At 49.5% G+C, this 137,655-nt stretch overlaps 2 protein-coding genes across 2 annotated transcripts; both read right to left on the bottom strand.

The window, feature by feature from the left end:
- Positions 1 to 76,304: 76,304 nt before the first annotated feature.
- SLC27A5 (solute carrier family 27 member 5) lies at positions 76,305 to 113,583 on the bottom strand. The gene is made up of 10 exons (XM_077840432.1): positions 113,039 to 113,583; positions 103,576 to 103,785; positions 100,904 to 101,062; positions 97,712 to 97,836; positions 94,905 to 95,099; positions 94,201 to 94,291; positions 82,012 to 82,210; positions 79,933 to 80,030; positions 78,390 to 78,520; positions 76,305 to 77,586 (listed from the first exon to the last, which is right to left on the bottom strand). Exons 1-10 carry the CDS (start codon positions 113,514 to 113,516, stop codon positions 77,410 to 77,412), a joined length of 1,863 nt encoding a protein of 620 aa, XP_077696558.1. The 5' UTR covers positions 113,517 to 113,583; the 3' UTR covers positions 76,305 to 77,409.
- An 18,192-nt stretch (positions 113,584 to 131,775) lies between these two features.
- LOC144279044 (uncharacterized) lies at positions 131,776 to 137,384 on the bottom strand. The gene is made up of 3 exons (XM_077840480.1): positions 137,302 to 137,384; positions 134,012 to 134,133; positions 131,776 to 133,054 (listed from the first exon to the last, which is right to left on the bottom strand). Exons 1-3 carry the CDS (start codon positions 137,311 to 137,313, stop codon positions 132,466 to 132,468), a joined length of 723 nt encoding a protein of 240 aa, XP_077696606.1. The 5' UTR covers positions 137,314 to 137,384; the 3' UTR covers positions 131,776 to 132,465.
- Between the last annotated feature and the right edge of the window lie 271 nt (positions 137,385 to 137,655).

The raw sequence follows: 137,655 nt of genomic DNA, 5'->3' as shown, positions 1-137,655 counted from the left end.
CCAGCTCTGACACCACAGAGCCTTACCTGTGTCCCTGTTCCCATTCCCCCCCTTAGCAAAACATTATTCCAATTCCCCCACCCCCATTCCCTCTTCCCATTCCCCCCCTTACTTCCTGATTGACTGCAGACTATATAGTAAAACTTGAGTTCTGCTTAGCTATACCTTAACCAATCATTTTCCTGAAATTTAACTAACCAATCCTAACATATTGTAACATGATTATTTAACCAATTATATCCCACCACCTTAATCAGTTTACACCCAGCAAAATTAATTATACAGCAGACAGAAACAATCACAGAACCAGACAGAGATTATACAGACAAACAATAGGGAAGTGGAGACTACAGTGATAGAACAAACTCAGAAATGAGGATTTCACATCCCAGCTATGGATAAGTGAGTTCTTGCCAGACAGGATGCTATCAAACTAAGTTTCCTTTTACATCTTCTAGGCACTTCCCTTTCTCTGGAGGCGATGGACATTATCAGGACAGGATTGTATTCCTAACAGCCCAATAGCACCTTCTTTCGATGAGACTAGTTTGGAATGTGAGGATGTGAACGGTCGCTTCCCAGTTTATGGCTGCCTCTGCTGCTTAGCCAGAGGCCTTAGCCTGAGAACAGGGCCTCAGACTGTCACAGTAAGAGAAGGCCCTTACACCGGCAGACAGTGATTTTGATTCTCTCTTTTATACCTCTATAACTAGCCAGGTGATAAGAATACACCTAAATTCTTAAAGTATAGGCCTTTACAGACAGGCCTGAATATCTATATCCTAACACGGTGCCCACCGTGGGATTGGAGCATCCTCATGGGGGGCTGGCTGTGCCAATTACCCCCATGCCTCCCACGCGTGTCCCTTCCATGACAGTGGCTGCATCTCACCTGATCCTAGACCTGGCAGGATCTGAGAACAGCCCATCACCCGGAGATCCTGGGGCTCTGGGGACGCTCACTGAGGTCTTTGCTGAGATTCCTAAGCAACATCCCCTCTACTGCCCCCCTGCCCAGCCAACCTCTGGGCATCACAGGCTGAGGCTGGGCAGGGCTGTGCCCGTTCCATTACCGCAGCCCGTTCCCACCTCGCGAGAGCTGCTGCCCTCAGCTGCGTGGCACAGGCAGGACACACGGCGCCGGGGACCGATGCACACGGTTCTTACAGACGAGCTTTGCTGCAGTGTCCAGAGACCCAGCCGAGATCAGGCCCCATGCTGCTGGTTGCAGCATAGACATCGTGGAAATGGATCTGGGTAAAATATCTTTGAGCAAATCTTTTTTTCAGTGAAAAATGCTAATTCGGGTCGACCAAAATGTTTTACAACTTTGTGTCCACCTCAGCAAGTTGTTTCTGTTGGGCAAAAAAACCTACAAAATTTCCCTTTAGAACATAAGCACGACCAGACTGGGTCAGACCAAAGGTCCATCTAGCCAAGTGTCCTGTCTTCCGACAGTGGCCAATGCCAGGTGCCCCAGAGGGAATGAACAGAACAGGGAACCATCAAGTGATCCATCCCCTGTCACCCATTCCCAGCTTCTGGCAAACAGAGACTAGGGACACCATCCCTGCCCATCCTGGCTAATAGCCACTGATGGACCTACCCTCCATGAATTTATCTAGTTCTTTTTTGAACCCTGTTATAGTCTTGGCCTTCACAACATCCTCTGACAAGTAGTTCCCCAGGTTGACTGTCCATTGTATGAAGAAATACTTCCTTTTATTTGTTTTAAACCTGCTGAATACTAATTTCATTGGGTGACCCCTAGTTCTTGTGTTATGAGAAGGAGTAAACAACACTTCCTTATTCACTTTATCTACAACAGCCATGATTTTATAGACCTCATTCATATCCCCCGCAATCATCTCTTTTCCAAGCTGAAATTTCCTTTTATTTTATTTTTTAAAGTAAAAAGTTTTAAAAATGCTTGAAATTAAACAATTTTTTCAACCTGAAAGGACTTTTTTTTTACTTTTTGATTCACCAGAAATGTCAAACTTTTTGTTTGTTTGCATGGACAGAAAGGAATTGTTTGTTGAGTTTGAGATGAGGAAGGAACGATAGATGCTCCTGTGCATGGAAAGACAGACAGCAACTGAGTGATCATTAAGTCCAGCACATAGTGAACTATTGTCTGTGAAAAATTTGGGAAGTTCTTTGGAGCGGGGACAATTTCCTTGTAGGAAATAGGTTTCTGTTGCCTAGAGTCTGAGCAAACGTGGCAGGGGAGCGGGAGAGGACAAGGTGGGTCATACCCAGGGACATCTCCACTGGCTCTGTTTCTCTCTGCTTCTCACCTTTTCATTTCAACAAAAAAATCCCGCCTTCCACTCTTATGGGTGTGGAGAAAACCTCAAAATAGTGAACTGAGTGTGACCAACACAGCGACTCTGCCTGAGTCTGCAGAGAGCCTGAGCCTGTAGCTGTGAGAGGAGAGCTGCTCCAAGTGTGACCAACACAGCAAGGCTGCCTGGATCTGCTGAGAGCCTGAGCCCATCGCTCCCAGAGGGGGGAGCTACCTCCAGTGTAACCAACCCTGCCTGAATCTGCAAGGAGCCTGAAACCACAGCGGGGAAGGGCCCTGTTCCCCTCAGTCCAGCCCCCTGGGATCTGCGATTCTGCAGTCACAAGATGTGGCATTTCCCCAGGGCGCCAAAGGGGCTGAAGGGTTTTGCCACAGGATTTGGTGTCTGGCTGGAGCTGGCACCTGCTATGGCACTTCCCGGGGGGGGAGACTTTGGGCACCCCCTGATTTCAGCCCTGAACATTCAGATCCAGAGGAGCTGATTCCTGGCTCAAAGCGCCTGCCTATGGCCTCCCCGTGGGGAGACTGTCAGGGGCCGCGAAGCGCTATTGGCTGCCCGATGCGCCCCCCACCATGCCAGCAAAAGAGTGTGGGACACGCCTGGTGGGTTCATGGCTGTTCTGTGGCCAGATGCCCGGGGGTTCTGGTGTTGCAGAGGGAGCCGGGGAGCCAGAGGGTGCCCCCCACCTCAGGACGAAGGGAGAAAGCCCCAGCCCTCACCCGTCCCATAGCAACGCTTCCAGCGGCAGTCCTGGTCGTAGCGGCCGGTGGTGGCGCACCACAGTGTCCTCCTGGTCCAGCTGCCGTCCCGGGTGCACGTGGGGTACGATCGCCCCCAGTAGATGAAGGGGAAGACGCAGGCGGTGCAGTCTGAAACGGGGAGAGAGAGTGAGCCTGTCATAAATATAAAGGGAAGAGTAACCACCTTTCTGTGTACAGTGCTATAAAATCCCTCCTGGCCAGAGGCAACATCCTGTTACCTGTAAAGGGTTAAGAAGCTCAGCTAACCTGGCTGGCACCTGACCCAAAGGACCAATAAGGGACGTGGGGTGTGGGGGAAGGCTTTTGTTTGTGCTCTTTGTTTCTGTGGTTGATCTCTCTTGGGACTGAGAGGGGCCAGACAGAAATCCACCTTCTCCAACCCATCCTAATCCAAGTCTCCAATATTGTAACCAGTAGAGGTAAGCCAGGCAAGGTGGATTAGTTTATATTTTGTTTTATGTGAATTTTCCCTGTGATAAGAGGGAGGTTTATTCCTGTTTTCTTGTGCTTAACTCTAGCTATACCCAAGAGTTATGGGTGTGGGGGGGAAACACTTGTGAATTTCCCTGCAGGAGGTTAACTACCCTGCCTTTAGGTAGAGAAAACTCCAGCTCAAAAAAGAAAAATCCCTTTGTAAAAAAACTAACACCTCTGTCTCCAGGCAAATAGACAGAAAACCCTCTAGCTGCTCTCAGCTTTAAAAAAAACCCTCTTCAGGTCTGTGCTTTTGGTTCAAAATGATCCCACCGCTCTGCCACCATGTCAGGGTTCCTTCCCCACTCTGAACTCTGGGGTACAGATGTGGGGACCTGCATGAAAGACTTATTCTTACCAGCTTAGGTTAAAAACTTCCCAAAGTACAAACTTTGCCTTGTCATAGAATCATAGAATCTCAGGGTTGGAAGGGACCTCAGGAGGTCATCTAGTCCAACCCCCTGCTCAAAGCAGGACCAATCCCCAATTTTTGCCCCAGATCCCTAAATGGCCCCCTCAAGGATTGAACTCACAACCCTGGGTTTAGCAGGCCAACGCTCAAACCACTGAGCTATCCCTCCCCTTGAACAGTATGCTGCCACTACCAAGCGTTTTAAACAAAGAACAGGGAAAGAGCCCACTTGGAGATGTCTTCCCCCAAACCCTACACCCCCTTTCCTAGGGAAGGCTTGATAATAATCCTCACCAATTTGTACAGGTGAACACAGACCCAAACCCTGGATCTTAAGAACAATGAAAAAATCAATCAAGTTCTTAAAAGAAGAATTTTAATTAAAGAAAAGGTAAAAGAATCACCTCTGTAAAATCAGGATGGAAAATACTTTACAGGGTATTCAGATTCAAAACACAGAGGATTTCCCTCTGGACAAAACCTTAAAGTTACAGAAAACAGGAATAAACTTCCCTCTTAACACAGGGAAAATTCACATAAAACAAAAGATAAACGAATCCGCCTTGCCTGGCTTACCTCTACTGGTTGCAATATTGGAGACTTGGATTAGGATGGGTTGGAGAAGGTGGATTTCTGTCTGGCCCCTCTCAGTCCCAAGAGAGAACCACGACGTAAACAAAGAGCACAAACAAAAGCCTCCCCCGCAAGATTTGAAAATATCTTGTCTCTTTATTGGTCCTTTGGGTCAGGTGCCAGCCAGGTTAGCTAAGCTTCTTAACCCTTTACAGGATTCAGAGTAACAGCCGTGTTAGTCTGTATTCGCAAAAAGAAAAGGAGTACTTGTGGCACCTTAGAGACTAACCAATTTATTTGAGCATGAGCTCACGAAAGCTCATGCTCAAATAAATTGGTTAGTCTCTAAGGTGCCACAAGTACTCCTTTCCCTTTACAGGATGTTACCTCTGGCCAGGAGGGATTTCATAACACTGTACACAGAAAGGTGGCTACCCTTCCCTTTATATTTATGAGAGGGCCAGAGTGACAGGAAGCACTGAGCGCTGGGAGTGCGGGGCTGGTTTCTGCCAGGGACAACACGGGCTGGGAGCTGGGGCCGTGCCAGGAAAAGCACAAGGTGGGGTCTGGGCTGTGCCCAGGGCATCTCGGAGGACAGGGCGGGAGGCTCCGTCCGCCCCTGGCAGAAGATGCAGCTAGCAGCTGTTCTCAGTGTTTCAGCATCACCCATGTGCTGTGTCCAGCCCCAGCGTCTCCAGCCCTGCTCCAGGATCCCATCTGCCCGTGAAACGTGCTTGCTCCCAGCCCTGCCATGGCACCCGACACCAGCACCCCACCCCCATGATGGGCAATGCAGGGCCGGACCCCCCAGTACTGGCCTCCCCGCCGCCCCAACCGTGCCCCAGGGGCTCCACGCAGGCACCGCATCACTCAGCTCCCCGGAGCTGGGTCTCTCCTTCCAGCGCCCTGCAGACGGGCAGGAGCAGCCCGCCCCAGGCCAGGAGCCTAACACCAGACGGCATCATCCCAGCCTTCATGGAGCCCTGCGTGCCGAGCTCCCTTGGGCAGCCGAGCGATGGACAGAAGCAGCTCGGTCATAGCGCAGGCCGTCCCGTCACACCCCCTTAAGGCCAGATGTGGCACTGTGGGTGAGGCCTGCCTCAGTTTCCCCTCACCTGGAAAGCAGACTTTTGGGTCCCAAACAGCGAGTCCTTTGGAGGGGACTAACACAAACCAGATCTTCATCCCAATGTCCACAAGAGGCTGGGAGGGAGGGGGTGACACACTGCCGGCCTGCGGCTCTCAGTTATGTGTCCCTGTCCCAGACCCACCCCAAGCCCTCTTCAGTCCTGCATCACACAGCTCAATGGAGCCGGGTCTCCCCTTCCAGCGCCCTGCAGACGGGCAGGAGCAGCCAGCCCCAGGCCAGGAGCCTGACACCAAACGGCATCGTCCCAGACTGCATGGAGCCTGCTAGAGCCGGAGACGCTGCCCCCTGCAGCCTGCTAGAGTCTCCCCAGTGCCACCGTCTCTATCGCTCCCAGCCACGTGGCGCGCAGGGCGGCAGCTCTGGAACCCGCTGAGCAGGATCCGCCAGGAGGGCGGCTCCTTCTCCCTGCCCGAGTCCCACGCTCACTGCAGCAGCAGCTGGAGACGGAGCTGGGGAGCCAGCCAGGGGCAGGAGGGATGCAGGGAGTCCAGCCACTGCTCTGGAGACCAGAAGGGTCCATTCACCCCTACTGAGTCAACCCCACAATTCACTCCCACCGACTTCCCTGGGGTCAGGGCCAGAGCCTGATATCTGCGCCTCCGGAGTTAATCCAGAGCAGACTGCAGGGATGTGGGGCAGCCTGGGGATGAGGGAGGGCACAAGACCTGGGGTCTGCTGCAGGACCCTGCCTCAGTTTCCCCATCTGTACAGTGGGGATAGTGACCCTGACCTCCTTTGCACCTGGAAATCTACTGCATAAGAATGAGGGATTATTGTTGTTTTGCCAGAGGATCAAAGGGGGAAAGAAGCCCTACGGAAAGCTAAAGGCCCATGAATCTAGGGGGAGGGATAGCTCAGTGGTTTGAGCATTGGCCTGCTAAACCCAGGGTTGTGAGTTCAATCTCTGAGGGGGCCATTTAGGGATCCAGGGCAAAAGTTGTGGATTGGCCCTGCTTTGAGCAGGGGGTTGGACTAGACACCTCCTGAGGTCCCTTCCAACCATGATATGATTCTATGATTCCCACTCCGGTGCTGCCTGAGGCCGTGTCTGGCTGTAATGAGATGGATCACGCCATTAGCAGTGCCTCCAGCACAGGCCCCGGTTTCACACTGGACAGTTTGAGGGCTGTGGGTAAGGCAACCAGTGAGGAGCAGGCGAAGTCAGGGAGGGTGAGTTGGAGCGAGTGGGAAACATCAGTGCCCAGAGCTGCACGGCTTTGGCTACAGGGCCTGGAAAGCAGCACGTCTGCTGTGCCCCATCCGATAGCGTGTGTTGTGTGGTACACACTGCTGTGCACACCGTTGGGTGTCCCTACGTTCCCGTCACATGAATATCAGAAACCGCCACGAAAAGGAGCAATCTCGGGGTCATGTTCCAGCACTGGGTGACGAAGTTAATGCACGTCGGTAGAGCTGGTCGGTAAAATTTCCGACCGAATGAGTTTTCCATCGGAAAATGCAGGTTCGGCAAACTGTGTTGATTTTGATGAGATTTTTCCTTCCAATGAGGGGGAAAGTTTCAGTTTGAATTTATCATTTCAGTTCTTTTCATTTTGACTTCTATATTATATTAAAGTGTGAATTTTAATATGGTGTGTGCGTGTGTTTGTATGTATATATATATATAATGTTTTATACAGTTTATTTTATCTTATAGCTAAAGGTTTCACCATTGGAAGCCACAGGCAGGATTGAACCTGGGGCTTTTGGAGCTAACTGCATGAGCTAAAAGCCAAGTGCTGGTCAGCTTAGGCTGTAGAGCAGACTCACTAATCCCTTGGTTCCCAAACTGGGGGGCATGAAGAAATTCCAAGGGGGGCACGAGGCTGCCTGGCCCTTGAGCTCCTGGCCAGGGAGGCTCGCCCCTGGCCCCTCCCCTCCTGTCCACCCTCTCCTGCAGCTACGCCACCGCGTGGGCACGGCTTGCGCCCACCCACCTCCCAGGCTTCCCGATAAACCAGTCCTGCCACTCTGAGTGGCCTGGTAAGTGGGCGGGGAGCGAGGGGCGGGGGGGGGCGGTTGGATAAGGGGCAGGAGGTCCCGGGAGAGGGCAGTCAGAGGACAGGGAGCGGTTGGATGGGGCGGAGGGTCTGTGTGGGAGGTCAGGAGACAGAGAGCGGGAGGGTTGGATTAGGGTAACCAGATAGCAAGTGTGAAAAATCAGGACAGGGGTGGGGGGTAAATGGCACCTATAGAAGAAAAAGGCCCAAATATCGGGACTGTCCCTATAAAATCGGGATATCTGGTCACCCTAGGTTGGATAGGTGTGGGAATCCCGGGGGGCCTGTCGGGGTGTGGGCGTGTGGATAGGGGTCAGGGCTGTCAGGAGACAGGGAGCAGGGGGTTTGGATAGGGGGTGGGGTCCCGGAGGGGGGGTTAGGGGCGGGGGATCCGAGGAGGGGGTAGTCAGGGGACAAGGATCGGGGGGGGGGCGCATTGGATGATGGTAAAGGAGAGGTGGGGGGCATGAGGGTTTCTTGAAAATTAAAAAGCGGGCATGATGCTGAAAAGTATTGGAACCACTGCTCTAATCTGTCTCTCTGGTCTCAGTACCTCTAGGTTACATCATGGTCAGAGTGAAGCCTTTTACTGTACTGAAACAAAATATTAATGTGAATATTATGGTGTATATTATCCAAATGAAACATGTAACTTTATTTCAAAATATTAACTGAAACATGTCCTTCTGATGAAGGGAGAATGTTATAGTTTGAATTTATTGTTTTAATTCTTTTCAACTTCTATATTAAAATCTAGATTTTCATATTATAGTATATATTATATTTTCTATATTTTATTTTATGTTGTAGTTTAATGTTTCAAAATTATCAGAGTGAAGCATTTTACGGTACTGAAATAAAATATTAATGTTAATATTATAATGTATATTTTATTTTTTATTAAAATATAATGTTTTCTAAATATTGGACTGAAACATTTTACTTTATTGCAAAATATTATTTGAAGCATTTTCTTCTAAGGAGGGGAAAACATTTCATTTTGAATTTATCATTTCAATTCTTGTCATCTCAACTTTTAATATTATATTGAAATCTGAATCTTAATATTATGGTATCTATCATATTTTATATGTGTTAATGTATATTACAGTTTAATGTTTCAAAACATTAATGCAACATTTTGTTAATTTTAATTCTAACTATATTTTAAATTACAATATTGAATATTGAAATTACGAGAAGGACCCATTTTCATCATGTAGAAACAAATTTCTGTGCCGTTCTGGAGACAATCCAACATTATCCAAATGTTTCGCTGTTCCTGCTTTGACATTTTTCAGCATTTCCATTCTCCAAGACAGTTTTGGGCAGGGGATGCTTTTCGCTGGCATTCGGACTGACAACAGATTTCAGAAATGTCAGCATTTCCCACTGAGCGGCCATTCCGCTTTCCGTCTATCTCTGCACATAGATTAATAGATTCCGAGGCCAGAAAGAACCGGGGTGATCTAGGCTGAATCCTGTACAGCACAGGCCAGGGAACAGCCGCGAAATAATTCCCAGAGCAGATCTTTTAGAAAAACATGCAAACTTGGTTTTAAAATTGCCAGTGATGGACAATCCATGACTGGAGCTGGGTGCACTCTTGCTGTCCTGGAGCCAGCCCCAGACTTGCCTGTACCCTGGCCAGTGCGTCGCTCCCAGCACAGCACAGGGAGCCCGATGGCTCACAGACAACTCTTATTTCCGGGGTGTTTGCAATGTCCAGCCCCCACAGGACCCACAGAGAGGCCCTGCCAATGCCAGATGGGCCAGTCACGGACCTGTGGGGCTGAGGAGGCCTCAGACTGACCCTGAGCCCTTTGTGGGTGACTGGCCCAGTGCCTCTCACCCTGCCGCGCTGACATCCAGGGTCTAGCCAGTGTGGGGATGCAGCCGTCCTGGCTGGGGGCCCAAAGGGGTCCGGGACGGGGGTTCGGGCTGTGGCCAAGCCAGGGGCTCCCTGGGCTTCCCACTGTGATTCTAGAACAGCCCCCATGTGTCCTCCCTCCACACTGTGAGGCTGATCCTGTAGCCTCTGGGGGGTGACAGAGCCCCATGGGTGGGCCCCGAACAGTCTGTCTCCCACAGGGGAAGGGGGCAGCCATCTTTGCTGCCCTTGTTCACAAGACCCAGTGCCACCTTTGTAGAACTGATCACTGAAATTGTTTTTAACTGTTCACTTTATTAATATAACTTCATAAGCAAAGTTTTAAGAATGAAACAACATTCATTCATAAAACCGGTTACCCCAATAACTGGCTAATTGAGTTTCACTTTCAATCCAATTGCTGCTTAAATTGCTGAAACTTGCACTGCTTCAACATTGTAACTTCTGCTCACTGTTTGTCATTTATTATACTTGTCTACATTGGAATTTCTGTTCCCTGTTTGCCATTCCTTACACTTGTCCATATTGTAACTCAAACTCCATTTTAAAATGCTCACTCCGTTTTGCAAAAGCTTGCTGCAACCTTCATTTTTGCAAAACCCTGCTGTAATCTTACTAGTGTAGTTTAGCTGTGTGAATGAGGTATGTATGGATGATGGAATCAACCTCCAGCCCCAGCGGGTCCTGATGAAATAAAGTGTAAACACCAACGGCTGAAGATGCAGACAACAGCCCTGACAAAGCAAGAAGAGTCCACCCTCAAAAGAAAAGAACAAAAGTACAATTGTAGAAACATCAAAGCCAGGTCCTAGGCTGAAAGTCACGTCTGCAATTGACGGGTGATCAATCACCCCGAACCCAGAGGCAGCATGACACAGCAAGACCTATAGACTCTGGATTCAAACTAAAGCGTACAAAAAGGATGGATGAGATGGAAGATTTTGAAGGGGAACATTCTGCTGCCAACATGGAAGGGCATCGGTGCATGCCCGACAGAGACCCAGCTCTTCCTTGTGCCCGGCTTTCCTGGCCAGTTAGCCGCCACAAGCTAGGAACCCAGGCCATGAACTCAAGCTACATTCAGCACTGGTAACTGTCTAGCAGCTGCAGAACATTTGATATGTGTGTGTGTGTGTGTGTGTGTGTATACATAGGTATTAGATATTAGTTATTGGTCTTAAATCAAATTGTGTTATAATAAACGTGACATCTTGTCTTGTCCCCTGAAACGATCCTGTGTAGTTTTATCTGTGTAACACCCTCACTGTGCAAAGGGAGGCAAGCAAATCCTGCAGCGCTAGGGCAGGGGAGAGGGTTATGGGGCTATGGGGGGTGGCCGCTCCCTGAGCCTGGTGGATGCCTCCTGAGGGTGTGGCCTGATTGGGGATGAGGGTCCTGGGGCAGGCGGCACAATCGGGGAGGGGAGGTCTCCAGGTGGGGGGGTGAAATTGGGGTGGGGGTCCTGGGGAAATAGGTGCACCTGCGGCAGAAGTCCAAGGGCAGAGGGTGCAGTCAGGGTTGGGGGGGTCCCAGGGCAGGGGGTGCAGTCAGGGTTGTGGGTCCCCATGGCAGGGGGTGCCATCAGGGTGGTGTCAGGAGGAATTTCCTGCTCACTCTGTTCATGACACGTGTGATGAAGTTGCTGATTCTCTGCCAGGCGACCGAGGCCAATAAAGCCCCTGGGGCCTGGCACCTCTGCCTGGATGTCAGGCGCTCACGTCTGCATCCAGCTCTGCCCAGAAAACCCCTTCCCGGGGCTGGTTCCCAAACGGCAGCAGCTCGTGCCTGCAGCACAGGAGGCCCCGGCTCCGGCCCTGGCAGCTGGCCCACCAGCACCTGGCCCTACAGCTCCTGCTCACGTTCCTGGGGTTAGCGCAGCCCCCGGCGCTACGCCGGGTACATGCCCTGAGACATGCGCTTTGCTTGCTCCCCAGTTCTGACCCAGGCCAAGGCCCGTTCCAGCTGGATTCCCCTGGCGGGGCTGGGAGCAGGGAGGTCCCTTCACCCCGTAGAAAGGATGAGGGGCTAGGAAGGGAGGCCCTCACCCGCTCCCTGCAGGAGATGAGGCTGCCAGCGGCTGCTCTCTCGGGGCTGAGGCCGGCGGCCCTGCAGCCCTTGTGACGCCATCAAGGCCACAAGGGCCGTTTATTTCTCAAGCCGCAGTTGTGCCCACGGGGGAAGCCCAGCCAGGTTGGCGTAAGGCTCAGGAGCGAGGCCTCCCGGCCGCACAGTTCTTGCACCACCATCACCGCCACGAGGGCCGTTTGTTTCCCAAGTCACGTTTGCGACAGTGTGGGGAACTCAGCCAGTGGGGATGCCCTGTGCTTGGCCTGGTGCAGGGAGTTGAGATGGGGTGTCGCCCAGCCAGGCTGGGCCATGAACCCCTTTTTCAGGGCAACCGCCCCACAGGGACAGGCCCCAGCCCAGCCAACAAGTGACATGAGCAGCCCTGCCCCATTGTTCCCTGCAGGGGCACCGCTCCCACATGCATCCTCCCTGGGGCGGGGGCACTGGTTGGGCACAGATGGGACACGCAGCCCAATGGCTCCCCCTATTGTTAGGGACTCAGTGTTTCCCTCCCAAGTCCTGACCCCCAATGGCCTCCCCTCGGTCACACGTCCAGCCCATCCCCATGAAGCCATCACTGGCAGGGACAGCACCGGGAGCTCCTGAAGAGCAGAGGGCTGGCGGGGAGCCCAGCCAATGTCCTTCCCTCAGCGCAGGGTCCGCGGCCAGGACAGGGCTGGGACCATCCAGCGGGACTCGTGTGTCCTAGGTCTGCACCCCCTGTATCTAGCCCAGGCCTTGGACGCAGCCAGAGAGAGAGCAACATGGAACCTCAGTGATGGGAAATCGCTCCATCCCTCCAGGAAGCCGCCCCAGCCCCAATTCCCCGCACTGGCTCCCCAAGGACTCGAGCGCCCTGTAGCCCTGGCCAGCAGCTGTGGCCCTGCTCCAGCCAGCCAGGGGACGGGGTTTAGGGGGGTCACAGCTCCTCCGAGGGGAGGGGTGTCCAGGCTGGACGCGTGGCACCTCCTGAGCTTCCCTGGGCTGGGTCGGGGGGGACTGCAGGGCAGACTGAGCAACACCTACTGCCAACTCTACTGCCAACTCTCCCCCATGTCCCCTGTTCTGCCCCATGCTCTCCCTTGCACCCCCTGTTCTGCCCCAGCCTGCCAGAAATACCTTCTCCGCATCCCCCCCAGAGACACCCTCACTGTGTCGCTCTACCCCCATCCTGCACGCTGGGTACCCCCGCTCCGCCCTGCTCCCCCCTTCTAATCTGGATCCCAGCCGCATTCTCCTTGGAATCACAGGGCCGGGACCCAAGGAAGGATGAGGGGCTAGGGAGGGAGGCCCACGCCCGCTCCCCACTCCCTGCCACAGACCAGGCCGCCAGAGGCTGGTCCCTCAGGGGCTGGAGGCTGCTGGCCCCGCAGCTCTTGCACCACCATCACAGCCACACAGACCGTTTATTTCTCAAGCCACGGTTGTTCCAGGAAGGGGAGCTCGGCTGGGGCCGTTAGTAGATTGGGGCGGGGCAGGAGCGTCCCACTCAGCCAGGCTGGGCTATGACCCCACAAGCGCCCACAGGGCCCAGGACCTGCACAGCCACTAAAGGGCACGACCTGCCCAGCCCCTGCCCCATGATCCCCAGGGGCACCACCTGGGCACAGAAGGGGCGCACTGCCCAGTGGTCTCCCCAGTTGTATTCGATACTCAGTGGATCCCTCCCAAGCCCTGATGACTGCATGAACCCCAAAAGCCGCCCCGCCCCGGCGGTGCCTTGCTATGGGGCCCCAGGCCAGCTCTTCCGATGCTCTCACCCCTCCTGACACCTACAGCCCACCCCTGTTAAATCTGCATTAGAACAATAATGCGCCCATTTGGGGCCTGATCCCTGCGTGCTGAGCCCCCTTGGGCAGCCAAGCGATGGACAGAAGCAGCTCGGTCATAGCACAGGCCGTCCTGTCACACCCCCTTAAGGCCAGATGTGGCACCGTGGGCGAGGCCTGCCTCAGTTTCCCCTCACCTGGAAAGCAGACTTTCGGGTCCCAAACAGCGAGTCCTTTGGAGGGGACTAACACAAACCAGATCTTCATCCCAATGTCCACAAGAGGCTGGGAGGGAGGGGGTGACACGCTGCCAGCCTGGGGCTCTCAGTTACCTGTCCCTGTCCCAGACCCACCCCAAGCCCTCTTCAATCCTGGATCCTGGTGACTGACAAACACCAGCTGGTTTGGCAAAGGCAGTGCTGCGACTCTGCCCAGTCCCTGCGGGGTGCGGGGTGCTTTCCAGGGGGAAAATCTGCCCCTGCTGAGCACCAGTATGGAACCCACAGGTATGTGCCAGGCTCCAATCTAGAGCCCCACCCCTGCCCGAGTGTGTAATGGCTGCTAGTCCAGAATCTTGTCATCCTGAGTGTGCACCTGGTTCCCATCTGGAACCCCAGCCTCCATGTGCACGTGGCTGCTACCTAGAATCTCTGCCCCATCTGGAGTGCACGCCTGGCTCAAATCTAGAACCCGCACTCCATCCTGACTCTGCTCCAGATTCCAATCTAGAACCCTCCCCTCACGTCTTAGCGACCTCTGTGCTTCAGTCTAGAACCTCTGTCTCTTCCCTGGAAAGTGTTGAACTCCAGTCTAAAACCCCCACCCCACCCCACCCCGAGCATGCTTTAAGCTCCCCACTAGAACCTCTCCCCAGCCCAGGGTGAGCTTGGAGCGAGGATTCCCAGCTGGAGCAGCTCCATTGACATCAGGGCCAATTGGCACCCGCTGGGACCTGCCCCATTGACTTCAGCGGCTCGGGGCTGATTGTCACCCTCTGGGACCTGCCTGATGTCCCATTTTGTTGCTTGGTGCTGCTGGCGCAGACAGTGGCAACCCAATCTTGCTGAGAGACAGATGGGCGCATTCGGCCTCCTGCCCTGTCCCCAGCTGGCTGTGGCCAGCCTGACAGGGTGAGAGAGAGCCGGACAGACGGACAGAGATGTGAGGCCCCAGGAATGGTCTGAAGCTTGATGGCCCTTGCTCATGAGGCAGGGAATTGGCAACTTCACCCCATCACCCCCAGAGTGAGACAAACCAACCCCACCCGGACCGGACCAATGCTCCAGCTTGGAGTCTGCCCAGCCCTTGCCACCTCCCATCCCCCAGCCTTGTCTGCCCCACCCATCACCACTTCCCATCCCCCACCCCTGTCTGCCCTCCCCTCTCCACCTCCCATCCCATCTCCTGTCTGCCCCAGCCCTCCTAGCTCAGCCCCATGGAGTTTCCTTTAAAGGCAATTTTGAATGAAGCAGCTGAGTCCCAGCTGATGCCACCTCCCCTGGGCTGGGCACGGGGACAGCAAGAGTGTGCACCACCCCTCTGCAGTGTGGGGGGGTGCGGGGTGGAGAATGGGGCTACAAGAAGAGGAGCTGGGAGCTGAGCCCATCACTAGGGGTCCAGTGTGAGCATTTGTCAGTGAGTGACGGCACCCTCTGCTCCTGCCCCATGGAAACAATGGTGAGTCCCTCCTGCCCCTGCTTCCTGCCCCTCTTCCCCGACCCCCACCTTCACCATGCCCCATGGAGCTCCAGGGCAGCTCCCTCTGCCCCCCACTTCCTTCCTGCCCCATGGAGCTCAGGGAGGTGCTCTCTGCCCCCATCTCACATACACACTGAGCAGGGCTCAGCCCCTCCAGCTGGGGTCAGTCGTGTCTCATACACTCCCCTGCCCTGGGCACATCACATGGATGACTGACCGTTCCCATCCGGCCAGGTGCATGGATCCAGTTCCAAGGCCTAGAGCCGCCTCCCCTGCCTCTGCCCCCGCTCCCTTGGCCAGAGGGGCCCACGCCCCAGCAGTAGCCAAGCTCTAGGGTGTGGAGGAGCATTGCCGGCACTCCTGATGCCCCCGTCTCTCCCCAGCTGCCTGGCCGGCTGCCCCATAGCACTCTCTGGACAGCTGCCCTCCTGCTATGGCTGGGGATGGGGACACTCGGGCACATCAGACGAAAAAACCTCCACACCATCATCAACTACATCACGAGGTGAGTGACTCCCTCCCAGGGCAGCTTCAGCACAGGGGCAAGGGGCCCCAGCTTCATTCCTACCCCCTGCTCCAAAGGCTGGGGGGCTCAGCTTAGAGGATAAAGGGTCTGCAGGACTAACTCTGCCCCCAGAGGTGACCCCAGTAATCCCACAAGCACATGTTATGTCCATCTAGAGGAAGATTCCCTCCCAGTAGATCATAGCTAAGGCAAAGGTGCACTGGGCTGGGAGCCAGAAGATCTGCTCCCATGTCTGCTGTATAGTGCACATCACAGCCCTTGTTTCTAAGCAGGACCCTGAACCCCAGGCTGGTGGCCAGCTATGAGCCCCCAACCCTCTCCAAATCAGCTGCACAAGGCCACTTCAGGCAGAGGTGGGACTAGAACCCAGCTCTCTAATGTGGCAGACACAGAGCCTTTCCCAGGTAATGAGAATAGGTGCCATTGTTAGCCTCCCTTTAACCACAGTCACAGTCCCCTCCCAGAGCTGGGGGGAGAAATGGGGGGCCCCGATTTCCAGTATTCTTTAACTCTCCAGCAAATCGCTCTGTGTCCCGGGGCCAACTGTGTGTCACGTCACTCTCTTGGGGTGGCTCCGCATAAAAGCTCCTTCTTGTTCCTGGAGCTCAAGTGGTAACACTCAGCCTGGTGGAGCTGATGGACCAAAGCTCACACCGGGCTGATGATTCCAGGGGGTACCTGTGGCAGTTTCTGATCTTCTTAAAACTGCCCTCCATGTGTATTTCAAACATCCCCTGACCCAGGCTGGAGCCCTGAGAGCCTGGAACCGGCCAGTGACGGCGCCACGTGTGACCCAGCCCAAGTGTCCTGCGCTGCAGACGTTTGCCACTCAGGGCTCGGGATAGGATGGTCTGGAGCCCCGTAGGCCCTCACTGCCCTTTGCTTTGCCTTCCCTTAGGTTTGGGGTGGATGAGCAATACTCCTTCGCCGTCAGCCTGAGCAGAACCTATTGTGACAACCCGTCTGGTCTGGAACAGGAGCTGCGTGAGGATGAGCTGACGAGCATGCAGGCGGCCATTAACCAAAAGGGTGGCCTGTATGACCCAAAGGAAGGGCACATTGTGGCTGCCCGGGTGAACCGTCTGGGCAGGGCGGGGCAACACACTGAGTGGCGCCTGCTTCGGGGTCACCGGCAGAGCCCCGTGGGGAAGCTCCTGGCCCGGACCTACAGAAGCAGCAGCTGCCTGATCTTCTTCACCCTCAACTCGCCCTGCGTGGGGACGTGCCTGCAGAAGAAGGGGCCCTTCAATATCCTAAAGATGGTGAGCGACACCTTCCGCCACATCAGCAAGAACTACAAGGCCTTCGTCTTCCAACAGATCTACAAGAGGGACTGGGAGTCTGAGAAGCGCCGGAGCCTGCTGCGGGCCTGGCACCGGCTGGACAACGTGCCTCTGCTGCTCTGCAACAACAATGGCTGCAGGGACTGCAGAGGGAACAACCCCAACACCAATCGCTGCCTGCCGAGGATGTGAGCGGTGGGGCAGGAGGGAAATCAGGGGACACAGGGGAGAGCAGAGGATGCGGGGGAGAGCAGGGGGCACCGTTGGGAGGGGTTAGCGGGGCAGGAGGCGCTGTCAGAGGGATGGGGAGGTGGCAGGGCAGGAGATGCCATCGGAGGGTTGCGGGGGATGACGGGGCTGGGGCACCGTCGGTGGGCTGGGGAGATGATGGGGTGGGGGCACCATTGGAGGGGTGGGGGGATTATGGGGCGGGAGGCACTGATGGGGGGATGCAGGGTTGGAGGTGGTGGGATATTTCTTCTTGCAGTCCCCCCCAACTATATGATTAACACCAGTAAAGTGTCAGAGCATCCTGGGGCCTCATGTCTGTCCGTGCGTCTGGCGCCCTCGTCTCTGTCCGTGCGTCTCGGCTTTCCAGGTAGGGTTGCCAACTTTCTACGCACACGAAACCGAACACCTCTGACCCTCCCCCTGCCCCGCCCACCCCTCCTACATAGCTATGTCCCGCCCCTTCTCCGAGGCCCCGCCCCCACTCACTCCATCCCCGCCTCCCTCTGTCACTCACTCTCCCCACCCTCATTCACTCATTTTCACCAGGGTGGCTCAGGGGGCTGGGGTGCAGGGGAGGGGGGTGAGAGCTCCAGCTCAGGATGCGGGCTCTGGGGAGGGGCTGGGGACGAGGGGTTTGTGGGGCAGTATGGGATTCCTGCACCTGGAGCTGCAGCTAGCGAGAGATGTTAAGAGTAACAAGAAGGGTTTCTTCAGGTATGTTGGCAACAAGAAGAAAGCCAAGGAAAGTGTGGGTCCCTTAATGAATGAGGGCGGCAACCTAGAGATGGAGGATGTGGAAAAAGCTAATGTACTCAATGCTTTTTTTGCCTCTGTCTTCACGAACAAGGTCAGCTCCCAGACTGCTGTGCTGGGCATCACAACATGGGGAGTAGATGGCCAGCCCTCTGTGGAGAAAGAGGTGGTTAGGGACTATTTAGAAAAACTGGACGTGCACAAGTCCATGGGGCTGGACGAGTTGCATCCGAGAGTGCTGAAGGAATTGGCGGATGTGATTGCAGAGCCATTGGCCATTATCTTTGAAAACTCGTGGCGAACGGGGAAGTCCCGGATGACTGGAAAAAGGCTAACGTAGTGCCAATCTTTAAAAAAGGGAAGAAGGAGGATCCTGGGAACTATAGGCCAGTAAGCCTCACCTCAGTCCCCGGAAAAATCATGGAGCAGGTCCTCAAAGAATCAATCCTGAAGCACTTGCATGAGAGGAAAGTGATCAGGAACAGTCAGCATGGATTCACCAAGGGAAGGTCACGCCTGACTAATCTAAACGCCTTCTATGATGAGATTACTGGTTCTGTGGATGAAGGGAAAGCAGTGGATGTATTGTTTCTTGACTTTACCAAAGCTTTTGACATGGTCTCCCACAGTATTCTTGTCAGCAAGTTAAAGAAGTATGGGCTGGATGAATGCACTATAAGGTGGGTAGAAAGTTGGCTAGATTGTCAGGCTCAACAGGTAGTGATCAATGGCTCCATGTCTAGTTGGCAGCCGGTGTCAAGTGGAGTGCCCCAGGGGTCGGTCCTGGGGCCGGTTTTGTTCAATATCTTCATAAATGATCTGGAGGATGGTGTGGATTGCACTCTCAGCAAATTTGCGGATGATACTAAACTGGGAGGAGTGGTAGATACGCTGGAGGGCAGGGATAGGATACAGAGGGACCTAGACAAATTGGAGGATTGGGCCAAAAGAAATCTGATGAGGTTCAATAAGGATAAGTGCAGGGTCCTGCACTTAGGACAGAAGAACCCAATGCACAGCTACAGACTAGGGACCGAATGGCTAGGCAGCAGTTCTGCGGAAAAGGACCTAGGGGTGACAGTGGACGAGAAGCTGGATATGAGCCAGCAGTGTGCCCTTGTTGCCAAGAAGGCCAATGGCATTTTGGGATGTATAAGTAGGGGCATAGCGAGCAGATCGAGGGACGTGATCATCCCCCTCTATTCGACATTGGTGAGGCCTCATCTGGAATACTGTGTCCAGTTTTGGGCCCCACACTACAAGAAGGATGTGGAGAAATTGGAGAGAGTCCAGTGAAGGGCAACAAAAATGATTAGGGGTCTGGAACACATGACTTATGAGGAGAGGCTGAGGGAACTGGGATTGTTTAGTCTGCAGAAGAGAAGAATGAGGGGGGATTTGATAGCTGCTTTCAACTACCTGAGAGGTGGTTCCAGAGAGGATGGTTCTAGACTATTCTCAGTGGTGGAAGAGGACAGGACAAGGAGTAATGGTCTCAAGTTGCAGTGGGGGAGGTTTAGGTTGGATATTAGGAAAAACTTTTTCACTAGGAGGGTGGTGAAACACTGGAATGCGTTGCCTAGGGAGGTGGTGGAATCTCCTTCCTTAGAAGTTTTTAAGGTCAGGCTTGACAAAGCCCTGGCTGGGATGATTTAATTGGGTATGGGTCCTGCTTTTGAGCAGGGGGTTGGACTAGATGACCTCCTGAGGTCCCTTCCAACCCTGATATTCTATGATTCTATGATTCCAGGCTGAGGCAGTAAGTTGGGATGCGAGAGGGGGTGAGGGCTCCATCTGGGGGTTCAGGCTCTGGGGTGGGGGTAGGGATGAGGGGTTTGGAGGGCGGGAGGGGGCTCTGGGCTGGGGCAGGAAGTTGGGGCGCTGGGGGATGTGAAGGCTCTGGCTGGGGGTGCAGGCTCTGGGGTGGGGCCAGGGACAAGAGGTTTGGGGTGCAGGAGGGGGCTCTGGGCTGCACTGAGGGGTTCGGAGAGTGGGGGGCCCCAACCCGCCGGGAGGGGAATCAGGGCTGGAGCAGGGGGTTGGGGCCTGGGAGGGGCTCCGGGGTGCAGGCTCCAGCTGGCGCTTACTTCAAGCAGCTCCTGGAAACAGCGGCATGTCCCCCACTCTGCGCGCTGCCCCATCCTCAAGCGCCGCCCCTGCTGCTCCCATTGGCCAAGGTTCCTGGCCAATGGGGGCAGTGGGGGCAGTGCTTGGGGTGGGGGCAGTGTGTAGAGCCCTCGGGCTGCCCCTATGCGTAGAAGGAAGAGGGCAGACATGGCAGCTGCTTCTGGGAGCCGCACGGTGCAGAGGCGAGCAGGGAGCCTGTCAGCCCCTCTGCACTGCACCACCAACTGGACAGTCAACGGCCAGGTCAGCAGCGCTGACCGGAACTGCCAGGACCCCCGGTGTTCTGGTCAAAAAAAACAGACACCTGGTCACCCTATTTCCAGGGCACGTGAGGCCTCCCAGTCTCCCCGGCAGTGCCCCCTTCATCAGGCCAGGCCTGGGCCACCACTTTTTGCCTGGGGCTCCCCCTGAGCCCAGACCTCTGGCAGAGTCACCCCCTGGGAGCGACACAGGCCGGCCTTTGCCAAACACCGAGCTCGGTGTGGATTAACCTGACCATCTGCTGCCATCTGCTGGTGAACTGGAGGAAGACACGTGACGAGAACAAGGAACAGACCCTGGTTTGCATATTTCCTCCCAGCCCGCCACTGGCAGCAGGGAGACCCAACCCTGTGTGGGAAGGGGCTGAGAGGGGATCGGGGCAGACCTGCCCTTACGCCCTTGGCTGGGAGCATGATGACATGGAGGCCACACGCGCTGCCCCATGAGAATTGCTGGGCAAAGCGCTCTGGCTCCAGCGCTGGGCGCACGTCCACCTGCAGTGGGACTTGTAGGTGCCCCATCGCCCCACAGGGACCTGTAGCTCCCGGGCTGATGGGACGAGGCTCCAGTCAGTGGCTGGAGACTCTGAGGCGCTGCGCTGGGGGTGGGGAACAGGGGGCAGGAGAGCCAGTTAGACAGAAACATGGGCCTGCCCTGGCTTGGTGAGTCGTACAGGCCTGTTTCATTTCATGAGCTTCTCTCCTTGAGCCAGATTCACCTGCTCGTTAACCAGGCAGGGATCCTCTGGTGTGGACAGGTGGGTGGTAAAGGCCTCGGCTAGGGTCAGGTGCCTGTTGCTAAATCCCGAGCTTCATAAGACAATTCAGAGGAGAAGAAACAGGTTTCCGTTCCGGGAAGACGGCTCCAATCAAACACAAGAGAAACCCAGTAAAGCTTTAAAATCTGGACAGTGCGCAGGGATGGGATTGTAGCAATCAGAAAGAATTCTATTTAATGGGAAATTACAAGGATCGTTCAATTGCACAATTAGGAAGTGACAGGGAAAGACTTGTGCACCCCACCTTCTCATTGCCCACAAGGCTGCCCATAACTCACTTTTCACGGCCTTCGCAAACGGACACCCAAGAACAATCTGTCCTCAGCTCCACCAAAACTGCAGGGAAGGCAGCACCAGCACAGTGACCTCTGGTGGGTCCAAGGCACAAGGACGTCACCAGTGCAGGGAGCGTGGGTCAAGGGATGGGCTGCTGTAACACAGATATAAGCAGAGGGGTCACTGCTGAGGGGCTGCATTAGCGGGGCAGTTCAGGGGATGTAGTGCACCGTCACTCACCTGCCAAAGCGCTCAGGGAAATTGGCTGTGGCCAGGAGCAGCCAGGCCTCTGCGGCACCAGCTGATCTGCCTGGACTCTCCCCTGCCCTCCCGTGTGAACCAAACTTCACCCCCTTGGAGCAGGCTAATGAGAGACACCTGCCAGTGGGCTGGCTGCCATCTTGGTCAACGCTGGGGACGAGACCAATGAATCCAGAGCTAAACACACGAGTCTTTACAGCTCATGCCAAAGTGCCAGACTCCCAGGCTGAGTGTCTGCATGTGGGGCAGGACGTGGGAGACCGACCACACACCTGCACTGGAGGAGAAGAGTTCCACAGGCAAAATGTGCGACAAACACCTGACATGCGTGTGTCAGGGATTCACACCATAACTGACCCAGCGAGCAACAGAGTTGTGAAGCACAAACCTGTTTTCAAGGGGGCTTTTCACTGTATGAATTGCATGAAAGCAGAGCATGGTAGCGCCTAGGACCCCAGCCCTGGAACAGGCCCCGTTGTGCTAGGCGCTGTACAAGCCCAGAATGAAAAGACACTCAGCCCCCACATAGGTCAGCAGCAGAGTTTCAATTGCTCAGAACCCCAGCTTGTTCTCTGAACTCCAGGAGCAATTACTGGCCCTTTCCTCAACCAGCCACCAGAGAAGGACGTGAGCAATGTTTTCTCAGTGGGTTACCATAGCATTCACTTGTCAGCAGCGTATTGGTGCCCAGGAATCCTGGATTTTCCGCGCAGCTCTGGGAGGGGAGTGTGGCTTAGTGGTTAGAAATCTGAACCCCTAACCTGGGTTAGTTACTCTGAAAACAGCGTGGGGCTGTAGCAGTGGCTTTTGTCATCTTAGAGACCTGGGTCCTGGACATTTTTTCCCACACCACATTTTTGTCATCAAATTCAAATTTGGCAGCTTCAAAAACCTGAGGCACAAAATTGACCACGATCACTTTAAAGTATTTTTAAAAAATACGGATGTTCCTAAATATGGCATTCTTGGAATATCTGGTCTGTGAACGATGCTATTATACACACACACACACACACACCCCCCTCTATTTTTCAACAATTTATCAGAAGCTTGTTCAGGGCACTGACCAGACACCGGCCCTTCTGTTGCAGGGGGTGGGAAGAATGATTCTGGGGGTGATGCCTGGTCCGGGTACTAGGGCATTGGGGTTCCAGCCTTAGCTCTACCACTGTCCTTGGCGGGTCCCCTTCTGTCTGGGTGCCTCAGTTTGCCCCTCTCTAAGCTGGATCTATAACATTTGTGTGCTTCATAAGGGTGTTAAGAGCCAGCCCAAATCTGAAGGCAGCCACAGAAATGACACCCCACCAGTGTGTGCACAGAGCCAGGGCCCACAGGTGACTGACACAACGGGGAAGTTTGTCTGCACAGAAACTGGGAGGGGTCACTCTCAGCTCATGTAGACGGACCCATGCTAGTGCCTGTAAACAGCAGGGCGGGTGCAGTTGTGCAGTGAGTGCTCGGCCTAGCTGCCCAAGTAGCCGATCACCATGGTCAGACCTCCCCTGTCAACTGCCTCAGCCCCACTTCCTCATCGTAAAGCCTCTGACTGGTCTTACCAGGGGATACCCATCCAGCAAGAACAAATGTAAGACCAAGAGTAAGGGGAAGTCCCCAAGGCCTCCTGAACAGAGACACAGTGGGTCCCTAGAGCGCTTTGGACCATGATGGGACAAGAGATGTGAAAGGGCTTTTTGAGAAAGCATTAACTGCTTAACTTATGCTCCTGTCCTAGTCTTTGCTGACCTGAGCAAGCCATTTATCCTACATACAGATGCCAGTTTGGAGGGTTTAGGAGTGGTCCAATACCAGGAAGTTGAAGGCAAATATAAACCTGTGGCCTTTGCCAGCCAAGGGCTGTGTGACAGTGAAACTCGCTACCCCATCCACAAGCTGGAGTTCTTGGCCTTGAATTGGCCCATCAATGAGAAGTTTTGTGGCTGCTTGTATTGTGCTAGGTTTCAAGTGTGGACAGGCAACAATCCGCTGACTTACATGTTGACAAGTGCTAAACTGGAAGCTACAGGGCAGAGATGGGTGGCCGCCTTGACTAGCTACGAGTTCAGCATTCAGTACCAATCAGGGAGAAGCAATGTAGATGCAGATGCGTTGTCCTGGCATCCGTGGCCATCGGAAGTTGCTGTGATTCCTATGGATGGAGTGAGAGCAATTTGCAGTGTGAGTCATCGAGAGCCAGAGGTTCATGAGAGCCTTCATGGTTGTGTTGCAGAAACTCTGGGCCTGCCCCCTTAGAGTGTGCCTTTTGCTTCAGTGAACTATACGGTGTTGGACCAATCTCTGTTGCCCATGCTCAATGCCGCTGACTGGCAAAAGTCCAAGGGCAAGATATTGACATTCTTGACACACGACTTGCAAAAAGAGAGGGGCGAAACCCTGTTGCAATTATTCCATCTTCCCCCGAGGGTAGACTGCGATTGAGGGAATGGAGCAAACTAAGACTGATACAGGGAGTGCTGCACCGGATCACAGTAGACTCTTTACAGAATCAACTAACACAATCAGTGCTACCAAAAGGATACAGAGCCCTGGCCATGGGCCCTGCATGATGACTTTGGACATTTGGGAATGGAGAGAACCCTGGAACTTATCCATAGTAGGTTCTACTGAGGCTGAGGATGTACGCAAGAAATGCAAGACATGCGCCCGGTGTGTTCAAAGGAAAACTCTGCCCACTAGAGCAGCATGTCTGAAGAATATCACCAGCAGCAAACCTTTGGAGCTGGTATGCATTGATTTCTTGTCTTTAGAAGTGGACAGGAGGAATGTTGGGAACATTTTAGTAGTGATTGACCATTTTACCCACTATCCCCAGGCATATCCTACACGTGACCAGAGGGCCACCACCATTGCTTGAGTGTTATGGGAGAAATATTTTTCAGTGTATGGATTCCTGGCTCGGATACACTCTGACCAGGGATGGGACTTTGAGAGTCACCTCCTGCAGGAAGTGCTAAGGATGGCAGGAATTAAGAAGTCCAGAACAACACCTTACCACCCAGGGCCAGCCTTAGGGAAAATGGCACCCTGGGCAAATTTGTATTTTGGTGGCTCGGCCCCCATGGGCCTGGCACCACCCCCCCATTTTCCCTGGCACCCATGGACACCCTAACCCCTGCACCCCCATCCTGTGCCCCCTTTGCCACTAACAAAAAAGAAATAGCTGATACCAGTGGCTAAGGAACCAAAGGCATGGGGCTAAGGAAGCTGGGGGCATGGGGCAAGGCTAGAGATCCAAATCTGGGGTCATTTGAGCACGAAGTTCCTGAGATAATGCCCCAAAAAAATAGCTTGGCTTAAACTTCACAGATTCATACAGCATTTTGGAGGGCACACCTGGCTTCCCAAATGCAAATGGTTAATGGGACGGGGGAGGCAGAGGCTGAACTGGAAGTGATGGTGGGGGTAAGTGACTGTAACCACTATGTAATACAAATGATGAGTTCTTGGGACACAGACAACGTTGGAGGTTTCTCTCACTGGCTCTGTTAGCAGCTACACACTCCAAACATTTAAAAGCATGACCATTCTCCTCAGTCCACTACCACAACTTGTACAGAGGGTGGAGAGTATTTAGAAATCACTCAGCAGCAGTGTGGTCTAGTGGGGAGAACAGTGCACTGGGACTCAGAAAGCCTGGGACTCTGCCACTGGCCTGCAGAGTGACATTGTGCCTCAGTTTCCAAATGTAAACTAGGTGCATAGGCATGAACTACTTGGAAAAATTAGTGTGTGCTCTGCACCCATCGGCAGCCAAGCTCCCCTCGCTCCCTGCCCCACCTCCTCCTCCCACCCTGAGCATGCCGCATCCCCACTTCTCTGCCTACCTCCCAGCACTTCCCTCCCAGCTGCCGCCATACAGCTGTTTGGCTGTGTTAGCACACTCCGGGGGGGTTGGGGGGGGAGGAGTGGGAACGTGGTGCGCTCAGGGGAGGAGGCGGGGAAGAGGTGGGGCCAGGGCAGGGATTTGGAGAAGGAGTTGGAATGGGGGCAGAGCAGGGGTGGGGCCTCATGGAAGGGGTGGAGTGGGGGCAGGGCCAGGCGCAGAAGGGGGTCGAGCACCCACGGGAAAGAGGGAAAGTCAGCGCCTATGACTAGGTGAATAATTATGTTTCCCCTGCTTAAGCGCTACAGAGGGAAAGCGCTCTGTAAGATCTAGGTGTTGTCATTATCTGTCTGCAGGGGCATCTGAACTGCACACCTAGGTGATAATTACAACAACCCACGGGACCACTAACTCCACCAACAGCTATCTCTTTCTGTTCCAAAAGCTGGGAAATTAAATAGCGAAAAGCTTTGTTAACACACAGTTAATGTTGCCCAGCAATGGTTCGTGTCCTTCTAGGATGTCAAATTCAGCAAAACTCAAACTCGTGAGCACCGGGCAGCATGGAGTGAAGGTAAGAGCCCACGCCACGGAAACTATGCCCTCTTGGAGCGGTGCCCCAATGAGCCCACACCCCGTCCTTGTCTGGCACTGACCAGGAGTTCCCTGTACGCAAACCTTCATCTGTGCCACAGAAAGAGAACCACAGCTATTGAACGTGACAGCTCCTTCCGCCCTTTGCAGCCCCTTCACCCTTGGGCACACGAGACCATCACGCTCTGTTCACTTACCTGCTGCCCTCCTCTCCCACCTCACTGCTGACAGTCCCCATGGCAAGGAGCCCCTGCATCTGGCTAGTGGCAGAACTGACCCCACTGGGTCCCCAACTTCTTTGCCATGTAATTATTATGCATCGGGGTGGGGGGATTTGCTGAACTGGGCGAGAGGGAAGCCATGACCCCTTGAGTAGGTTAGTGGAGATGGTGCTAGAGTAGGAGACTAGCAACCTGTGTTCTAATCTCTTCACCGAACTTTGGCATGGCTGTGCCTCAGTTACCCCATATGAAAAATCTGTTGTTTACCCTCCCTATGTAAAGGGCTTAAAGCTGTGGAGGAGAGGTCTATGTACATTCAGAGAGGCAAGCTGTGTGAGGTAACCTCTTCAATTGACCCAGCTTCTGTTGGTGAGAGACACAAGCTATCAAGTTGCACAGGTCGGACCTGAAAATGAGCACCGTGTAAACGCCAAAGCATGTCTCTCTCACCAGCAGAGGCTGGTCCAATAAAATACATTACCTCCCCCAAATCAATTCTTCAGTACCCCAGAACTGACATGGCTACGACATCGCTGTATAGTACAGTGAGAAGTTTTTACTCTCCGCTTCCCCTGTTCTCTGTTTTGGGGGTGGTGCAGAGGCAGCTGCCTGACCCACTGAGCTGCTCTCGGGTGCCTGAGCCCCACACCCATTAGCTATTGCCTGTGCTCTGTGCTTCACTCCCCCTGCCCTGCGCAGGGACCCTGTATCTGCTCCCTGGACGCTCTCCAGCTGCGTTTGGGACAGGCTAAGCCACTTGCAGCAGATCAATAAATCAGAGCAGAAGTTAGTGCACAAGAAGGAAAAGCTTCTGAGCGATTCCTCTGTGCGTTCAGTTCTCCCCCAGTCCCCACCCAGGGGAGCAGTGAGATGGGGTCCCAAAGCGCACAGCCTGGGGCTACCCGGGGGGAAGGTGTTACCTGGGGCTGCCACACAAAGGGCCAGGGCGACCGAGCCCCAAGCCAGGAGCTTCCTGCTGGATTGCATCTCCCTGGCTTGCGCTGGGCATCCCTCGGAGCTGCTCTCCCCTTATGGAGTTGCCAGGTGGGCCGGCCCCCAGAGCCACCTGCTAACAAAAAGATTTCACAGCTGCCCAGCTGCACATTGTTTCTGTTCCACCCACCCGGATGTGCGGGGAGAGGCAAATCCTCCTCACCCGGCCCTAAGGCTGGTGCCTCTGCCTTTGGTAAACTGCCCCACTCCAGATGTGCCCCACTGACCCACTCAATCATAGCTGCTGACTCAATTATTTCTTCAACTTGCTTTTACAAAGCTTATCTCTTGCCTTGTCCTTTATGGCTGTGCCCACTCAGACCAAATGAGGCCTACATGGGCCAGGTCTAAAAGACACATAGCCCTGGTCTACACTAGGACTTTAGGTCGAATTTAGCAGCGTTAAATCGATGTAAACCTGCACCCGTCCACACGATGAAGCCCTTTAGTTCGACTTAAAGGGGTCTTAAAATCGATTTCCGTACTCCACCGCTGACAAATGGATTAGCGCTTAAATCGGCCTTGCTGGCTCGAATTTGGGGTACTGTGGACACAATTGGACGGTATTTGCCTCCGGGAGCTATCCCAGAGTGCTCCATTGTGACCGCTCTGGACAGCACTCTCAACTCAGATGCACTGGCCAGGTAGACAGGAAAAGAACTGCGAAGTTTTGAATCTCATTTCCTGTTTGGCCAGCGTGGCAAGCTGCAGGTGACCATGCAGAGCTCATCAGCAGAGGTGACCATGATGGAGTCCCAGAATCGCAAAAGAGCTCCAGCATGGACTGAACGGGAGGTACAGGATCTGATCGCTGTATGGGGAGAGGAATCCGTGCTATCAGAACTCCGTTCCAGTTTTCGAAATGCCAAAACCTTTGTCAAAATCTCCCAGGGCACGAAGGACAGAGGCCATAACAGGGATCCGAAGCAGTGCCGTGTGAAACTTAAGGAGCTGAGGCAAGCCAACCAGAAAACCAGAGGGGCGAATGGCCGCTCCGGGTCAGAGCCCCAAACATGCCACTTCTATGATGAGCTGCATGCCATTTTAGGGGGTTCAGCCACCACTACCCCAGCCATGTTGTTTGACTCCTTCAATGGAGATGGAGGCAACACGGAAGCAGGTTTTGGGGACGAAGAAGATGATGAGGAGGAGGAGGAGGTTGTAGATAGCTCACAGCAAGCAAGCGGAGAAACCGGTTTTCCCAACAGCCAGGAACTGTTTCTCACCCTGGACCTGGAGCCAGTACCCCTCGAACCCACCCAAGGCTGCCTCCTGGACCCAGCAGGCGGAGAAGGGACCTCTGGTGAGTGTACCTTTTAAAATACTATACATGGTTTAAAAGCAAGCATGTGAAAGGATTAATTTGCCCTGGCATTCGTGGCTCTCCTGGACGTACTCCCAAAGCTTTTGCAAAAGGTTTCTGGGGAGGGCAGCCTTATTGTGTCCTTCATGGTAGGACACTTTACCACTCCAGGCCAGTAACACGTGTTAGAGAGCTTATTCCTTCACTCTCCCACTTCCCTGGTCCTTCTCACATGAACAGAGAGCAACAATACCCGAAGTCTGAAGGTGCAAACAATTCGGTGTTTATTGGGGTGAACTTCCAGCAAGCTTAAATACAAGTTCCTTTTCCTTATTTCCGAATCCCAACTTACTTCCTGTTTGCCCCTAATTTATATAGTAATATTCTTAGCTATACCTTAACCAATCATTCTACTAAAATTTAACTAACCAATCCTAACATATTGTAACATGATTATGTAACCAATTATATCCCACCACCTTAATTAGTTTACACCCAGCAAAATTAATTATACAGCAGACAGGAACAATCACAGAACCAGACAGAGATTATACAGACAAACAATAGCAAAGTGGGAACTATAATGGCAAGACAATACAGAAGTGAGGATTTCACATCCCAGTATTGATAAGTGAGTTCTTGCCAGACAGGATGCTATCAAACTAAGTTTTCTTTTACATTTTCTAGGCACTTCCCTTTCTCTGGAGCTGATAGGCACTATCAGGACAGGATTGTATTCCTAACAGCCCAATAGCACCTTCTTTCCATGTGACTACTTTGGAATGTGAGGATGTGACCGGTCGCTTTCCAGCTTATGGCTGCCTCTGTCGCTTAGCCAAAGGCCTTAGCCTAAGAACAGGGCCCCAGACTGTCACAGTAAGAGAAGGACCTTACATTGGCAGACAGTGATTTTGATTCTTTCTTTTATACCTCTAACTAGCCAAGTGATAAAAATACACCTAAATTCTTAAAAAACAGGCCTTTACAGACAGGCCTGAATATCTATATCCTAACAACACGTACTCGGGAATCACTGTACAACAAAGCATTGCAGTGTATGTTTGCTGGCGTTCAAACAACATCCGTTCTTTATCTCTCTGTGTTATCCTCAGGAGAGTGAGATATCATTCATGGTCTCCTGATTGAAATAGGGTGCTTTTCTTCAGGGGACATTCAGAGGAGCCCGTTCCTGCTGAGCTGTTTGCCTGTGGCTGAACAGAAATGTTCCCCGCTGTTAGCCACGGGGAGGGGGGAGGGTTGAGGGGGTAGCCACGCAGTGGGGGTGAGGCAAAATGTGACCTTGTAATAAAAGCACATGTGCTATGTATGTAATGTTAACAGCAAGGTTTACCCTGAAAGACTGTAGCCACTGTTTTATAAAATGTGTCTTTTTAAATACCGCTGTCCCTTTTTTTTTTCTCCACCAGCTGCATGTGTGTCAATGATCACAGGATCTTCTCCTTCCCAGAGGCTAGTGAAGATTAGAAAGAAAAAAAACCGCACTCGTGATGAAATGTTCTCTGAGCTCATGCTGTCCTCCCACACTGACAGAACACAGACGAATGCGTGGAGGCAAATAATGTCAGAGTGCAGGAAAGCACAAAATGACCGGGAGGGGAGGTGGCGGGCTGAAGAGAGTAAGTGGCAGGCTGAAGACAGGGCTGAAGCTCAAATGTGGTGGCAGCGTGATGAGAGGAGGCAGGATTCAATGCTGAGGCTGCTGGAGGACCAAAACAGTATGCTCCAGTGTATGGTTGAGCTGCAGCAAAGGCAGCTGGAGCACAGACTGCCATTACAGCCCCTGTGTAACCAACCGCCCTCCTCCCCAAGTTCCATAGCCTCCACACCCAGACGCCCAAGAACGCGGTGGGGGGACCACCGGCCAACCAGCCACTCCACCACAGAGGATTGCCCAAAAAAAAGAAGGCTGGCATTCAGTAAATTTTAAAGTTGTAAACTTTTAAGTGCTGTGTGGCATTTTCCTTCCCTCCTCCACCACCCCTCCTGGGCTACCTTGGTAGTCATCCCCCTATTTGTGTGATGAATGAATAAAGAATGCATGAATGTGAAGCAACAATGACTTTATTGCCTCTGCAAGCAATGATTAAAGGGAGGAGGGGAGGATGGTTAGCTTGCAGGGAAGTAGAGTGAACTAAGGGGCGGGGGGTTTCATCAAGGAGAAACAAAGAGAACTTTCACACCGTAGCCTGGCCAGTCATGAAACTTGTTTTCAAAGCTTCTCTGATGCGTACCGCGCCCTCCTGTGCTCTTCTAACCGCCCTGGTGTCTGGCTGCGCGTAACCAGCAGCCAGGCGATTTGCCGCAACTGCCCACCCCGCCATAAACGTCTCCCCCTTACTCTCACAGATATTGTGGAGCACACAGCAAGCAGTAATAACAGTGGGAATATTGGTTTCACTGAGGTCTAAGCGAGTCAGTAAACTGCGCCAGCGCGCCTTTAAACGTCCAAATGCACATTCTACCACCATTCTGCACTTGCTCAGCCTGTAGTTGAACAGCTCAAGACTACTGTCCATGCTGCCTGTGTACGGCTTCATGAGCCATGGCATTAAGGGGTAGGCTGGGTCCCCAAGGATACATATAGGCATTTCAACGTCCCCAACAGTTATTTTCTGGTCTGGGAATAAAGTCCCTTCCTCCAGCTTTTGAAACAGACCAGAGTTCCTGAAGATGCGAGCGTCATGTACCTTTCCCAGCCATCCCACGTTGATGTTGGTGAAACGTCCCTTGTGATCCCCCAGGGCTTGCAGCACTATTGAAAAGTACCCCTTGTGATTTATGTACTCGCCGGCTTGGTGCTCTGGTGCCAAGATAGGGATATGGGTTCCATCTATGGCCCCACCACAGTTAGGGAATCCCATTGCAGCAAAGCCATCCACTATGACCTGCACATTTCCCAGGGTCACTACCCTTGATATCAGCAGATCTTTGATTGCGTGGGCTACTTGCATCACAGCAGCCCCAACAGTAGATTTGCCCACTCCAAATTGATTCCCAACTGACTGGTAGCTGTCTGGCGTTGCAAGCTTCCACATGGCTATCGCCACTCGCTTCTCAACGGTGAGGGCTGCTCTCATCTTGGTATTCATGCACTTCAGGGCAGGGGAAAGCAAGTCACAAAGTTCCATGAAAGTGCCCTTATGCATGCGAAAGTTTCGCAGCCACTGGGAATCGTCCCAGACCTGCAACACTATGCAGTCCCACAAGTCTGTGCTTGTTTCCCGCGCCCAGAATCGGCATTCCACAGCATGAACCTGCCCCATTAGCACCATGATGCATGCATTGGCAGGGCCCATGCTTTCAGAGAAATCTGTGTCCATGTCCTGATCACTCATGTGACCGCGCTGACGTTGCCTCCTCGCCCGGTATCGCTCTGCCAGGTTCTGGTGCTGCATATACTGCTGGATAATGCGTGTGGTGTTTAATGTGCTCCTAATTGCCAAAGTGAGCTGAGCGGCCTCCATGCTTGCCTTGGTATGGTGTCCGCACAGAAAAAAGGCGCGGAACGATTGTCTGCCATTGCTCTGATGGAGGGAGGGGCGACTGACGACATGGCTTACAGGGTTGGCTTCAGGGAGCTAAAATCAACAAAGGGGGTGGCTTTACATCAAGGAGTATTTCAGGCAGGACTTCACAGAGGGTTCCAATAAGAAATGGTGCACCTAAGTTATTGTTCTTATTGGAACAAGGAGGTTAGTCTGGCCTCTGATTGATACATGGCTAGATTTACCTTGCTGCACCTTCTCTGTGAATGACTGCAGTGTGACCTAGAGGAATGAGTCCCCTAGACGGGGGGCGGAGGGGGAAGCAAATGAGTACAAAATAAATCTGGTCTATTTCTTGTTTTGATCCACTCCATCTATCTTTTATATCTTTGGCTGGCAGCAGATGATGCAGAAGGACTGCATGCCATCCACATCTCATGGCTGCCCGGCAGAGGATGATGCAATAGGACTGCTAGCAATCTGTATCGCCTGCCTGCTCACCATAAGATGGTTCAATAGGACTGATTGCAGGACTAAAGAGAATGACCTGGTCAAGTCACTCCAAATTTAGTCCCTGCGCCCATGTCTGCCCAGGCGCTCCTGGCCGACGTGGCCAGGAGCACCTCGGACATGACGATGACGGCTACCAGTCATACTGTACCGTCTGCTGCCACAAGGCAAGGGGTTGATGCTGCTGTGTAGCAATGCAGTACCACGTCTGCCAGCACCCAGGAGACATAGGGTGACGGTTACCTGAGCGGGCTCCATGCTTGCCGTTGTATGGCGTCTGCACAGGTAACTCAGGAAAAAAGGCGCAAAACAATTGTCTGCCCTTGCTTTCACGGAGGGAGGGAGGGAACGGGGCCTGACGATATGTACCCCAGAACCACCCGCGACAATGTTTTAGCCCCATCAGAGGGCTCCATTGTGACTGCTCTGGACAGCACTCTCAACTCAGATACATGGTTGTTTGCCATTGCTCTGACGCAGGGAGGGGCGACTGAGGACACGGCTTACAGGGTTGGCTTCAGGGAGCTAAAATCAACAAAGGGGGTGGCTTTACATCAAGGAGTATTTCAGGCAGGACTTCACGGAGGGTTCCAATAAGAAATGGTGCACCTAAGTTATTGTCCTTATTGGAACAAGGAGGTTAGTCTGGCCTCTGATTGATACATGGCTAGATTTACCTTGCTGCACCTTCTCTGTGAATGACTGCAGTGTGACCTAGAGGAATGAGTCCCCTAGACGGGGGGGTGGGGGGGGAAGCAAATGAGTACAAAACAAATCTGGTCTATTTCTTGTTTTGAACCACTCCATCTATCTTTTACATCTTTGGCTGGCAGCAGACGGTGCAGAAGGACTGCATGCCATCCACATCTCATGGCTGCTCGGCAGAAGATGGTGCAATACGACTGCTAGCCATCCTCATCTCTTGCCTGCCCGGCAGAAGATGGTGCAATATGACTGCTATCCATCCTCATCTCTTGCCTGCCCGGCAGAAGATGGTACAGTACGACTGCTAGCAATCCGTATCGCCTGCCTGCTCACCATAAGACGGTTCAATAGGACTGACTGCAGGACTAAAGAGAATGACCTGGTCAAGTCACTCCAAATTTAGTCCCTGTGCCCACGTCTGCCCAGGCGCTCCTGGCCGACGTGGCCAGGAGCACCTCGGATATGACGATGACGGCTACCAGTCGTACTGTACCATCTGCTGCCACAAGGCAAGGGGTTGCTGCTACTGTGTAGCAATGCAGTACCACGTCTGCCAGCACCCAGGAGACATACGGTGACGGTTACCTGAGCGGGCTCCATGCTTGCCGTGGTATGGCGTCTGCACAGGTAACTCAGGAAAAAAGGCGTGAAATGATTGTCTGCCCTTGCTTTCACGGAGGGAGGGAGGGAACGGGGGCCTGACGATATGTACCCAGAACCACCCGCGACAATGTTTTGGCCCCATCAGGCATTGGGATCTCAACCCAGAATTCCAATGGGCAGCGGAGACTGCGGGAACTGTGGGATAGCTGCCCACAGTGCAATGCTCCGGAAGTCGACTCTAGCCTCAGTACTGTGGAAGCACTCCGCCGAGTTAATGCACTTAATGCACTTAGAGCATTTTCTGTGGGGACACACACACTCGAATATATAAAACCGATTTCTAAAAAAAGACTTCTATAAATTCGACCTTATTCCGTAGTGTAGACATACCCACAGACACACAGCACTCACATACACTATCACACAACCATGCAGAAACGCAGAAAAGTAAATAAACATGCTCACACACTAAACACCATGAATCTCGCACTGACACAGAAACATGCACTTGCTGAGTGGCTAAAGAAGAAAACACAGCTTGGTTTGGATTCTGTTCCTGGAGTTGTGTAATTGGGGCGGTACCCGAAGACTGAAAATAGGAGCGGGCATCAGGACTTCTGGGTTCTCTCCCAGCTCCGGGAGGGAAGAGGGGTCTAGTAGCTAGATCAAGGTGCCTGGGAACCAGGACTTCTGCGTTCTATGCCTACCTCTAGGTGGGGCCCTGTGGGTTAGAGCAGCGGGGTCTGGGAGCTGGGGCTTGGGTTCTATCACTGGTTTTGGGAGGGGAGTAATCTTCACTGGTTTGATGGAGGAAGGGCTGGGAGCCAGGGCTGCTGAGTTCTATCCCTAGCTCTGGGTGTGGATTGATGTTTAATGGGTTAGAATGCAAGGGCTGGGAGTTAGGAATCCTGGGTTCTATTCCTGGTTCTGGGAGGAGTATGGGGTGTAATGGATAGGACTTGGGATCACAACACCAAGGTTATAATACAAACTATGCCACTGGTTCTTTGTGTAACCTCAGGCAAGTTGCTGTTTGTCTCTGTGCCACAGATTTTCATCTAGAAAATAGAGGAATAATAATATGTAGAGAGCAACCTCATGTGAGAATTAATAGGTCATATTTCTGCAAGGTTTAATATCAGTTAATAGTTCTGTAGGGATAGAGGTGAAATTGTTATTACTTTGTATGCACACACCCCTATATTTGGATTGTTTCATTGCTGATCTTGTATATAAAATCACAACGATTTTCAAGTTATGCTTATGTCCTAAATAAAAAATCTGTCTATAAATACAGTATCTCTCATGTAGGATATTGTCTGTATTTCTAAGTAAAAAATAGTGGCATATTTCATTTTTTAGTAAAGTAATTCAGTGTAAACTGCTTGTTTACATGGTATTTGGCATTCATCTTGAGAAACAAATATAAAGGAGGGTTTCTACCTGAAACCTTCCCAAGACAGGAAAGTATTTGGCTTCAAAATTCTGTTATTGAGATGTATTTGTATTTGTAGAATCATATTTTGACTTCTTAACCCTTCATCCCCATACCAGTCTGTAAATTGCATTCAGTTCTAACATGGATTTGATTCCATCCCTCAGTGATTGAAGGAGCTGACTGAGTAAGAGTTAACACCCCATTGAGGTGAATTAATCAGTAGTTCAGTTTCACACTCCTTTGATGAGGCTGAATAGAGACAGAGCTATTCTTCCCCTCCAGGCAAAAAAAGAGCATTTGGCAACGGCCTCTGGTGATTAAACACTCCAGGGAAGCTGGAACAGAGACACTCATTTGGCCTGGTTTTCTCACAGATTTTGTGCCAGTACAGGTAGGAAGCTGATGTCCGGCTGCCATCCTCACCCCAGAAATCCCCAGAACTATATACAAACAATAACACACAGCCATGCGCTCATAAAAAATACACAGTGAAACAAACATTGAATCATGCACTCCCACTTGTAGAAACACAGAGTAACATAACTCACTTATATATGCAATCAGAGAAACACACAGTCCAAAAACACAGGCTCACACAATCAATATCCAAAGAGTACACAGGCTCTCACATACAAACACAAAATACCAAGAGAGACACTCACACACTCTATTTCCAAACAACAGCATCCAAACATAGAATCATAGAATATCAGGGTTGGAAGGGACCTCAGGAGGTCATCTAGTCCAACCCCACTCAGATACAAACACACAAACATGTACTCTTGAGTGTCTAAATAAGAAAGGGCTGCCCTTTTTTGATACTGTTCCTCAAGCAAAATTCACCCCATGAAACTAGAATCACAGAATCACAGGACTGGAAGGGACCTCATAAGGTCATCTATTTCAGTCCCCTACGCTCAAGATGGGACTAAGTATTACCCCTAGACCATCCCTGACAGGTGTTTGTCTATCCTGTTCTTAAAAATCTTCAATGATGGAGATTCCACAACCTCCCTAGGCAATTTATTCCAGTTCTTAGCAACCCTGACTGTTAGGACTAGTCTACACCGGCAACATTAAAGCACTGCTTCGGCTTTAACGTGGCTTGTATGGTCACGGCAGAGCACGGGGAGAGAGCTCTCCCAGCGCTTTAAGAAACCACCTCCACAAGGGGAATAGCTACCAGAGCAGCTACCAGTGCTGGTGCACTGTCTACACTGGCACTTTACAGCGCTGAAACTTGCAGGGCTCAGGGGGGGTGTTTTTTCACACCCCTGAGTGAGAAAGTTGCAGCGCTGTAAAATGCCAGTGTAGACAAGCCCTTAGGAAGTTTTTCCTAATGTCCAATCTAAACCTAAACAGAGCATATTTGATTAGTTCCCTCCTGTATTTTGTAAGTTTCCTCCCGGTCTGCTAAGTCTCCTTACACATGATCTTAGCCATAGCTTGTGACCCAATTATTGCTTGAACTTGTTTTTACACAGCTTATCTCTTGCCTTTTTCTTGACTGCTGGACCTACTCAGACCAAGTGAGAGCTACATGGGCCAGGTCTAAAAGACACACATAGAGAATTCACATACACTAACACACAACTATGCAGAAAAGCAGAAAAGCAAATAAACTTGCTCACACACTAAACACCATGTACCACACACTGACACAGAAACAGGCACTCACTGAGTCGCTAAACAAGAAAACACAGCTTGGTTTGGATTCTGTTTCTGGAGATGTTTAAACAGCCTGGCTGTTTAAAAATAGCCAGAGCTTCGCGAACCAGCTGAGCGGCAGCAAACCAGCTGAGCAGCGGGGGACAGCAGAGCAGCTCGCAGCAGGACTTCGCCTGGGAGTTCGCCTGGGGTGAGCCCAGTGAGGCTTACATCTTGCAAACTGCTCTGAGGAAGCTCATAGTAGGAAGATGATATGGAAGGGGGGGGTTCAGCTGTTGTGACCTGCACTGGATGTGCCATGTTTGTCTTTCTTCCACAGGACAGAAGCGACTTTGTCTGTACAAAGTGCAAGTTGGTCTCCATATTGGAAGAGAAGATTGAAGGTCTGGAGCAACAGATAACGACCCTGCGTTGCATACGAGAAACTGAGGATTTTCTGGACAAAACTCAGGATAGGCTTCTAGGGGCACAAAGCTCTAAAGATATAGAGCAGGTTGCACAGAGGAGCCAAGAGGCCAGTGAAGAAGCTTGGCAACATGTGACCTCCAGAAGAGGTAAGCGGAATGTCCGGGTTCCAGTAACACAGACACAGGTAACTAACCGCTTTCATGTTCTCTCCACAGGTACCATTGCGGAGAGTGGACCAGATGATATGTCTGGGGCGAGAAAGCAGAAGGAGGCTCTGCTGGTTGGAAGGCATGAGATGCGATGTCCTGAGGTTGGGGGTTCCATGACCACCACTCCCAAGAGGAGAAGGTGGGTGGTGGTGGTCGGGGACTCTCTCCTCCGAGGGACTGAGTCATCTATCTGCCGCCCTGACCGGGAAAACCGAGAAGTCTGCTGCTTGCCAGGGGCTAAGATTCGCGATGTGACGGAGAGACTGCCAAGACTCATCAAGCCCTCGGATCGCTACCCCTTCCTGCTTCTCCACGTGGGCACCAATGATACAGCCAAGAATGACCTTGAGCGGATCACTGCAGACTATGTGGCTCTCGGAAGAAGGATAAAGGAGTTGGAGGCGCAAGTGGTGTTCTCGTCCATCCTCCCCGTGGAAGGAAAAGGCCTGGGTAGGGACCGTCGAATCGTGGAAGTCAACGAATGGCTACGCAGGTGGTATCGGAGAGAAGGCTTTGGATTCTTTGACCATGGGATGGTGTTCCATGAAGGAGGAGTGCTGGGCAGAGACGGGCTCCATCTTACGAAGAGAGGGAAGAGCATCTTTGCCAGCAGGCTGGCTAACCTAGTGAGGAGGGCTTTAAACTAGGTTCACCAGGGGAAGGAGACCAAAGCCCTGAGGTAAGTGGGAAAGCGGGATACCGGGAGGAAGCACAGGCAGGAATGTCTGTGAGGGGAGGGCTCCTGCCTCATACTGGGAATGAGGGGCGATCAACAGGTTATCTCAAGTGCTTATATACAAATGCACAAAGTCTTGGAAACAAGCAGGGAGAACTGGAGGTCCTGGTGATGTCAAGGAATTATGACGTGATTGGAATAACAGAGACTTGGTGGGATAACTCACATGACTGGAGTACTGTCATGGATGGTTATAAACTGTTCAGGAAGGACAGGCAGGGCAGAAAAGGTGGGGGAGTAGCACTGTATGTAAGGGAGCAGTATGACTGCTCAGAGCTCCGGTACGAAACTGTAGAAAAACCTGAGTGTCTCTGGATTAAGTTTAGAAGTGTGTGCAACAAGAGTGATGTAGTGGTGGGAGTCTGCTATAGACCACCAGACCAGGGGGATGAGGTAGATGAGACTTTCTTCCGGCAGCTCACAGAAGCTACTAGATTGCATGCCCTGATTCTCATGGGTGACTTTAATTTTCCTGATATCTGCTGGGAGAGCAATACAGCGGTGCATAGACAATCCAGGAAGTTTTTGAAAAGCGTAGGGGACAATTTCCTGGCGCAAGTGCTAGAGGAGCCAACTAGGGGGGGCGCTTTTCTTGACCTGCTGCTCACAAACCGGGTCAAATTAGTGGGGGAAAGAAAAGTGGATGGGAATCTGGGAGGCAGTGACCATGAGTTGGTTGAGTTCAGGATCCTGACGCAGGGAAGAAAAGTAAGCAGCAGGATACGGACCCTGGACTTCAGGAAAGCAGACTTCGACTTCCTCAGGGAATGGATGGCCAGGATCCCCTGGGGGAGTAACTTGAAGGGGAAAGGAGTCCAGGAGAGCTGGCTGTATTTCAAGGAATCCCTGTTGAGGTTACAGGGACAAACCGTCCCAATGAGTCGAAAGAATAGTAAATATGGCAGGCGACCAGCTTGGCTTAATGGTGAAATCCTAGCGGATCTTAAACATAAAAAAGAAGCTTACAAGAAATGGAAGGTTGGACATATGACCAGGGAAGAGTATAAAAATATTGCTCGGGCATGTAGGAATGATATCAGGAGGGCCAAATCGCACCTGGAGCTGCAGCTAGCAAGAGATGTCAAGAGTAACAAGAAGGGTTTCTTCAGGTATGTTGGCAACAAGAAGAAAGCCAAGGAAAGTGTGGGCCCCTTACTGAATGAGGGAGGCAACCTAGTGACAGAGGATGTGGAAAAAGCTAATGTACTCAATGCTTTTTTTGCCTCTGTTTTCACTAACAAGGTCAGCTCCCAGACTGCTGCGCTGGGCATCACAAAATGGGGAAGAGATGGCCAGCCCTCTGTGGAGATAGAGGTGGTTAGGGACTATTTAGAAAAGCTGGACGTGCACAAGTCCATGGGGCCGGACGAGTTGCATCCGAGAGTGCTGAAGGAATTGGCGGCTCTGATTGCAGAGCCATTGGCCATTATCTTTGAAAACTCGTGGCGAACGGGGGAAGTCCCGGATGACTGGAAAAAGGCTAATGTAGTACCAATCTTTAAAAAAGGGAAGAAGGAGGATCCTGGGAACTACAGGCCAGTCAGCCTCACCTCAGTCCCTGGAAAAATCATGGAGCAGGTCCTCAAAGAATCAATCCTGAAGCACTTGCATGAGAGGAAAGTGATCAGGAACAACCAGCATGGATTCACCAAGGGAAGGTCATGCCTGACTAATCTAATCGCCTTTTATGATGAGATTACTGGTTCTGTGGATGAAGGGAAAGCAGTGGATGTATTGTTTCTTGACTTTAGCAAAGGTTTTGACATGGTCTCCCACAGTATTCTTGTCAGCAAGTTAAGGAAGTATGGGCTGGATGAATGCACTATAAGGTGGGTAGAAAGCTGGCTAGATTGTCGGGCTCAACGAGTAGTGATCAATGGCTCCATGTCTAGTTGGCAGCCGGTGTCAAGTGGAGTGCCCCAAGGATCGGTCCTGGGGCCGGTTTTGTTCAATATCTTCATAAATGATCTGGAGGATAGTGTGGATTGCACTCTCAGCAAATTTGCCGATGATACTAAACTGGGAGGAGTGGTAGATACGCTGGAGGGGAGGGATAGGATACAGAAGGACCTAGACAAATTGGAGGATTGGGCCAAAAGAAATCTGATGAGGTTCAATGAGGATAAGTGCAGGGTCCTGTACTTAGGATGGAAGAATCCAATGCACCGCTACAGACTAGGGACCGAATGGCTAGGCAGCAGTTCTGCGGAAAAGGACCTAGGGGTGACAGTGGACGAGAAGCTGGATATGAGTCAGCAGTGTGCCCTTGTTGCCAAGAAGGCCAATGGCATTTTGGGATGTATAAGTAGGGGCATAGCGAGCAGATCGAGGGACGTGATCGTTCCCCTCTATTCGACATTGGTGAGGCCTCATCTGGAGTACTGTGTCCAGTTTTGGGCCCCACACTACAAGAAGGATGTGGATAAATTGGAGAGAGTCCAGCAAAGGGCAACAAAAATGATTAGGGGTCTAGAACACATGACTTATGAGGAGAGGCTGAGGGAGCTGGGATTGTTTAGTCTGCAGAAGAGAAGAATGAGGGGGGATTTGATAGCTGCTTTCAACTACCTGAAAGGGGTTTCCAAAGAGGATGGCTCTAGACTGTTCTCAATGGTAGCAGATGACAGAACGAGGAGTAATGGTCTCAAGTTGCAGTGGGGGAGGTTTAGATTGGATATTAGGAAAAACTTTTTCACTAAGAGGGTGGTGAAACACTGGAATGCGTTACCTAGGGAGGTGGTAGAATCTCCTTCCTTAGAGGTTTTTAAGGTCAGGCTTGACAAAGCCCTGGCTGGGATGATTTAACTGGGAATTGGTCCTGCTTCGAGCAGGGGGTTGGACTAGATGACCTTCTGGGGTCCCTTCCAACCCTGATATTCTATGATTCTATGATTCTATGTGTAATTGGGGTGGTACCAAGAGACTGGAAATAAGAGCAGGCATTAGGACTCCTGGGTTCTATCCAAGCTCTGGGAAGGAAGTGGAATCTAGTGGTCAGATTGAGATGTCTGGGAGCTAGGACTCCTGGGTTCTATTCCATATCTCTTGGTGCAGTGTGGGTTACAGCAGAGGGGGCTCCATGGCATGGTCTTAGGTTCTATCACTGGTTCTGGGAGGGGAATAGGCTCTACTGGTTAGATGCAGGCAGCTGGAAGCTAGGGCTCCTGAGTTCTGGCTCTGAGTGAGGAGTGGTGTTTAATTGGTTAGAAGGGGAGTTAAGAATCCTGGATTCTATTCCTGGTTCCAGGAGAAATTTGGGGTGTACAGGATAGGAATTGGGTCCCAACTACAAGTTATAATTCAGGCTATACCACTGACTTTTTTTGTGACTTTGGGCAAGTTACTTTCCTTCTCTGGGGCACAGTTTTCCATGTGGAAAATAGAGAGATAATAATATGTACAGAGCAACCTCATATGAGAATTAATTGGTGATATATCTGCAAGGTTTAATAATAGGTTAATATTTCCGTAGGGATAGTAGTGAGATGTTAAGAGGAAGATTTACAAACATTGATATTACTTTTGAAACTCACACACCTATATTTGGATTGTTTCATTTCTGAACTTGTATTTCAAATCACAACGATTTTGAAGTTACGTTTGTATCATAAATAAACAGTCTATAAATACAGGATCTATCATGTAGGATGTTGAGTTTGTTTCTTTTTAAGTAAAAAATAGTGTCACTTATAATTTTTTAGTCAGTGAAAACAGCTGGGGGGTTTGTTTGTTTTTTTGGTGGTTCAAAATTGTGTTATTGACATGGGTTTGTATTTCTGGCATCATATTTTGGAGTCTCAACCCCTCTTCCCCATTCCAGTCTCTAAATTGCATCAAATTCTAAAAAGGATTTGAGTCCATCCCCCAGTGACTGAAGAAGCTGAGGGAGAGGGAGTTAACACCCCATTGAGGTGAATTAATCAGCAGTTCAGTTTCACACTCCTTTAACATGGCTGGATAGAGTCAGAGCTATTGTTCCTGTCCAGGCTAAGAAGAGCATTTGTCAACTGCCTCTGGTGATTAAAGGCCCCCAGGGAGTTAGAAAAGACACACTCTTTAGGCTTGGTTTACTCACAGATTTTGTACCAGTACTGGTAGGAAGCTGATGTCATGCTGCTATCCTCACTCCAGAGATCCCCAGGAACTATATCCAAATAACCACACACAATCATATGCTCCTATTCAAATACACAGTCAAACACACAGAGAGATGTATGTACTCCCACATGTAGAAACAAAGGCCTGCTTCCTACATAAGGAAATTGACTGGCAAAACATAAAAGGTTGTTACAAGGAGGAGGGAGAAAAAATGTTCTTCTTAACCTCTTAGGATAGGACAAGAAACAATGGGCTTAAATTGCGGAAAGGACAGTTTAGGTTGGACATTAGGAAAAACTTCCTAACAGTCAGGGTTGTTAAAAACAGAAATAAGTTGCCTAGGGAGGTTGTGGAATCTCCATCACTGGAGATTTTTAAGAGCAGGTTAGATAAAACACCCCTTCAGGGATGCTCTAGATAATACTTAGTGCTCCCATGAGTGCAGGGGACTGGACTAGATGACCTCTCGAGGTCCCTTCCAGTCCTATGATGCTATGATTCTATAACTATAGTGGTAATATAATATTGTTATGGCTCAATGGGGACCAGGTCCAGAAGTACTCACTGTATAGCTATGATGTCATAACAGCCATGTGGACCCTCTATTCTGGAACAAAAGTGAAGCAAAGTAATGATTTCAGGATGAAGTCCTTTTATTCAGGAATAGTGTGTCCATGTGGGGAGTTACACCAGCATAATAATTATTCTGCTTTAGTTCTGCTGGCCAATTTTCCTTTTTAGACAGGCCCTTAGACTCCTTAGGCCTAGTCTACACTGCAGAGTTAGGTCGATGCAAGGCAACTTACATTGTCCTAACTATGGAAGTGTCTACACTTAAATTTTGCTCCTGCTGATGTAACTGCCCAGCTACACCAACTTAATAACTCTTCCTCCAACGGTGAAGCTTGATGTAGTTAGGTCGATGCAGTATCAATGTAGACACTACATTAACTTATATTGACTGTTACTGGCTTTCAGAAGCCTTCCCACAGTGCCCCACACTGACAGTACAATCGATACAACAGCCTCTGGTGAGGACACACACCGCCGACATAAGAAGGAAAGTGTGGACCTGCAGAAATTATGTAATTACTGAGGCGGATGTATGCCGATGTAAGTTAGGTCAACTTAATTTTGTGGTGTAGACATGGCCTTGGTCCCTTTGAGTGTTTGAAAAGAGCTCTTCTTCCAGCCTGGTGTTTATCCCTTTGATGTATTTACAGAGAAGAATCAGATCCCCTCTTAGCTTTCTGCAAAGATTATAAAATATTATTATTTTTAACACACATATACATGCATCATTTCATTGCTGAACTCTAATTTGAAATCCATGATCTAGATAATAATAAAGTTCTCTTTCTGTCATGAGTAAACATGTGTATAAATACAGGAGCTGTCATTTTTGCATTTGTCTGTATTTCTTTATAAGTAACATATTTTATTATAATTTTGTAGAAAACTAGGTTAATGAAAACTGCAAGTTTCTTTGGCATTTGGCTTTCATCTTCACACATCAATATAAAATCTACATATACAGAAAAGACTTGCTGTAGACAGTGTGCTATTGAGATGGGTTTTTCCTTATGCCATCACATTTTGCCTTATGCTTCCCCATCTCAGGATCTAAATTGAATTTGCATCTAGTTCTAACATGGATTGGAGCCTAATCTCCAGTGATTGAATGAGCTGTCGGGGGGTGGGGGGGAGGTTGAGGGAGTTAGCACCCCATTGAAGGTTAACCAGCAGTTCAGTTTCATGCCCCTGTGACCTGGCTGGCTATGCCAGGCAATGAAGTGCATGTGGCTACTTCCTTTGCTGAATAAAGACCTAAATGGAGAGATATTGACCAGGACTGGTCTACACACAGATTTTGTACAGTTGAAGATCAGAAGATGATATCAGTCTCCTGGTGCAAACCCAGAGATTCCCAGGAACTATACCCAAACAACAGTGTGCACACATGCACAAACAAATTTATATAATCATTCACACATAAACTCCACAAACCATACACTCATAGACCCTAACAAGCCCTGTCTGAGTGTCTGACTAATACAGGTGTGACTCTCTGTACTTCAGAGTATAACCCTGGCACTCCCATATTCACCACTATGATATGATTATGATGTTTTGTACAATGCCATGCCTTGTGAGGTATTATTTGAAGTCTTGATCTGTTGAATGATAATAACATGTTGGATTGTATGTGCTAACACTGTATGTAAAGTTATGAAGCGTTACTTTATGTGTTACTGAAATATGTTGTGAGGTTGGGAATACCCACAGCCAGCCTTTCAGTTACACAAAGGAGTAGTCATCAATATCCAGATGGGAATTAATGGCTCATCAACACACAATCCACTACTCTAGAGACTTCTGGGTGAAGACATGTAACCCATGGGGACGGACTAACCCACATCACAGGAAAGATCTTTCCAGGAAACTGGAAGAAAGTATAAAAGAAAGACTGGCATAATCTCTTGGCCTCTCTTCTCTCCCTCCTCCCACAACTCAACACCTGGAAGAACATCTGGAGGAAAAAGACTTTGAACTTGGGAAGGGTGGTCCTAGCCTGGAAGGCAGTCCCAGCCTGTATATTGAGGAACTGTCACCTGCTTGAACCATCTGTCAGGGTGAGACATTGTTTGATTCAACACTTCCTTAGACTAAAAGTTTAGGCTTTAGAATGCATGTTTAGTTTTCATTTTCTTAAGGTCACCACCTCTGACCATTCTGCCTACCACTTATATCACTTAAAATCTTTCTGGAGTTAATAAATCGGTTTTCTATTTTACCTAAAGCCGTGTGATTTAGTTGAAGTGCCCGGGAAATCTCAACTCAGGTTAACAAGGGCTGTTGCAAGTCCACTACCCTTTTGTCGGAATGGCAAACTAGGTAATGAGCTTACATGTGGAAGTCTGTGGACGTGCCTGTCAGAGGCTTGTAGCTTGACATCAGCAACACAGTGGCAACCCAGGTTGGGACCCCTGAGAGGGGTGTGTGAATTAGTCACTGTAGTCTATATCTCTTCAGTAACTGGTCTAAACTGGGCCAGCAGAGTAACTGTAATGCCATTACAAGTTGCGTCAACATTATGAGTATTTGCTTGAATAGCTGTACCAGCAAACTTTCCTAGTGCAGACAAGTGCTCAATCTGTAAAATGCATCCTTTTCAAGTATGGGGTTCAGTCTAAACCAGCAGTGATGGAATGGGGGAGCTGGCGAGGGGTTGACACCCCAGTGAAGTGTTTGGAGGGTTAGAAGGGTCAGTGCTCTTATTCCTGCTGTTTTCCGGTGGAGAACATTATTGCAGATACAGAACAGAGCAGCCCCATGTTGAAGGCTGGTAGATGTGTAAACGTACAGCAATCTATATACAGAGTGCAGAACAGGACCCCAAATTCCTGGTCACATGGCTTCTTTCTCTGCTGACTTTGCAACCAAGCTGATAACCCTGTACAACAATATCCCAGCGGATGAGGCTAATATCATATAGGCTTAAATCAAATGTATCTCAGTTACTCTTGTACCATCATAACCTGGTGCCACATGGCCTATAGATGCACAGAGTGCGGCACGCCCACACACAAACATGAACACAATCGCACATACACCTTTTCCCCAACAGACAAACGAATGAACCAGAAAACCACCCGAGTCCAGCAGGCAGATACAGTCACACAAAAATGTGCTCAGTTGTGCATGATGCTCTAGTGCGGAAACATATACACTCCCACATGAAATCAACAACACACTTGCATGAATAGACACTAAAATACCACCCAGAGATGCATATGGCCTTGTGCCATCACATTTTTGGACTCTTAACCCCCTTCCCCAGCTCAGCAGCTAAACTATATTAAGTTCTAGCATGGATATGAGTCTGCAACCTCACGGCCAGACTGGGAGAGTGGGAGGCTAAAAACCCCGTGAGCTGGAATAGCCCCTGTTGGAGTCTGGTTTATGTCAAAAAGTCCAGAATTGTGTGCCAAGAGCACAGAACAGGACCCCAAATTCCTATCCACATGGCTTCTCTTTCTGCTGGCTTTGGAAACCATTTGCTAGCCCCAACAAATAAGGTTTTCTGTGGGTGAGGCTTGTGTCCATGCAAAGTGGGGGTTTTCTTGGACGTTTGCAACATCAGCTGATTTAATCAGCAGCTCAGCCTGATGCTCCTTTGATCTGCAAATCCATGAAGTCCATGTGGCAACTCCCTCTGTTGATTAAAGGGTGGAGGGGACTTGGGAGGGAGACACTGAGCGGGGACCTTAGTATATAAGAGAGGCTGGAAAGGCTGCTGGGCCAGGACACCACAAGACCTGGGAGAGACTTTGCTGCCTCTGAGGCCCAACTTTGCCAGAGCCCCTGACAAGATGATGCTTTGGATGGAGACATCCTAGCCAGCCTGGACCTGGGGAGAATGAGACACACACTGACAGGTAAGTCCTGCTCTGCTTTGCAGACCTGACACTTGATTATTTGAACCTTAGCAGCATAGTTTGGAACAGTGGTGCTTCTGCTGGGAAAAGGAAGCCACAGGATAGATCTATTTATCTGATGCTGGCCACTGTAAGCAGGAAATTAGACTAGATGGACTATAGATTTGTTTGTGTATGGTAATTTCTATTTGTTTGTTCCCCATCCTTTTTCTCAGCATCTCTCTCTCATATCATATCATGAGCATATCTCACTCATGTCTTTCTTTGTCTTTTGCTTTCTCTCCATCTAGCCTTCTGCCTGCCTTCCTTTCACTCTTTCCCTGTCTGTTTCTCTGACTATTCTGCTGTATGTGTTTAGCAATAGTTTTTAAATGGAAGGTGCTGCTTAGTTTGGATCTTGTTGAAAGAGACAAACTTCAAAGCACATTGCTTGGTTTTCCTGGTGAGATCCTCCTGTTAGTGGCTTCTACTCAAAATTGCCTTGGCAAATCGCTTTTCTACATTTGATAGAAAAGCCAGTACAGGAGGTCACCTTTCCCCAAAGAAGCATGTTTAAACCAGACTGGAAGTACATTAGTTGTATACTTATGTCTGGTTTCAGAGTAACAGCCGTGTTAGTCTGTATTCGCAAAAAGGAGTACTTGTGGCACCTTAGAGACTAACCAATTTATTTGAGCATGAGCTTTCGTGAGCTACAGCTCACTTCATCAGATGCACATCTGATGAAGTGAGCTGTAGCTCACGAAAGCTCATGCTCAAATAAATTGGTTAGTCTCTAAGGTGCCACAAGTACTCCTTTATACTTATGTCTGTGTGTAGAATATTTTCTTCTTGGGTTTCCTTTGAAAATCAGAGACATTCTCTCTCTCTTTCTTTTCACTCTCTCACTCTCCCTCTGTCCTCATGCCCAAGAAGGCACCCTGGTTTCAGAGAACTTTTCCCACTCATGAGAAGTCAAATACAAAGCATCCAAATGATTCATCACCGACCTACCGCCCCAACAGGAGCACTTGCTGGAATATTGAGAAAGGTAAGTGCTCCTCTGTTGAGGCATAGGACAAGTGAAAACCTACAGTCACCATTTCCCCTGCAAATTCCCAAGAACAATATCCAAACACAGCTGGCACTCTCTGAAGAGGTAAAGCAGAAAGTGCTGCTCTGTCTGGGCATTTTTCTGCAGTGGAGTCCATCAGATGCTTCATACCTCCAAGAGAGTCCCTGGTTCCTGTGAGCATTTCCCAGTGGTCAGAAGAGGAACCCACAGAATCACAATGGAGCTTCACTGACTTTGCACCCTACAGGAGCACTGGCTGGAATATTGACAAGGGTACGTGCTCTCCTGTTGAGGCCTAGGTTAAGTGAAAAAATTACAGCATTTTCTCTGCACAGCATAAAATGGAGACTCTAATTCATATGTTTCCTCTCTCTCAAATGTTTTTTCTCTCACTGTTCTCTTTTCCATCGACTGTATGTTTAAATTAATGACCATTGTGAATTGCAGGGAGTCTTATCCAAAGACAAGTCTGAAGAACTGCACCTGAACTCCAGCGTAGAATGATCAGCAACCTCGACTGGGGAAATTCCCACCAATCATATCTAAACCACTGCACTGTCTGTTTTTTTCTGTAGGATAGTGCTGCCTGGTTTGGGTCTGGTTTCTTGAGAGAACAAGCACATTGCTGGGTTTCAAGGCAGAACTCCAATTTGTTGGTTTGGGGGTTTTTGCACAAATTATGCTCTTTTTCTCCAGAGAATGATTTCGCAGGCAGGGGCTGGCTGGCTCCCAACATTTACCCCAAACATTCCCTGGAACAATAGCCAAACACAGCTGGAGTTTCCTGAATAACTAAGTAAGAAAGTGCCAGTGTGTTTGGATGTTGTTTCTGGAGTTGACTTCTTCAGGGATTCCACCCCTCGCCCCCCTCCAACATCCAGGAGAATCTCTGGTCTCTGAGAACTTTTCCTGTTGATGAGAAGTTAAATCCAAACCATCCAAATGGACCATCACTGACCTACCACCCAAATGGGAGCACTTGCTGGAACATCGAGAAAGGTAAGTGCTCCCCTTTTGAGGCATTGGTCATGTGAAAAACTGCAGCATTGTCCCCACACAGCACCAATCCACAATGCTTAATCCTCTAGTGCTGAATTCGGAGCAATCACAAAATGGGAAATCCTAGCCAGTCACAACCACAGCACTCTTTGCTCGCTCTGTAGGGTGGTGCCACCTAGTTTGGAAATGGTTTTTGTGAAACACAAGCACATTGCTGGGTCTCCCTGGAGAACTCCTTTTGTTTTGCACAGGCTAGAGTTTTCTCTTCCTAGAAGAATACTCTCCTGGATGTGGCTGGCTGGCTGCCAACCACCATTTCCCCCCAAAATTCCCAGGAACAATATCCAAACACAGCTGGCACTCTCTGAAGAGCTATAGAAGAAAGTGCAGCTCTGTCTGGGCATTGTTTCTGCTTTGAAGTCTGTCAGATGCTTCAAACCTCTGTGAAAGTAGAATGAATTATATTGAAATTATAATTCATTAAAGAAATGCTGCTTGAAGGGTTTGTTGAAATATAGTTGTCAGGAAGAGAAACATTAAGGAGTGTGAGACAATGGGTCCTCAAACTAATTAACTTAGAGCTCCTACTGAGCTAGGAGATTGGTAAACGTTAGTATGCAAATAAGCTATGTATGTATATTTGTCAGTTTCTGCTTTCTTTTGTCTTTTATGTTAAATTGGCTTTGGCTTAGCTGTATAAATAATGACAGGTTTCAGAGTAACAGCCGTGTTAGTCTGTATTTGCAAAAAGAAAAGGAGTACTTGTGGTACCTTAGAGACTAACCAATTTATTTGAGCATAAGCTTTTGTAAGCTAGCTGTAGCTCACGAAAGCTTATGCTCAAATAAATTGGTTAGTCTCTAAGGGGCTACAAGTACTCCTTTTCTTTTTTCTGTATAAATATTAAAATTTTATATAAATGTTAAATTTTATATAAATGTTTTGTATAAATATTAAAATTTTCTGTATAAATATTATTCTGTATAAATCTTGAGCCTCAGAGAGGGGCTCACATCTGGATGCATTAGCAAAGCGCTTTGCTAATAAAGAGAGTGGTCTGACAAATTATGTGAGTCCTGAATCTGACTTTGACAATTTGGAGGTTCCACCAAGATGGCAACCGTCTTCTCTGGGGCTGTGTGACTCCTGACTGTTCTTAGGACAGCCGTGGCAAGCCGGTACCTGGGCCTTTGGCCCGAGTGGTCTTCTGCCAGAACGGAAGGGTGCATGACCACAGTGAAGTCTACGCCATCGAACCTGTTGGTTCCCACTCTGTTCTGGTAGGGATCCCGGGATCTGACATCAGGAATCTGGTCAGGTAATTATTTCTGTGTTTTGTCCGGACTGAGGACTGTCTTGTCTCTGACTATCCGTCCTCCCTGTGGTGTGTTTGAGTCTGGGCACCGTCTCCGTCCAGGGATCGGCTGACCAAAGGGTTCCGGTCCCCGCAGTCTGAGTGAGTGAAATCGCAGCCGCACCGCACCTTGGGTAAAACCCTTGGTGTGAAAGCAAGGGCGATTGAGGTAGTAGCCTGTGGGCTCCTTTTGTTTGTTGCACCGGGCATCGCTCTGACGAACCCGACTTTCCTTCTTGTGTGATTGGTGCGTAAAGTCCTCCTGTATGGGTAATCAGACATCTAAGTCGGGACAGTTCCCTAAAGGAATGCCGGCTCAGTTTATGTATTTTAGGAAGAGTCCGGACTCCTGTAAATTTCTGGAAAAATGGTCTAGGCTAAGGGGGTCAGGTAGAGTGGCTACTACCACCACTACGCTTCTGTCCCCAGAAGCCTTTACAGCTATTCTGAGGGAAAATGGGCCCTTTTCCCACAGAAATGGTCTATAAGGGACTGCTGCAGGCAGAGAGAGAATCTGATCAAAATTGTTTGACTATTGGGTAATATAATCAAAATCACTAAAGGATGTAAGGGGTTTCTACTGGAACTTAACTTGGCTGCTCCTGGTTGTGTCTAGTTGTACAAGATGGAAGTGTAATCGGGGTACAGTTGTGTAAAAGAGTAATCACAGTGCAAGAGATGTTAGGCAAAAGAGAATTTTGTGTGAGTGCATAGTGCTAAAATCTGAAGCTGTGTCTCAGCTATTATCTGAGAATAAACTTATAGCTTGGTACAGCAGAGAAACTATTGCAAACATGGTCTGTTGCACAAGAGGGGAAACTGAGGTTCACCACCTCATGAATTTCATAAATGATCAGTGAGTGGGGTAATTCACCAGACTGACTATAGAACAAAATAAGTACAGCCTGGAGGTAATTCTTCTGTTTTTCCTGCAATTAGCAAGGAAATTTGTAAAAGAAAGTGGTATTATCATGAAGCAATAATCTGTCCCCACCAGGGGGGTGGAAATTCTTTCTTTTGTTTTTAGACTGTACAAGCAAGCTGGTGCCAGCGGAAGAATAATTCAGAATACCATGGATCTATGTTTTGTGTGTTTGTCTGTGGTGTTTGTCTTGTTGCTAGTATTGTTGTGTTTTAATGAACAGAAAACCTCATGACATGGGTGGGGGATGGCTTCAAAAGGCTGACCTTGGGGCGGGGGACGATGTGTATGGGAATGCAAAAGGCTAACTCAGGAGAATCCCAAAATTCAGTGACCACTGTTAGGATCTTGGGACAAAGACCAAGTAGACATCTTCAAAAGACAAACTCGGCCAGCCTAAAACTAAATTGGCAAAAGGAGAGGTTGATTGTTTCATGCAGTGGTGGGAAGAGGCAAATCAAAGGTGGACAGAATCAAAACTTGCCTCTCTCAAAGATTCTGGCTTCTATCCCACCAGATGCAACTCATTTTACTGTTGTTGATTTGTGCTCTGCCACAGGGGTATACTGAAAGCCCGTCACACTTTTCCCAGGCATTAGCCCTTGCTGACCTTGTTTTCCCGTCCAGGTCCACACTAGTCCAATATGTAGATGATCTACTCCTCTGTTCCCCTTCATTGTCTGCCTCTGAAACTGACTCTTTAGTGCTCCTTACTGCCCTAGCAAATAAGGGTCACAAAGCTTCTCGCTCTAAACTACAACTCTGTCAAGCTTCTGTCACATACCTTGGCTTTCTCCTCTCCCAGGGTTCCTGTGCACTTTCTCCCACCCGCATCCAAGCTATCCTTAGCTTTCTCCGACCCCGCTCCCCACGCCAGGTCCGTAAGTTTTTAGGCACAGCTGGATTTTGCAGACAATGGATTCCCCAATATGCCTCCCTTGCAAAACCTCTCCAGGAACTCACTCGATTCTCTGTGCCTGACCCCATGCCGTGGCCCCCTGAGGCCAATTCTGCCTTTGTTTCCCTCAAACAGGGTTTGGCTTCTGCCCCTGCCTTAGGGCTTCCTGACTATTCTAAGCCTTTTACCCTTTTCTGCCACGAACAATCTGGGTGTGCACTTGGAGTTCTCACTCAGATGCACAGAGAAGAGAACCGCCCAGTGGCTTATTTCTCCGCCACTTTAGACCCTGTTGCCCAAAGCTTACCCCCCTGCCTGCGTGCTGTGACTGCTGCAGGGTGCCTAGTCAAAATGTCTGATTCCCTTGTTCTCCGCTCTCCTCTTATCCTCCTGGTCCCTCACTGACCTCACCCTGCTCCAAGACTCTGCCCCAGAAACCGAGAGAGTATCCTGGGTTGCCCAGGGTTGCTCTCTACATCCCGATTCCTTTTGACGCTCGCCTACTGGCACCTTTGTAGCCCCCTTTTCACTCTACCCATCTCTGGCCACCCTGCTACATGGTGTTTCGCATGTCGGAAAGGAGGGGATGGTCTCTGCTGTAACAAAGACAGGATGGTGGGTCGCCCTGTTTTAGCTCTTTTGCAGCCCGCCACTGTGCAGCCTGTACCATTTGCCAAAGCCATAATATTTACAGATAAACCTGTAAAGGTGGCCCAGGGGTTCCAGGGCCTGCCTCAAGCACTGTTCTTGCACAAATGCCTAAGTGTCAACAATATGAATTTATATGGGTTATGGTATGTTTATTCTCCGGTTGGATTGAAGCCTTTCCTTGTCACAAGGCTGACTCACCGTCTGTTGCCAAATGTTTGTTACATCATATTATGCCTGCCAAGGGAATTCCTGCTACTCTGTCCAGTGATCGGGGTACACATTTTACTGGACAACTTGTTCAACGCCTGGACCGTATATTGCACATCAAACACCTATTGCACTGTCCCTACCACCCACAGAGAGCAGGTGCAGTTGAAAGACGAAATGGTGCACTTAAGAATAAGCTTGCTAAAATTTGTGACTCTACAGGATTAAGCTGGCCAGTAGCCTTTATGGACATGAGATTCACTCCATCCCAAAGGCATAAATTAAGTCCCTTTGAAATTGTTATGGGACGCCCTATGTGAGCTATGACTACCTTTACTCCCGTTCCAGATTTGAACTTGACTCACAGTGCGCTCCTTCAGTATTGCAAGGGACTAATGCAAGCTGTAAGTCGCTTCCATTCACAGGTTCGAGCCGCCTGGCCCACGGAACCCACCTCCGACGCTTGCCACAACCTCAAGCCAGGTGATTGGGTCTACGTATGGCGCCATCATCGAAAGCACGCCTTGGAGCCCCGGTGGAAGGGTCCTCATGAGGTACTGCTTACTACACGGACGGCTGTTAAACTATCTGGCATCGCAGCGTGGATACATGCTTCACAGTGTAAGAGGGCACCATCCCCAGAGAACCAATCACCACCTCAGGACAACGCAGAGTCAATTTTGACTCCAGAAGAAGACGTAGAGGAACAGTCTGCAACACCTTACAATCTACGCTCTCGTAAGCGTTGCCAGAAGCAGACGACGAACAAAAAGAAGCAGTAGCGAGGCTAGCGCCTACTGCCTGGTGGGCGTAAAACCGTGACTGCGGTTCCCTCCGTTGAGGTTGTCAGAACCAGAAGAGCCTTGCCTCCAACACGCGCCTCTGCCTGTTCCTCGGCTGCTGGTATCTTACGGTCTGGGGAGACCACGATGACCATTCTTTTATCCAGCAGCAGGTATGGATAGCTCAGACCCTTAATATTTCTAATTGCTGGGTCTGCAGCCACATCCCAGCCCACTCTCAAACTGGTGTTTCTGTCCTGGCTATCCCACTCAAGTCCCCAGTCCTCACTGGAGGGCCTCGTCCGTTTAACAAAATATGGAACAGCAATGACACTTGGGAAGCGGTGGGAATAAATGCATCTAAATGGATAAGTGTGGTGGAGGGAAAAGGTCATTGGTGTTAGATGTGTAATGGGACAGGGCTGAATCTGGGGAAAAGCTGTTGCCTTCAGCATATTGTGGAGAATCTGTGGCCACCGAGAACTTTTCCTATTGGTGAAAAGTCAAATCCAAACCATCCCAATGGACCATCACTGCCCTACCGCCCCAACGGGAGCACTTGCTGGAATATTGAGAAAGGTAAATTCTCCTGGAGGAAGTCAGAGGTGGAAACCCATAAGGAGTCTCTAATGGTAAGAGTACCTGCAGTTCACAATGATCATTGAACTTAAACTGTTGATGGAAAGGGAATACAGTGAGGAAAGAGTTGAGAGAGAGGAAACGTATGAGTGAGAGTCATCATTGTGCTGTGTGGAGAAAATGCTGTATTTTTTCACTTGACCTAGGCCTCAGCAGGGGAGCACTTACTCCTGTAAATATTCCAGCAAGTGCTCCTGTTGGGGTGCAAGTCAGTGAAGCTGCATTGTGATTCTGTGGCTTCCTCTTCTGACCATAGCAAAATGTTCTCCAAAATAAGGGTCTCTCTTGGAGATGTCAAAGTCAGATTCAGGACTCACATAATTTGTCAGACCACTCAGTTTATTAGCAAAGCGCTTTGCTAATGCACCCAGATGTGAGCCCCTCTCTGAAGCTCAAGATAACTTATTTATACAGCTAAGCCAATTGAGGCATCAAGTGAAAAAGTACAGTGTGTCTCCCCCACCCCCCCACTCCCCGGCGCCCAGCTCAAATACACAAAACTAATTTTGTTTTCAGCCTCTGCCTCACTCTCAATATTCTCTTCTCCAGTCACTGATTGTTTCAAAGCAGTGATCCTTGTGAACGGCAGGCTGCCTCACTCTAAGATATGACAAAGAACTGCTCCTGCCCCCCAGTGCTGAATGCAGAGCAACTTCAAAACAGGAAATTCTAACCAGTCCTGTCTTAACCACAGCACTCTGGTCATTCTGTAGGATAGCGCTGCCTGGTTTGGATCTGGTTTCTTGAGAGAACAAGCACATTGCTGGGCGTCCCTGGAGAACTCCTCGCTTAGGTTTGCAAAGACTAATAGTTTTCTTTTTCTACAAGAACATTGACCTGTACATGGCTGGCTGACAGCCACCATTTCCCCCCAGAATTCCCAGGAACAGTCTCCAGACACAGCTGGCACTCTCTGAAGAGCTAAATAGGAAAGTGCTGCTCTGTCTGGGCATTGTTTCTGCAGTGGAGCCCACACAGGGTCCTATCTGTCGGATGCTTTGAACCTCCAAGAGAGTCCCTGATTTCTGAGAACATTTCCCAGTGGTCAGAAGAGAAAAGCACAGAATCACAATGCAGCTTCACTGACTTTGCACCCCAACAGGAGCACCGGCTGGAATGTTGACGAGGATGAGGGCCCCCAGTTGAGGCGTAGGTTTAGTGAAAAAAACAAAGCACTTTTCTCCGCACAGCACAAAAAGGTGACTCTCAGTCAGATGTTTCCCCTCTCCCTAGTGTTGTCTCACTGTATTTCCTTTTCCATCGACTGTTTAAATTCAAGATCACTGTGATCTGCAGGGAGTCTTATCCTAAGACAGGATAAAAAACTGCAACTCAGCATTGAATGATTTGCAGCCTCCACTGGGGAAATTCCAACCAATCATACCTAAACCACTGCACCCTCCGGTCGCTCTGTAGGATAGTACTGCCTGGTTTGGGTCTGGTTTCTTGAGAGAACAAACACATTGCTGGGTTTCAAGGCAGAACTCCAGTTTCTTTTTTATTTTTTTCGCTCAGTCTAATGCTCTTTTTCCCTAGTGGAAGTTTTCCCGGGCAGAGGCTGGCTGCTTGCCACCATTTCCCCAGACATTCCCAGGAACAACAGCCAAACAACGATGGGGCTTTTTAAATAACTCTATAAGAAAATGCCAGTGTGTCTGGATGTTCTTCCTGGAGTTGACTTCTTATGGAATTCCACCGCTTTCCTTCCTCAAACAGCTGACACCTGAATGGGGCAGGGGTGTTTGGGGAGACTGCTGAAGCCAGCTGACTTCACTCAATCCCTCATTATAGGCAGGCATGGGTCATCTCTGCCCCAAACCTGCAAGAGACTCATTGTTGAGAACTTTTCCTATTGGTAAGAAGTCAAATACAAGCCACCCATATTGACCATCACTGACCTACCACCCCAACGGGAGCACTTACTGGCATATTGAGAAAGGTAAGTGCTCCCCTGTTGAGGCGTAGGTCTAGTGGAAAACTACAGCATTGTCTCCACACAGCACAAACCCACAAGGCTTATTTGTATGTTTTCAGGCTTTGTCTCGCTCTCGGTTTCCTCTTCTCCAATCACTCTAAGATATGACAAAGAACTGCATCTGCCCCCCAGTGCTGAATGCAGAATAACTTCAAAATAGGAAATTCTAACCAGTCCTGTCTTAACCACAGCACTCTGGTCATTCTGTAGGATAGCACTGCCTGGTTTGGATCTGGTTTCTTGAGAGAACAAGCACATTGTTGGGTTTCAGTGCAGAACTCCAGTTGGTTGTTTATTTTATTTATTTATATTCTTTGGCACAGACTAATGCTCTTTTTCCCTAGAGGACATTTTCCCAGGCAGAGGCTGCCACCATTTCATCAGACAACTCCCAGGAACAATAGCCAAACACAGGTGGGGTTTTTGAATAACTATAAGAAAGTGCCAGTGTGTTTGGGTGTTCTTCCTGAAGAGTTAAATAAGAAAGTGAAAAAATACCAGCATTTTAACCACACAGCAGAAAACGGTGACTCTCATTCATATGTTTCCTCTCTCTCGTGTTTTCTTGCTGTTTTCCCTTTTCAATCAACTGTTTAAATTGAATGATCATTGTGAACTACAAGTCGTTCTACCAGAGACAGCATAAAGAACTGCAACTGTACTCCAGTCTGAATGATTTGCAACCTCCACTGGGGAAATTCCAACCAATCGTATCATAGAATCATAGAATATCAGGGTTGGAAGGGACCTCAGGAGGTCATCTAGTCCAACCCCCTGCTCAAAGCAGGACCAATCCCCAATTAAATCATCCCAGCCAGGGCTTTGTCAAGCCTGACCTTAAAAACTTCTAGGGAAGGGGATTCCACCACCTCCCTAGGCAACGCATTCCAGTGTTTCACCACCCTCCTAGTGAAAAAGTTTTTCCTAATATCCAACCTAAATCTCCCCCAATGCAACTTGAGACCATTACTCCTTGTTCTGTCATCTGCTACCACTGAGAACAGTCTAGATCCATCCTCTTTGGAACCCCCTTTCAGGTAGTTGAAAGCAGCTATCAAATCCCCCCTCATTCTTCTCTTCTGAAGACTAAACATCCCCAGTTCCCTCAGCCTCTCCTCATAAGTCATGTGTTCCAGTCCCCTAATCATTTCTGTTGCCCTCCGCTGGACTCCTTCCAATTTTTCCACATCCTTCTCGTAGTGTGGGGCCCAAAACTGGACACAGTAATCTAGATGAGGCCTCACCAATATCCAATAGAGGGGAACAATCACATCCCTCGATCTGCTGGCAATGCCCCTACTTATACATCCCAAAATGCCATTGGCCTTCTTGGCAACAAGGGCACACTGTTGACTCATATCCAACTTCTCGTCCACTGTAATCCCTAGGTCCTTCTCTGCAGAACTGCTGCTGAGCCACTCGGTCCCTAGTCTGTAGTGGTGCATGGGATTCTTCCGTCCTAAGTGCAGGACTCTGCACTTGTCCTTGTTGAACTTCATCAGATTTCTTTTGGCCCAATCCTCCAGTTTGTCTAGGTCCCTCTGTATCCTATCCCTACCCTCCAGCGTATCTACCACTCCTCCCAGTTTAGTGTCATCTGCAAACTTGCTGAGGGTGCCATCCACACCATCCTCCAGATCATTTATGAAGATATTGAACAAAACCGGCCCCAGGACCAACCCCTGGGGCACTCCACTTGATACCAGCTGCCAACTAGACATGGAGCCATTGATCACTACCCGTTGAGCCCGACAATCTAGCCAGCTTTCTATCCACCTTATAGTGCATTCATCCAGCCCATACTTCCTTTAACTTGCTGACAAGAATACTGTGGGAGACCGTGTCAAAAGCTTTGCTAAAGTCAAGGAACAACACGTTCACTGCTTTCCCTTCATCCACAGAGCCAGTTATCTCATCGTAGAAGGCAATTAGATTAGTCAGGCATGACTTGCCCTCGGTGAATCCATGTATCTAAACCTCTGCTCCCTCTGGTTGTTCTGTAGGATAGTGCTGCCTGGTTTGGATCTGGTTTCTTGAGAGAAACAGGCACACTGCTGGGTTACCATCTTTAACTCTTTTTAAAAAAAGAAGAACCCCACAAGCTTATTCTCTCTTTCCCTAGAGGAATATTTGTCAGGAAATTGCTGGTTCTCTGCCCCCATTTCCCCAGAGAGTCTCAGGAACAGTAGCCAAACACAGCTGGCACTCTCTGAAGAACTAAATAAGAAAGTACTGCTCTGTTTGGATCGTGTTGGCTCCCTTGGGGTCCCACCTGTCAAATTCTTCAGATCTCCAATAGTTTTCTGGAGAGCATTTCTCATCGATGGAGAGAGGAATCCAACTCAACCGAATGGCGCAGCACTCATCTACCACCCCAGTGGGAGCACTTGCTGGCTAAGTGCTGTTGAGGCAACAGGTAACTCCTTTCGAGGCATAGGTTAAGGGAAAAAATACAGCATGTTTTCTACACAGCAGAAATCCATAATGCTTATTCTGATGTTCTCTCTCTCTCGATTTCCTCTTCTCCATCCATTGAATCTTTATATTCAATTATCATAATGAACTGCAGGTAAAGTGACCCTGAGACAGGGGAAAGAACTGCACCCACACTCCACAAGTGACTCTGGAGCGACCTCTACCCATGATATTTTGGCCTTTTCATATAACATGTTCTGTCTGCCTAAGACATGGGCACCAAAAGCCAGCTCCATCTAAGTCTTCCCTTTTCCTCATCAATAAGCAGCAGGGCATGCCGGATGACCTCAGCAGCATCACCCAAGGCCAATATCAGGGCATCTACCTCGTATTCCTGTGCTTTCTCTGTTAAACCTTACAGAATTATTCATATAACCGAATGCTGGGGCATGGCTGCACCCTTCGCTTTCTTTTCTCTTCAGGGGTCCTGGTCCTGGGTTCGTTCATAAAGGCGGCTGGGGCCTCCACCCAAGCAAACCTTTCCTAATGCTGAGAACCCAGAGGGCCTGTGACAGGGATGCTCCATTCACTGCTAAAATGGCACCTCCTCTGGTCACTCTGGGGAATAGCACACAAGGTCAATGCTCCCTTCTCGCAGTTGCATGCCATCTCTCTGCCTTTCTCTCTGGGTCTACCGCCCCTTTCTTGCCCCAGGAGCTGCTGCTGCCTCTTCGTGACTTAGCCCTCTGGGCAGGTCATCAAATGTCTTCCCCTTCTGAGGCAGAAAAGTATCTTCCCACAAACAGGCTCCTATTCACTCCCTCACTGTCACTCTATTCCAGGTTCTGGCTCAGGGACCCTCTAGCCAGCAGTCAAGGACTATTCCTTTCTAGACCTTGCTGCTTTTCCTTGAGCCCTGTCCTACCTTCCTGGCTTTGCCAGCCCAAACGCACCTCCCTTCTCCCAGGGAGTGACTGTAGACTTTCCCAGCAGCCCCCTTCTGCAGCCAATTTCCTGCCTTTTATAGCCTTAGCCCAGCTTGTTCCCCCTCAGCTGGGCCCCTTCACTCAGGCAGGGGGTTACTTCTTCACCTGATTCCCCTCAGCTGTGGCTTGTTGGGTCAATTAGCCCCCTTCTCAGTCTGCCTTAACCTTTTCAGGGAAAGTGTGGGGTGAACACCCCATTACAGGGTTTTATCCCTTTGGAAAATATTCAACACCCCATTTTGCACAGAGGAATGTAAGTGAGAGCACACAAAAGTAAAATAGATATCACAATTCCCAGAGGAATAACCCAGCAACTGGAGCTCTATTAGATATGGGGAACTGTGATGGTGGTGTACGCTTACTCACCTGGGTGACGCCCCCTTCTGGTGATTCTGGGGATTAGCCCAGCATGGTTCAATGCTGCCTTGCACCTTTCCTTACACTAACAGAGGCATCGTACAGCCTCTCATGACTCAGTACTCCAGCCAGGTCTCTTCTGTGTTTTCCCTTCCCTTCAAGCTCTCAAAGTCTCTCTCAGGGGTGGGGCAGTCCTCATACCCACTGCCCTGACTATTTCACTCCTGCAGTGACTCAGGCGGTCTTCCCGTTTGCTGCCACTCTGCAGTGTATAGAAGGGGAACCCAGGCCCATCCTCTACTCTGGCTTCCAGTCCAGAGCTCTACTGTGAGCAGATAAGATCTAGTTCTTCCTGAAAAAGAACATAAGAATGGCCCTACTGGGTCAGACCAAAGGTCCATCTAGCCCAGTATCCTGTTTTCCGACAGTGGACAGTGCCAGGTGCCCCAGAGGGAATGAACAGAACAGGTAATTCAAGTGATCCATCCCCTGTTGCTCATTCCCAGCTTTTGGGAAACAGAGGCTCGGGACACCCATTCCTGCCCATCTAGCTAATAGCCATTGATGGACCTATCCTCCATGAATTTATCTAGTTCTTTTTTGAACCCTGTTTTGGTCTTGGCCTTCACAACATCCTGTGGCAAGGAGTTCCACAGGACTGTGCATTGTGTGAAGAAATACTTCCTTTTGTTTGTTTTAAACCTGATACCTATTAATTTCATTTGGTGACCCCTAGTTCTTGTGTTATGAGAAGCAGTAAACAACACTTCCTAATCTACTTTCTCTATCCCAGTAGTGATTTTATAGACCTCAACCATATCCCCCTTAGCCGTCTCTTTTCCAAGCTGAAAAGTCCCAGTTTTATTAATCTCTCCTTGTACAGAAGCCGTTCCATACCCCTCATCATTTTTGTTGCCCTTTTCTGAATCTTACTGCTCTCTTCCCTGGACTACTTCCCACCATACTTCTTTGAGCGTTTCCTTCACCAGCCTTCCTAATCGGGCTCCTCTCTCTGAATTCTTCCTCATGGATTCCTATCCCCCCTTCCTTCTCCCTTACCTCATAGACTGCAGGCTTCCTCCCTGCTTCCCCCCCAGCGACAGTGTCACCAGCCTCCTGGTTTTATAGAATCCTTCCTGTCCCCTCACAGGCGAGCGCTTCTCTTTAGTGCTGTCCACACATCATCTCCGATTGCAGCTTTGTTCGGCTGATTTGGCCCACCTGGCCTCATTCTACTTGTTCAGGGCTGGGGTGGCGACTACATCCCATCACAGGAACTCAGGGGTAAGGGACAATGTGAAAAGGGGTCAGAATAATAGAAGACAAGATGAACAATACATGAACTCACCCCCCTCCCAACACTGACAGCAAATAGATATCACCTGGTTCCCTCCCAACACCTGCCTAGGCAAATGCTGGGTTTAGACTCAAACTTGATCTATGCTACCAATTTATATTGGTATAACCATGTCTCTCAAGGGTGTGGAAAATCCACTTCCCCAGCAATGTTCTTATACTGACCTGACCTGCAGTGTAGACAGCACTCTGTTGACACCAGGGCTCCTCCTAATCTTCTCCCTTGTGTTCTTCCGTCAACGTAGTTTCCGCCTCTCAGGGAGAAGCTGTCCTGTCAGCATAGGGAGTAAAAAGAAAAGGAGTACTTGTGGCACCTTAGAGACTAACCAATTTATTTGAGCATGAGCTTTCGTGAGCTACAGCTCACTTCATCGGATGCATATCGTGGAAACTACATAGGGAGTGTTTTCACTGAGCACTACAGTGGTTCTGCTGCAGGCTAGGATGGGTGGTACAGACCTGAACTCGGTGGCGGGAATAAAACACAATAATCAAATGAATAAGCAGGTGTGTTCTTACCAATTATCTACACCCTAGGATAGTAAGAGCATCCTCGTGGCTCCCTGGTCTGGAGTCAGCTGTGCAGTTAACCTGGCTCTCGGTAGCCAAACCTTCACGCTCTCCTCAGTCTCCCGGCTGTCTGGTCTCTGCTGAGATGACACTGTTCAAGGTCTCAGAAATCCCTAAAGATTTTCCTAGGGTGGGAATGTGGAGAGTAGAAGGCTTCTCTCCGTCTGGGATGCTTCTCTCTCTGCTACATTCCAAAAAGCAGCCAAAACCCAAAGTAAAACTAAACCCTTTGTCTCTGAGTTCTGGCTTACGATTGATTCCTGTAGTAGCTTCCAGCTTGTTCAATCTCCGCCCTGGACTCTAGACAGCCTGGGAATTGTAGTCCTGATCCTCTGCCACCATTACTGCTGTCGTCCAGGGTTCAGACTTCAGGTATTTCAGGAGCACCCTCTGCAAGATGAGAGTCACCAGCGTAGAAATGCAGCCTCGGCTCTACAGGAAGGGTTTCTGGTTTTAATCAACAAAAATCAATCATTGTTTATCCAATAAATGCTGGAAATGGTTACTCCATTCGTGCTGACTTCATCCCTTCCCAGTGCAGTTTGTTAATAGGTCAGGTGTGGCCAAACCAAGGATCAAGAGCTGCATGTGGCTCTTTTACAGTTAAAGTGCGACTCGCGGATTACACCCCCCCATGGTCCCCAATTCTCTGCCTATTAGACTGGGGGGGGGGCGCCACACGGCTGCCATCCCCCCTCCCAGCCCTGGACCACTGGAGTGGGGGAGCAGGTGGCATGCCCTGGAGCGCCGGGTGGCCGGGAAGTGTGGGCCCACCCTTCTCAGACCCGGAGCGCAGGCCAGCCCCCTTTAGCTCCGTCCTTGGGCCCTGGTCACGGGGGGAAGAACCCCCCTGCCTCGCAGCACAGCGCCGAGAAGCAGGAATGGGTCTGCGGACAGAGTCTCGATGGAGCCATCCAAGGCTGTTTGGGGAGGCTCGGCCTTCCCTTCCCTTCGATACCCATTGCCCATGCATCCAGTGTTTACTGACAAAACAGTACCCAATTCCTTCCTGGCCTTGTTTCAATTTAAAACTGATCTGTTTTCAGACTCTAATCCAGAGCCAGTTTATTTCCTTCGGGAAACACTGTCCACCGGGCAGTAAAAATCCCAGCAACAATTATCAGTTGAAGTCTCTGGGGTCATTTGGAAGAAATTAGATTCCTCCTTCCTTGACAATGTCATTGATTTCTTTTCAAGAGGTTGGAGAGACAAGTAGCCCCATTTGATGTCAGGCATGTACCGGCACGTATGAGAACTTGGCATCTTTATTAGTGTGGTAGGGTTTCTCTTCCTTTCTATTCAAGCTTTCTTTACTGGTAACATAGGATACATCTACACTGCAACTAGACCCCCATGGCTGGCCCATGCCAGCTGACTTGGGTTCATGGGGCTCGAACTGCAGGGCTGTTTCATTACTGTGTAGATTTCTGGATGTGGGCTGGAGCCTGAGCTCTGGGAACCTCTCACTCGGCAGGGTCCTACAGCCCAGGCTCCAGCCTGAGCCTGGAAGTCTACACAGCAATAAAACAGTCCCACAACCCGAGCCCTGCAAGCCCGAGTTGGCTGGCACGGGCTAGCCGCGGCTTTTCCTTTGCTATGCAGACACACCCATAGGGACTACAGTGCTGGAACAGACCTGGTCCTATGCCCAGATGCATTAGAAGAGGGTGAAAACACAGAACCTTTTGGGGCCCTTGATGATAGTTCGTTTATGGCCTGAGACTGAGTGTCATTAACATAAACATTTTTATCAATGACTGGGAAGAATCCATAAAATCATCGCTGAAAAAGTCTGCGGATGACACATGACTTGGGGGAGTGGTAAATAATGAAGTGGACGCTTCACTGATTCAGAGTGATCCGGATCACTTGGTAAACTGGGAGCAAGCAAATGATGTGTGTTTTAATCTGGCTAAATGCAAATCTATACATCTAGGAACCCAGAATGCTGTCCATAGGTACAGCATGGGGGACTTCACCCTGGGGAGCAGCGACTCTGAAAAAGTTTGGAGGCTCGTGGTGGATAATCAGCTGAACACAAGCTCCCAGTGCAACACTGTGGCCAAAAGAGGGAATGCGATCCTGGGATGCATGAGCAGGGGAATCTGGAGTAGGCACAGAGAGGTTATTTTACCTCTGCATTGGTCACTCGTGTGACTGTTGCTGGAATCCTGTGTCCAGTTCTGGTGCCCACCATTCAAGAAGGATGTTGATAAATTAGAGAAGGTTCAGAGAAGGGCCACAAGAATAATTAAAGGGTTAGAAAACCTGCCTGAGAGTGACAGACTCAAGGAGCTCCATCTAATTAGCTTAACAAAGCAAAGGTGACTTCATCCCAGTCTCTCACTACCTCCGTGGGGAACAAATATTTCACAATGGGCTCTTCAATCTAGCAGAGAAAGGTTGAACCCAATCCAATGGCTGGAAGTTGAAGCTAAACAAATTCAGACTGGAAATAAAGCACACATTTTTAACTGTGAGAGTAATTAACAATTGGGACAACTTACCAAGGGTCGTGGTGGATTCTTCATCCCTGACCATTTTAAAATCAAGATGGGATGTTTTTCTGCTCGAGGGATTATCATGGGGCAGTTCCACCGGGGGTGAGTCTATATGACCACAGTGGTCCTTTCTGGCCTTGGAATCTATGAATAACTGTGGGGCATCTGGCTCCTCTGCTTTGCACTTTGTGTGATCATTTGCACTCGTGTAAAATGCCACCCCTTTGCACACATGTAAAGACTACAGAAAGTGAAGAGCAGAAAAAAATGCAGTCCCTTAATTCCTTTTTTCCCCTTCTAAATTACGAGATTCATTTTACATGGTGTTAAAAATCTGGACTGGACTGATGCTAATAATATACAGCTCTTTCATCCACAGATCTCAAAGCGCTTGACCAAGGAGGTGAGTATCATATTGCCCTTTATACAGATGGGAAACTGAGGCACAACTAGGGGAAGTGACTGTCCCAACAGCACCAGAATAGACCCCAGGTCTGCTGCATCCCACTTCAGTACATTATCCACTAGTCCACACTGCTTCCCTGAACACTAACTCATCTGCATAGCTGACTTCAGTGCAGGATGAATAGCCCTGGCCTGCTTTATGTGGGTTAGTGTGCGGGAGGCATGTAGCAGTGAGGGCCCAAACCAAGAGTTCCGGGTTTAAGTCACTGCTCTGACACAGACTTCGTGTATGACCGGTCACTTAAGGCTGGATTCAACAAAGGATTTAGGCACCTAGCTGCCCACTTGAAATACCTAAATCCCAGACTCAGGCCCCAATGTAATTCACAAAGTCCCCCGCACAGTAGCCACTGAACTTCGCAGGTGCTAAAACTTTCCTGACACCAAAATTCTTGAAGTCAGACCTCCCTGCCCCTGCCTTCGAGCCTACGCATGGCAGCCCCATGCCAGGTGTCCAGCTGCCTGGGCCCCAGAGCAATTCACTAACTGGGGGCAGACGGGCATTCCTCCTCCTAATACACTGAAGGGGCACAACCCTGTAAGTGTGCACTGAGCTCGCCTACCGGATCAGGTCCCCATGGGCGAGCCTACACAAAATGCAGGGCTGGGGTGGGGAGTCCCTGCCTCATAACTTGCAGCCCAGTGGTTAGGGCTGGCTCAAGTCCCCGCTCCACCTGAGGAGAGAAGAAAGGGTTTGAATGCAAGGGGCTGGACTAGAGGACCTTTCGAGGTCCCTTCAAATCCTACACTTCTGTGATTCTGTGAAATGCCCTTTTATAACACTGTTGCATGGGCACCAACTATATAGCACCCATGGGAAAAAATAGTGGGTGCTCAGCACCCACCAGCAGCCAGCTCCCTGTTTTCCCACCCCAGCTCCTCCCATCTGCCAGCAGCCCTGCCAATCAGCTCCTCCCCGTCCCTCCCAGTGCCTCCCGCCTGCCGCGATCAGCTGTTCCCTAGCCTGCAGGAGGCGCTGGGGGGGGGGCAGGGAGAGGAGCGGGGATGCTCGGGGGAGGGGGCAGAATTGGGCAGGAAGAGGTGGGGCAGGGGTGGGGGTTTAGGAGAAGCAGGGGTCTGGGGCCAAGTGGGGGTGGGAAGAGGCGGGGGGAGCTTGGGGGAAGGGGGGGGTGGGGAACAGGAAAATAGGATCTGGGGAAGGCAGGGGTTAAGGTTCGTTAATCATTATTGATAAATAAGCCAGTCCCTTACCATCTAACACACACAAACTCCTCCCATCCCAGCTCCCTCCCCGTCGCCTTCCTGAGGCAGATGGTACGCTGAGACTGCATGTCCTGAGATGGTGTGTTGTGGTGCCAGCCGGCTTAAACAAAAGTCTCCTTGTCATGGATCCACCGGATTCAGGTTACCTCCCAGCTTTTCCAAAGTTCCTTCAGTGGGCCAGCCCCAATAGGGGTCCCACTCTTCCTTCAGGGCAGGACCCGTGGCCTCAAGGCCTCCGGGACTGAGCCCCATGGCTCCTACCATCCTGCTCAGCAAATCCTCCTGAGATAGACGGCTTGTCAGAGACTTGTTCCCTCTTCAGGGCTCGTTGCACCTCCGTAGGGTGACCAGATGTCCCAATTTTATAGGGACAGTCCTGATTTTGGGGTCTTTTTCTTATATAGGCTCCTATTACCCTCCACCCCCTGTCCCGATTTTTCACATTTGCTGTCTGGTCACCCTACTCCATGAGTATTTGCAGAGACAGCAGGCAGCTCTGCCAAGCAGAGCGGGCTTTGTTACTCCGCCGGGACCCAGCACTGGGAAGTCTGTAATTTAGCACAGAGGAGCTTAAGCTATCATCCATATCAGCCAAGTCAGGGCTCCCTTGAGCCGAGCCACTGATGAAACTGTCTTGGCTTCCTCCCTTTGTCGCCCAATCCCAGAGGAGTTCCCCAGTCTCTACAAAAGCCAGGTCTTATTCTAGGTTCCTGTCACCCTTTGGTCCATGGTCCTCCTCCTGCAGACCCCTGCTGAGTTCACACGCTCCGCCTGCCTGGAGCATCCCATCGCTAGGTGTCAATTGTGCAGTCACTGGGCTTCCATTGTCTTCATTGGACTTTTAGCCAGTCCTTTAACGACCCGCTCATTCCACCCCAGACAGTCTTGTGACCTGCACATCCTCAAACCTCCCACTCTGCCCCACGAGCGGCTCTTTAATCCTTTAGCACCCCATTTTGTAGCAATTCCTAGTCAAATCCATCCCTGCCATGCATATCGCGCATTAAAATACTACAGAAAATTCCCACTTCCTCACCCGCCTTTCTTTATCTTCACCCTGGGGTGAGGTCCTCTTCTGACTCCAGCCAGGCTCACTGGTTCCCCCAATCTGGACTCCTCCTGGGGTCTCAGTGGGCTCTCAGTAGACAGTGCCTGCTGGATGCTGGTGACGGCGGTGCTGGAGCTGCCGGATCTGTGCATCTAGAATCTCAGAGCAGGGCAACCTCACTTCCGGGAGAAGGGGGAATTCAGCAGGGACTCGCCGAGCTGTGCTGTCACTCTCCCAGCATCCACACTCAACCCTCCGTGCTGGGAACTAGAATGAGTTGGGAAGGGGGGGGCATCTGAATTGTCATCCTTTTTTGGTGGGACCTCTTAGAAGCCCAGACCAGGGAAAGAGCAATGAGAGCTGAGACAGTGGAGTCCTTGTCTGCTGACTATAGGGTCCCTGGGCTGGAAATTAAAAGCAGCCAGACTGGGTCAGACCAATGGTCCCTCCAGCCCAGTGTCCTGTCTTCCAACAGTGGCCACTGTCAGGTGCTTCAGAGGGAATGAACAGAACAGGGCGACTATCGAGTGATCTATCCCCTGTCGTCCAGTCCCAGCCTCTGGCAGTCAGAGGTTTAGGTACACCCAGAGCATGGGGTTGGTCCTAGATCATCTTGGCTAATATCTATTGATGGACCAATCCTCCAGGAACTTATCTCGTTCTTTTCTGAACCCAGTTATAGTTTTGGCCTTCCCATCGTCCCCTCGCAAGGAGTTCCACAGGTTGATTGGAACCTGAGGTAGTGGGAGGACCCGGGTTTCCCTACCAGCCATTGGGAAGTGCTGCAGGACTCATGAAAGTCACCCAGAGAGCTGGTCCAGTGAGACTTTGATATCCCAGAAAGGGAAAACTACATAGTGACCAGGCCGGAGGGCTAAGTCACAAAGAGAGAACACCCTGAGTCCCAGAGAGCAAGAGGGGCCATGGGGGGAGTGAGCAAAGGCAGGGGGTGCTAGACCAGGCAAGAGCTGATCCCCAGACCCATCACAAAGGGGCATCCCCAATGGTGAGTGAGTGAACCCTGTTACTGGTGGTCACAAGACATGTGGGCCCCACCCCTGCTGCCTGCCACCACCTCACTGCACAGCATCTGCCATGCAGCGCTATGACCTGTCAGCACGTTCTCACCACAGTACAGGAGAAAGGGGGCTGACCCGAGCGAAAACCAGCCCATGTACTCAGGTCCCACTGGGCTGCAGGGCTCTGTCTAGTACCCCCGGGGGTTGTGTGAACAGAGGTGAGCCCAAAGGTGGGGGCACAGCATGAAGGCATTTGGGAGCCGCTGGTTTACAAAAGAGGAAGTTCCTCGCCCTGGGGGCTGCAGAGAAAACCATGAAACTGTGACCTAAGCGAGCACCTGAAACTCAGAAACCAGGAAGGTGAAGAAATCTATTTATTTATTAATCTCATGATGGTTTTAGCCAGTCTTGTGGGGGTTTTTTTGCCCGCCTCACACATTGTTGAGCTTATGCTCAAATAAATTGGTTAGTCTCTAAGGTGCCACAAGAACTCCTTTTCACACTTTTTTTGAACATTCAGAGTTGGCAGTACTAGGGAGAGGGGAGGCAGTGCAGCCTAGTGGCGAGCACAGCATCCCAGGACTCAGCAGACCTGGGACCTAGTCCCAGCTCTGCCTCTGAGTGCAAGTCAAGGCACTGCTCTGTGCCTCAGTTTACCCATCTGTAAAATGCAGCTAATGATACTGACCTCCTTGGTCAAGCAGTTTGGGCTCCTCTGACAAAAAGTGCTGTTTAAGAGTTAGCGGTATTATCGTACCCCAGGGCAATGGACTTGGCTGGGGGTGCTACTGCACTATAAATAACATCATCCAATCTAAGACGTGTGCAGCCAATTATTTCAGTCCCTAATAGGTTTTAAGTATACTTATGTTGTAAGTTACATTTGTATTGAATTATAATGTTAGCTGTGTATTAATGTATAATTAGTATGTGATGGGGGGTTCTTAATTTTCAATAGTGTTCACCCCATCAAAGCCAATAATTTTATTTAATGGATTTATTGTTTTGGTTAGGTATAATCAATTAATGAGTGATGATATTAAGTATCAGAGTAACAGCCGTGTTAGTCTGTATTCGCAAAAAGAAAAGGAGGACTTGTGGCACCTTAGAGACTAACCAATTTATTTGAGCATAAGCTTTCGTGAGCTACAGCTCACTTCATCGGATGCATCTGATGCAGTGAGCTGTAGCTCACGAAAGCTTATGCTCAAATAAATGGGTTAGTCTCTAAGGTGCCACAAGTACTCCTTTTCTTTTTGCAAATACAGACTAACATGGCTGTTACTCTGAAACCTATGGTAGGAGTGGCCATAACACAGGATAAAAACATTTCCCTGATCCAGATAGGGTAGGAAGACCCCATCAGGAGACTCACACACGCACACTTCCACTGATGACAACCCTTTGAGAGATCCACCTGACTCTATAATATCTTTGGGGATGTGAGTATGAATACACTGCTGGCTATTGTATGGGCCCTCTCAGGTTTTGTTTATGTGTTTGTGATTGTAACCTGAATTATCTGCACAATGAAGCTTATAATACAGAGAAAATTCCCTAAATTCAATGTAAATAAAGGCCACATGTGAAACCTGTGCTAACAGCCCCAGGCTACTCATGATGGCTTGTTTCCATGGCTAGTAAAACCTCAGGCTCCACTCCTGGTGAAAAATTCTTCCATGCTAACCACACAGTCGGAAAACAGCATCCTTTTGGGTGGAGAGTGACCACCTTTCCTGGACGGAAATAGGGGAAAGCCACATGACAAACAAGGGACAATGCTTTATTTGAAGGGATGTCTTAGGGAAACACCATTTCTCTTGGCATATCATATTTTTTCTCTCACACGTACATTTCTACTGTCCAATGCAATTAGCATAAGCTTCAATTTAATGTTTAAATGGTACTTTATCATATTTAATACATTTTAATACATCTTATCATAAAGGACAGGTGGTCACTCTAAGAGACAAATCAATTAAACCAGGGACGGTCCCTTAAAATAAAGGACATGTGGTCACCCTACTTGGGTGCATACTATTACCGGATATCACTGTTGCAGTTAATTTCTTACCATTAGCAAGGATTCATGTATTCCACGCCGAGCGGCGTCCCGATTCTGCTGCATAGTCGCATGGCTTCTGTAGCCTGGCTGCCTGGATTCTGCAGCAATCCGGTGTGCCAGGCTGGAAATTTTACATCAGCTTTGCCGTTATGCTGGAGGGAGCTAGTGGCTGCCAATAGGTGGGTCTCCGGCCCAAGAACAATCACAGCGCATCAGAAGGCTCAATCTAGTCCCTTTATGTGGTTAAAAACAGCTGGGGTGGGCAGGGGAAAGAGATGGGTAGCAACCACCCAAGGCACCAGGCCGTATGGCTGGGCGGAGCTAGGTCGTGCAGATGGAGGGCTGTCCCTGCTTGCAGATATGGGGCCTGGGATATGGGGCGCAGGCTGTGGGGCTTGGGGGCAGGAAGCTGGGAGGGGGAGTGTGACTCTGAGAGGAAGCAGGGACGGAGCTTCTTGGGGACAGAGCTTGCTGGAGGGGCAGACGTGGCGATTTCGCAGCCAGGAAGCTGCCTGCTGCGGTTTGTTTCTACTCTCTTCAAGGACACCGGACTTTTTTTTTCAGTAAATAGAGATTACACCAAGAATATCCCTGACTCGTCTCATCCATTTCTCTCCCTGATGGAAACAAGGCCTCAAGTTTTGGCTAACTGCTCCAGCCAACTCGGCAGCAATATTTAAATTCTTTTCAGTGGAGGAGTGTCGCGAAATAAATAGGAGATTGGCACAGTGGGCTGCCTTATTTATTGTGATGTTCCATTCATTTCACATGGTCTTCACATTTGCAATGTTCTGCAGAACCCTGTATTGAGAAGGCATAACTAGAAGGCATGTGGTGGAAGCCGGGGAGTGTGGCAGCTGGGCAGGTAACACATATGGCTTTTGTCACCTGGTGAGCAGGGCCCGATTAACTTTTTGTGGACCAGGCACCAAACATAATTGTGGGCCCCCCGGGAAATGATTGTAAAAGGGGCCGGGGGCAAAAGCACAGCGGGGCGGGAGCTAGGGTTGGTCCCTGGAGCAAGGGAGGGGCCAGGGGTAAACTGCAAGTGCAGCAGGGCTGGGGAGGGGGTAAACAGGATCTCCCACGCGCCCCTGCCCACATAGAGCGGGTACCTACCTGGTTCTAGCCCAGTCTCTTCGTCTCTCTCTGCACAGAGCTGCCCCCTCCCGCAGCAGCAGGACCGGTTCTCTTCCAGTCCTCTGGGGTGGGTGTTAGGAGTGGGAGAAGCGGAGGCTAATGTGGTTACTCCTATAACCGGACTTTTAGTTTCCAGTCAGCACTGCTAACTGGACACTCAGGTCCCGTTTTCTACTGGAGTTTCCAGTCTAAAACTGGATACCTGGCAACAGGGCTGCCAGAAATGCCCGAGGGGGGGGGGAGGGCAAGCAATCATTTTTAAGCGGGGTGGGGAAGCAAGTGGTGGGTGGGCTAGGGAGTGGAGAGGAGCTAGTGGGCAGGGCCATGTCTGCTGTACTGCCCAGGTAGGTTGGAGACTGTGCGGATCAGCTGACACAGTATCCCCAGCCCAGGTGACGTGACCGCCAGGGGTGGATTTAGAGTTAATGGGGCCCCCCGGCCCTGAGCTGAGCTTCATTTTTGGGGCCCCTCCATGGGACCCAGCCAAGAAAAAAGAACATTCTCTCTTATCTCCCCCCGACCCCCGTTTTTCATTCTTTTTTTCTTCATCCTCCTCCTATAAGTAATAGCAAGTAAATGAAAATAAAGTGAGGCACCTTGGTTGTTCCTGTAGTCTCACTTATTTTTCCACAGGCCACTGGAAAAATCACTGGGGGTTCAACGGACCATTTAATGATCTTTCCACATATTGTTTTTACCGTTAGCTAACTATTGTAAAGCGCTTTGGATAAGAGCGCTTTAGAAAAAAAATGTAAAAAACATTGGAGTGTGGGGTCTGGCCAGGAGCTAGGGCGAGGGAGGGGGCTCAGGGTTGGGGCAGGAGGTTGGGGTGTGGAGCGCTTACCTGGGGCAGCTCCTGCTTAGTGTGAGGGGTGCAGGTGGGAATGGGGGTGTGTGCAGGAGCAGCCGTTTGGTGCTCAGGGTGGGGGAGGGTGCAGGAGTCAGGGCATGGAGTGTGGGGGGGAGCTGGGTATGTGTGGGGGGTGCAGGAGTCAGGACAGGGGGCTGGGGAGGTGTGAGGAGGTGCAGAGGTCAGGGCAGGGGGCTGGGGGTGTGGGCTGGGGTCGTGGGGGTGCTCACAGCAAGGGGCTGGAGGGGGTAGCCCCGATTCCAGCCCCTTCCCCAAGGTCCCACCCCCGCCTCTTCTCCACCTTCTCCTCCTCCCTGGAGCAGTGAGCATGCTGAGGCTCTGCTCTTCCCTCTCCCTCCTGCCAGCAAACAGCTGATCGGCGGCAGGGAGACGGGGAGGGGAGGGAACGCAGCACGCCAGGAGAAGAGGCGGGGGAGGAGCTTGGCTGCCCGTGGAGTCTGCCCTGCTGCAGCAGGAGCCGGCAGAATCAAGCTTCTGCCCCCACAGGAGAGAGCAGGGGGCAGAGAAGAGCGGGCCAGGCCGTGGCCCCTTTGGACTGTAGGCCTGGCGCCATGGTAAATCCAGTACTGCTGGTGAGACATAGGAGCTGATTGGGATAAGCATAGTCACCGGCTGTTTCTTGAAAAGTGATCCGTAATGTCGTAGAACAGCACTGAAATTTAAATAATCATCATTAGGTTTCAGAGTTAACATCTATTTGCACTGTATAGAGACCATTCCTGTTCCTCAGAGTTATGCTGTCTGCGGATTCACTGCATTGGTTGTCTCAAAATTACTTTCACCTCCACAAAGGATGGAAATATATATTGATGACAGCTTGGATTCAAAAAGATAGTTCGAAGGCAAGTGGTGAGAGAAAAACAAATTCCACGGAAATTGTAATGAAATCACACAAAACAGAGCTCTGGCATTGTGTTCCCAATATGTCTGGCTAGAGCAGATTCAGAGATAGTAACAGGTGCTGGCTTGATTGTCCTGGGAATTAACATGCTTTCATTTTTCAACACACACGATGCTGCGGAACCGTCAGTACTGATGGAAATAAACCTGAGGTTTACGTTGCAGAGACACTCTCTAGGTGGGAGAGGTTAGTGCAGAGTGCGTGAAACTCTCCACTGAAACTTTTTGCTGATGTTTTAGACTAAATGAAACATTTTGTTTTGTTGAAAAAAACAAAAATTTTTGGCCACCCCTCCCCTCCAAAAAATGTGGTTGTTCGATGAAAAATTGAAATTTTCCTTGCGTAAAAGTATAACCATCTTCTGAGCCACTCTAGTGCAGAGAACAAGGTCATTCTGTACATGTTTCAATTCAGTATTGTAACTCTCTTCCCAGAGTTATAGATTTTTAAGGCCAGGAGAGACCTTTAGATGATCCAGTCTGACTGGTTGTACAGCACAGACCAGTGAATTTCACCCAATTACCCTGTATCAAGCCCAGTCACTTGTGTTTAACTGAAATATGTCTTCCCGAAAGTCATCCAGTACTGATCTGAGGACATCAAGCAATGGCAAATCCACTTCCAACGGTTAATCACCCTCACCGATACAAACATGTACCTAATTTCTAATTTGGATTTGCCATCTTCTGCCCATTGGTTCTTGCTCTGCTTTTCTGCACTAGATTATACAGCCCTTTATTACCCATCGGGGTATGGAAATTGTATGGCGGGCCATGAATACTCACAAAATTGGGGGTTGAGTGGTGGGAGGGGGTGAGGGCTTCGGCTGGGGGTGTGGGCTCTGGGGTGGGGCAAGAAATGAAGAGTTCAGGGTGCGGGAGGGGGCTCTGGGCTAGGGCAGGGAGTTGGGGTGGGGGAGCGGAGGGCTCCAGCTGGGGAGGCGGGGCTGAGCAGGGGGTTGGGGTGTGGGAGGAGGTTGGGGTGCAGGAGGGTGCTCCGGGCTGGGACAAGGGGTTTGGAGGGCAGGAGGGGGATCAGGGCTGGGTCAGGGGGTTGGGGCATGGAAGGGGGTCAGAGGTGCAGGCTCTGGGTGGTGCTTACCTCAAGCAGCTCCCAGAAGCAGCGGCATGTCCCCCCTCCGGCTCTTATGTGGAGGCACGGCCAGGCAGCTCTGCACGCTGCCCTGTCCGCAGGCGCTGTCCCTACTGCTCCCATTGGCTGTGGTTCCCAGCCAATGGGAGCTGTGGGGGCGGCACTTGGGGTGGGAGCAGAATGCAGAGCTTCCAGGCAGCTACTATAGGTAGGACCCAGAGGGGGGACATGCTGCTGCTTCTGGGAGCCATGCGGCGTGGGGCAAACCTCCTACCCCGCTCCCCAGATGGAGTGCCAGAGCACCAGAGCGGGGAAAGCCCCAGACCCTGCTCCCCAGCGGAAGCTCAAGGGCCGGATTAAAACATCTGTAGGGCTGGATGTGGCTCCCGGGCCACAGTTTGCCCACCCCTGCCTTAACTCATTACTGTGGTTCTTCTCTGCACCCTCTCCAGTTTCCACTAGGGGTCTCTGCTGGCATAGCTATACTGGCCAAGGCTCTGTAGTGTAGACAAGCCCTAAATCCACTTTGGAATGAGAGTGTCCACCCCTGCGGGAGCTTACTGTGCTTTAATTTATGCACATCAACTTCCCCTGTAGTTAATTCATCTCAACAAGCCCTGAGAACGGACTCACGCTCAGAGAAATGTCCCCAGGATCTGGCTCTTTGAAATGAAGTCCTCCATTTACTTACCCAAATCGGAAAAGCAAATACTTAAGACCTTTTCCCCTTAACCAGGCTTGGGCATCCCTTTTAAAAAAGCCAGGAGCAGAAGCGAAGGCTGGTGCGGGCGAAAGCTTTGCACAGAAGGAAACCTGCGGCTGGGCTTAAGAGCAGGTCTGCTGAGCCCCTCAGCCTCTCGGGCAGTCGAGCCCCGAGGCCTGGCTTGACTTGAGAAACTAGATAAGGGCGAGGCCACTTTTCTCAGGAAGCATGACTGGGGAGGTAAAGGGCTCAGCCGGCTGGAGAGGGGATGTGTGTATTAGCTAAGAGGAGGTGGACAGTTTACAATGGAGAAGATAACAATGGACCACATACATACGCAACGTAAGGGGAGGTAAAGCGGAAGTAGTGTGTAGACAGAGCACGCTGTATGGGAACCGGCCCCGACAACGTAATGACCTGTGACGTAACGCAGTAATTCTCAATCCGGGGTCCAGGGCCCCCTAGCAGGCCTCGAGCAGGTTTCACTGCAGCATCCGAGGAGGGCCAGCGTTAGACTCGCTGGGGCCCAGGGCAGAAAGCTGAAGCCCACCGCATGGGGCTGAAGCCCGGGGCACTGAGCCCAGCCACTGGGGACTGACACTGAAGGCCGAGCAATGTAGCTTTGTGGGGGGCGCCAGGGCATGGGGCCCCCAGGCAACCACCCTGCTTGCTACCCCTTAATGCCAGCCCTGGCTTTTACATGCAGAAAAGACCAGTTACTGTGGCAGAGGTGGGCCATGGAGTTTTTATAGCATGTTGTGGGGGGGCTCAGAGAGAAAAAGGTTGAGAGCTCCTGACGTAACATGCGCAACGCAACGTGTGAGCAAATGCATGTAAAGAAAGAAGGTTCCTGCATCATTTTGGATCTGCATCCGCCCACTGAGTGTGAGTCTGATCAACTGCAAACTGCTTTGCTGTAGGCCGCATAAAGGTATGTGAGCAACGACATCCAGGGTCGAACTGAATTCTTGGGAAGCCGAGGAGAAAAAGGGCTTGGAGGGAAGCCCAACAGGGTCAGTCAGGTGTCTAAATTGGCAGCCAGTTGCGCCATTACACTGTGAGGCAGTTAAGCTAGCAGGTAACCAGACTAGCTGCAGGTTCTCACTCCTGACAGGTGTCCAAACCGGAAAATTAAAAATAAACAAAACAAAACTGGGTTTGGTTCAAACTGAAGCTGATGGTTTTTTGGCTCATCGAAACAAACCTCCAAAAACTCCATTCAGGACAGACAGAACATTTCAAATGAATCAAAGTGACATTAACTATCGATTCCGAATGAAGAGACCAGATGGGTGAGGTAATATCTTTTATGGGACCAGTTTCTGCCGGTGGGAGAGACACACTTTCGAGCCACACAGAGTGCTTCTTCGGGTCTGGGAAAGGTCCTCCAGGTGGCATAGCTCAAAGTGAACCATTTTAACCGTTCTGAAATTTTGGTTTTCTGGGATTTTTTTTGGCCAAACCTATTCACTGAATTTGTGGACAAATCGGAGAGAGTCCCAAGGAAAGGAACAAAAATGACCAAAGGTTGAGAACACCTGACCTAGGAGGAAAGGTTGAAATAACTGGACATGTTTGGTCTTGAGAAAAGAAGCCTGAAGGGGGGACCTGATAACAGTCTCCAAATTTGCTAAGGACTGTTATAAAGAGGATGGGGATTGGTTGTTCTGCCTGTCCACTGAAGGTAGGATAAGAACTAATGGGCTTAATCTGCAGCAAGGGAGGTTTAGGTTAGTTATTAGGAAAAACTTGCTAACTGAAAGGGTAGTTAGGCTGCGGAACAGGTTGTAGCATCCTGGTCACTGGAGGTTATTAAGAACGGGTCGGACAAACAACTGTCAGGGGTGATCTAGGTTTACTTGATCCTACCTCAGCGTGGAGGGCCGGACCTGATGACCTCTTGGGGTCCTTCCTCCCCTACTTTTCTATGAACTTGACTGCAATTTGCAAATAGTTTCAGTGCCCCGAAAAATGCATTGGGGGGGGGGATTTACTATCCACCCCCCCCCCCCAAATTCTCACTTCTATAATCACAAATCTTTTCCACATCATGGAGTTCAATATGAGCTACAACAGAGGGTGAGAAGTTTCAAGGGTGAAATTCACATGTAAAGAACCTCCCCCCCGCCAAAAAAAACCCCCTATATTTTCTGCAAGATTCTCAGAGAGCAGAATGATGCACAAAGCCATCATTACAAAATCATGAGATTATCAGCAGATTAGAACAGAACTGGAGGCAATTACCCCTCCTTGGATGGATCCTGAGAAACCCAAATTGGGGGCATCCTGGCTTCATTGCTAGGACCATTAACACATTAGTTACAGAAGGCAGAAGCAAGACCCTTAGAGTTTCAGTTTCATGTCCAGGATGGAGCTGTAGATCTGAGGGCTCATGGGCACAAAACGCTTCTCCGATTCGTCCAGGAAGAACAGGGGGTCCTTGATGAGAGCTGGATTGAACCCCTCTTTCACCAGCTGCCCTTTGCACTGCTTGAACGTCCCCGTGACCTCCAGAGCGTCCTGTGTAACAAAACACACAAAGTGCTGCAGGAGCCGGCTCACTCTATGCCACATAAGAGGATAAGAGTCTACTGCAGCTGCCTGCTAGTGGAGTCGCTGCTTTAGCTCAAAGAGGTGAAGGCTGATGCTTTTAGCTCTAGAATTTTAGCTTTGTCTCTGGTCATCCCCCATGGAGGAGGGGAACAGCATTACTCAGAGCATTGGCTGGTTTAGCTATGCCAGCACAGCTCCCGAGTGGAGACACAACAGAAGAAGTTCTGCCAGTCCTGGACCAGGTTACCTAGGTAGAAAGCTGATTGGTTAAATCTAGTCTCACATGACATACACAGCAGTACCTTTTACTTGTAAAGAGGCAGGGTATACAAAGACAGCCTTTCGGGGGTAACTCGGGAACACAATTTCTGCGTAAGGTGAATGTAAGAGGGGATGGATCACACGATAAATTGCCCTGTTCTGTTCATTCCCTCTGAACCATCTGGCACTGGCCACTGTCGGAAGACAGGATACTGGGCTAGATGCACCATTGGTCCGACCCAGTGTGGCCGTTCTTATGTTTAGGTTCTAACAATGCTGCATGAGATGGTTTTCCGGAGACTGGTATCACACCGAACCTTTTCCTTGTACTGTGGTACTGTTGGCTTATAGCAATAAACCTGACTGACATTGGTTATTTGGCCTCTTGAGTACATTTCATAACGAACCACAGTTAAGCCTTTGGCCACAAAATTTACCTACTGAGTCAGGGTCCTTCAGCCTGCCCCCTCCCCCCCCGGCTTAAAGGGCCAGGCAAAAGGATCTCTTACCTGCAGGCGGACAAAGCGAGGAATGGCGTAGTTTGGCAAGAAATCCTTGCCGTGTGTGTAGAGTTTTTCACCATCAAAAACCATCCCCTCCTTCAGTCGTATTGCTGCCATTCCAATCTTGCCTTCGTGTCCTGAAACACACGCACAAAGTGTCGGGCTTTGTCCAGACTAGGCGTTTTAAGGCATTATGTGAAGCAGGCATTAGCTGGCCCAGGTTAACTTTGACTCTGTCTACACTGCACAATTATCCCGGGTCTGAGCACCTGGGTTAGCCTAGCCTGGGTGAGAGCCTCTCTATGGCAAAGCCCTACTGGAGTTACTGTCTCTGCACTCACTCAGGTCTGTGTCTGGGGGCACAGCCCACGGTTCTTTGCGCTCAGATGCTCTAGGCTTCTTTCCCAGTCTATAGCATCAGTGGCAGGAGAGCTCACCTGTCCTTCGGGGGGAATTGTGGGAAGGGCACTGGAGGACTTTCCACATTCAAGTGATTTAGCCTCACTGTAAAGCAGGCAGGTTCCAGCCCGAGTTAAAGCAGAGCCCGGGCTCTAACCCAACCCTGCAGCTGTGTCAGTGGGCCCAGATTGAAAGCGCTTCCGGACCCAGGCCAGAGATTTGTTCTGTGTGAACTGGAGAGACTTTTGAGCTAAAACTAGGGTGGGAGCCCAGGTTAGCTGGGCAGTGTAGACATACCCTGTGAAGTGCTAACATAACACTTGCTAATATAACATAACATAGCCTAAGCGAGGCCGGGTGATCAATTTTAAACTCAGAATGAACATTATGACCATCTAGTCTGATCTCTTGAGAAACCCGGGCCAAAGAATTTTACCCACCATTCCTGCATGAAGTCTACAACTTCTGTTCAAGCTACAGCAGATCCTTTAGAAAGAGACATTTAGACTTCAAATGATGGAGAATCTACCACGTCCCTAGACGAGTTGCTCCACTGGCAAATTCCCCTCACTCTTAAACACTTGCATCTTATCACTAGCCTGAGTTTGTCTAGCATCCAGCCATCGGAGGAGCCTTTTGGTGCTAGATGAAAGAGCCATAGGCTTTGTAGGCTTTGCTCATGGCACCTCATCTCTTGGATAAACTCAGCAGACAGAGTTGTTTTCGTCTCTCACTATAAGGCTGGTTTTCCAGACCTCAGATCATTGGGTTTGACCAGAAACAATTTTTTTATTGTATTTTTCAGAACTGCCAGTGAACTAAAATCGCCACGATTTGCACAGCGCTAATGAACATATGCTGAGACCTGGGCACAGATTGTTCATGGAAGGATCCGTAGATTTTTCAGGCCACTCTGAGCATCAGGCCTCACCTCCTGAATAACACAGTGATTTCTGCAGTGGAGAGAACTATTCCTCCAGGCTTTGCATGGCTTTCTTCAATCCCAGGGTCCCTCCCCACCCAAAGAAAGACACAGACCCCGACACAGACACGCTACGCAACGGCTTTTAAAAGCTGCCTCAGAATGGAGCCTCCCGTGGTGAGCCACAGTGTCAAGGTGACATGAGATGTCCTGCTGCTGGGTACGCACCTGGGACCGGCACCCCGTAGACGTTGACTTCCTGAATGAACTGCACTGCCGCCAGTGTCGTCTCCACCTCCGTCGTGGCAACGTTCTCTCCTTTCCAGCTGACAAGAGAGAACAGAGGAATCTATTTTTCTATCCATCCATCCATCCATCCATCCACCCACATGGACTAATAGATTTCAAGGCCAGAAGGGACCACTGTGATCATCTAGGCTAGCCTCCTCTAGGCTTAGAAGGTAAACGATGGTACACAAACAGACGAAAAAAATATTTCCATCAATAATAATCTAAATTTACAGATCGGCAAAGTAAGAAAAATGCTGCTCATTAGAATCACAATCCAGGGATGTAGCCTTTTGAAATGGATGCACAATAAAACCAGGTATTTTTTGTTGATTTAAGGATATTTACTTTGTCGATTTTGACATGCAATGTTGATCATTTGTTCTTTAGTGGTTTATAAAGCTTTTATCTTTTTGAACCTCAACATCTACTGACACTAAATAATTGTCAGACCCTCCCCCCTGCAGGATTTTGTGCAGCTGTGAAAATTTACATGGATAAACATCTAAAAAAAAGTCTTTAAAAGAAACATCGCTATCATCTGTTGAAATAAAAAAAAAATTAAGAATCGAATTCTGCCAGGCCCCACTATGGTTTAACGCCTTCTGTCAACATACACTGTGTCTCCAGCAGGGGGCTCTGCTGTCATGGGTATACCAGTAAAGCATGTGTAGTGTATTGTAGACAAGCCCTAGATCGCTTTTCCAAATAACACATAGGGTACATCTACACAAGCACAAAGAGACCCACAGCAGCAAGTTTTGAAGCCCAGGTCAACTGATTCTGTTTCATGGGGCTAAACATAGCTGTGTAGCTATTTGCGCTCGGCTGGAATGGGGTGAGAGGCGAGGATCTTGGAGCCTGGGTTCCAGCCCGAGCCCGAATCTCTACACTGCTCATTTTAGCCTGGCAGCGTTAGCCCTGCAAGCCCAAACCAGTTAATCTGGGCTCTAAACTCAATGCCACGGGGTATGTATTTTATTTATTTATTCAATTATTTCTTTCTTTATTTTTGCTGTGTAGACATAAGTCCCTCCTAAGTTACTTTAGTGCTTTTGACAGTTTTTCCCATGGGCTTTATTTTATCTTCTATGGCTGATTCTTCCACCTCCTGCTTGCACTTGCCTATAGTGGTCAGGCACACAAGAGCAATCTGAGTTAGGCTCCTGAAAACCCAGACAGACCCAGACAGTAAATTCTTTGGCTCCTGGACCATCTTTTTGTAGCTGAGGGGAGGCAACGTGGCCTAGCAGATGTAGCACCCTGACTGAGTAGTAGGGACTGAGAAGTAGGGACTGATAGTAGGGACTGAGAAGACCTGGGTTTTGTTCCCAGGTCTGCTGCTGGGTGACATTGGACCTGTCACGCTCCCTCTCTGTGCCTCAGTTTCCCCATCTATAAAATGGAGGCAATGAGCCCTATCGCCGTTGTAAATTTCTCTGTGAGAACTAGTTACTGTTATATCTGTGTGTACAGCACATCACACAATAGGGTCCCAGCCACTTGTAGGGGTTTTATATTTCGGGAGCTGGGATTGTTTAGCCTGCAGAAGAGAAGAATGAGGGGGGATTTGATAACTGCTTTCAACTACCTGAAAGGGGGTTCCAAAGAGGATGGCTCTAGACTGTTCTCAGTGGTAGCAGATGACAGAACGAGGAGTAATGGTCTCAAGTTGCATTGGGGGAGGTTTAGATTGGATATTAGGAAAAACTTTTTCACTAAGAGGGTGGTGAAACACTGGAATGCGTTACCTAGGGAGGTGGTAGAATCTCCTTCCTTAGAGGTTTTTAAGGTCAGGCTTGACAAAGCCCTGGCTGGGATGATTTAACTGGGAATTGGTCCTGCTTCGAGCAGGGGGTTGGACTAGATGACCTTCTGGGGTCCCTTCCAACCCTGATATTCTATGATTCTATGATTCTATTCTATAGGTGCTACCAGCATCGGGCTCCCCAGTTCATCCCAACCATGAGGGGATAGCGGCTGGATCAAAGGAGGTTAATGGCTTGCCATGGAACCTACCGGAACGTGTCTCCCACCCGGTCCTGGAAATATATGAAGCCCTCATGGTCTACCATGAGGAGGTCTCCGCTGTTGAAATAGAGGTCTCCCTTCTTCATCACGTCCCTCAGGACCTTCTTCTCTGATTTCTGGCGGTTGCCCGCGTAGCCGTGGAATGGGGCGCTCTTCGTGATCTTCACCACCAGCAGCCCCGCCTCGCCTGGAAGGGAGAATGAGAATCCCGGTGGATATCCGCCTACGTAGCACAGCCCATCCCAGCCAGCTTTCAGAGTCTTCCAATTGGCATAGGTAATCCACCTCCATGACAGGAGGTATCTAGCATGATGGAAGGGTCTACACCGGCTTAACTATGTCGCTCGGGTGGGGTGGCTTTTTCACACCACTGACCAATGTAGCTGGGTCAACCTAACTTTTTAGTGTAGGCCCGGCCTAAGAAAGGAGGGAGTTTCACTGACTCTGAATAAACGTGAATCATCATGCCAGTAGAAAGAAACAAAAAGGGGGGGACAGCTTGTGCCTAAGGTTTTTTTATCCAGAAACTGGGGGTCAGCCGAAGCGGGAAGCTGCTCATGAAACACTGGATCCCTTCAGTGATGATGTGGGTATGCTGGGAACCCAGTCAGAGGCAATAGGTAATGTCTGCTAGAAAAGAGAATTTAGCTAATATAGAGGCATAAAGCCTGAAGATGCATCCTGATGTTTATTTTTGGTGTAACTGTTACCCGGGGTCTCCCAGGAGTACTAAACTGTCTTACTCCAGGAGGTGTCAGGAACAAATGAGTGGGGACACAGCAATTTCCGTCTGATAAATGATTGATACAAGTGAGCATGCTCTTATCTAAAACTACTATTTACTAGCTATTAAGCACACACACACACACATAGGCAATAGGTATAGGACATCCCAGATATAGTTACCCACAGTCTGAGATGGTTTTGAGTAATCACCAGCCGGACTTCCAAGGGGCTGTCTTTCCCTCCATAGAATCAAAGAATCATAGGAGATTAGGGTAAGAATAGACCACAGGGAGGTCATCAAATCCAACCCCCTGCTCAAAGCAGGACCAACCCCAACTAAATCATCCCAGCCAGGGCTTTGTCAAGCCAGGACTTAGAAACTTCTAAGGATGGAGATTCCCCCGCCTCCCTAGGTAATCCAGTCCAGTGCTTCACCACCCTCCTAGTGAAACAGTGTTTCCTAATATCCAACCTAGATCTCTCCCACTGCAACTTGAGACCATTACACCTTGTTCTGTCATCTGCCACCACTGAGAACAGCCGAGCTCCATCCTCTTTGGAACCCCCTTTCAGGTAGTTGAAGGCTTCTATCAAATCCCCCCTCACTCTTCTCTTCTGCAGACTAAACAAGCCCAGTTCCCTCAGCCTCTCCTCATAAGTCATTTGCTCCAGCCCCCTGATCATTTTCAGTGTCCTCCACCGGACTCTCCAATTTGTCCACATCCTTTCTGTAGTGGGAGGCCCAAAACTGGATGCAATACTCCAGATGTGTCCTCACCAGTGCCGAATAGAGGGGAATAATCACTTCCCTTGATCTGCTGGCAATGCTCCTACTAATGCAGTCCAATATGCCGTTAGCCTTCTTGGCAACAAAGGCACACTGCTGCCTCATATCCAGCTTCTCATCCACTGTAATCCCCAGGTCCTTTTCTGCAGAACTGCTGCTTAGCCAGTTGGTCCCCAGCCTGTAGCAGTGCATGGGATTCTTCTGTCCTAAGTGCAGGACTCTGCACTTGTCCTTGTTGAACCTCATCAGATTGCTTTTGGCCCAATCCTCCAACAATATGGACTAGGTCACTCTGGTCCATATCCCTACCCTCCAGCATATCTATCTCTCCTCCCAGCTTAGTATCATCCGCAAACTTGCTGAGGGTGCAGTCCATCCCATCATCCAGATCATTAATGAAGATGTTGAACAAAACCGGCCCCAGGACTGACCCCTGGGGCACTCTGCTTGATACCGGCTGCCAACTAGACATCGAGCCACTGATCACTGTCTGTTGAGCCCGACAATCTAGCCAGCTTTCTATCCACCTTATAGTCCATTCATTCAATCCATACTTTTTTAACTTGCTGGCAAGAATACTGTGGGAGATCGTCCAGATATATCACGTCCACTGCTTTCCCCATAGCCACAGAGCCAGTCATCTCATCATAGAAGGCAATCAGGTTGGTCAGGTATAACTTGTCCTTGGTGAATCCATATTGACTGTTCCTGATCATCTTCCTCTCCTCCAAGTGCTTCAAAATGGACTCCTTGAGGACCTGCTCCATGGTTTTTCCAGGGACTGAGGTGAGGCTGACTGGCCAGTAGTTCCCAGGATCCTTCTTCTTCCCTTTTTTAAAGATGAGCACTATATTTGCCTTTTTCCAATCGTCTGGGACCTCCCCTGATCGCCACGAGTTTTCAAAGATAATGGCCAATGGCTCTGTAATCACATCAGCCAACTCCCTCAGCACACTTGGATGCATTAGATCTGGTCCCATGGACTTGTGCATGTCCAGCTTTTCTAAATAGTCCTTAACCTGTTCTTTCACCACTGAGGGCTGCTCACCTCCTCCCCATACTGTGTTGCTCAGGACAGCTGACCTTGTCTGTGAGGACCGAGGCAAAAAAGCATTGAGTACTTCAGCTTTTTTCACATCATCTGTCACTAGGTTGCCTCCCCCATTCAGTAAGGGTCCCACACTTTCCCTCACCTTTTTCTTGTTGCTACCATACCTGTAGAAACCCTTCCTGTTACCCTTCACAGCCCTTGCTAGCCGCAACTCCAGTTGTGTTTTGGCCTTCCTGATTACACCTCTGCATGCTTGAGCAATATTTTTATTCTCCTCCCTAGTCATCTGACCAAGTTTCCACTTCTTGTAAACTTCATTTTTGTGTTTAAGCTCACCGAAGATTTCTCTGTTAAGCCAAGCTGGTCGCCTGCCATATTTCCTGTTCTTTCTGCACATCGGGATGGTTTGTTCCTGCACCCTCAATAAGGCTTCTTTAAAATACAGTCAGCTTTCCTGGACTCCTTTCCCCCTCATATTAGCCTCCCAGGGGATCCTGCCCCTCAGTTCCCTAAGTGAGTCAAAGTCTGCTTTTCTGAAGTCCAGGGTCTGTATTTTGCTACTTTCCTTTCTTCCTTTTGTGAGGATCCTGAACTCAACCATCTCATGGTCACTGCTGCCCAGGTTGCCACCCACTTCTACTTCCCCTACCAATTCTTCCCTGTACGTTAGCAGCAGGTCAAGAGGAAAATGGCCCCTGGTTGGTTCCTCCAGCACTTGCACCAGGAAGTTGACCCCAACACTCTCCAAAAACTTCCTGGATTGTCTTGCACTGCTGGATTGCTCCCCCAGCAGATGTCAGGGTGATTGAAATCCCCCATGAGAATCAGGGCCCGTGTTCTGAAAACTTCAGTTAATTGTCCGAAGAAATACTCATCCTCCTGGTCCGGTGGTCTATAGCAGATGCCCACCACGACATCACCCTTGTTGCTCTCACCTCTAAAATTAACCCAAAATTAACACCCCACGCGGTGTCCTGTTTTCCCTTGGGGAAATATGGTCACCCTAATAAGACTTCCCTACCTCACATGGGTTGCGTTTGGATAAATGCATCAAAGCCCATGAGGTGGTCAGATACAAGTAATGGGGACCAAAAGACCTTTGCTAGATGTTCTATCCTGCCCGTTAGCTGGGAAATTTGACTGAGTGGACACAGGCAGAATGAAATCCAATGTCTGGAAACTGAACCCAGACAAATTCAGGCTAGAACCAGGCATAAAATCTGAAGCAAGGTTAATTAGCCACTGGCAGCATAGCAAATATAGGGCAGTGTACCCCTTTCAATAGCATCTGAGTCCGCTAGGGGCACTCGTGACAATGTGGTAATTTTCAGTCATGTTTTTATGATGCCCATGTATGCCTCAGTTTCCCCTCTATTTTGCACTGCTCTCTGGAAGGGCAAAAAGGTACTCTGGGGGAAGCGCAGGAGATGTAAGGTGTGTATGACCCCCTCGCTGCCCGGGATGCAATCAACGGGACCATTAAGGAAACCTATTGGCCAGAGGGAGATGGGTTCCCACCCCCAGCAGGGAAGCTGAGCAGAAGCCCCAGCTTGAGAACAAAGGACCAGTGGCAGGCCGGGGAGGAGGAGTCGGCTTTCGGGAGCGGCTGAGCACGGAGCCTGGAATGGATCCCGTAGAAGCTTCGCTTGGCCAGAGGCACGATGTCTTAACCGTTGTCTCCCTGTGCTGAATCAAGGACTGAGTTCCAGTTCGCCAATGAACCCAACGGTTTTGGAAACGCTGCCTGGTGATACTTGCTGAGGTGCCTAGACTCCAGCTGAGAGACTTTTCCCCTCTTCGTGCCTCAGTTGGACATGCTGGGCAGAGCTCATGATGTGAAGCAGGAGGGCCGAAGCGCAGAGACTCAGTCTAGAAGAGGGTGAGGCCTGGCCTGACGGAAGGAGCTACCCTGGGGCACTGAAGGGTTCCACCAAGGGACTGTTTAAAAGCAGGGACGCAGCCTTGGTCCTGTGGCTCCAGGACAGCACTCGCTGTGTTCTGTAGCAGTGTGGGAGTAACTAGGCCCAGCATGGTTGTGTACAGCTTGACAACACCATTGTGTGGGAGCTCAACTGTGCCATGATCCTGTCTTCCTATTGCGTTGTCGTGTAAAGAACAACAGACACAACAGGAGCAACTTGCCATGGGAGGTAAAGTGGATTGTGTGTCACCGGATCAAAGCTAGCCCGGGGGTGTCTACACATACTGCGAACACCCCTGCAGCCTAGATCTTGGAGTCTCTTAATCAAGACTGTGGGTATGTCTACATGGCAACTAGACACCCATGGCTGGCCCGTTCCAGTTGACTCGGGCTGCAGGCTGTTTCATTGTTTTGACTTCCGGGCTCGGCCTGGAGCCTGGGCTCTGGGACCCACCCTCCTCACAGCAATGAAACCACCCCACAGCCTGAGCCCCACGAGCCGGAGTCAGCTGCCACGGGCCAGCAGCAGGTGTCTAGTTGCCGTGCAGACATACCCTGGATGATTGTCTATAATGTCACCCTGTAACTCAATCAGACGTTCTGGGCTTGATGAAGGAATTACTTGGTGATGATCTCTGGCCTGTGATATGGAAGAGGTCAGACTAGACTATGTTAATATTGTATTCTTCTTCTCTATTTAACTCTCGTGATTCTTTGATCGAAAAATTCTGGAATCTTTTCTGTGTTAAACCAAAGTGCTGTCTAAACTCTAGTGTGGCCAGGTGCCTGGTTTTAGTCTGGAAAGTCAGATCTACTGACTGGACACCCAAAGTCTGGTTACTGCAAGCCAGGGAGGCAGGGAGGCACTGGGTCATCATCCGTGCCAGCCCGTATTCAGCCAGGACCGTCTCCTACCTTCATTAGGCGGCTGCAGCTCCCAGCCCCAGCTCCACAGGCAAATCCCTCCTGACCCAGGCAGGGCTAGGGAGTAGGAGGGGAAAAGTGACGAGCGACAGGGGGGAGGGAGGAAGAGGAGTGGGCGAGGGTGGGGCCTCAGGAGAAGAAGCGGGGCAGGGGCAGGGCTTTGGGGGGAATAGGTGGGACAGGGGTGCTGTTAGGATATAGATATTCAGGCCTGTCTGCAAAGGCCTGTACTTTAAGAATTTAGGTGTATTCTTATCGCTTGGTTAGTTCTAGAGGTATAAAAGAAAGAAATCACTGTCTGCCAGTATAAGGGCCTTCTCTTACTGTGACAGTTTGTGGCCCTGTGCTTAGGCTCAGGCCTTTGGCTAAGCAGCGGAGGCAGCCATAAGCTGGGAAGCGAACGGTCACATCCTCACATTCCAAACTAGTCACATTGAAAGAAGGTGCTATTGGGCTGTTAGGCACTATCAGGACAGGATTGTATTCCTATCACCTCCAGAGAAAGGGAAGTGCCTAGAAAATGTAAAAGGAAACTTAGTTTGATAGCATCCTGTCTGGCAAGAACTCACTTATCAATAGCTGGGATGTGAAATCCTCACTTCTGTATTGTCTTGTCATTATAGTTCCCACTTTGCTGTTGTTTGTCTGTATAATCTCTGTCTGGTTCTGTGATTGTTCCTGTCTGCTGTATAATTAATTTTGCTGGGTGTAAACTAATTAAGGTGGTGGGATATAATTGGTTACATAATCATGTTACAATATGTTAGGATTGGTTAGTTAAATTTCAGGAAAATGATTGGTTAAGGTATAGCTAAGCAGAACTCAAGTTTTACTATATAATCTGTAGTCAATGAGGAAGTGACTGGATGTGGGTGGGGGTGGGCATGTGGGTGTGTGAGATGGGAACAGGGAATGGGGATAAGAAAATTGGAATCATGTTTTGCTAAAGGGGGAGATGGGAACAGGGAATGGGGGTAAGAAAATTGGAATCATGTTTTGCTAAAGGGGGAAATGGGAATGGGAGTAAGGAAGTTGGAATCATGTTTGGCTAAGGGTAGGAATGGGAACAGGGACACAGGTGTAAGGCTCTGTGGTGTCAGAGCTGGGAAGGAGGATACTAAGGAAGGAAACTGGAATCATGCTTGCTGGAAGTTCACCCCAATAAACATCGAATTGTTTGCACCTTTGGACTTTGGGTATTGTTGCTCTCTGTTCATGCGAGAAGGACCAGGGAAGTAAGTGGGTGAAGGAATAAGCCCCTAACATCTTGGTGCCGTGATTTCGGATGCATCGCATTGGATAGGTGAGTGGCAGCCTGTAAGTCCCCCTCCCCAACAGTCCGCGCAGCTGCTTGGAGGGGGTATCGCGAACTCTCGTGATGGTAATTGCGGGTTCTGGCAAGCCAGGATAAAGGATTTTTTGGATAAATGGATAAGGGAGAACCAGGGCCCATACCAGGTACAGGGGTCAACCTGGGATGAGATTAAAAAGGAAATGGAGGAAGTGTTAGGGGACCCAGAGGGATGGGGGGTGGCTGAGGAGCCCACCCTCCTTGGTACATGGGTAGTGGAAGAAGGTCCCTGCCCATGGGGACTGAATGCCTTCCAGGGAAAGGAGGCACTTCAGTCTGCTTGTGAGAGGTTTGAAGTAAGGGCAGCATTATGGGAAGCTGCCAGTAATCTTTCAAGTTTGGTGCTGCTTCAGCAAGGGCTGCTGAAGGGTTGTAAATTAGTTAGGGGTAGTTAAAGATGATTTGGGACAAAAGGGTTTAAAGTCAAAAGCAGAGTTAACAGACTACCTTTAGAGACTGGATCTGAGACTTGGTCCTGGGGGAGTGGAGAAAAAAAAAAGTTTCAAAGTACAACCTGCCTTTCCACACTCTTTTGTTTTTCTGAAGTTTTAATGGAGGGTACTTTGGATACTTATGTGAGATGTCAAGAAGGAAGTTTTTGTTTAATGATAAAACCCAGTTATATAAATGTAACTGTATGTGCAACTCTGTGCAGTCACATTGGATGGAAGCTTGGTAATTAAATTTTCCAAGGGGGTCAGGTAGAGTGGCTACTATCACCACTACGCTTCTGTCCCCAGAAGCCTTTACAGCTATTCTGAGGGAAAATGGGCCCTTTTCCCACAGAAATGGTCTATAAGGGGCTGCTGCAGGCAGCAGGCGGAGAGAGAATCTGAGCAAAATTATTTGACTATTGGGTAATGTAATCAAAATCACTAAAGGATGGAAGAGGTTTCTTTTGGAACTTAACTTGGCTGCCCCTGGTTGTGTCTAGTTGTACAAGATGGAAGTGTAATTGGGATACAGTTGTGTAAAAAAGAGTAATCACAGTGCAAGGGATGTTAGGCAAAACAGAATTTTGTGTGTGTGTGCACAGGTAAAAGAAAAGGAAAAGGGGAGGAATGATGGGAACACTGAGCCTTGGGATGCCTCTGGGGGATTAGATTGTTGCTTTGGTGGGTGTGCATGAAAACTCTGTAGGCATGGGGGAGGCAGTTATACCTTGTGTAAAATTAATTTGGCTAATATGATGTTATGGAGGTTAAACTATATGGAAGAAATTTGCATTTTCCCAGGACATGTGCAGTGTATATTGGAAAAGGAGTAAAAGAAATGCAAATAAAACATGGTACTTCATTAAAATCCTAATAGGGCTCCAAAAGGAGCCACAATAGGTTGTGCTTTCTTTTTCAGATCACTGTGTTTTGGAGCAGGAGATGAAAGTGGAAAGTAATCAGAACTCTGGTGGAAGTAAAATGCTTCCCTTTTAAGACAGTGTCTGAGCTGCTAACAGCTTTGGATCCAGAAGCAAGCTAGTAAGCCTCTGTGTGTAAATGCAAATTACCTAGCTGATGGGCACAAAGGAGCTGCAAATAATGAATACATCCGGTCAGCAAACAAGCTACTAGAAGACTCAGATTATGGCCCTTCAGGAAAGGGAGGTGAAAAAAACAAGTCAAGCCTGAAAATAAGGGGGACAGGTTAACCTTAAGGGGTGGGTGTGTGTGTGTGTGTGTGTGTACAGTGCTAAAATCTGAAGCTGTGTCTCAGCTATTACTTGAGAATAAACTTAAAGCTTGGTACAGCAGAGAAACTATTGCAAACTTGGTCTGTTGTACAAGAGGGGAAACTGAGGTACACCATCTCATGAATTTCATAAATGACCAGTGAGTGAGGTAATTCACTAGCCTGACTATAGAACAAAATAAGGACAGTCTGGAGGTAATTCTTCTGTTTTTCCTGCAAGTAGCAAGGACATTTGTAAAAGAAAGTCGTATTATTATTAAGCAATAATCTGTCCCCACCATGGGGAAGGAAATTGTTTCTTTTGTTTTTCAGACACTCTACAAGCAAGCTGGCGCCAGCGGGAAAAATAACCCAGAATACCATGGATCTATGTTTTGTGTTGTTTGTCTGTGGTGTTTGTCTTGTTGCTAGCATTATTGTGTTTTAATGAACAGAAAACCTCATGATGTGGGTGGGGGATGGCTTCCAAAGGCTGACCCTGGGGGAAGATGTGTATGGGAATGCAAATTCTCAACTAGGAGGCTAGCACCTGTGTAATAGCTACCGTGGTACCTGGAAATGGAATGGCAACTAAGGTGGCCCCCACAAGCCCTACGGAAATAATGAGAAGGGGAGGAGCTCACTGGAAATCAATGGGGGTGTGTGTAAAATAGTGTAAATTAATAGAAGATGTTTGGATGTGCCCCTCTCCTATGACTATAGAGGAGCGGGATCAATGGCCTATGCAAGGGGTGGACAATTGGGTGTACTGTGTATAAGGTGTTTTGCTGGGAATGTACATATTACTGGGGGCACAATTACACCAGACCATAACCAAACTACACCCATCTACATGCTGCTATATGGACTTTGGTGCACAAATGGATCTGTGAATCTTATTGCTGTAAATAAGCCTACTGCCTGATTCCATACCAAGTGGTCAAGCTGGTTTGGACAATATCCCATTTCTCTGTGAACATTCAATGGACTTATGATATGGACAAAAGCAAGCAAGACCTCCAGGGGCAGCTTGTTGCAACTGCCAGCAACTGGACACAAGATCGTGACCCCATCGAAGGAGGAGAGGCAGTGTTTTGGGGGTGTCTCGGATGTTGGACCATACTGCAGTGGTCAGGACTCAGTGTTGCTATGGATTTTGAATTGTTAACTGTACTTGTGTTACATTGCATAGGGAGATAACCTATAAGGAATGTAATAAGCCCTCCAAACCCTGCAGTGTACTAGACAACCCGGACCCAACCTTCTCAGGCCCACTCTAATGGGAAGTCTGGAACACTAATTGGAATAGGTGTGGTATGCCCGTATGAGAGAAGGTGCAGGGCACTATACTACACAAGGGGCAGTGGGACAAATGGAATATCGACACCTTCCACCTTGATGCCTGGCCCTATCAGGAAATGTGTCGCCATATGTCCTATGCTTTTCCAGGGATACCTGGGCAGGAGGATCCCAAAAGAAAAAAAAGGGGTGGAGTGTTAGGATATAGATATTCAGGCCTGTCTGCAAAGGCCTGTACTTTAAGAATTTAGGTGTATTCTTATCGCTTGGCTAGTTCTAGAGGTATAAAAGAAAGAAATCACTGTCTGCCGGTGTAAGGGCCTTCTCTTACTGTGACAGTTTGTGGCCCTGTGCTTAGGCTCAGGCCTTTGGCTAAGCAGCGGAGGCAGCCATAAGCTGGGAAGCGAACGGTCACATCCTCACATTCCAAACTAGTCACATTGAAAGAAGGTGCTATTGGGCTGTTAGGCACTATCAGGACAGGATTGTATTCCTATCACCTCCAGAGAAAGGGAAGTGCCTAGAAAATGTAAAAGGAAACTTAGTTTGATAGCATCCTGTCTGGCAAGAACTCACTTATCAATAGCTGGGATGTGAAATCCTCACTTCTGTATTGTCTTGTCATTATAGTTCCCACTTTGCTGTTGTTTGTCTGTATAATCTCTGTCTGGTTCTGTGATTGTTCCTGTCTGCTGTATAATTAATTTTGCTGGGTGTAAACTAATTAAGGTGGTGGGATATAATTGGTTACATAATCATGTTACAATATGTTAGGATTGGTTAGTTAAATTTCAGGAAAATGATTGGTTAAGGTACAGCTAAGCAGAACTCAAGTTTTACTATATAATCTGTAGTCAATGAGGAAGTGACTGGGTGTGGGTGGGGGTGGGCATGTGGGTGTGTGAGATGGGAACAGGGAATGGGGGTAAGAAAATTGGAATCATGTTTTGCTAAAGGGGGAAATGAGAATGGGAGTAAGGAAGTTGGAATCATGTTTGGCTAAGGGTAGGAATGGGAACAGGGACACAGGTGTAAGGCTCTGTGGTGTCAGAGCTGGGAAGGAGGATACTAAGGAAGGAAACTGGAATCATGCTTGCTGGAAGTTCACCCCAATAAACATCGAATTGTTTGCACCTTTGGACTTCGGGTATTGTTGCTCTCTGTTCATGCGAGAAGGACCAGGGAAGTAAGTGGGTGAAGGAATAAGCCCCTAACAGGTGGGACCTCACAGGGGAAAAGGCAGGGCAGGGGAGGTTCCAGCACTCCTATTGGAGTGTTCGGTTTTTAAATATTACCCACTGTAATGCCAAATAAGACTGTTTTGTTTTAGACTAATGGACGTCTCTAATTTAAAGTAGGACTGTATTTAACCATCTCATCTGCTTTTCCGCTGACCTTGCTGACCTAGTCCACATGCCTGTTAACTTCGATGTGTGTTGTAGTGGACAAGATGGCGTAACTGATGGAGGATGGCTATAAATGACAACATGTAATTGATAAATCGCACAGGGCACGTTTGGCACAGCAGATGTGTTCTGTAATGAATGTCTCAGCACTGAGTAATGTATTGACGGATGTCCGAGTCATTAAGAGCTAATTATGGAGACAGATGGTCTCAGTACAGATACAGTAGTTATACCTTTCATTGGCTTATTGATTCAGTAAATTGATAATTTTCCAAATAAGATCAGAGCATGAGAAAAAAAGATTTTGAAGGATTTTCTTTCTCCAAAATCAGTATATAAGGCATGACTTTGGGGGCGTTAGAAGCGAAGTGAAATGAAACGCGATGCCTAATTTCTCCAGTTTTGGATTGGTATGTACGTTTCCTTTCTGTATTCTGTACAGTGCTGTATCAAGTATTTGATTGACTTTCTTAAATGACACTTCAACCAAATTAGCTATTTGACATCACGCCCTATTAAATCCGAACGTGCCAGGAAATCTGTGAAAACCTTGTCTATTTGATGTGTGCGTGCAATGGCTTAAAACCCCTGAGGACAGGGCTGGTGACGTTGAACTAATTTTGCCATCCCCTCTCTGAAAAAAACAGGGCATGAGTTTTGCAGATTCTGCAGCTCCGTGGCTCTTATTCATCCCTGCTATCAACTATTCCACTCTCTAATTAGGGGACTTATATGGCTGCTGTGAGTACTGGAGTGTCTCACAGTCTTTTAATGCTCTGATTCTTACAATTCCCCCTGTAAGGTAGGGCTGGGCTATTAGCCGCATTTCACTAAAGAGCAACCAAGGCACAGATCCTCAATGGTATTTAGGCACCGAGTTTCCCTTATGCTCAATGGATCTGGGCCTAGGTGACTCACCTGAGGTTGGGAGTTGAATTCAGGTCTCTGAAGTGCCAGGCCAAGACTGTGACCGCTGCAGCATGCTTCCTCCCCAAGAGGCCCGCTCCCCCCATCAGCGCCTCCTGATGGCCAGCTTTTAATTCTTACCTGGGGGGACTCGGATGCAGCACCCTCTCTCATCTCGCACAGGTTCATCCCGCTCCACATTGTACTGGATGAACTCGAAGGGCGCGAGCATCTGGAGAGCAACGGGGCGACAAAGACGGAAATCAGCTGGAAAAATGACACCAGCATCCCTCATGTGCCCATTATCAGGATCTGCCACCTTCCCTACCCCCAGCCAGTGATTCTGTCTGGTCCTCGAGTGATTTTCACCTGCACGCAGCCCCACAGCTGTGCGACTGCAGCTATCAAAATGTTGTGTTTTGATTTGGGGCGTATTGTAAAAATTCCAAAGTGAATTAAACTAAACCTAATTAAGGCCACTTTCATTCTGAATAACAGCACCCACACAGGGATTTAATGTGGTTTAACTAATCCACATCAAATTCACACCTCTAGTTAGTTCGGATTAATTTTCCTGGATGTCCATGTGTAGGTGAGCCCTCAGTTTAGTTTAATTCCCTTCCAAAGTGAATAAAGGCAAGACAAATTAAGGCTACAGTACTTTAATTCTGAATGAAAGTGTCTACACAGTGTCTTAATCTGGTTTAACTAATCCACTTTAATTCAGATTACATGCCTCCATGGAGATGAACACTAATACATCATTGACTATGGTCTATGGCCAATGAACCACACTGATTAGCGTGGGTTGACCATTGTAGGGGAGGCAGAATAGCATTCCTCACCTTGTGGACGAAGTTGACCCTTCCCACGGCTCCAATCTTCCCCGTGTAGTTAACAAACCCAGTGTTCCCCTCCGTGGCCCCATAGAACTCGCAGATGCGGATGGGCCCAAAGCGCTGGAGGAATTTCTTCCAGACCTCCACCCTCAGGCCATTACCCACAGCCAGCCGCACTTGGTGCTCTCGTTCGTTCTCCCTCTGCAAGGGAAACAGGGTGGGGTTCCAGGAGCGGCACAGAGAGGAGGCCAGGTCTCGCCCTGGGTCTCACACTTGTTCAGGCAGCTACCAAGGGGCCCATGCACCATACATTCCCCCATGTAAGGGGCCAGTGGCAGCCATCCAGGGAGTGGGCGCTGAACATTCGCTTTCAATATCAGAAGAAAGAGAAACCCAGCCCCTTTATGTGGCAATAACAGCTGTGGGGCAACCACCCAAGGCAGCAGGCCACGTGGCAGGGCAGAGCTAGGATATGGGGCAATGAGAGGGAGGTTTCCTGGTTGCAAACGTGGGGGCTGGGCTGTGGGAGCAAAAAGCCAGGAGGAAAAGAGCAAGTGTGACTCTGGGACGAAGCAGGGATGGAGCTTCTTGGGCACAGAGCTCGCTGGAGGGGCAGACATGGGGATCTTGCAGCCAGGAAGCTGCCTGCTGCTGTTTGTTCCCACAGTGCTCAGGGAAACAGGACTTGGCATGTTTGTTTGTTGTGGGGGGTGGGGTTGGTGAATAAACAAGATCACACCGAGAATATCCCTGACTCGACTCATTGATTTATCATCCTCGCGGAAACACCCCTATAAGACCCCGGACTGTGGCTAAAGTAGCAATGGTGCCACAGAAACCCTATTTTGAAGCCAACACAAGCCAGAGCTGCAACGTGCTGCATAGGACAAGGGACCTTAGCTAGGAACATAGAGGGCCTTACAGGTGAAATCTCCCCGTGCACATTTGACAGCTACCCTCTTGGCTGACACACCAGAGACTGAATCAGCGACCTCGGCACTAAAATCAGAAGCTGCTACAGCTTAAGACTGTAACGGACTCATAGCCATTGTAGGTTGGCATGGGGGGGGGACTTGTAACATACACTCACCAGTGGTTACACAGAGAACTGCCACCATAAGGCGTCGATACCCCTTAAACCACTATTTTGACCATTCAGGTGGGACATACATGGCCTGATCTACATCGATGTCTGATTCACAGAGGGCCTATTACAGCTTCCAGAGTCTGGCCCCTTTCGCTCAAGCTCTAGGAGATTCTGATTTTTAGCTCTGAAAAATCCCAGTGGAGTTGCTTGAAAAATGTTTGTTCATTTGTTTACTGTTGGAAAAATGGCAAAAAATGTGACTACTGAAAAATTTCAGCGCAAGCCCAAATACTTCAGTTCTGAAATTTTGCTGTGGTGTTCATAGGACAGCTGCCTCTAGCTGGACTACATCTCCCATAATGCACCATGATAACAGAGGCGAGACCGTAGGTGCATCATGGGAGTCCCTGGTTGTTGTGCATCATGAGAAACATAGTTCAGGTGCCTGATACTCCCATTCTCCTCCACAGGTTGGGCTCCTTGGTTAGACTACGTCTCCGATGATGAATCATGATACCCCTCTTGGAGAGGGGAGGCAGTAGGTGCATCATGGGAGTTCCTGGTTTTAATGCATCATGGGAGATGTAGTCCACTGGGGAGCCTGACCTATAGAGGAAAATTGGAACAAGAAGCAACTAAACTATAACTCCCATGTGGCACCGTGGAAGCATTTCAGAATCAAAATATTTCAGTTTTCAGCTGAAATTTTTCGATTTTTGGGCTTGGTTTTTTTGACAAAAAATCCCAGTTTTCCACAGAAAGTAGACACTTTCTGTTAAAAAAATTTGCTTAGTCAAAAAAACAAATTTTTTCCATCAAAAAACAGTTTAGAGAGAACATTTTGTACCAGGCCTAACAATGGTTCATTCTCTGTAGTTGGTCAAGATGGTGGCCATCATAGGCCTTGAACTCATCTCTGAATTTTACCCTCAGCTGAAGGATTGGATAGGTATATAAAGGGTTAAATTAGCTTGGCTAATGACTATATCACCCTTGCCAATTTGTGTCAAGAAGTTCTGGGAAGGCCTGGAGAAATCGTGTTGGAAATACTGAACTTAAAAAGCCCCAATTACCAGGGATTGTCCTAACCAGTTTTAGCAAAGAACGGAATTCAAGGAGCAGTGACAATAGTCACGTAGGTTCCAGTCAGGAGCGGTGGAAGCTCCCTACAAGTGGGGGACCCACTGGCACCTGAACCATGGCCCCGCCTCCACACCACCTTTTCCCCCCCAAGGTCTCGCCCTCTGCTCATTCCTCTTTGCCCTTTCCACGCCATCACTTGCCCTTGTGGCCAGTGGGAAGGACGGGGCATGGCTCCTGGCCCCCCCGTTCCAGCACCCCTAGTTCCAGTAGACAAGGCATAAAAAGGTGAACTCTTAAAACATTTGTTGCTGGTATCTGTCTGACCAGTTGGCACCAGCCAACGTGGGTTTAAACTAATTCTGTTATAAGTTGCCGATCAAAACTTATCACTGCACATTATTGTATGGAGGTGATGACTGCCTAGGCATTTAAGGCTAGTTTGGAGCAGTTGTGGCCTTGGCCTTCTGGATTTAATAAAAGATTCTGTGGTTAAATTGGTGCCGTGTTGGTACCCTGTATTAATAATAATAACAACAACACGACATAGCGGACTCCATACCGCTTCACCCCACCTCCCCCATTGGGATTAGCAACCAAGGACAATCTAGCATCCCCCCCATTCCTGAGAAAGGCGTTGGGTTACCTTGGGCGCGTTGCACAGATAGCGCATCACCTCCCCTACATACTGGATCACAGAGACATGGTATCGCCGGCAGTCATCCCAGAACTGGGAGACGGAGAACTTGGGACGCAAGATGCAGGTGGCTCCTAGGGGAGAGGGAAGGAGAGGTGATGGGGGGCACGTGAGCCCCACTGAATACAGCCTTTCCAGTCTACCCTAACCCAATAATGGCACTGAAGAGGCAATTGGTACATTGCTTATCCCACTGATTTGAATCGTCCAGCTATTGCCTTATGTTCTGCCTGACAATTTGTTAAATCCACTTGTTGTATCTCCTCTTATACTCCTTGGGGCCGGGACCATCTCTTTGTTCTGTGTTTGTACAGCACGTAGCGCAACAGAGCTACAACACCTAGGTGACATCATAAAACAAACAATAATAATAATATGGCAGGAGTCACCAGGTGGCACTGCTGCGTATAGGCGTTTTCTTGGTGTTAGAGCAAATGGTTAGTCTTTGGAGACATGTTTGAATTATGGTTAGTTTTGTGAAGCAGTTTCTTTTTAGGGGAAGCTGTGAGTTTCTTTCTGACTAAAGCTGATTTTTGAGGCATAGTTAGTTGCTCCCAGTGCACCGATCATTGGTGGCAGGCTGAGATTTCTGAAAGAAAGGATTTCCCCTGCATGCTGACCACTGTTGTAATAATTGGGACTATAAATTTGTCCTATTTTTAAGCCCAACTGTAAAAAGTATGTAGAAGTTCATAAAATGTCACAATAACCTACAATAACAAATGTCAGTGGGAAAAGGAAAACTGAGGTAGTCTAAACAAAAAGTCCCATGGAGATAACTCAAGGACTGTCTTAAAGTCATGCTTGGTAAACCCAGAAGATGTGGAACTGTCAATTAATGAACCAAAATTGTGTGTCAGAAACTAGGCCTAACTGGTGGTCAAAATAATGAGGGGACTGGCTGTTCCACTCATGACGCCCTTTGTGCATCCTTAAAGAAAGAGATTTGCGGTGAGGGAATAGAAAAAGAACGGATGGAGGCTATGTAGAAAGCTTCACCATCGTGGCTGCCACCCCCACCATCTCCTGGTACATCTGGCCTCTGCCCTAATCCTCACAGGTGTCCGGGTCAGAGAGAGGAACCCAGATGATATCACACCCATACTGGCTCCAGCTGAACCCCACACACAACCTGAGATGAAACGGGATCAGATTCAAACATCGGCGGCAACAACCACAGCTCCAGCCCACCTCAGCTAACGTAATCTCTTTTCCCCAGAAGGATAGTTACCATTTTTGGTACCATCGGAGAGACTGTCAGACAAGCGGTGTTCTCCTTTAAAACTCTCCAGATAAAGGGAAGGGGACAGGACGTGTTCACGTGAAAGCCCTACTCAATACTTTACATTTCAAAGGCGTTAGCTGGTTTTCCTTCCTTTCTGTATCTTTAATAGCAGGTTAAAAAAAAATTGACAGTGCGTTTGCCGTGGCCCTAAGCGGGCTGAGCTCTCTGGATGCCAAACCCTGAATCTTGTTTAGCACTGTTTAATGTTGGACAGCGACTGGGTTGTGTTAACACCTTTGGCCCACATATTCCATCTAAATTAATACAACACCATCTCTGTGCAAGGCCTGGCATATATAATGTAAAAATAAACAACATGCCTTTAAGAATGTATCTCCTCCAGTGGAAAGCCAAGCTGTGAGACTCTACAGCTTAAGAAACTTAAGGAACATAAGTATGGCCATCCTGGGTCAAACTATTGGTCCGTCAAGCCCAGTATCCTGTTCTCAGTGGCCAGTGCCAGATGCTTCGGGGGAATAAACAGAACAGGGCAATTATTGACTGATCCATCCCTTGTTGTCCAGTCCCAGCATCTGGCCATAACAGTCTTAGCCATCCTGGCTAATAGCCACTGAGGGACTTCTCCTCCGTGAACTTATCTAATTCTTTTTTAATCCATTTATGCCTTCGGCCATCCCTTGGCTGTGAGTTCCACAGGTTGACAACTGCGTTTTGTGAAGAAGTACTTGGCAAAGGGGTGACAATAACATGAACAAACAGGTTTCACAGGAGCTAAATTCCATGTGGTTTAAACTTCACACTCAGAGAAGAGTTTTAGAGTCCAGCTTGGCAGAATTAGCAATAACTTAGGTGGGAAGGGAAGGGCCCGTCTCTTTGTTCCGTGACTGTACAGCGCCTAGCCCAGCGGGATTCTGGGCCACGGCTGGGGCTCAGGGTCATAGAGTTTTAAGCTAGAAAGGACCATCTGATCACCTCTCTGAGCTCCTGTATGTCACAGGGCCACCCACTCCACCAAGCACCTGCCCGCTAAACCCAACAACTGAAATGGGACCAGTATATTATAGCCCACAGGAGACATGGTGTGTGCCACAGGCAGAGAATAGAAGGGACCCTGTGCAAGGCCCCGCAATGGCAGTGAAATGGTTAAGTGAGATACACCCAGATAATTCTGGCATGTGAGCCACAAGCTGCAGTGGAAGGTGAAAAACCCCTAAGGTCCCTGCCAATCTGAGCTGGGGAAAAACTCCTTCTCCACCCCACCTAATGCAATCAGTTTATCCCTGAGCACGTGAGCAAGAACCATCCAGCCAAGGACCTGAGAGAGAGAATACTCAGTGCCACCTCAGAGCCCTGTCCTGTGTCCCATCTCCAGCTGCAGCCATCCCTGCTGCTTCAGAGGAAGGTGATAAAAACAAAACAACAGCAACAAAAAACAGAATACACTGGGGGGGGGGGGCAAGGGGGTATCCTTTCCTGACCCCTGCCACTGGTCGGTTGAGACCCTGAAGCATAACCTTTCAGGAGCATAAAACATAAACCGGCAGTGAGCCTCAACTCCTTCTGGGCAGCTGTCCCAGAACCTCACCCCTCTGATGGTTAGAAACCATCTTCTGATTTCCAGCCCAAATTTGTTCAAGGCCAGTTTATATCCATATCTAGATAATAATAATAAAAATTAATTAAGAATGATGTTTCCTTAAAGATGACCTGACATGGGAAAAATGCACTTTTTTGCATATTTATCTATCTACCTAGCTATCTATCTATCCCCATCCACCCCATCTATCTATCTATCTATCTCCATCCCCAACCACCTCTCCATCCATCCACCTCTCCCAGTGACGCACCCCTGCACCGTCTGTGCCTTTAGACCCGTGCCGACACTCTGTACATACCAACCTCCAAGCACCCTCCAAGTCCGACGAGCAGCGCAGCCGAGTGGTACAGCGGCAGAGGGGTGTAGATTACGTCCTTGGCTGTGACGCCACTTATGTATAACATGGTTACCATGTTGCACAGCTTCAAGTGGGTGATGATGGCAGCTTTCGGGAGTCCTTGTAGGACAAAGGGATTGCGTTTAGTGATGCCTCATGGGTTTTGTAGTGCTGTTACCTCATGGACCCCTTCTCCTTTATGAGCCAGGCTTCTTGGTTGAACTACATCTCCCATGATGCACCACAGCCAGGCATTCCCATGGTGCACCACTTCCCCTGTCAAGAGGGCATAGGTGCTGACTTTTATTTTTCCCTGTGGGTGCTCCACCCCTGTTCTGCCCTGAGGCCCCACCCCCTTTCCACCTCTTCCCCTGAGGCCCTACCCTCGCTCTACTTTGTCCTTCCCCTGCTCCACCCCCTCCCCTAAGGTGCCCCGCCCACTCACTTCTCTCCACCCTCCCCCAAGCGCCTCCTGCTAGCCACCAAACAGCTGATTGGCGGCACCACCAGACAGCTGTGGCTGGTGGGTGCTGAGCACCTGCTATGTTTTTTCTGTGGGTGCTTGAGCCCCCGAGCACCCATGGAGTCAGCGCCTATGCAAGTGGGGACCTGAACTACAACTCCCATGAGGCACCGTGCTGGTATTTCAGAATAAAAATATTTGGTGCTTTGGCCAAAATATTTCAGTATTTGAATTTTCATTGGTCAAAATCAAAATTTGACTTTTTTTTTTTGGCAAAAATCATGAACAATTTAGAGGAAAACAATTTTTTTGTTTGTTTTCATCCCCAAAAAATTCCATTTTCCAACCCTCTCTAGTGCTGATCCATATTTTGAAACTGGAAACGGATGCCATTTCCCAAGATGCCAGCACTTATTCCTATTAAAGCATCTCCTGGTCCCTTAGGTAGCATGCAAAGTTCACTGATGCAGAAGACTCCTGTTTAGGGCTGAGGGGAAACACGTTTTTTCCTCCCATGAAAACTGTCAGCAATTTGAAAAGTACTCCTGTCCCAAGCTTTCAAAATATCAACAAAAAATTATGAACCAAAAATTTTAAAAAATTGGTTCCAAGGAAATTAAAATTCCATCTTGACGAGTTCAAAACGTTTCATTCTGATGTTGACCTTTTCTTAACCTTTTGTGTGTGTGCAAAGTAAGGAACGTACCGGGAAAAAAAGCCGTTCCTGTGGCGTATTGAAAATTGTGTTAAAATTGCAAACTCTCTCTTTAAGTGTTACGGGGTTTCCTGCTTTCAGTGTAGGGGGGTCTGTAGGGAAGCGTGCAATTTGGAGCTTGAGCAAGCAGCCTGAAAAAAGCCAGACTAGAGCCAGGTGAGATGAGCTGGACCTGTCTTCCTCTGTCTCTCTCTGCTTTTGGTTCTTGCGTGTTCTCGGTCTGCATTCTACGAAATAACGTTGTGTGATGCTGCACATTTCCCAATCATCTCGAGTGCCGATCAACATTTTACATCCAGAGACGGCCGCCCTCTTCCAAGATGGCTGTGCTTTTCCTATTACAAGAATCTTGAATGCCATCTCTTGTCCCTTTTCCTATTAATGGGCTTGGCAAAATTTGTTTTTTTTTTTAATCATGTTGACAGAGGTTTATTTTTAAGCATTTTTAAATTTTTTTATTGATTTAAATTTTCACAGTTGCACAAAAATTATGGGCTTTAAGCATCTTCATTTGATTTTTTTATCGATTTAAATTTTCACAGTTGTGGGAAATTAGGGGCTGACTTTTGTTTTTGCCAGTGGGTGCTCCTCTCCGCCCCACTGTGAGAGCAGTGGGCAGGGCCTCGGGGGGAAGAAGGCGAGCAGGGGTGGGGCTTCGGCGCTGAGCGCAGGAGGAGCAGTGGGCGGGGCCCCACGCCGGGGCCCACAAAAGATTAATCCAGCCCTGGGGGTGCTGAGCACCCCCTATTTTCTTAGATGGGTGCTTGTGCCCAGGAGCACCCACAGAGTCAGCACCTATGGGCGGTCAGACAAAAGGCGGGTCAGACCACAATTATTTATTGGCAACAGATGCTAAGATTCAAAAACTTTAAAGCTTTATAACCATTCAAAGACAAACTGTCAGCATCACATGTCAACATGCACAAAGGAAATATCCTTAAATCAAACTCGACTGCATTTTCAAGCAGCATTTTTCATACTTTGCCAATCTGACAATTATCAGTGGAAATATTGTTTGCTAGGCTTGGGCCTGTATGATGAAATTGACATTTGTCGACATTTACCAATAAACATCTAATCATACAAATGATTGATTGGAAGGGACCTCCATAGTCCAGTCCCCTGTGCTGAGGAAGGACTAAGTATTATCTAGACCATCCCTGAGAGGTGTTTGTCCAACCTGTCCTTAAAAACCTCCAACGATGGATATTCGGATACCACAGCCTCCGTAGGTAATTTATTCCAGTATGTAACTATCCTGACAGTTAGGAAGATTTCCCTAATGTCCAACCTAAACCTCCCTTGCTGCAATTTAAGCCCATTGCTTCTGGTCCTATCCTCAGAGGATAAAGGTAACAAAGGTATCACACTCCTCTTTATAACAACAATCTTTCCAAGCCTACTTAACAGCCAGGTACAGCTGCTCAACACTCCCATCACAACTCCCCTCCTCACCTGTGGTGCCCGAGGTGTAAATGTAGAGTGCGGTGGATTTGCTGGTGACATTGGCTCGGAAAGCGACGGGGATCGGCTCCTCGGATGCGGCATCTATCTGGCCCTGGAGAGGCTCCACGCCAGTGGTGGGGGACTCGGCGCTCAGGTAGAAAACCCGGAGCCCTTTCTGTTGCAGGCTGGGCAGAATGTCCTCAATAGCGGCTTTGAGGTCTGAAGAGGGGGTGAGAAAGGCGTTTTCCCCCCTGAGGAACGCGGATCACTGCATCACATGCACCCAGAGACACAGAGACGGCTGTGCACGCCAGTGCAGGCGCACACAGATAGACACACAAACGCGGGACACAGCACACGCATGCAGAGGCGCACTGTGACACACTGTACCCCATGTTCCCCCCGTACCCCCGTGTTGTACACAGCATGCCTCGCGAGGTGTCATGGGCAAAGCCTGAACTGAATGAACCTCATTATCCTGTTGAAAGGCATGTGTGTCATCCTTGGGCATGAAGCTGTGAGAAACGCCCACGGGCCAGCCCCTCAGAGAGGACAGAGAAACGGCAAACACAGAGGCCGTACGTGCCAAAGCTCATGTTGATCAGGAATGGAGGAAGCTCCCTAAAAGTGGGGAGCCACCGTCGCCTGAACCCCGTCTCCACCCTCATGCCACCCCATCTCCCTGAGTCCTGCCCCCCACACCAGCCCTCCTCCGCCAAGTCCTGCCCCTGCACTGCTCCTTCTCCCTGAGCCCTGCCCCCCGCACCACCCCCTACCTGAGGCCTCACCCTCACACTTCCCATTCCACCCCGAGCCCCCACCCGCACCCCACCCCTCCCCCCAAGGCCTGCTCCTGCACTGTCCCTTCTCCCTGAGCCCTGCCCCCCACACCACCCCTCTACCTGAGTCCTCACCCTCACACTTCCCATTCCCCCCCGAGCCCCCACCCGCACCCCACCCCTCCCCCCAAGGACCCACCCCACCCCTCCTCCCCCAAGGCCTGCTCCTGCACTGCCCCTTCTCCCTGAGCCCTGTCCCCTGCACCACCCCTCTCCCCGCCCCTGTTCGCTCCTGTCCAACCCTCCCCACCCCGTCGCTCACCCTTACGGCCCCATAAAAAGTGATGGGGCCCTGCCCCCCATCCCCTGCATTCTAGTGTCCCTGAGTAGACAAAAGGCGCAAGCAACAAAGTGCAGTTCATAATGAAGAAAATGGTCAGCAGCTCACGTCCCCCATGAGACCGCATGGATGACACCGCATGGATTTTTCCAGCCCCTGGAGAAAAGCATAAATGAGGGACAGCGACATCATGGCCTGCCTCTTCCCCCATCTCTACACAGGGAAGCAAGATCGCCTGGAAAACAAAGAGCTCCCCACTGAGACTTTGGTAGGGGCTGGACCTACCTGGAAGGCGTTCCACTTAGCATGGACTGCTGTGATGTTTTGGGGGAGAGAAATCTCTTGCTTTTAGAATGATAAGCCTGGTAAAGTTTAGGCTTTAAGTTGTGGTTTTGCTATTTTATTTCCTTTTGTAACCAGTTCTAATCTTCTATGCCACTGCCCCTTAAAAACTTAAAATCCCTGTTTCTCTAGTTAATTCACTTCTTCTGATGTCGAATCTAAACCAGTGAGTTTTTCTAAGTGTTTGGGGGATTTGCTCATGTCCACTACCCTTTGAAGAAGTAGCGAACTAATGAATGAGCTTGCATTGATCAAGGAAGTCTTGAGCAGTGTAAGACACACATTTCCGGGGGGCAAGGCTGGGGGAACTTGCTCCCTGTAGTGCAGTTGATGAGTGGCTGGACGCGTTTTCATGTAACTTTGCTAGGTGTGTGTCTGCATGCTGCTCTCTGAGTGAACAGAGCCTGGTGGGATTTGCTGTTCAGTAGCGTAGCAGCGTAGGAGACACCCTGGCCAGGAGAGTTAAAGGGGGTGCGGGGGTTCCACAGTCCAGGGACATGTCACACACACGCAGATACAAAGTTCAACACACATCTATACCTAACTCAGGCACAGACACATACACAAGGGCACCAGAAAAATACACCAAGTCAACCACGTTGAGTCCAAGGGAGCAGGGCCGATTCACACCAATGGAGTGACACTGATTTACACCACCTAGGGATCTAGCTCATTTTATTGATGGGGAAACTGAGGCACAGAGCAGGGACATGAGTCATCCCAAACCACACAGCAAGTCAGGGCTAGAACTGTGATAGAGTCCAGGGCTCCGAGGCCCTGGCCCTGTGTAGGCATCTACAGATAGATGTAAAGGCCTAAATTGAGACCCTCGGGGTTGAAAATTATAGCTCTAAATTATTGAGCCAATGGTTACAGGTGCTGCATGCAGGATCAGTTCGTGATAAGGGGGAAGAAGGGGTCCATTTGCATCCATCCCGGGGTGCACCTGTTTTTTGGTTCTTGTGAGTTATCATTCTGGCTTCTAAGAAATAAAAGTTGCGTTACACTGCAGCCTTCCAGCAAAAGAATTTTATACTTTTATCTAACTTCTCAGTGTCTGTGCTGTGAACACAACAATGTTCCCTCTCTGGGCCTCATCTTCCCCTCCCACCTCTTGCTTATGTAGAGTGTCAGCTGTTTGGGGCGGGGACTGTCCCTGTGGAGTCTCCATCACTGACAATTTTTAAATCAAGCTGGGATGTTTTTCTGAAAGATCTGCTCCAGGGGTACTGTGGGGACGTCCTCTGGCCCGTGCTAGACAAGAGGCCAGACTAGAGGCTCACAACGGTCCCGCCTGGCCTTGCAATCCATGCATGCAGGCTTGATCTCATCCGGAGTCTCTCTGGGGGCTCCTGAGATAACAACCATGGGAGGAAGAAAAAGCAGCTTTTTCCCTATTGCACAGGGCTAATTCCCAGATCAAAGCCAGCATTAGATTTGCCCTCTGCCTTTTACTGTTGATTCTAACTACACCAGGAAGATTCTGGCAGGGGAGTGTCCTAAGCCCCTGGTAGCTAGGGAAGGGGGTGTCTGCTTATCGCTTTATGATCGTTCTTTTATAGATGTCCCATTATCCTGATCCTTATCAGCACCACGTCTCATCTGAGCCTGAGGATGATTAACTAGACGTCCTTTCTCCCTGCTGATCTTGCAAACACACAAAGAAACCTTTCACAGAGCTTGTCCTTAGGCATTTATATGGCGCTAATTCACTAGGGGCCTCTTGTAGGTCTCCCATTGACTTCAGATGGGGCAGAGATAGCTATCGGGGACCTACAGATCACGGGGAGATTTGAACCCTCATTGCTGGTGCCAGAGAGCCAAGGATTAAAAACGCATGGGAACAGACTTACAGCTTGCCTGGGTGTATGATTAATTATATTCCACCAAGGTTAGGAGAGCCTGGGGTGGGGGTTACTTGGAAAGTTCTGGATTATTCTCTGGCCCCGTGTTGTGTAAGAGCTCAGGGTCGATCTAGTGGCTCTTTCAGGCCAAGGGGGTTGTAAATCAGGCTGGAGGTTCAGCAGCAGTTTCACTGCAATGAGGCTTTCACCAAATTCAATAGGATTTGAATTCAAGGTGGATTTGAATTCAATAGGATTTGAATCCATCCAGTGGCCCTGGAGTTTGACAGCAAATCCCATTTTATGCTGCCTTGGCCATGTGCTGGAATTCTGGCCAACTTCAGGCATCCTGTGGCCACCTCCCTGTCTCTGCAAGCAGGATCCCAGCATGCTGAGTGGAGAGCGCATCTGTTTAGCTTGGTACTTGGAGCCCACCCATGAGGCAGGGAAATAGTTTTTCATTGCTGTTTTGCAGCAGGGAAACTGAGGCACGCTGCAAGATCAAGGCCAGAATTTCCAGAACAGCTCCCCTCCCATCTATGAACAGCACACTGCACCAGCCAGGGGGAAGAGGGGTCAGGACACCTGGGTTCTATCCCTCAACTTTGCCCTGGACCTGCTGCATGAAGCTGGACAAATGTGGATGAGCTGTTTCCCCTTCTGCCCTTTGTCTCTCTAGACTAGGAGCTCTTTCAGACAGGAGCTGCCTCTAATTATGTACCCGTGCAGTGCCCAGCACAATAAAATATACTATCTAGGTCCGTTCACCAAGCAGTCTCAAAGCACTTCACAAAGATATCTTTATTCCCATTCCACACTTCGAGAAACTGAGGCACAGGGTGTGGAAGCCCAGGGCCAACCACCAAGCCAGTGTAGACCCCAGATCCCAGATCAGAGTTCAGGCCACTAGGCCACATAACCCAACAAGACCCTGATCTGACGAGACCCTCTACCTGCTACCATAACAATTGTAATTTAGGCCTCAAAGATAAGAGGCCAGATTTTCAATGGTGGGACTAGTGTAAAAATCTGCTCATGAGTCTCACAACTGGGAGCTCTGCTGGATGCATATGAGAAAAAACACCCTTGCTGAGATGCCAAAGCTCAGATCCCCAAAGATATTTCAGACACCTAACTCCTGTCGGTTTCAACCTTTGAGGCTCTGGGTCCTTTCTGAAATTTTGCCCCTCTCCAGAATCTGAGCAATAGCTAGGAACCAGACAGGAGTTTTCCAGGTCCCAGCCCAACACCTTAACTACAGCTGGGCGAATAACCAATTTTTTGGGTTCTTTGGCAATTTTGGAAAGTTGAAGGGAGAAAGAAAATCATTTGGGATCAGCCCAAAGCCAAAAGTTTTCAAAGTTTCAGATGACACGAAAGCAGAGGCAAAAATTGTTTCAAGTGGGATGAAAGGTTTAGTCTCAATCTGAAGCGCTTTTAGGCTTTCAATAAACAAAATGAAAAGGAAAGACAATTTGGAAGCAAAAAGTCGTTTCCAACCAAACGCTCCAAACAGTTTGTTTGAACCTTTTCCAAACAAAACATTGCAATTTGTTGGGCTGGAAATGACTTTTTCATCTAAAAACTTCCTTTCCTTTTAATTGTATGTCTCAATCTTTTTCAGAATGCTTCCCCCCCGCCTCCTCCCTCCCCCCCCAAAAGAAGCAATTTGATGAAATCAAAACAAATTCCTGTAGTCACAGAGTCATAGAAATGTAGGACTGGAAGGGACCTCAAGAGGTCATCTAGTCCAGTCCCCTGCACTCAAGGCAGGCCTAAGTAATAACTAGATCATCCCTGACAGGTGTTTGTCCAACCTGCTTTTAAAAACCTCCAGTGACGAAGATTCCACAACCTTCCTGGGCAATTTATTCCTGTGCTTAACCACCCTGACAGGAAGTTTTTCCTAATGTCCAACCTAAACCATCCTTGCTGCATTTTAAGCCCATTGCTTCCTGTCCTATCCTCAGAGGTTAACGAGAACAATTTTTCACCCTCTTCTTTTTAACTGTCTTTTATGTAATTGAAATCTGTTATCATGTCCCCTCTTCTCTAGACTAAACAAACCCTGTTTTTTCAATCTTCCCTCATAAGTCATGTTTTCTAGATCTTTAATAATTTTTTTGCAAAAAGAAAAGGAGTACTTGTGGCACCTTAGAGACTAACCAATTTATTTGAGCATAAGCTTTCGTGAGCTACAGCTCACTTCATCGGATGCACACAAGCTTATGCTCAAATAAATTGGTTAGTCTCTAAGGTGCCACAAGTACTCCTTTTCTTTTTGCGAATACAGACTAACATGGCTGCTACTCTGAAACCAATAATTTTTTTGTTGCTCTTCTCTGGACTTTCTCCAATTTGTCCACATCTGCCCTGAAACGTGGTGCCCAAAACGGGACACAATACTCTAGTTGAGGCCTAATCAGCGAGGAGTAGAGCAGAAATGTTTGGGCAAAGTTGAAACTAGACAAAATCAGACTGGAAAGAAGGCTTCTGCACCTTTACCAGTGAGGGTGATTAAGAATTGGAGTAACTTACCGAGAGTAGGTGGGAAATGCTCCATCACTGGCAGTTTTTAAATCAGGATTGGATGTTTTTTTAAAAGATACGGTCTAGTTCACGCAGGGATTAGATCAGGGGAGTTCTAGGCCTGTGTTCTTGGACCTGTGTTATACAGAGCTAAAACCAGATAATTACAATGGTCCCTTCTGGCTGGAACCCATGAATTTATAAAACAGCCATCGCACGTGAGTATGGTTAAAAGCGTTCAAGGCTACAGGGCCCAATTAGGACAAGCAACTGGAGCCAGGAGAGGCAGGATTTAATGGCTGTGCAGCCTTGGGCAGGTCGCTGACCCACTTTGTGCCTCAGTTTCCCCCTGTCAATGCCCTCCCGGTAGCCTGGGATTAGTCTTAATAGCTGTGGAGTTTTATTGCCTCTATTAGGTGCCAAAGGTGGGCATGTATGTGTACGCTGGGGTGTGGCTGTCATCATAACCTCTGTCCTCGAACTCTGAGAGAGGCATTATACTCCGAGGGGACTTTAGCATGAGCTAGATCAGGGGTTCTCAAACTGGGGGTCGGGACCCCTCAGGGGTAACGAAGTTATTACATGGGGGAGTCGCGAGCTGTCAGCCTCCACCCCAAACCCTGCTTTGCCTCCAGCATTTATAATGGTGTTAAACATATAAAAAAGTGTTTTTAATGTATAAGGGAGGGTCGCACTCAGAGGCTTGCTGTGTGAGAGGGGTCACCAGTACAAAAGTCTGAGAACCCCTGAGCTAGATAGTCCCCGCCAAACACACGCACACACAGACACACACACAGATATATACACAGGTGCACACAAATACACACGCAAGAGACACACACAAATACAGACACACAAACTAATGTATACACATGCATGCACAAAAACACATGTAGACAGAGACACACAACAATAGACACACACAAATACATACCCATGCAGGTGCACTTGCAGAGAGACCCACAAAAACATTCAGGTGCACACACCCATGAACAAATGCACACACACCAATGCCTACACACACAGAGAAGAACACACACATTCAAACACACACAGACACCCAATGACGCACACAAACGCACACTTACTTTCTCACACATACACAAAACAAATAGATGCATCCATACACACGCACAGAACAATAATAGGAATCCCTGGTGAATCACTTTTCATCTGTAGAAACAGAGACTGGACGGGACTGGCCAAATATCACCCATCAGGCACACACAGGCATTAAAAAAGAACACACACACAAATGCATGCACACACGCACATACACAAACACCAGCACACACCTCTAGACCAGCACACATGCATATAAATCCCCACAAACGCACACACAAATGCACTCGCGCACACATACACAAACACACACCAAACACGTACACCTAAACCAGCGCGCATGCACATAAACAACCACACACACACACAAATGCATGCACACACACATGCAAACACACACTAACACGCACCTCTAGACCAGCACACATGTACATAAATACCCACACACAAACGCACACCTAGACCAGCACACAAACACACAAAGATACACATCCATGCTTCCATGCACATGCTCCCAGACAAATGTGCACACACCCCTGCCCAAACACACATGCAGGGAACAGCCACACACACAAACCACACGCACACGTGCTCCCAAACCCCTGCCTGCACACCCCGCTGCAAACAGCCACACACAAACACGTGCGTGCGCACACACAAAAGCACCGCGGCAAGTGCTTTGAACTGCCAAACCTTTTCCTTGTCCTCTTAACCCTGGTTGCCTGAGCCTTTGCCTTGACTCAGTCTGGGCATAATCTCTCTGCACTATCCCCTAGAAACTGAATAAACGTGCAACTTAACTCCTTGGCTGGCAAGCTGGGACGGGGGATTCGCGAGAATGGTCACAGTCCTGAGAAAATTACCGTATGGAGAGAGACTGCAACTGGGGACCTGGCACTGACCTAGAGCAGTGGGGGATGCTGGGAGCCAGGACTTCTGGATTCTATCCCTGGCTCTGGGAGGGGAGTGGGGGCTAGTGGTTAGAGCAGGGGGGCTGGGAGCCAGGACTCCTGGGTTCTATCCCTAGCTCTGGGGGGGGAAGTGGGGGCTAGTGGTTAGAGCAGGGGGGCTGGGAGCCAGGACTCCTGGGTTCTATCCCTAGCTCTGGGGGGCTAGTGGTTAGAGCAGGGGGGCTGGGAGCCAGGACTCCTGGGCTCTATCCCTGGCTCTGGGGGGTGGAGTGGGGGCTAGTGGTTAGAGCAGGGGGGCTGGGAGCCAGGACTCCTGGGCTCTATCCCTGGCTCTGGGGGGGGGAGTGGGGGCTAGTGGTTAGAGCAGGGGGGCTGGGAGCCAGGACTCCTGGGTTCTATCCCTAGCTCTGGGGGGCTAGTGGTTAGAGCAGGGGGGCTGGGAGCCAGGACTCCTGGGCTCTATCCCTGGCTCGGGGGGGAGTGGGGGCTAGTGGTTAGAGCAGGGGGGCTGGGAGCCAGGACTCCTGGGTTCTCCCTGGCTCGGGGGGGGGGAGTGGGGGCTAGTGGTTAGAGCAGCGGGGCTGGGAGCCAGGACTCCTGGGCTCTATCCCTGGCTCTGGGGTTCTAGCAGTTTAGAGCAGGAGGCAGAGGAGGGCTGCCCCCAAATCCATGCCAGGTTTCCCACGGAGCACAGTGGCCACAGTGGCTCCAAAGTGCTGGTACCCACGCCATGCAGCTGTGATCCAGGCACACCCGCAGTTGAGTGCCTCCCGCTCCCTCAGCTGGCAGGGCTTTGGCTTAAGGAGCAGGACAAATGCCCTGTGTGCAGCAGGGGCCCCGCTCACCACCCTCACTCTGCAGTCGTTGACCGCTGTGCGAACCATCCAGGAATCCTGGCTCCCAGCCCCACTCTGCTCTAACCACTAGATCCCTCTCCCCTCCCAGAGCTGGGGACAAAACCCAAGAGTCCTGGCTCCCAACCCCCCTGCTGTAATCACTGCAGCCTACCCCAGAGGTGAAAGTAAGCTGGTATGGTATGACGTACCAGTAAGAGCTGGTACACAGCCAACCATATCGGCAGGGCCGCTGATGGGGGGGGGGGAGGGGGGCAAAAGGGGCAGCTACCCAGGGGCCCGGCAATTTAAAGGGGCTGGGGCTCCTGGCAGTGGCCCGAGCCCTTTAAATCACCACCAGGCCTCGATGAAGGGCAGGCTGGCTGGGGAAGTCTCCCCCATCCCCACCCCTTCTGCCCAAGGTCCCACCCAGTTGAGCCCCCCGCCCTGTTCAGGACCAAAGCAGCCCTGCATACTGGTAAGTCCCTTAAGTTACTTTCACCCCTGCCCCACTCCCCTTCCAGAGCCAAGATAGAACCCAGGTGTCCTGGTTCCTAGCGCACTGGGCTCTAACCACTTCACCCAGCTGAGATGAGAGGTCAGACCCCCCTAAGGCAGTGAAGTTGTGAATTGCCCCTAAGCCGGTGGAGGTCGCATGCCTCTGCCCCTGGGGTGGATCAGAGACCCAACCAGCATGGGCGGTCCCCTGCCCCCTTGCTGCAGGAACACCTTGCACTGCGATGGAGCTCACTGTGGAGCGCATCCCTGGGATGCAGCTGGTCCCAGCTCACCAGGAGACGTGATCCAAGGTGGTAGCAGCCTCCCCACTCACCTGGGGTAGTCAGCAGCACCGTGGCCCCGCAGGCGCCGAGCGAATGCAGCAGGGAGTTGGCGCGTATGTTGGTGTTCAGGCACGCCATGGCACAGCCGATCTTCGCCAGCCCCAGCCAAACCCAGAGGTAGGCAGGGATGTTCAGCAGGAAGACGGCCACCGAGTCCCCTTCCCGCAGCCCCACGCCGTCCCGCAGGACCCGAGCCGCCTGGCTGCTGCGCCGGTCTATGTCCCGGTAGGTGTAGACCTGCTCCCCGAAAAGCAGCAGGGCTTTCTCCGGGTGGCTCTGCACCTTCTCCAAGAAGGTATCGAGCAGGGTGAGGGGAGGGCGGCATTGGAGCCGACGCAGACATCTGTATCCCTTGTGGACGATGAACAGCGATGTGGCCAGGTCCTGCCACCAGTAGGGGAAAAGCAGGTTCCCCAGCAGGGGCAGCAGGAGTAGCAGCCCGGCTAGGGCTGTGCACAGAGCAAGCATGGCTCGGCTGGCCTCTGGGACCCAGGGCTCCACCGCAACCTCCCAAAAGCTCTGCTCTGCGTGTGCATAAAACTGACAAAGTGCTGGGAGTTGCCAGCTTTCCCCTCCCCCCCTTCACATGAGGCTGATTCCAGGAAGGCCTGGCTGGGAGTCAAGGCCTTGCGTTATTCACAGCGGGCGGGGCGGGAGAGCTACCAAAGTCCCTCCCACTGACTGCTCCTTGCACCCAGGTCAGGCTGAGTGGGATGGGGCATTCCAGAGCTGGTGTCGGGCCGAGGGGCACCCTGTGGGTCGCTCTCCCACCAGCAAGGGATATCTAGGCTGCCGCAGAGGGGAGAGTTTTTTCCTAGCCGTCTAGTGAATGAGGATACGCGGTCCTCACAAATTCAAATAGGAATTGGTAGTTTGGAAAGTCTCAAGCTCAATTTCACCCCCTTCTCTCCCCCCCGCCCCCCAAATATACAACCTTCTGCAAATGTGTGTGTCTCCTTTGCACACACACACACAACCTCCTGCAATTCTCCTTTGCACAGACACACACGACCACCTGCAAATTCTCCTTTGCACAGCAGATACACACACACACACACAAAACCTCCTGCAAATTCTCCTTTGCACGGCCACACACACACGAAATGTCCTGTACATTCTCTCTCTTGCAGTGACTCACACACACACGAAATGTCCTGCACATTCTCTCTCTTGCAGTGACTCACACACACACGAAATGTCCTGCACATTCTCTCTCTCTCTCATACACACACATACAGAATCTCCTGCAAGTTCTCTTCTGCACAGACACTCACACACGATCTTGCAAACACTCTGTTTCTCTGGCAGTCCACCACATTATCTCGCTACTGTTCTCTCTCTGCCTCTTTTTTGTCTCACGCAGTTTCCTGAAGATTCTCTCTCTCTTACATGCAACACACTCCCTCTGCTTTAACATACACATTCTCCGGCAGACTTTTGCCCTTTCTGCATTGGCTGGGCATGGAGCAGTAAGGCAGCTGCTACACCACCAAAAAGGGAGGTTGGGGGTGGCATGGACTTCCTGGGAGGGAATTCTGGCTGAATCTTCCTGAACTCCCACGTAACAAGGCTAACGTGCTCCTCCTAGTGTCCAGCTAGCTCTCCAGTGTCTAAGGGGTAGTCAGTGGCTCTCAACATTTCCCCACTACTGTACCCCTTTCAGGAGGCTGGTATGTCTTGCATATCCCCAAGTTTCACCTCCCTTAAAAGCAACATGCTTACAAAATCAGACATAAAAATACAAAAGTGTCACAGCCACACTAGTACTGATAAATGGCTGACTTTCTCATTTTTAATGTATCATTAGCAAATAAATCAATCGGAATATATATATTGTATTTACATTTCAGTGTGTCGTATACAGAGCAGTATAAACAAGTCATTGGCTGTATGAAATTTTAGTTTGTACTAACTTGCCAGTGCTTTTTATGTAGCCTGTTGTAAAACTAGGCAAATAGCTAGATGAGTTGATGTACTCCCTGGAAGACCTCTGCATGCGCCAGGGGGTACGTGTACTCCTAGCTGAGAACCACTGTCTAGATAGTCTGTGAGCCCTCTGGTGCTCATGGTGTTCTGTGCTGAAGACGCTGCTGGAAACCAGGCAGAGGAACAACGTGTGTGTAGCTAGCTAGGGAGGTCACGTTGTTGGTAGATACAATGAATACACAACTTTCTTTCCGTCCATCCATCCCTCCACCCAACCCTTCTGTCCATCCTTCCATCCATCCATCCAACACCTCCATCCCTCCACCCAACCCCTCTATCCATCCATCCCTTTATCCAGCCATCCAAATATACACCCCTCTATCCATCCCTCCATCCCTCCACCCAACTCCTCAATCCATCCATCCATCCATCCAAATACACAAGCCTTTATCCATCCACCCACCCATCCATCTATCCATCCTTCCACCCAACCCCTATCCATCCATCCATCCATCCATCCATCCATCCATCCAAATACACAACCCTTTATCCATCCATACATACATATATACATCCAAATACATACCCCCTCGATCCATCCATCCATCCCTCTGCTCAACCCCTCCATCCATCCACATACACACCCCTGTATCCATCCACACATCTACACATCTAAACCCATACACACCCCTTTCCATCCATCCATCCATCCTACATATATAACTCCATACACATCCCTCTACTTCCATCCATCTAAATACACACCTCTCTCTATCCATCCATCCCCCAAAACACCTATATATTTATCTGTCTATTTCCATACACACCCCTCTATCCATCCATCTTTCCCCTTACACCCCTGTGTCTATCTATCCATCTATCTGACCATCTGTCTGTCTATCCCCATATACCTATCCATCTAGCTAGCTAGCTAGGATTTCTATGTTGCCCATCACTGTGGTATCTCTGTACATGCCAGTAGATTAGCTCAGCCTGGGAAGGCATCTACTGTAGATCACTTCCTTGGTCTAGGAAGGTCATTTGGAGAGCATCCAGCAGCTGCATCCTGGCACAGTTGTTAAGTTGGGGGTGTTGCTGACATACACCTCACCACTAGCACCCCAGAGCTGGGCGTTCTGCGTTCTTCCCCACGGGGCCACTGGGGTTGCCAAAGCTGATTGTTCTCAGTGAACCCTACTTGCCTGCCCCTGGCCCTGGGGTAATTTTGAAGGCATGTATGTGTTGTTGTGGGGGTGAGAGAGGAAGCAGGTTATTGTTGTTTTAATAATGGGGGACATTTTGTGGCTGCTCCACCATTTGGAGGGTTGGAATATGGGCCGGGGGGTGACACTGGGGGGCAGTGGGTGGGTGAAATAGACCTTGGGGCCAGATGAATTCATTGAAGTGTGGGCATTGTCACAGCCACCCATGGTGTGTCTCTACACAGAGCCAGTTGTGCTCTCCCACGGCAGAATATTCATGTCTTCATGCCATCGAGGCTGGGGTAGGTGGGGGGGCTCTTCTCTGTTGATTTCACGTCCTCCTGTCGGTTCTGTATGCAGATGGGGCTTCTATTGTATTAACCCATGGTGCTTAATTTACACTGGGGAGAGGGCTAGATGAATAGAAAAGCTTTGTCTGGCAGAAAACCAGCTTGTCACCTCTGTGTTGTTACAGACATTACAATCTATTTTTCAGTGAATGCACATAACTCCTTGTAGAGGGTCAGTACACGCATTGAACAAGGACGTGAACGACCTGGGCATCACTGGCTTTCATCTGACGCCTCATACGACACCATTCATGGATAAAGACCGTGAAAGTGGGGTGTTAGGTGCAGTGAGGAGTTTGTCAGGCCTGTGAGGAGCTGCTGATCTACAACCGGGACCCCAGTTGGCTTGGAGGCGTTCTCAGGGTCATGTTAACATCTTGCTTCATGAAAGCTTATGCCCAAATAAATCTGCTAGTCTTTAACTTGCCACCAGACTCCTCGTTGTTGTTGTTTTTGCTTTGCGTAGGGGCATTGAGGTCATGCCGGGACAAGCTCTTATCTGGAGATTTTCATCTGTAGATCTCAAAGTGCTTCACACCAGATGTCAGTGTCATTATTCCCATTTTACAGATAAGAAAGCTGGAGCACAGGGGCGAGAGGGGAGTGGCCAACATCACCCACAGGGCAGACCTGGGAATAGAAACTGGATCTTCTGGCACAGTTCTCCAGCCACTAGGCTCCCCTCTGTCTATCGCTCATAGCCAGACAGATCCTAGCTCTGGTTTTATGCTGAGCTATTTGGCACATGGCCCAGCATGTTACTATATGCTTGTACGACATCTCCCCTGGGTGCTGCCATGTTTTTGGTAGTAATTATAATAATTAGATTAAGGATCATCTTCAAGCTCAGCCTCTCTTTTTTGATCACAGGGAGTAGGAACACAGCCAAGCTCTGTTATTATATTGCCACCCCGCAGGCCCGAGCAGAGAGCCAATATTTGGGCTTTGCCAGGATCTTGCCATTCAGAGGAGAAATTGACGATGTGAGAGTGACCATCAGGGTGTAGACGTCCCAAGGGGAGGACAGCAGGTTTAATCCCCCCGAGGAGCAGTTTAACTGGTTGCCTGTGTTATACTATAAACTATATGGGGTGAAGTCCTATATGAAAGCTTGTCATGCTCTGCATTTGATGGTCTGTATGAGCTATGTTGGGGGTATGAATCTATGTCTTTGTGCATATAGAAAATTGGGCTCAGAATCTGTGAGCTTTGCTGCTCACTGGGGCAAGCAGACACAGGTACTTCCCAAACCTGTTGTTTACACAAAAGCGGTTTTGAGTTTCTCTCCATCACCCAGTCCCAGGGTAAGACAATGGTGGGCCATTAGACCAAACAGAAACCATGGGAGAAAACCTCGAAATTGCAAAGCGCACCGAGTCAGGAGAGAGTTTCTCCATTTTGATTAACCAGGCATCACCGTGGGTAGAGATAATAAAAAAAAAACCCAAACTCTAAGACTTTTTAAAACAGCCTTGGGATGGAGGGTTTGGATCCAGAGCTTGAGGGACAGTCTCAAGATGGGAGGGCGCCCGTGAATGCTGAATCCTTTCGGGGTAAGCTGGGAAACTTATTTCAGGCCATAGATATCACGAGAAATGGGATTTCATCTAATAGGAAAGTGTCATGCCTGAGGCTGCAGCTTTTAGTTTATGTTCTATGTCACCTGTATGTGGTTGCTTTCCTGTCTCTGAATCTGGGAGTTCTCTATTCAATAAATGTTGTGTTTATTTTCATCCCAAGCGGATCTCTGAGGGGAAAACGGCGCGGCCTGGGTGCGCCAAAGTAAGCTCGTGGCTGGGGGACTAGTTTCACATCTTCAGAAGTGACAAACAGTAGAGGAACAGTCTGAATGTCTGGTAAGTAAGACCTCAGGGAGGACGGATTTGGGGAGACTCAGCACTGTTGTCCCCCTACAAAGATTAACAGGGCTGGTGAAAGCCAGGGGGAGACCTTGGCTTGTGGGCTGGCTACTGGTGTTGGAGATCTGCAGCAGAGTCCCATGGCACAAAGGCTTACAGCTCAGGCAGTGACAGACCCCCTTACTGGTCTGGAAACTCCCCAGAACTTCACAGCTGGTCAGGTGTTTCCTTGTTTGTTTATAGATGATAAACACAAGGGTCTTGTTTCCCAAATACAGTAGGAACAAAGAACAGGCAGCTTTCTTGCTCAGAAATCCACGTCTGCCTCGCCAGCCAGTCCTGTATGCCGGAAGATCTCTGTCCAGGCTTCCTTCCAGGGCCATGTTCACAACGGCTTCTCTGGCTGTCTGCTGGCTTTCTGCCTCTCTCTCACAGAAACACAATCAATTGGTCCCCACACTCCTGCTTTTGTAATCAGGGAAATCCCTCAGACCAAGTGTCTCACCTCTGTGGCCCAGTGCCTTGGGCGGTAGCTTCCAATTGTTCTAGCTATCACTACACACAGGGGCATTTAATTGCTCCTTCCTTTTAGCCTGAAAGAAGGGTGCATAGCTTGGGCTTTAACCAGGTTTGTGGTTGCCTGTAAATCAAAGACCCACTTGATGGCAGGCATGAACACCCTCCAGCAACAATGTTCTACAACGATAAATCTCGTTGTTTAAAGTGCTGTCATAAGGGAACGTCTACACTGCAATCTGACATGTGACCACAGCACGGCTAGACTGGACAAGCACCCTGGAATCTTATTAGAGAGATACAAGGCCTGGCTACATATACCCACTGCTGATTGGTTGGGTCGGGTGGCTTCTGCCCCCCTCCTCCCCACCCCCGAGGAGAGGAATGGCCCCGAAGGGAGCTCAAACTACTTAGGGAGATCCTGCCCCAATTCTGGTACGCTACAACCCCCAAATGCACCCACGCCGAACCTCCAGCCAACAGCTTCTGTGGAAGCAGAACAAAAGCTGAAAGCTTAGTGGCAGTGTCATAGGTGCTGACTCTGTGGGTGCTCTGGGGCTCAAGCACCCAAGGGGAAAAAAATACAGGGTGCTCAGCACCCACTGGCAACAGTGGTTCCGCCGCTGGCCCGCAGCTGGCCTCAGACCAGCTGTTAGGAGGCCCCACCTGCTGATCAGCTGTTCCGCGGCTCAACCGATCAGCTGTTCTGCGGCCCCACCCAGCAGCTGTTTGGCAGCTCCCGCCACTCAGTCCTCTCCACCCCCTCCCCTCATCACCCACCCTTAAGGCAGGAGGGGGCAGAAAGGCGCAAGCAGCGGGCGAGCGGGTAGGGTGGCCTCTGGGGAGGGGCAGAGAGGAGCAGGCGGGAGGTACTCAGGGCAGGGCTCTTGGGGGAGGGGGCAGGAAGAGGTGGAGAGGGGGCGGAGCATTGGGGGGAGGGGGCGGGGCAGAGATGGGACACCCACCGGCAAAACCAAAAGTCAGCACCTGTGGGCAGCGTGGTGTCGACCAAGATGAATATCCAAATGAAAAATTTGGAAGGGGACTGTGTTTGTATTTGCTTTACAAGCCCTGGCGCCTTCATCTTTGAAGCATTTCAGAGTCGGAGGTGCAAAGCACCAGGTTTTCCAAAGAGCTCAGCTCCCATTAAGGGGCCTAAATGAAGTAGCCGGCTTTTCAAAAGTACTCAGGACTAGGTTGGGGTGGCATTCCTGGCCCGTGAAAACGTTGGACATTTTGAAAAATGTTCCCATCCCCAATCAGGATGAAAATGCAGGCATTGCAGTGTCTAACTTTCGGCCAGCGCCTACACTCCCTATATAATGAAAAGGGAGAGACGGGCCCCTGAGAATGGACTCCACAAAAGCCAGCATGCTGGGCGGGCAGGGGTCTGTCTACCCTGCAGTGTAAGCCCAGGGTTAGTAGAACTCGAGTTAGCAGACCGGGGTTTGTTAACCTACGGCTTGAGCATCTACACCGCATTCCGTGGGCCCGAGTCCAACCACCCGTATCCCAGACTTCCTACCGCCCTCCCAAAATGTGGCTATTCCAGCCCTTTGCTCATGGTGCAGTGTGGGAGACCCTGACTGTCCACCAAACTTCACTGTCCAGAGGACAAAGAAAGTCAGCCCACGGATTGTGGAATACTTTTGATGGACTCGCAGAGCAGGAGTCTGGTAGGGCTGTGTCTACACTGCAAAGCAATAGGGCTTGAAACCTGGCTGGGTTCCTGGCTTGACTAAGGCTCAGATCCTCCACCCTCTTGGAGTCCTAGGAGCTTAGGACCAAGCCACGGGTTAGCATGATTTGCGTGTAGACAGAAGAGAGGGTGAGGCTTGAGTTTGAGTTCCAACCCTGGGCTTACACTGTAGTGTAGACATCCCCTCAGGGAATTAGGTGCCTAAAATCTGGGCTTCATGGGAGGCACCTATCTCAGGAGTTAGGTGTGAGGCAGGCAAGGATGGGTCTTTTATAACCCATAGCCAAGTGGGTAGGATCCTCCCCTGGCCTGTGGAAAACCCCAGTTCAATTCTCCCCTCTGGTTGATGAAGAATGGGGGTTTCCCACATCTTCAGTGAGAACCATGGAGTCATTCTCACTCTTCCTCCACACCCCTATTCATATGCAACGTGAAACAGCTCAATCAAGAGAGACCTGTTGGGATAACGGGGCCTACAAGTCTACCCTAGTTGTGAGCTCAAATGTAAGTAGGCAAGCGACTAGTCTGGTTTTAAGTCACACAGTCCTGGTTTCAGAAAGGTTTGTCCCTGTGGTTCTGTCCAGGATCATTGTGGTGTAGACTATAGGGTGGTTTAGGTTAAGACACAAGTAGAAGTTAGGTTTGAGGCCCAAGTTAGCTTAAGTGTAGAGGAGTATGGGAAACTGAAGGTGCTCGTATGAGAAAAGTCCAAGTTACGTTGGAGACTGTGTTATGGGAAAGGGAGAGTTGAATTTCAGAAAAATAATTTTATTTCTTATTAGCATACAGTTAACTCCTATCAAGTATTCTATACACAACTGAGTTGAACAACTACTGTTGTGATGTACAAAGATACATATTAAGACACGTGAAGCTGCTCTTTTACAAAATGATTGCTTTTAGTTCTCCACATGTCTTTGGTACATCTTGAACATGCCACATCATTGGTAGATATGCAATTCTGTGATAATAAGTTATCTATAAGACAAGACTATTCATTCCTCTGGAACTGTAAGCTAGTATTTAGCAAGGACATGCTAACAGTTTATGCAAGGGGCCCCCATGCTAAAGCGTTATGTCACCATTACGTTTTGCTTATAATGGGTTTTAAACAAGGTTTTAATCAGTGTTTTTGAGAATTGTGATCATAGGCGCTGCCTTTTTGTTTTTGCCGGTGGGTGCTTTCGAAGAGGGGTGTGTGTTTGGGAGGGGGGAGGGGGCACTCTGCCAGTTTAGAGAGGAAGCTATTTTTAGCATATTTATACACTTCTTTCACATTCTAGCTATTGAATGTGTCTATCATTGGTATCTTTACTATTTTAATAATGATTCAATTGTTATGACTACATAATTACACTATCAAGAATTACAGTGTATTGAGATCATTGCCTTCACCTACAAGCTGTCTTCACTAACGCCCCAGTTTAAAGACGGTAAGTCTCACTGTAGCTTTCTGGATGAAACGGTCAGCAATCTTATTCCCATCACTGCAGTGCAGTCAAATTTACCACTTTGACTGCAGTTAGCACCAGGGGAGGGTGGCACCCCACAGTCTATCAGGGGTGCATTTCCTCATGGGCAACAAGAGCTGGTTTTTCATGCTGCCCATGCCAAAAGTTTGTGTTGACTGCAAACAGTGGGATGCAATGTGTCACCTGCAATAGCCTTGTATGGACACTAGATGGCAGAAAGAACAGGAGGACTTGTGGCACCTTAGAGACTAACAAATTTATTTGAGCATCAGCTTTCGTGAGCTACAGCTCACTTCATCGGATGCATTCAGTGGAAAATACAGTGGGGAGATTTATATCCATAGAGAACATGAAACAATGGGTGTTACCATACACACTGTAACCAGAGTGATCACTTAAGGTGAGCTATTACCAGCAGGAGAGTGGAGGTGTGTCAAGGTTCCTTCCCCACTTTGAACTCTAGGGCTCACAAATGTGAAGACCTGCATGAAAACCTCCTAAGCTTATTTTTACCAGCTTAGGTTAAAACTTCCCCAAGGTACAAACTATTTTACCCTTTGCCATTGGTTTTCCACTACCACCACCAAATGTTTCTCTGGGTTCCTGAGAAAGCGTTGTTTGGAAACGTCTTTCCCCCAAAAAATCCTCCCAACCCTTGCACCCTACTTCTTGGGGAAGGTTTGCTAAAAATCCTCACCAATTTGCATAGGTGACCACAGACCCAAGCCCTTGGATCTTAGAACAATGAAAAAAAAAAACATTCATTTCTTGAAAAGAAACATTTTAATAGAAGAAACAGTAAAAAGAAAAGGATCACCTCTGTAAGATCAGGATGGTAAATACCTTACAGGGTAATTAGATTCAAAACAAAGAGAATCGCTCTAGGCAAAACCTTAGGTTACAAAAAGACACACAGACAAGAATATTCATTCTATTCAGCGCAGCTTATTTTCTCAGCCATTTAAAGAAATCATAATCTAACGCATATCTAGCTAGATTACTAAATTCTAAGACTCCATTCCTGTTCTGTCCCCGGCAAAAGCCTCACCCAGACAGAACAGACCCTTTGATGTTCTCCCTCTTCCCAGCTTTTGAAAGTATCTTGTCTCCTCATTGGTCATTTTGGTCAGGTGCCAGTGAGGTTATCCCAGCTTCTTAACCCTTTACAGGTGAAAGGGTTTTTAACTCTGGCCAGGAGGGATTTAAAGTGACCATGAGTTGGTTGAGTTCAGGATCCTGACGCAGGGAAGAAAGGTAAGCAGCAGGATATGGACCCTGGACTTCAGGAAAGCAGACTTCGACTCCCTCAGGGAACGGATGGCCAGGATCCCCTGGGGGACTAACATGAAGGGGAAAGGAGTCCAGGAGAGCTGGCTGTATTTCAAGGAATCCCTGTTGAGGTTACAGGGACAAACCATCCCAATGAGTTGAAAGAATAGTAAATATGGCAGGCGACCAGCTTGGCTTAATGGTGAAATCCTAGCGGATATTAAACATAAAAAAGAAGCTTACAAGAAGTGGAAGGTTGGACATATGACCAGGGAAGAGTATAAAAATATTGCTCGGGCATGTAGGAATGATATCAGGAGGGCCAAATCGCACCTGGAGCTGCAGCTAGCGAGAGATGTCAAGAGTAACAAGAAGGGTTTTTTCAGGTATGTTGGCAACAAGAAGAAAGCCAAGGAAAGTGTGGGCCCCTTACTGAATGAGGGAGGCAACCTAGTGACAGAGGATGTGGAAAAAGCTAATGTACTCAATGCTTTTTTTGCCTCTGTTTTCACTAACAAGGTCAGCTCCCAGACTGCTGCGCTGGGCATCACAAAATGGGGAAGAGATGGCCAGCCCTCTGTGGAGATAGAGGTGGTTAGGGACTATTTAGAAAAGCTGGACGTGCACAAGTCCATGGGGCCGGACGAGTTGCATCCGAGAGTGCTGAAGGAATTGGCGGCTGTGATTGCAGAGCCATTGGCCATTATCTTTGAAAACTCGTGGCGAACCGGGGAAGTCCTGGATGACTGGAAAAAGGCTAATGTAGTGCCAATCTTTAAAAAAGGGAAGAAGGAGGATCCTGGGAACTACAGGCCAGTCAGCCTCACCTCAGTCCCTGGAAAAATCATGGAGCAGGTCCTTAAAGAATCAATCTTGAAGTACTTGCATGAGAGGAAAGTGATCAGGAACAGCCAGCATGGATTCACCAAGGGAAGGTCATGCCTGACTAATCTAATCGCCTTCTATGATGAGATTAGTGGTTCTGTGGATGAAGGGAAAGCAGTGGATGTATTGTTTCTTGACTTTAGCAAAGCTTTTGACACGGTCTCCCACAGTATTCTTGTCAGCAAGTTAAGGAAGTATGGGCTGGATGAATGCACTATAAGGTGGGTAGAAAGCTGGCTAGATTGTCGGGCTCAACGGGTAGTGATCAATAGCTCCATGTCTAGTTGGCAGCCGGTATCAAGTGGAGTGCCCCAAGGGTCGGTCCTGGGGCCGGTTTTGTTCAATATCTTCATAAATGATCTGGAGGATGGTGTGGATTGCACTCTCAGCAAATTTGCGGATGATACTAAACTGGGAGGAGTGGTAGATACGCTGGAGGGGAGGGATAGGATACAGAAGGACCTAGACAAATTGGAGGATTGGGCCAAAAGAAATCTGATGAGGTTCAATAAGGATAAGTGCAGGGTCCTGCACTTAGGATGGAAGAATCCAATGCACCGCTACAGACTAGGGACCGAATGGCTAGGCAGCAGTTCTGCGGAAAAGGACCTAGTGGTGACAGTGGACGAGAAGCTGGATATGAGTCAGCAGTGTGCCCTTGTTGCCAAGAAGGCCAATGGCATTTTGGGATGTATAAGTAGGGGCATAGCGAGCAGATCGAGGGACGTGATCGTTCCCCTCTATTCGACATTGGTGAGGCCTCATCTGGAGTACTGTGTCCAGTTTTGGGCCCCGCACTACAAGAAGGATGTGGATAAATTGGAGAGAGTCCAGCGAAGGGCAGCAAAAATGATTAGGGGTCTAGAACACATGACTTATGAGAAGAGGCTGAGGGAGCTGGGATTGTTTAGCCTGCAGAAGAGAAGAATGAGGGGGGATTTGATAGCTGCTTTCAACTACCTGAAAGGGGGTTCCAAAGAGGATGGCTCTAGACTGTTCTCAATGGTAGCAGATGACAGAACGAGGAGTAATGGTCTCAAGTTGCAGTGGGGGAGGTTTAGATTGGATATTAGGAAAAACTTTTTCACTAAGAGGGTGGTGAAACACTGGAATGCGTTACCTAGGGAGGTGGTAGCATCTCCTTCCTTAGAGGTTTTTAAGGTCAGGCTTGACAAAGCCCTGGCTGGGATGATTTAACTGGGAATTGGTCCTGCTTCGAGCAGGGGGTTGGACTAGATGACCTTCAGGGGTCCCTTCCAACCCTGATATTCTATGATTCTATGATTCTATGAAAGGTGGTTAGCCTTCCCTTTTTATTTATGACAGGGTGAAAAAACCTTTTGTAGTGATAATCAAGGTGGGCCATTTCCAGCAGTTGACAAGAACATCTGAGGAACAGTGGGGGTGGGGGGGATAAACAAGGGGAAATAGTTTTACTTTGTGTAATGACTCAACCACTCCCAGTCTCTATTCAAGCCAAAGTTAATTGTATCCAATTTGCAAATTAATTCCAATTCAGCAGTCGCTCGTTGGAGTCTGTTTCTAAAGTTTTTTTGTTGAAGAATACCCACTTTTAGGTCAGAAATCGAGTGACCAGAGAGATTGAAGTGTTCTCCGACTGGTTTATGAATGTTAAAATTCTTGACATCTGATTTGTGTCCATTTATTCTTTTACGTAGAGACTGTCCAGTTTGAGCAATGTACATGGCAGAGGGGCATTGGTGGCACATGATGGCATATATCACATTGGTAGATGTGCAGGTGAACGAACCTCTGATAGTGTGGCTGATGTGATTAGGCCCTATGATGGTGTCCACTGAATAGATATGTGGGCACAGTTGGCAACGGGTTTTGTTGCAAGGATAGGTTCCTGGGTTAGTGCTTCTGTTGTGTGGTGTGTGGTTGCTGGTGAGTATTTGCTTCAGGTTGGGGGGCTGTCTGTAGGCAAGGACTGGCCTGTCTCCCAAGATCTGTGAGAGTGATGGGTCGTCTTCAGGACAGGTTGTAGATCCTTGATGATGTGTTGGAGGGGTTTTAGTTGGGGACTGAAGGTGACGGCTAGTGGCGTTCTGTTATTTTCTTTGTTGGGCCTGTCCTGTAGTAGATGACTTCTGGGTACTCTTCTGGCTCTGTCAATCTGTTTCTTCACTTCAGCAGGTGGGTACTGTAAGTTGTAAGAATGCTTGATAGAGATCTTGTAGGTGTTTGTCTCTGTCTGAGGGGTTGGAGCAAATGCGGTTGTATCGTAGAGCTTGGCTGTAGACGATGGATCATGTGGTGTGGTCAGGGTGAAAGCTGGAGGCATGTAGGTAGGAATAGCAGTCAGTAGGTTAGCTAGTTATAGAGGTATAAAAGAAAGAATCAGAATCACTGTCTGCCGGTGTAAGGGTCTTCTCTTACTGTGACAGTCTGAGGCCCTGTTCTTAGGCTAAGGCCTCTGGCTAAGCAGCAGAGGCTGCCATAAGCTGGGAAGCTACTGGTCACATCCTCACATCCCAAACTAGTCCCACTGAAAGAAGGTGCTATTGGGCTGTTAGGATACAATCCTGTCCTGATAATTCCCATCGCCTCCAGAGAAAGAGAAGTGCCTAGAAGATGTAAAAGGAAACTTAGTTTGATAGCATCCTGTCTGGCAAGAACTCACTTATCAAGAGCTGGGATGTGAAATCCTCACTACTGTATTGTTTTGTCATTATAGTTCCCACTTTGCTATTGTTTGTCTGTATAATCTCTATCTGGTTCTGTGATTGTTTCTGTCTGCTGTATAATTAATTTTGCTGGGTGTAAACTAATTAAGGTGGTGGGATGTAATTGGTTACCTAATCATGTTACAATATGTTAGGATTGGTTAGTTACATTTCAGGAAAATGGTTGGTTAAGGTATAGCTAAGCAGAACTCAAGATTTACTATATAGTCTGCAGTCAATCAGGAAGTGGGGGGGAAATGGAAATAGGGAATGGGGGTGGGGAAATTGGAATCATGTTTTGCTAAGGGGGGGGAATGGGAACAGGGACACAGGTAAGGCTCTGTGGTGTCAGAGCTGGGAAGGGGGACACTAAGGAAGAAAACTGGAATCATGTTTGCTGGAAGTTCACCCCAATAAACATCGAATTGTTTGTACCTTTGGACTTCGGGTATTGTTGCTCTCTGTTCATGCGAGAAGGACCAGGGAAGTAAGTGGGTGAAGGAATAAGCCCCCTAACAAAAATTTCCAAAACAAAATTTTTTGCAGGTCAGTCATAGAATCATAGAATATCTGGGTTGGAAGGGACCTCAGGAGGTCATCTAGTCCAACCCCCTGCTCAAAGCAGGCCCGATCCCCAACTAAATCATCCCAGCCAGGGTTTTGTCAAGCCTGACCTTAAAAACTACTAAGGAAGGAGATTCCACCACCTCCCTAGGTAATGCATTCCAGTGTTTCACCACCCTCCTAGTGAAAAAGTTTTTCCTAATATCCAACCTAAACCTCCCCCACTGCAACTTGAGACCATTACTCCTCGTTCTGTCATCTGCTACCACTGAGAACAGTCTAGAGCCATCCTCTTTGGAACCCCCTTTCAGGTAGTTGAAAGCAGCTATCAAATACCCCCTCATTCTTCTCTTCCACAGACTAAACAATCCCAGTTCCCTCAGCCTCTCCTCATAAGTCATGTGTTCCAGTCCCCTAATCATTTTTGTTGCCCTCCGCTGGACTCTTTCCAATTTATCCACATCCTTCTTGTAGTGTGGGGCCCAAAACTGGACACAGTACTCCAGATGAGGCCTCACCAATGTCGAATAGAGGGGAACGATCACGTCCCTCGATCTGCTGGCAATGCCCCTACGTATACATCCCAAAATGCTATTGGCCTTCTTGGAAACAAGAGCACACTGTTGACTCATATCCAGCTTCTCGTCCATTGTAACCCCTAGGTCCTTTTCTGCAGAACTGCTGCCGAGCCATTCTGTCCCTAGTCTGTAGCGGTGCATTGCATTCTTCCGTCCTAAGTGCAGGACCCTGCACTTATCCTTGTTGAACCTCATCAGATTTCTTTTGGCCCAATCCTCTAATTTGTCTAGGTCCCTCTGTATCCTATCCCTACCCTCCAGCATATCTACCTCTCCTCCCAGTTTAGTGTCATCTGCAAACTTGCTGAGGGTGCAATCCACACCATCCTCCAGATCATTTATGAAGATATTGAACAAAACCGGCCCCAGGACCGACCCTTGGAGCACTCCACTTGATACCGGCTGCCAACTAGACATGGAGCCATTGATCACTACCCGTTGAGCCCGACAATCTAGCCAACTTTCTATCCACCTTATAGTCCATTCATCCAGCCCATACTTCTTTAACTTGCTGGCAAGAATACTGTGGGAGACCGTGTCAAAAGCTTTGCTAAACTCAAGGAACAACACGTCCACTGCTTTCCCCTCATCCACAGAGCCAGTTATCTCGTGACTTGCCCTTGGTGAAACCATGTTGACTGTTCCTGATCACTTTCCTCTCCTCTAAGTGCTTCAGAATTGATTCCTTGAGGGCCTGCTCCACGATTTTTCCGGGGACTGAGGTGAGGCTGACTGGCCTGTAGTTCCCAGGATCCTCCTTCTTCCCTTTTTTAAAGATGGGTACTACATTAGCCTTTTTCCAGTCGTCCGGGACTTCTGTCAGAATGTTCTGGTTTAGTAACATTGAATTGTGTTGTTCCGTTTCAGAATGTTTTATTTTATATGTAACTTAGAGCTTAATATGTAAGTATAATCATATAGCATCATAGCGAATGTCCTTTATAATAGAATAGACTGGAAAATAAATTGGGAAAGAAAAAGTATTTTTGGAAGGAAAAAGGAAATGACACAAAATTTAATCCAAATTGACACAATCCCAGTTTCCGTTTCAACAAAACTGCATTTTCCAATTGAAAACTGCGCCATGAGACATTTTTTGAGCAGCTGTATTATTTAGTATTAATTTTATGGTAGCACCTGGGAGCCCCAGTCATGGACCAGCCCCTCATTGTGCTAGGCGCTGTACATTGTATATTAAGTGAGTTACCATCGCATCTGGGAGCCCCAGGCATGAACCAGGATCCCACTGTGCTGGCTCCACTTCTGAGGAGTGGTGTGTGAGGTCTCTGCTGGAGAGGAGAGAACATCGTAAGGCCAACCCCTCAAACCCTCCCCGCAACCATGGCTACGCCTGCAAGACATGCAATCCCATTTGCAAACCCAGGATCGGACGTGTTTCCCACATGAGAAGCCATAAAAACAAATACACCCAGAACGTGGGGCAACACTAGCTGAACACTCATCCATCGAAGTGAGGGGAGAATCCCAAAACAATGGTAATGCCTGGGAGCCCCGTCATAGGCCAGGACCTGATTGTGCTGCATGCTGTACGTTATTTATTAGGTGTATTATGGTAGCACCAAGGAGCCCCAGTCATGCCCCGGGACCCCATTGCGCTCCCTGATGTATGTTATTTATTAGTTGTATTATGGTAGCACCTAGGAAAACCAGTCATCCCCTGAGACTCCATTGTGTTAGGTGCTGTACAAACTCAGACAAGCTCCATCTCACCCCAGGATCTCCGTTCCCCCAGCCCTGAGAACATCCAATACAGCAGAGCAACCTGCCAAGACATGGCAGATGATTCCTCCATTGCAGGTGTGACGCAGGCAGAGCAGGTCCAAACTCATGCCAAGGTCCGCGTGTCTCAGCTGAACTATGACCAATACCTAGCTGGGCACAGTCAGGCTCGCCTGTGTGTTGGTGCTGGTCCCGTAGGCATTAGAAATCCAAACATCTGTTTGGGGTTTAAATGTTATCGAGTGCTTGTGAGTTGCTGGGCGCATTAATCTCACTTATTCCTGTACACTCTGGGGTACAGATGCTATATTTGAGCATCACAGTGCGAATCACCAGACAGGAGAGAGACATTAACTAGTGGGAAGGGCTGATCGCCAGCAGAAGGTGTCACATCCTGCCCTACAAGAAGGGTCTATTTACACCAATGGACCACTGTGGGTCGTTAAAGAGGACAAAAGCCATTGGTTGTTCTGCCCTCCCTCCTCCCCCACGAAGATGAGTCATGTAAGTGGATTCCTCCCATCAGTGGAGTCTGCACAAGGGAGAAAGGGGATGAAAATCCCTGACAAGAAGCAACTGGATCGCTATGCTGCTTGGACTCTGTTGGGGGCAAGGTTTTCAAGCCATAAGTAAGAGATCCCCAACTGCTTAGCTTGGTTTCGCCTTAAAGGTGACATATAGCTTGCTTATTAGAAAAGCCTCTATTACCTTTGGAAACCTATGATTATAACTTATTTGTGTATCTATGTTCACCTGTTTTAACCTTCAAAATAACTCGTGTTTCCTGTTCCTAGTTAATCAATCTGTACACAGTTTATTATAGGATTGGCTACAAGCGTTGTCTTTGGTGTGAGATCTAAGGTGCAATTGACGTAGGGTAAGTGACTGGCCCTTTGGGACTGGGAGTAACCTGAATATTGTTATGATTCTTGGTGTAAAGAACCTTCTGTCCCCAAGACAGGCTGAGCTGGGTGGCAGATCGGAGGACCCGGGGAAATATCGGTGGCTCCATGTTAAGGCTGCTACATTCCTGAAGAGGTTACACGGGGTACTTGGTTGGGGACAGCTAATTATAGAGCTCCCAGCCAACTCAGGGTTTGTGCCCAGCTTCCTGACAGTCTGTTCGGAGATCGGCACGCACGCTGTTCAGCCAGGGCTGGCAGCCTTATAGACCAACCCGGCCACAACACTGCAGAAGCTGGTGTTAGGGGGGAGCTGTATCTGGGGAACCCCTTGGTGAAATGGCTCCAAATTAGGGTCACTCACCTGACCCCAGGCCCCCATGTACCACAGCAAATTTCAAGGTCATCCAAGGAAACATGGAGATTTCAGAGCACTTTTAGATGTGAAGTGGTGTCTCAATCTTGCCCTGCAATAATGGTCCCTTCTGGGAACCAAGGAGTTTGCAATGGGAGCTGCCTTCTGCGGCTGTAACCCTGGTGTTTGGTTCCCAGGTGCAGCTCCTGTCAGCTGGGGGAGCAGAGAGCGGGGCTGGGAGCTCTGTCCCCCCTCATGCTTCAGGTGCCCCCCATCCCCGGGGGATTGGGGCTGTCTGCTCAGGGGATCCCCGCCCAGGGAGCAGGGGATGGGGGTTCTAGGGATAGGGAGGGGAACACTCAGGGGCTCTGGCTCCAGTTAAACCCAAGCTGCCTCCCAGCCTGCCTGTTTGGAACCAGGCTCGACGAGGGGCTGCCCGTGGGGACCCAGCACCTCCAGGGGACGACGTGAGACTCCCGACGCACAGACAGAGATGGGAGACCTGGATGCACGGACAGACGCCCCCAGGATGCTCAGAAGCTTTATTGGTGGCAATCGCACATCAGAGAATCAGCAAAAAGCATCACCCGCAGACTGGAACAACCCCAAAGCAGCCCCCACTGACAGAGCCCCAGGCACCGAGAGCCCCACTGCCCCACCGTGGCTATGGTCCATGCCCAGGAATCCCCCCACCACCATCTGAGTAAGGAGCTCCCCCCGCGATCCAGCCCCATCACAATATGCCCTGCTCCCATCCACTGCCCCTTCCCCCCGGCCTCATGCAGAGATGGAGGTTGGGTTCTAGATCGGAGTTCTGAGCTCACTGGGTGGATGTGGGTTCTTGACTTCAGCTCAGAGACGCCCCCAGGGTTGGGGGTCATGTTCTCGATTGGAGCTTCACATGCACTGCTGGGGGTGAAGGTTTAGCACGGAGCTTGAGATGCACTGTGGGGGTGGCAATTCTGAATTGGTGCACACTTGGGGAAAGGGCCGCTTCTAGAGCACAGATTGGAGCACACCCAGGGATGGGGTTCTAGGCTGGAGTGCAGCCAGAGATGGGGATAGGGTTTTACACTGCAGCACACCTAGCAATGGGGCTCTAGAATGGAGATTTTAGCACGTCCAGGGATGGGGTTCTAGATGGGAACACACACTGGAAGGGGTTCTAGCTTGGCACATACCCATGTATCGGGTTCTAGATTGGTGCGTGTCCATGAATGGGGTTCTAGATTGGAGCACACCCATGGATTAGGGCTCTACATTGGGGTACACATCAGAATGGGGTTCTGGATTGGAGCTTGGTGCCTGGTTGGGACATGTTTCTTTTACACTCAGAGAGCCAGAAGCACATGGGCAGCGAGAGAGGCCAGTGGCAGAAAGAGCCGCACGCGATTCCTGGCCCCGCTCCACTGTCTATATCTTCCCAGCCAGGCAGGGGTTGTTTTCGGGGTCCGTCGCAGCGCAGTCCTGGCAGCAGTTGTTTTCGCAGCGCAGCAGGGGCACATCGTGCAGCTGGTGCCAGGCCTCCAGCAGCTCCTGGCGGGTCACCACGGGCCACGTATCGTTGCAGAAGATGCGCTGGAAGACGAAGGCCTTGTAGTTGCTGTCGATGTCCAAGAAGGCATCGCTGGTCATGCTGAGGATGTTGTAGGGCCTGTTTTCCGCCAGGCACACGCTCGTGCAGGGCGAGTTGAGGGTGAATAAGATCAGGCAGCAGTTCGGTCTGCAGGTCCTGGCCTTGAGCTGGGCCACCGAGCTGTTCTTGCCCCTGTGGAGCAGACGCCACTCGCTGTGCTGCCAGCGAGTCTTCCGATGCCGAGGCCGGGCAGCTACAATAGGCCAGTCATTCAGGGTGTACTGGCCACCTGGCTTAGCGAGCGCCTGATTCATGGCATTCAGCGCTGTCTCGGGCAGCTGCTCCTGCAGGTTGGTGGGTTGGTTACACGTCTCACGGGGCAGGCTCACGACGAAGGCATATTGAGATCCATCTAGTGTGAGGGGCCTGAGAGGGATCAGAGCACAGCAGGGTCAGGGACCCAGGACTCAGCCAGGAGATGCCAATTAAAGGGAGAGAAATGGGAATAGGCCCCCCAAATACCCTCCTACCTCAAGGCTCCATCTCCCCCGTGCACCCCAAATCACCCCTCCAGACTCGGGGCCCCATCTCTGCCTGGATTCTCAGAATCACCCCTCCAAGCTCTTTTCCATATCTCCCCCTGAACCCCCAGAATCACCCCTCCCAGGTCTGGGCCCCATCTCCCCCTTGTAAACCAATAATCACCCCCTCTATGTCCAGGCTACAGCTCTCTCTGTACCCCTAGAATCATCTCTCCCATCTCCTTCCAGATCCCCCACAATCAGCAACACCCAGATGAGGGCCCAATCTCCCTCTGCTACCCCATAATCTCCCCTCCCCACCACAGGCTCCATCTCCCCACTGAACCCCCAGAATCACCGTTCCTCATATCTGAGCCCCACCTCCTACACCCTGAGAATCACCCCTCCCAGGTGTGGGCTCAGTCTTCCCCCTGCAACCCCATTTTCACCCCCTCCTAGCTATGGGCTCCATCTCCCTCCGCAGTCCAGAAACACCCCACCTCTGAGCTTCATCTCCCCTTGCACCCCCATTATCAGCCCCTCCCAGTTTTGGTCTCCATCTCCCCCTGGACCTCCAGAATCATCCCTCTCCCAGCTCTGGGCTCAATTTCCCCTCTGCACCCCCAGAGTCGCCTCTCTCCAAGACTAATCTAGTCATCCAAGTCAGGAGTGAATTCATCACCCAGCATGCTGGGTGCTCTCCAACTACGGTCAGTGTCTGGGCAGAGCTGGGCACAATGGGACCCCCTGACCTTCCAGGGCATCCCTACAAGCCAGTGGGATCCAACCAGGGCCATTCTGTGCTGCTTTTTGCAGCTGGGCTACAGGGGTAGGGAAGGACAGAGACAAACCAGTCACTCACCGGTTCACATAATCCACGATCACTCTGAGCGCAGCTGGGTTGATGCTCGTGGAGGTCTCTGGCCCGAAGCAGAGGAGAAGGGGCAGCAGCAGGAGTCCAGCCGTGGGCATCCATCCCAGTACCTGCACAGGACTCCACAGACTCAGAGCCCCCCAACCCACATCTTCTAGCCCTGCTATGCTACCAACAGGCGAGTGGGCAGTGGGACCCTGTGGGGCTACATGGGGGAGGAGGAGGAGGGGGAAATGGGGGAGTCATCAGGGTTTCCATGGGTAGGAGGAAGTGGGGGGCAGAAAACACTACCCTGGTGCTCCATGGGGTAGTGAAGGTGGGGGTCACGGGGGAGTTCCCTTGGGCTCCATGGGGCAGAGAAGTGGGGGGCAGAGGGGACTCATAAGAATGACCATACTGGGTCAGACTAATGGTCCATCTAGCCAAGTATCCTGTCTTCCAACAGTGGCCAATGCCAGGTGCCCCAGAGGGAATGAACACAACAGGTAATCATCAAGTGATCCACCCCTTGTCACCCATTTCCAGCTTCTGGCAAACAGAGGCTAGGGACACCATCCCTGCTCATCCTGGCTAATAGTCATTGATGGACCTATCTTCCATGAATTTATCTAGTTCTTTTTTGAACCCTGTTATAGTCTTGGCCTTCCCACATCCTCTGGCAAGGAGTTCCACAGGTTGGATGAAGAAATACTTCCTTTTGTTTGTTTTAAACCTGCTGCCTATTAATTTCATTGGGTGACCCCTAGTTCGTGTTGTGACATTACACCCCATATTCTTCATAAAAATATGGTATAACTAAGATATACTTTATGCAAGATGGCTCATGTAAGATATCGTTGGAAAGATTATGATTTACTGCATGTGATTATCCAATTTGTATGCATGTATCATTTCTGTATCTGAAGTTAGGAATATTGACTATGTAACAATTACAACTATGTGTGTACTTTGGAAAATGCCCACCAGACAGTAAAGTAAGTAATCATCCTGAATGACAGGTTTCAGAGTAACAGCCGTGGAAATGGCCCAACTTGATTATCATTCACATTGTGTAAAGAGTTGTCACTTTGGATGGGCTATCACCAGCAGGAGAGTGAATTTGTGTGGGGGGGTGGAGGGTGAGAAAACCTGGATTTGTGCTGGAAATGGCCCAACCTGATGATCACTTTAGATAAGCTATTACCAGCAGGACAGTGGGGTGGGAGGAGGTATTGTTTCATATTCTCTGTGTATATATAAAGTCTGCTGCAATTTCCATGGTATGCATCCGATGAAGTGAGCTGTAGCTCACGAAAGCTCATGCTCAGATAAATTGGTTAGTCTCTAAGGTGCCACAAGTACTCCTTTTCTTCATCCTGAATGAGTCATTTAAGAAGGATAATAGAACTGTGAAGATACTAATCTCTCTCCTTTTTGAGAGGCTTCCTGGGACCCAGCTGTGACACTACCAGGGCAGGTGGTCCTGTCACCTGATACAAAATACCACCTTGGACACTGCTGGTATTTTTCGTCTGTAGGGGGATGGAGATCAAACAGTGGATTCCCGCTTTAGGTCAATCCTTTTAAAGGGCTGGGGTGGGGGTTGATCTGGACTCTCCTCCATTGCCTACCCAAGAAGAAGGACTGCTGGAAGAACCTGAAGGGATAAAGGAACTAACCTGAAAGGAAAGGCTGGGGTGAGTCCAGACTGAGAGAGGGGTCCAGTCTGTAAGAAGAAATAACTGGAACTCTGAGCTACAGAAACTCTGAATCCTGCCTAATTCAACATTTAGGGTGAGAAATTACATTTTGTAACCTGTTTCTTTAGTGAATCAAGCTTAGTTTGAATGTTTTATTTTATTTGCTTAGTAATCTGCTTTGTTCTGTTTGCTATCACTTATAATCACTTAAAATCTGCCTTTTATAGTTAATAAATTTGTTTCGTTTCTTATTAAACCACTTTGTGCAATTTCTAACTGGAGGGGGCAAGAAATTGTGCATATCTCTCTTCACATTGAGGAAGAGGGTGAATTTTTATGAGCTTGCACTGTGCAGATCTTTCTATACAGAGCAAGACAATATACCTTTGGGTCTGCACTCCAGGGAGATGGGAACCTGAGCGCGGGGAAAGTCCCTTCAGTTGAGTCTTCCCATAGCCCATCTCAGTGTCTGTGTCTTTCTGCAGCTGGGTGTGGCCCTGCCTGTGTGTGTGCTAGAGGAGGTTTAAGAGCTTGGCTCACCAAGACAGTGTAAAGGGGGCCCAGGCTGGCAGAACAGGCAGGCTCAGTGGTCTCTCAGTACATCAGGTGGCACCTTCAGGGGGGCCAAACCATCATATGCATGTTATGAGAAGAAGTAAATAACACTTCCTTATTTACTTTCTCCACAGAATCATGATTTTATAGCCCTCTATCATATTCCCCCTTAGTCGTCTCTTTTCCAAGATGAAAAGTCCCACTCTGATTAATCTCTCCTCATAGAGAAGCTGTTCTATACCCCGATCATTTCTGTTGCCCTTTTCAGAACCTTTTCCAATTCCAATGTATCTTTTTTGAGATGGGGCGACCAGATCTGCATGCAGCATTCATGATCATAGAATCATAGACTACAGGACAGGAGGGGACCTGGAGAGGGCATCTAGTCCAGTCCCCTGCACTCATGGCAGGACTATTTTTTTATCTAGACCATCCCTGGCGGGTGTTTGTCTAACCTGCTCTTAAAAATCCCCAATGATGGAGATTCCACAGCCTCCATTGGCAATTTATTCTGATGTTTATTTTGGTGATGTGGGCGGACCATGGATTTATAGAGAGGCAATATGATATTTTCTGTCTCATTAGCTATCCCTTTCTTAATGATTCCCAACACTGTTTGCTTTTTTGACTGTGGCTGCACTTAGAGTGGATATTTTCATCCAGATGACTCCAAGATCTTTTTCTTGGGTGGTAACAGCTAATTTAGGCCGCATGGTTTTGTAGGTATAGTTGGGATTTTATTTCCCAATGTGCATTACTTTTCACTTATCAACATCGCATTTCATCTGCTGTTTTATTGCCCAGACACCCAGTTTGTTGAGAGCCCTTTGTAATTCTTCGCAGTCTGCTTTGGACTTAACTCTCTTGAGTAGTTCTGTATCATCTGCAAATTTTGCCACCTCCTGTTTACCCCTTTTAACAGATCGTTTATGAATGTCTTGGATAGCACTGGACCCAGTACCGATCCCTGGGTGGGGGACGCTGCTATTTACCTCTCTCCCCTGGGGCTCCATGGGGCAGGGGTGGTGGGGGCGGGGGGCTCACCTGGGGCTCCATGGTCGGCGGTGAAGGGTCCCTGTCTCTGCTGACAGATGCTCACACCCGCTCCTGGTGCGACGGGCTCCCAGCCCTGCTCTGTGCAGCGCTGCCCCAGGCAGCCGGGCGAGCGCGGGTGGGGGCTGCTGGCCACAGGCACCGGAACCTGCGGGCAGGTGACAGGACGGGGAGCGAACAGGGGCTCTGAGAACTTCCTCCTCATCGCAGCTCGACAGCAGCGCGGGGCGGTCACTGCGGTGTCGCGCTTGCAGCGACGCCCAAGGGGCCAGAACCGCTCCCATGCGGAGCGCGAGCCCGGAGGGCGCTGGGGCTGGGGCAGGGCGGCTCGGAGAAGCGGGACCC

This window comes from Eretmochelys imbricata, chromosome 23 (genome assembly GCF_965152235.1).
Source record: "Eretmochelys imbricata isolate rEreImb1 chromosome 23, rEreImb1.hap1, whole genome shotgun sequence".
Classification (NCBI taxonomy): Eukaryota; Metazoa; Chordata; order Testudines; family Cheloniidae; genus Eretmochelys; species Eretmochelys imbricata.
This window is presented reverse-complemented; position numbering and strand designations above follow the sequence as displayed.

Bases quoted from the DNA above. Each gene is read 5' to 3' on its own strand.
- SLC27A5 (XM_077840432.1), bottom strand. From the start codon at position 113,516: ATGCTTGCTCTGTGCACAGCCCTAGCCGGGCTGCTACTCCTGCTGCCC. The intron at 95,100-97,711 runs GTAACCCAACGC...TTTCCCTTGCAG, and splicing joins ATCTGTGCAACGCGCCCAAG to AGGGAGAACGAACGAGAGCA. The intron at 78,521-79,932 runs GTGCGTACCCAG...CGTGTGTTTCAG, and splicing joins CTACGGGGTGCCGGTCCCAG to GACACGAAGGCAAGATTGGA.
- LOC144279044 (XM_077840480.1), bottom strand. The intron at 133,055-134,011 runs GTGAGTGACTGG...GATCCCTCTCAG, and splicing joins ATCGTGGATTATGTGAACCG to GCCCCTCACACTAGATGGAT.